This window comes from Pseudonaja textilis, chromosome 2 (genome assembly GCF_049901715.1).
Source record: "Pseudonaja textilis isolate UNSWEBS1 chromosome 2, rPseTex1.2, whole genome shotgun sequence".
NCBI lineage: Eukaryota > Metazoa > Chordata > Lepidosauria > Squamata > Elapidae > Pseudonaja > Pseudonaja textilis.
This window is the reverse complement of record NC_141991.1, coordinates 63,511,697-63,655,157: the sequence shown is the minus strand read 5'-3', so window position 1 is coordinate 63,655,157 and position 143,461 is coordinate 63,511,697. Positions and strand designations below refer to the sequence as shown.

The following is a 143,461-nucleotide window of genomic DNA, read 5'->3' as shown; positions in this document are numbered from 1 at the left end:
CTTCGCTTCTTCTTCTTTTTTTTAAAATAAAGTTTTATTTGGGTTTTCACGCATACAAAATACAAGTAAAACATCTTTTTTGAAAATAGCATGGTCCCGGGTTGAACTTTTTTATACAGGCACAAAACTCAATTTCATGCTCCTTTTTGTATTCTATTCTATATCTTATACTATTTTACATTTTCTATATAGTTTTTCCCCTCTTTTAATTTTCTCAATTTTATTTTGATTATCTCATCTCAATTCAAATCATGACCCATGTATAATTTATTCCATTTCACATGCTGTTTTGGAAGAGTCCTAACATTTCATTTGTCTTCAGTGTTCTCAAAAATTTCGGTGCCCTCAAAAGTTTCCTCCTCCCCTCCTGCTGTACATTTTTGTAAGCAAGTTGGGTCAGCAAGGGTATTATTACGCCATCGAAAAAGTATGGTGAAGCAGCTAAAGAACCTGGATGGGAAAAAGATGACAGGGCAGGATTTCTCACTGTCTGTGTTGAACAGCTAATATTCTTCTTCCCTTGTGGTTAAGATGAGCAGTAAGAGAAGCTGAAACAATTCTGAAGGTCATCTCCAATAACAGAAGTCCATTAAGATTAGTAAGTAAGAACCGACCCTGCATTCAAGAAGCTCAAAATGATCAGGAAATGAACTGAAAATGAACTGAATCTCCTGGTAAATCTGATTGAATGATTTGCAGATTGACAGTGATTTCTAACTGCATCTTATTTGAAGGAAGCATCAGCAGGAGTGCAATAAGGCTGCTGCAAATGAAGAAAATCAGAAACAGGGTTCCCCTCCCCCACTCCAAAAAATAATTACAAATTGTATTTTGAAATTCCTAGGCAATGCACCCTCGGAAATTCTCTTGTCTCAATTTCCAGTCAAGACCATAGTTGAATGCTTCCTAGAAGTATTTTTGTGTGTGTGTACCTTTAAGTCAATGGAGACCGCCTACACAGATCCCTGAAGTTTTCTTGGCAAGGTTTTTCAGAAGTGGTTTGCCACTGCCTATTTCCTAGGACTGAGAGAAAGTGACTGGCTTAATTAAGGTCAGCCAACTGGCTTTGTGCCTAAGGGATGGCCTCGAACTCACAATCTCGCAGTTTCTGGCCTGGTGCCTTAATCACTACACTGGACTGACTCTTTTCCTGGAACCTGCTACTTATTATACACTTACAGAAGTGCTTCCTGCTTTGGATACCGTTCATTTCTATAGTGGAACTCAAGACTAAGCCTGGTAGCCTGAAAACTGCCAATGCCTTGCTTTGGGCAAACAGAACTGCCTTTTTGTCTATTATAGCTGGTCATGCTAATATTAATTGAGAAAACAACAAGGAGAGAATCATAGGGTTGGAAGGGACTTGGGTGGTCTCTTAATCCAACCTCCTGCCTAGGGCAGGAATCCTCATATCTTTCCAGATGAATATATATTCTATCCAGACTTTTCCTGAAATCCTCCGTAGGTGGAACACCCAGAGCTTCAGCCTATTTAACAGCTCTCACTGGCTCTCACATCAGGAAATTCCTCCTTGGTTCAAGTTTGGATCTCTCTGTTTAAGTTTCTCCTCAGTGCCTTTGCTATGGAGTAAAGTTTGTCTGTGGCAGCCTTTAAAATATTTTCTATCTATTATGTCTCCTTTTAACCTTTCAAACCACCTTAAAAACACACCTTGTTTAACTATTCTTAGTAGGATGTAGCCTCCAAGTCCAAGAAGGAGATAAACAGTCTTTTTTTTAAAAAACTCCTCCTTTTGCACCCCGGCACAGCCTAGTACGGAACTGTGTCAACAGCCAAAGTATAAACTTCAGAATCTGACTCCATATGGCAAGTGCTTGATGTGGGACAACTGTACTAAGTCGCCAAGCAAATATTGTCTGATTTGAAAAGGAAATAATTTGTCATGACGGATAGTTGATATTTATCATTTGCCAACAACTGAATTAGTCTGATTGTTTTACAACAGGGCAAGTAAACAACATGGTGACTTTGAAGAGAATTATTCCGTTTACAATGTTCATGGCTTTTTCTTCTTGTCTCTTTCATTTGCATTGTTATTAATGCTGGTGTGTGTGTGTGTGTGTGTGTGTGTGTGTGTGTGTGTGTGTGTGTAGAAGTAGTTTGTACTTTGTGTCCTGTTAATCAATTTGATATAGTAAGCAATGTTTGATAGGGAAATGTGCCTAAAAGGATATGAACTACAGTATAAAGGTAATCACTACTTCCTCGGCACAAATACTTACATGTTCTTTTTCAAATATAGAACTGATTAGAGCAGGGGTGTCCAACCTTTCACCTTCCCTGGGCCACATTAGAAGATGAAAATTTGGTTTGGGCCGCACATAAAATAAAATAACAGTAACGATACCCGATCATCCCAAAAAACCATAGAAAACATAGTTAACATATTAAATTTATTTGGAAATAAAGTTAGTGAGATGTTTTTATTATTTATTATTAATTATTTATTAAAAATTATTTATTTTTTATCACAGTTTTTTTATCACAGTTTTTTTTTCACAGTTTATTTTCCGGCCAAATTTTGTGGGGGGTGGGGGAGAAAGCTCGCCTGCCTCACGCCTACCTCTCCTCCTGCAAATAGCCCGGCTGGATGAGGCAGGACTGGAAGGCAGAAGCAGCAGCAGCAGCGGCGGGGGCAGAAGCAGCGGCGGGGGAAGGCTTCTGCCCCGCCGCCGCCACCGCTTCTGCCCCCCACTGCTGCTTCTTCCCCGCCACCGCTGCTGCTTCTGCCCCCGCCCGCTGCCCCGCCGCTTCTGCCCGCCACCGCTGCTGCTTCTGCCCCGCCACTGCTTCTGCCCCTGCCCCAGCTTCTGCCCCTGCCGTGCTGCTTCTGCCCCCGCCACTGCTGCTGCTTCTGCCCCCGCCCGCTGCCGCTTCTGCCCCCGCCGCCGCTTCTTTCCCCACCACCGCTGCTGCTTCTTCCACCGCCGCTTCTTCCCCATGCGCCGCCACTTCTTCCCCGCCGCGGGGGCAGCAGCAGCGGGGCAGAAGCAGCAGCGGTGGTGGGAGAAGAAGCGGTGGCGGTGGGGGCAGAAGTGGCGGGGTGGCGGTGGGAGAAGAAGGCGGCGGGCAGCAGCAGCGGTGGGGGCAGAAGCAGCAGCAGTGGCAGGGCAGAAGCGGCGGGGTGGCGGCGGGGCAGAAGCAGCAGGGGTGGCGGCGGGCAGAAGCGGCGGGGTGGCGGCGGGAGAAGAAGCAGCGGCGGGAGCAGCAGCAGTGGTGGGGGCAGAAGCAGCAGCAGTGGCAGGGCAGAAGCGGTGGGGATGGCGGCGGGGGCAGAAGCGGCGGGGGCGGCGGGGGCAGAAGCAGCAGCGGTGGCAGGAGAAGAAGCGGTGGCGGTGGGGGCAGAAGCGGCGGGGGTGGCGGGGAGAAGAAGCGGCAGCGGGAGCAGCAGCAGTGGTGGGGCAGAAGCAGCAGCAGTGGCAGGGCAGAAGCGGCGGGGGTGGCAGAGGGGGCAGAAGCAGCAGGGGTGGCGGCGGGCAGAATTGGCGGCAGCGGGGCAGCAGCGGCGGCGGGGACAGAAGCAGCAGCGGTGGCAGGGGCAGAAGCGGCGGCGGTAACAGCAGGAGGTGGCGCTCTGACGGCGCCCGTCTTTTCTCTTGCTGCTTGGCCTGGAGCTCGCCTCGCCCCGCCTCGCGCCTGCCTCTCCTCCTCCTCCTTGCTGGCTGTGGCACCATGGTTGGGGTGGGCACTGGGCCGCATTACGAGGCGACCTGGGCCGCATGCGGCCCGTGGGCCGCGGGTTGGACAAGCCTGGATTAGAGTATAGGCAATAATAGTAAGTGGGGAGAATCGGCCTTCCAGCAGGTAGCATGAACATACACAAACGTGTGTGTGTGTATGCACATGCACATGTGTGTGTGTGTATATGTGCATGCACACACACACACAAACCAAACAAACAAGAAACATTTTTGAAGTTCTTTCACATTTCCCTGAGAAGCCTTGGTGTGCATTTTTCAAATGTGGTTTCACTCTAACCAAAATGTTATGACATTAAAATATAATGTTTTGTTACAGAAGGCAAAAGTGGAAACCTAATATTCTCCAGATGTTGCTGAATTAAACTTTCCAGCAGCAGCCAGCAACATTCAAAGTACTTTATCCTACCTCTTGGTATAACCTGGTATGGATTGAAGTCCACTGGAGTGTTGTCCATTTGATATAGCTATATATATATATATATATATATATATATATATATATATATATATATATATATAATATATATATTAGTCATAGGTTGTGGGGAAGAAGAAAAAGCACACAATGGAAAAGAGTTTTGTGGAATGTGTAGATAATGGCTCAGTTCATCTATCATTGAAGGTCATCATATAGTTTGTGCTCTAGCTGTTCTACGAATACATCATTGACTTACATGTACATTGATTGGCAGGTTATAGACAATGATTTAGTGGAACGTTGAACACAATAAATCATAATTTATTCACCAAAGCATAGTGGAGCAAACCATGCCTGAGTTTTTTGGGAATGTAGCCAAATGCAATGATCTTCTTAAAAATGGCCCTTTACAAAATTATTATTGAAGAGTAAATCCACAGAGCATCCCTGCCTGGCAGAAGAACAGCTGCTAACCATTTCCAGAGGAGAGGCATTCATGCAGCCGCTTCTCTCTACATGGAGTAAAGTAAGCAGTGGGGTGCCACAAGGTTCCGTTTTAGGCCCGGTACTCTTCAATGTCTTCATAAACGACTTAGATGAGAGAATAGAAGGGGAAATCAAATCTGTGGATGATACTAAGCTGACAGGAATAGCCAATACTAGATGATAGGCCAGTGATGGCAAACCTTTTTGGCACCCAGTGCCCAAAGCGCACGCGTGCATACCTAAAATGCAATGCATGCGCCCCACTCCTGTGCATATGCCCTGCCCCTGTGCATGTGCCCTGCCCCCATGCATGCATTTCCCATGCATGCTCCCTGCCCCTGTGCATGTGTTCTGCCCCCCCGCGCATGCACAGCAGAGACCCGAAGACCAGCTGGCCAGGAGGAGGCACGTGCGCATGCATATCGGAGCAGCCTGCTGGCCAAAATGGGGTGTGGGCCCCAGTTTTGAGGCATTTTGGGCCTGGTTTCTTCCTACAGAGTGCTGCAGGAGGCCATGGAGGGTGAAAATGAGGCGGGGGGGCACCTGCATACAGCCCATTTTAGCTGCCAGAGGCACCATGGGCTGGCCCCTTGATATTTTCAGGCTGGCACCATGGGCCAGATTTAAGCACCCCACGGGCTGAATTCGGCCTATGAGCTTTGAGTTTGACACCCCTGACCTAGAAGAAGTAAGGTGACCAACTTTTTTACAATAAATTGAAGAAAAACAACAAAGCCACTTGCGTGTGTAACACTCTTGCGCATGGCACACTCTCTCAAAACAATTATCCTGTGTGGAGCGCATGTGTCTCATAATCGCATCTCACTGCACTGTACCGAGCCTTGACGAATCGCCATGTCAAATACAAATCCATCACATCACACACAACGGATCGGATCGACATCGATCAAATACAGAGATTTACAGATTAGTCTTCCAATATCAAAAAGGAGGACATGTAGGAGGACACTTTTCGAGAGAGGAGAGATCTTACAAAAGGAGGATTGTCCTCCCTAAAGGAGGATGGTTGGTCACCTTAGAAGATGGAAAGTCTTGAAATCAAGTAGCTTGATCCTGACTCGGTGCAAAGGCAGATAAAATTCATTTAGTGACCACAACTGGGATCTGCCACTTGGTCATAAACAACGGGATTGCTAAGGGAAATTGCGACTGTACTTATGATCTGACTTTGGTTTTCCTTTGCTTTAAAGTCCGGCGAAGGTTACATATGTGAGGATTGGTTGCAAAGTTATTTTTCCACCACCGTGGCACCGTGGTTGCTAAATGAGGCAGCCTCTAAATGATGACTACCTGTAATTGAAAGTGTAAAGGAAAGGACTTGTCTTTTATAGTATTCCTACAGCCTTCCAGGCAGAGAATTCTCTTCCATGTGGCTGCTACTTCCAGGAACCTCACCTCCTCTCTTTCTCTCTTCAAACAATGTTCAGGTCCCCCACTGAACTCTTTTCCTAGCCTCCAGCTCTGCAATAGATCTTCTCTGGTGGCTGTAATTTCTCTGGTGGCTCAACTGTTCTGGTTGACCACTAGGTGGCATCTGCAAAATGCACCACAATCTAAACTAAATCTTTGCTGCCATGCATGGAACTATAGGATGAATTGTTGACCCATCGTTTCAAAGACCAATAAAGTCAGACAGTGGATAATATTATGGGAAAGGAAAAAAAAGGTAGTGCATGGATTAACCAGTGAGTCGTGCATGTTAAGAGAAGGAGATAGTGGCGTATAGACTGTTAGGTGGGGCTGAAACTTCAGACAAGGAAACCTCTCATCACCATGTCCTTTGCTTGTTAAAGATGTATAGACAGTTGCCCAGCATAAACCTGTGGATGATAAAACTTCATGGAAAGCATAATTCTTAACTGGTCTGAGGATTACGAAACAGGTGACAGGGGTTCATGCCTTAGATATTATTGTATGGTGAAGGGATTGATTTCTTCACCACTCAAAAGCAGCAGGGGCTGTGTTGGCACATTATTTCCCCAATTTCTGACCCCCCCCCCCCGCAACACACTGACTCATAAATGAACCACATGGCCTCTGTCTGAAAGACTGAAATGAGATGTTTTGTTGTTCAGTGGGGTGGAAGGCCATAGTTGTGTTCTTTAATTGGCATTGTGATGAAGTTGACATCTTATTTTTTTTTCAGTCATAGGCACCCCATAACTTACTATGCTACCTCTCTCTTTCTGTGAAAGGTTTCTCAATTTCAGAAGAGAACAAAATGTTCTTCCACCAGGGTTTAACTGTGTTTTATTGAATATACTATGTTGGCATAAATCATGGCTTTGTGACCTCATCGACAAGGTTTGTTTAGCATGCTAGGTTAAGAACAGACAAACCACAGTATGGCTTAGTTTGTGAACCTGCTGATTGATATCTGAAGATCTGAGTTCGGGAACAGGATTTTCTTCATATTTTCCTAAAGCTAAAGTTTGTTTCATTAGACAGCCACTTTAATGCATATTACTGCATTATTAGCATATTAGCTGCTTAGCATTGTTAATCATTCTTATATGCGGCAAATTGTCTTTAAATTTACTGTTTTTCTTTTTACTTTTAAAAGGAATCAAAAAACATGGAACAGAAACAAAGAGCCCACAAACCAAAAGTGAAGTATTTGTAAACCGCTCTTATGTCCCTAAAATAAAATTGCTTGACTTTACTAAAGTAAACCAAGCATTGGGACATTTGATGCAATAAATATTCATAACATTGAATCAACAAATAATGTAGCAAGCAAGGGGTCCTTGGGGCTCTCTGAGCTCGTTTCCTTGCAGACTTTTCATTACCAAACTAGATAACATCATCAGTGCTAGTGCTAGTTTAGGTAATTAAATGTCTGCAAGAAAACAAGCACCCACAGAGAGCACCAAGGACCCCTCATGTCAACCCTGAGCTACAAATATTCTCCTTTATTAGTAATATAGCAAGTGTTAGTAAAAACAGTGTGATTGTGAAATGTGACTTGGTTGTGGCAGTGAGAAACTTCAAATGGCATATTTTGCTTAATTGAAATACTACATAATACATTAAGTATTTATATCATACATAAAGTATATACAATACATTAAATATTTATGTAAAGTATATGGGAAAGAATTCCTACTGGGCAACTGAAGTGTTCATAATGGGGATTCTATTATCTTGGAATCTCAAAATTTAAAACTTCTGAAGAATAAGTTAAAGGCAGCAAATCTATGGAGGGTTTCAGCATCTCATGATTTTTAACTCAACTACTTTCCTACAGTTCCTACCATGTTTCTCAGTGACTGGTTTCACTGTCAAACTGTTCTTATTGTTAGAAACAACTTTACCATTCAAACTTCCTGTGCATCTTTTCATCACTACTCATTACCCATTATGTTACATATTGAACTAACACAAGCAGATGTGCTAGTTTGTTAAAACAACAAAGGGTTTCTCACACTTTAATTTATTACAGCACATAGTATTGTTTTAGTATTTATTGAACTGGTGGAACTTCATGAAATCTGATGACATAGTATATTTGTTAATCTAAAAGGTCCCATACAACTCTTATTAAATTCAGAGAAGTAGCAATATACGGGACACTGAATCCGTAGGCTGTAAATATGGAAAATGCATCTGTGAATAGTAATTTATTCTGCATCTATTACTGTATGACTTTTTAATATCTATTAATCTTTAAGAAATTTTTCATAATCTGGTGTTCTGCTGCCATCTTGTGGCAATTGTGTGTTGATTTTTTTTTTAGAGGTATCTGTTAAAAACATTTCCCCCTGAATCACACATAATAACCTTTTCCAGATAAAACCATAGATCCAAGAATGGTCCGAATGATATCCATGACACCATCGCTGGACATGTACAATTTCACTGGATCTCTGTTTCATTTAATGTTACAGTTTAGTTGCACTTTACAGTATACAACTAAAAATAGAAAAAAGGGGCCAGTTTGGCATAATGGTTAATCTGTTGGCCTAGAAACCAGGAGATTGGGAGTTCTAGTCCTACTTTAGGCATGAAAAACTGGCTGGGTGACTTTAAACCATCTCTCTTAGTCCAACTCATCTCACGGGGTTGTTGTTGTAGAGCAGGGGTGTCAAACTCGATCCCATTGCAAGCTGTACCGGGATTTTTGTCTTTGGAGGGCTGAGGTGGGCATGGCCTGGTCATCATGGCTGATTGGGTGGGCATGGGTGGGGTGGGCCGGGGTAAGGGCGTCACAGGCCAATCCCTTGCCGTCTCCAGGATGGCAATGCAGGATAACTCTGGGCCTATCACGGGCTGGATTTGGGCTGCGGGCTGCGTGTTTAATACATCTATTGTAGAGAAAAAAGATGAGGAAGGAATATTGGTATGTTTGCCACCATTAGTTGTACATAGAAAAAAAAAGGCAATACAAAAATCTAAAAAGAAATACTAAAGCAATTAGAATCAAAGATCTGGCATTGTTGAACACATGCAGGAGTGTAGGGTGTGGCTGGTGGGGTCATTTTCCCTTAATTGATCTGCAGTCATATCTGGAAGAACCCTATCATGACTTTGGTGATCATTTTTTCTCTCCTTTCTCTGCCCCCAACATACAAACATATATAGATGTAAGAACTGGAAAAGTCCATTTAATCCAACCCTTCAATCAGGGGTGGGATTCTACCAGTTCACATCTATTCACTAGAACCAGTTGTTACCATTCTAAGCAGTTCGGAGAACTGGTTGTTAGAAGAAATTACTGGCCTAATCCTGTAAAGAAGGCAGGAAGGAAACATTCTGGTGTTGCTTACAGAAACTGCCTCTCCGTTAACCCTTATTACATTTTTGGCAGGACTAGACATCCTGTCTCAAGAACTTCTCTGGAGTTTTTTCCCCCTCCTTTGTTGGTACTTTGCTTGTGTGGAATGACCATTCAAAGTTACAGTGGCACTGAAAAAAGTGACTTATGACCATTTTTTACACTTATGACTGTTGTAGCATCCACACAGTCATGAGAGGCCAGGCGAGGAGATGCATGCCTCGATGTAAGTGATATTGAGTTGGCCACGCCCACCCACTCACATGACCACCAAGCCACATCCACCCGCTCACATGACCACCAAGCCACGCCCACCAACTAAGCCATGCCCACAGAATCGGTTGTTAAAAAATTTGAATCCTACCCTTGCCTTCACGATATGTAATCCAAATAAAGTAGTCTCACCAGACAGCTTTCTAAATTCCCCCGTGAAGTTACATCCAGGGAAGGAGAACATAACATCTTTCTCAGTTACTGGTTCCATTGTCATACTGCTCTTACTGTCAGAAATTTTTTCCAACATTCAAAGACCCTTTCCCCCTCCACTCACGTACATACCACAATACATATTAATGTTGAAAAGTTCTATTCTGAAAAGTAGACAGTATACTATTTTGGAGTGTTCTGAAAAATGACGAAATCATTGGCAAACTTATTTCTGAGGTTGTACCATTTCAGTATCATTTCAAAAAGATCCCATATGCCAAATTAGCTTTCTGTGGGATCAGACGTTCATTGTGTTCAAAATTCCTATAATTAAAGAATGGGTGTAAAGAGATTTCCACCATAGGGTGCCCACTTTCACAATGGCATCTCTTATTCCTGGAGCGGATGCATAGGCATGAATTGAAATAACCTATTTAAGCATTACTGTGGAGGTTTAACTAGTATTTCTCAATATCAGCAACTATAATCTGGTTAGGAAATCCTGGGAAATGAAGTCCACACACCTGAAAGTTGCAGGGTTTCTCGAACCTCTAGTGTGGAATCTAGCTCTTTTGCCCAAATTATTGTAAGGCTTGAAAATTCACATATTAACAATGATTCAGATCTTTCTTCCCTGAATTTTTGTTTCCTTGTTAAATAAAGAGACTCCACAGCCTATAACAGCATGGACATGGTTTCACCGAGACCTTGAAAATCACGAATTTGGTCCAGTTAAAAATAAGCATTAGATAAATGGGTTCTAGGGAGAAATTCATTGTAAGGAATGGAAATAATTTATAAAATATTTTCCCAACTACCAGATTCATGCCACTTATTGGAGGATTTGACTGCCTCCAACTGAGAATACTTATATATTGTCTTTGCTAGTACATTTCACTCCTTTACTAGCAATCTGAAGACAATCTATGAACTTATTAAAATTTGTTGGTCTCAAAAAGCAAAACATGTTTTGGAGTCATAAAAAGAAAAAAACCTCCTTGGTTTTTTTTTAATCTTCCTATAAAAGGGACATAAAAATGTTTTTTCCCTCACTATCTACACATTTCCCTCACCTTCTGTGCATTTGTTCAGCCCTTTATATGGAAATCCTATGACAAGGAACCTGTTAAGCCATCAACCTACCTTCCCCCAATTAGTTAAGATTAAGGGAGATGGGATAACTTAATATTTCTGCCGCTATGTTCCTAAAGTCAGCAGAGAAAATCGGCTGTGGAGAAATAGCTGTGTTTAACACAGCCTCAAAAAATATGCAGAAAATGGTAGAAAGGACATATTGCTAGGCTGAAACAGATTGAAATAGAACTTGCAGGATGGCAGGCGGTCTAGGTTCCAGTTCTAGATGCAATATCTGAAACTAACCCTGAAATGTTGGACTCTTCTGATACCCGTGTGCACCATATCAGCCAAAAGCTCTTCTACTCAAAGAGCTACTCCTTCCCCATATCCATTGAGGGGAGGAAATCTGAGAGAGAGGGAGGGAGGGAGGGAGGGAGGGGAGACAAGAAACTGACTGTCTACTCCCACCAGACACACAGGAAGAAGTTTTGAAGTGTTCAGAACAAGGCAGGCAGCCCAGGTCACAACAGTCAGTAAGTCTGGGGCGTCAATATAAAAAGCCGGTCCTCCTCCTTACGGATCCACTTCATCAGCTTGTTGACACCACTGATAGCTGCTGCTTTGGTCCCCATGGGGCTGAAGCATACGTAGAGTTCAAAAGCACTGGTCACCTGGAAAAAGTTTCAACTTCTATTATGATATGCAACCAGAGCAAAACAACTCCTCTCATGTTACTTGTCTATGGAGATTCTCAGTCATCTGGCTCATGGTTGTCCCAAAAGTGCTTTCTCAAGAGGCAACTGGGCTTTCTGGTTTTCCTTTGAAGATGTTTTACCTCTCATCCAAGAAGCATCCTCAGATCTTCCATTTCCTACCATCCAGTCAGAACTGAGGAAGCTTCTTGGATCAGAAGTGAAACGTCTTCAAAGAAAAACTAGAAAGCCCAGTTGCCTCTTAAAAGAACATCTTTGGGAGTCTCATGTTACTGCTGACATGCAAAGCAAATTGCCCCTATTGTTTTCATTGCATACAGATAACTGTTGCCATGTTTCATTGGGCCATTTGCTCTAAGTGAAGAAGTGTGCAAGGTTTCAGTTATACTAATACCCTAATACTCCCAGGTAATAAAGTTATTTGAGACTAAATCCTGCTTTTACTACAATTTTTCTAGAAGCCGCGGTAATGAAATAGATTCTTACCCAGGCCAGGAGATTTTCATTGGATCCAGTATAATAGATGTTATTGAGAGGACGGGCAGAATTGTGAGCTCGGCTATGCAAGTACTGATACAATTCCAGGAGCCTTTCCTTTTCTTCCTCAGTGATGTAAGGAGCTTCGATCTCTGGGCTGGAAAAAACACACTTTCATTGAATAATGCTTTTTGTCATAAAGGTAAATCAAACAACTAGGGTTTTTTTTTGCCTAAGAGAAAATTTCTTACTTCAGCAGTTTACAGCCAGTGATTTTACTAAATAATTTTTTGTTGTTCCCTACTCCCAATTTCAGGATGAGCTACCATTATTAGAGCTTAAATTTTATTAATATCAGATATTGTTGAGAATTGCGTTCAGGACCTTGTTTAGACTTAACAATTCTAGGGTCACAAATGACAAATCAGGTAGAGAACCTGTCTAAAAGACAGTATGATTATATTTATATGCTATAATGACAAATTCTTGACATTCTATTATTTACACACTTTAAGAGTACTTGTACTGGAAATAAGGAAAAGAAAACATTAGTCTTTCAATATTAGTTATAATTTAGGATATCAGCAGCATTAAAATTATTTGATTGGCAAGGAAAAATAAATAAAAAAGAACACATTCTAACTTGTATCAAGGTATTTGTTGTATAATAAAGATTTTGAACTTTTGTGCATTTTTTGTGTACCCAAATTGTTGTTTTGATGTCGTAAAAGGAAATTAAATTTTCTCTGATCTTGCCTGGTTCTTTCTCAAGGTCTTATTTACTTCTTGTGTAGGCCTCAGCACAACGAAGGCAAAATATACTCTGTGACTCAACAAACCTGGAGACTACTTTTCATAAACTGGGTATAGATATTTGTATACAGAAGGTGGAAATAGAGTGTACTCTTTTCTGTCTGTAACACTCACTTTTTTTTTGTTTCATCCCAGAAGAGACTGCTAGACCGGAAGGACAGATTTGATCATTATCTCCCATGTCAGTTCGGGAACAGGATTCTACAAGCAATATTTTCAAAGTGCATCTACAGTACTTACCTATCTCCTCACAATTAATTTATAGGTGTAATTTATATTGGACTCTTGAGGATATAAAATGTCTCCTGAAAGTGTGATTAGACTATTCAATTAGACAACAAACTCTATGGGAAATCATAGGTTCTTGGGTACTGTTTTTCCATAGGATTATGCAATTAACCACATTGTCTTTCTCATTTGTAGCAGCACCCGACTATCCATGTTAACTTTTCATTGCTGTTCACTAAAATAACTATACAGTGGGTTTTGAAATCTGGCTAGTGTTAAACACAACAAATTATTAGCAAGATAGTTCAAATATCTATAACTCAAAAGATGGAATTGATTTTTGTTTCCTGGAGAAATATTGTGCATATCAATTTGTACTTTAATCTGTGTTATTAATTCAGTAGGAGCTAGATATCCCAAGGCTAAATATGGATGCCATTCTCCTGAAATAGACTATAGAACACAGACTAAATTGAACCCATCAACGCAGATTAAATCAATCCCATCTATCCTTGCAGAGTACTAGAGAGAAGCTGGAAGGTGGGTGGTGCCCAGAATGGACTCTCACCTGGTAAAAAGTCCTGAACTCTTAGATTTGTAGATGAAATGTCGAAGGTCTGGAATTCCCACCTGGGAGACACTGTAGAAAGGAGTCCGCACTGCTTCCAAGAGAGCACGATGAACACCACGCTTCTTTAGGTGTTCTTGGAATTTTTGCTTGCAGTGAGATACAGTAAAGAAGTCCTCACGATCAGTAGAAATCAGGACAAGGCACAGGTCAACGTTTGGTTCCAAATAAGAAATGTGAGCGTGGAAGAAACCATTGGAATTGAACTTGGGAAGGCATATTGGAGTCCAACCTTCTCCTTCTCTAAATGAGGAGGATGAGCTAATGAGATTAAAGAGTAAGTGGAGATCAATTGGATGAAGGAATTGGTCCCTTTTCCTCACAAGTGATACCAATTGGTTTTTTGACAATAAGATGGCAAATACCAGGCTTTTCGCTTTGGCTTGTTGAAGGCAAGCACTCACCACATCCCTGACTCCAGCAGCCATAGGCAGGCAACGTGCCGCCCCCATGAGAAAACTGGGGTCTCTAGCCATCAGGTCTACCAAGTTGTCAGTTATACGCTCAGAGCCTGCTAACAGTCTCCTTAGATCATAGTTCTGCTTCTGTTGGAATATCCGGTTAAGCTGAGTCAATGTCAAGAGACTGACTATCTGGTAATAGATATAAAGGAGTTCTTGAGCAATTTCTTGCTCTGACTGACGAGTCTGAGCCACTGCAACAAGCACCAGGGGACTCTTGCGCAGAAAGACCACCTTGTAACCATCTGGCAAAGAGTCAAAATGGAGAGGGAGAGAATGAGAGAAAGTGCGTCAATATTTCGAGCTATAGTGGTAACCCTAAGGTCTCTTTTGAAAAATAGCTACTTCAGTGTGGGTTACTCTTGGGAACTGCCATTTCCTGATAACGATTGGTCTTTGTGTGCTAGATATGTTTTAGAGATGCAATCTAAAATGGTACAAACTATAGGTTTATTAGTTCTATGAGAAGTAATGGGAATTAATTAACATTATTCTTAGGTTTTGAAAGTTGTTACTTAAGAAGTTTTGACAAATTCTCTTCCACCTATAGGTTGGACACTAGCATCCAGCCATGTTCTTCTGTCCGAACATGGATTTTGCTCAGTTTTATTATAAGTTGACTTTGGATCTGCTCTTTACAGAAACATTCTATTTCGTTAATCTAGGCCTTACCTGATGCCAAACTAAAGATGAAATAGCATATTATCAACTTATTAAACTTGTTAAGTTCAACCGAATTCCCCTGCCCATCTTAAATTATTTATTAATTTTAATGTATTTATTGTCTTATTGTTTTAATCTTTTATAATATTGTTTTATTAGATTGTAAGCCGCCTAGAGTCGGATGATAGTGTGATAGGATGTGAGTACATTTAATAAATAGATAACTTACAGAACCCTTTTTGATAGTTTTGTGTAAAAGTCATCACTATGTCATACTGATACCTCTGCAGAAGACTGACTCTCATTTCTTCTGTCTTTCTCTCATACCATATTCTACTTTCCAACAGGCCTACTACATTGGGAAGAAGTGAATGAGTACCTGCATGAATTGATCTGATGGCATTCTTCTCTGCTTCTACAAAGGAGACCAAAGCCATCATTACTCCCATGGTAGTAGACAAAGCCTCTTCACACCCATATCGTGAGTATATGGGCTTGCCTGCCTCACTTAGAACAAAGATATGTTTCTGATGCATGCGCCAGGCCTCCATGGTTATATCTTCTTCTTCTTTCCCTGATAGGACTGAATCTCGACGTGAACCTTGTGGTGAGAGTTCCAAATTGTCTTCACTGTTCTGCCTTATCTCTTCTTCTAGGTCCAGGGCTATACCAGTAAGTTGTGTGCTTAGTTCACTGAAATCCTTACTGATCTCTTCTATCTTCAGCTCATCACTTTGAGACTCTTCCCTCTCATCTGGGCTCTTGGGTGCTGATTCTGTATTGTCTGTACCGGTTAGGTCCTCATACGACCTAGTGTGAACAAATATGGCTCCCTCTTGGCCTGCCCCTGATAAACAATATCAGAATAAGTGGTCAGTTTTTCAGAACAGAACTAGGTAACAGTTTAAGCTGTGACAAAGGCATCAGAACAGAATGACTTGCAAATCTCCTCAATGCATCGCCCTATGTAAGATGGTAAATACATCATGATTTTTCTTTAAACTTGTGCTAAAATTTCTGTTTCTGTGCTTTGTGTTAACTAAGGAACAAGGGGTTACATTTAAATATTAAAGGTTAGAAGATTGCATTTATTTTAATGAATATTCCATACCACCCTTACCATAATGGATGTTCTTCCTTTGAAAATAATGTAAAACTGGCAGATCTTTTAATTTTAATATTTGAATGTGATAACTAATACCCGAGCTCAAAAGCTTTTAATTCTTAGCCAGGAATTGAAATTCATTACCTCTCTTCCTTAAGTAGGGCATGCATATTCCTTAGGTACATTTAATATATTAGTCAAAGAAGGCTGGATGTATTAAGTATTTCAAAGCAGTCAAAGAAAAATTGAGCATTAAATTCCCAATAATAATCTGAAATCAAGTTAAGAATCTCAGAGTATAGGGTCCTAGCTTTATAGGAATATGACCCATTTAAGCAGAAACAGTGGTTTTCATTCTATGAAAATATATGATTTGGGATTAATTACTCTCAGAATCTGAAATCAGGATTATCTGCTCATGTATTATTCCAGATGATTTTCCTCCCCAGTGCCATGAAGATATGTTTGTTTTGTAGTTTTTCCCCCAGTCTTTTCTTGCTACATGCTTAGATGTGTTACTATTATTCTTCCTAATAAAACCCAGGAAAATGTCCACACTTTTTCATATCAGCCCGAGACTAGGATTTTGAGTAGCAATTTAGTTGGATTTTTAGAGTTGATGTAATCATACGTTTATAACTTTGCCATCTGCACTGGCTGTCCATCTATTTCTGGACCCAATACAAAATGTTCACACATTAACATATAAAACTTAAACAGCTTGCGATCAGGCTGTCTGAAACAGCTTCTCCAGTAAGGCAGGGCAGGTAGCAAAGACTTTTTCTCTGATTTGCACAAAATACCATCTTCTGAGAAATTGACCTTATATCTATATTATGATAATTTTGACCCAGGTAAAGCTATTACTTTCCGAGGCATATGAAATATTGTTTTTGCATTTTTAATATTAGTGTTTTGTTGCCATTTTAGTGTGACTGTGTACTACATTTAATATTTCTACACATTGTATTGGTTATGGTGCTCTCTGTGCAGGGTTTTATTTTGGAATGGTTTTCATGTGGAAAATAGATCACTTGACTGGATTTTATAGGCAATAATGATTGCTGCTTTCTGGCTGCTCTCCTGTTTTTCTTAATAAACTACCACTATATAGAAGTCCTTCTCACCAAAAAAGATATTCATTAAAAACAGAAAAAGAAGGTCTTACTATCATCTAAAATAGAACTGATTATAATGCATACCCCTACTCTCTGAATATATCACATATATTTGAAAAAAGAGTGAATGGATTAACAGGAGAGGAAAGATTAAGAAAGATGTTAAATGGAGTTGATGAGGTTCCCAGAAAGGAAGATTAAAAAAAAAATCAAAGAAAATGTATGAAGCAGTGAATTGGCATATTAGAAATAATAGTCTGTGACAATACCAAGGTAAGCTGAAGTATAATGCATGGTTTTAGTGTCAACTAGATTTACTTACATTACCTTTTCTTTATCTCATTCCTTAATTTCTTTGGGTTATTATTTCTTAACCCGTTTCTGAGTTTGACATAGGTCTATTTATCCCCTACCCCCAAAATAATAACGTGATTGTATATGTGTGTTGTGTGTAATAATAACATTATTCCACACAAAATGCACAATATATGTCTACTGTAACTCACCTGGTTCTGTTCCCTGGGTCAGTCCTGGGGTTGGACTCTCTGACCTCTCGGACTGCTGTCCATCAGACGGTGCTAAGGATCCATTGGGCACATCTTTCTTCTTATAAACATCTGCAGCCATTATTAGAAACCAGTGGAGACCTGCAAGCAAACAAACCAAACCTACTAACTTTTATTGTCCTGATTTATATATTTATTTATATGCCTGCCTATCTCATATAATTCTGGGCAGCTCATAATAGTCCCTAAAATTTAGAACTTTCCAGCTTGAATTAATAAGCAAGTGCATTTGAGTTTCATTCTAGCATACTAACTATATAAGGACACTGCCAGGATAGAAACACTTTAGTATAATTCATCCTTTCAGGATAAGGAATATAAAAGAGATCTATGAAACAGTCTGGTTACAGAGAACATTTTTCCATGTTAACTGATCTGTCAATCCAGTTGCTTGGTTTCATATGAGGCATTGAACTAAATGTAAGGTCTATAAATTAAATGTAGGAGCTATATTTGCATAATGCTCCATGCTACAAAGTTGCTGTTTGAATTTACATTTCAATAGGCTATATCAATAGGCAAGTTTAAGACTTGTGGACTACTGGGAGTTGAAGTCCACAAGTCTTAAAGCTGTCAAGTTTGAAGACCCCCCGGGCTATATGAATATAACCAACACTTCTTTAATGTCTTCCTTAATGTCTTCTGCTCAAAGTGTGAGAGGGCTGACATAATATCCAGGAACAAACTGAGCAGCCCAAAGGTTTTCAGATGAAATGTCCTTCCTTTTTCCTCCCTGACCATTAGAAAGTAATGATGAAAAGTCCCTTAGCAACATCTTATAAACTTAAAATTAAGCAAGACAAGTCTTTGAATCCAACACATTTTCAAAAACCTGAGTGACTAATTCTGGTCAGACAGTCAACATGATTGGTTGAGATGATCAGATGTATTGTAAGATATTGATCTAAACAATATGGTTGCACATATGTCAACAAAACTTTGGAAGAAATGCGTTGGATTTAGAGGAAACACAGACCTTTCTGCCATTTCCTGAAAGATATGGAAATTGCTTCAGCCCTTGATCATCTTAATTGGTCTACAAACCTTCTCTAGCTTCACTATATATTTTTTGAGGTGCAGCAACTGGAGTTACAATTTTCCACCAATGGTCATATATATTATGTTATAATGTAATCATTACAATATTGACACTTCTACTTTCAATGCCATTTCTTATTATCCCTAACTTAATGTTGGCATTTTTTTACAGCAGATCCATAATGCACTGACATCTTTGTAGAACCGTTCACCGTAACTGCAAGAAAATTAATTAAAGCAGTCATATCTTTTTAGGGACTAGCATAGTATTCTGAAAAAAATGTGCCAGCTTTAACAGAGAGTGCTATATTTGTTCTGGGTCTAACACACTTCTGAAACATTTTTGAATCCCAATGTGGGAACATTAAGCAATCTGATTCTCTTGACATATTTTAGATTTTTATCCATATTAGCTCTAGCCAGAATGGCCTATAGAAGAGAGTTACACTATCGTAGTAAAAACATTTGTGAACCACAGATAACATCTCTCATATGTAGCACATGACTAATTTGGCAGACTTCCTTCTCAATTGCAAGCATCTTTTTCCTAATATTGTGCTTTACTTAACCGATTAGAACATAGTTACAGCCATTATTGTTGAAAAGCTTGGATACTTTTGAAGATTAGTATTTGCTTAGAACAGTTTTCCAGGAAAATGTAATCCTTTTTATAATACCTCAATGGGATTTTTTTTCCTTTTCTCTTTTTTCATGTCCAGCTACTTCTTTTCCTGACCTCATCTTTTTTAATCCAGTTTTGTTCCCCCAATTTTTTCTTTCCAATTACCTCTTTCCTTCACACCTTCTCCATACTGTTAGTTTTTTCTTTGTTGCTATATCTGGGAAAGATATATATATATATATATATATATATATATATATATATATATATATATATATATATATATATATATATATATATAGTAATCTGTGTGTTTTCTATGGCTGAGAAACAGTAGTTGAAATGCGCTACAGTGACAATACATCCTTTATTATAAATAGGACAGTCTTTTATTTCAGAAAGTTGTTTTTCAGATCTTTTATTTTCTCTGCATGGTTTGTATAGTTTATTTTTTATTTTAATGATGACTTTGTCATCATTTTCATAATGATTGTTTTTAGCAATAATGTTGCTATTGCTATTCATTGTTGTATGCCACCTAGAGTCGCTTTTTGTGAGATGGCAATTGTTTAAATGTGAGATGTAAATAAAATTTAAATGTTTATGAACTTCTTTCAGATTTGTCCTCTTTTCAGGTTTGTCCTTTATCTGTCTCAAGAAAACATGATGATGATAATATATGCAGATGGGGAAATCAACTGGAAATTAATCTCATTTGGTAAATGAGATACCAATTTTCTGGCAATTCTTTCTAACTAGTACCGCAGGTATTAATACAACTAATTTTAATACACCATTTTTGTACACCAAACACACAAACGGACACAGACAAAGATAGAAAGACAAAAATCTGTAAACTCATATATGAGGATATCAGTTGAACATATTTATCAAGTGGAGGGTCTCTGGGATTGGTTTCAATTCTAGCTGGCAATCCTAAATTGGTAGGGAAGCTGAGCACTGCACAAATTTTTATCCTGTGTTTATAATTTATTTCCTTTCATTTCAGAAGAGCCATTTTAATTCCAGGGTTGTCTTCTTCCTGGGTAGTGTTATAGTTCTTGTTTATCTCTAGCCCTCTGTAATTCAATGAAGTGCGATTAGTAAAGTTCCTTTTTCATTTTCTCCATGCTAACTGATGCCTTATCTAGAAATTATTAAGTGTTTATTGGTGCAGGAGCTAGTCTGGACTTCATTCCTACACTCATGATTCAGATTTTTGCTTCCCTCTTGACTTCTAGTGTGTATATTTGCTTTTGAGGGTTCACAGTTAACCCATTTATATTCTTGATGTCAGGGCATCTTTATAGAACTGGCATATGAGGTAAATAGATCCTACAGAGTTCTTTATAGGAAATTAGTTCCATGGACTGGTAAAAACTGTTGTATGAAGAACATAAATAAAATTCATTTATAAGACTAAATCTGGAGCTCTATTTAAACTGGTGCTGAATTTCTTCTGAAGTGTCATTTGAGTTCACAAGCGAGAAAGAATTACAGCAACCATATCAGAGCAGCAAAAAACTGGTCAAGCACTAAATGGTACCAAGGCAATATAGACAATTCTAACTTTGCTACCATGTAGTACTTGTTTAGATTTTGCAACCCAGATAGAATCGCTTAAAAAAATTCCCAGAATGACATAATTTTTTCCCCAGTTCGAGTCCCAAATTAGACTCTGATACCAACAATGGCAAATCAAGCCATTCTCAGTTCTGTATCTGAAAGCATTTCATAACTTTCTGCTAAATATGAACAGGCATCTATGTATCCCTAAGAATATGAATTGGTGCAAATTCTTCTTTCACCCTTAGTTTGCACTCTATACCAAAGCTGGTTACTGGGGAGGGGGGGCAATTAAAATTTACTCTATAAATATTTCAAAATGACCTTGTTATTTGTCTGGAAATGAAAAGGATCCTGAAAACCAGTCAGTTGCTGGTAATTTAGATTATTTGAAGACAGACAATTAAATTGCAGATTTCTCTTCATGAATTATTTGTGTTTTTGTACAATCTCTCCCTCCTAAATGATACTGTGAGTTCAAATTAATACATGGTTTGGGCATGTGTATTGATGCTAACTCACTTCATTTTTCTTCCACCATGTGTTATCATAGAGAAAAATCTGTTGGATCACATCAATAACAACTTAAACTTCGGTTTAATTTTCAGACTCTGGTAAATGGTTCTAATCTCATAAGGATTTGCATGAAATTTAGTTAAGCTGCATTTCATTGTCATCTGCCACAACAGCTAAGTTTCAGTTGCTAGTACAGCGCTGAGAATATTTGCAAAACTCTAGACAACAGGCCTAAACTCTGTATATTTCTTCCTGCTTACACTTTCAGTTCAGGAATATAAAGGGTACTTACAATTTTGACAGGAACAAGCTGTAGATAGAGAAAACGTCAGTGAAAGTCTGCTTCTCCGTTTGTGGATGAAATCTGAGCAGGACGGGAAGGACGTAAAGCTCCCGGGGAAGTGGAGGAGGAGTTCAGTCAGCAGAGATCATCTCAGGAAATTCTTCCATTGGAGTCTAGAGCATCCCGTTCAATCTCGCCAGCTGATTCTATCTTCTCCAGCTACAGCCAGGAAAGTACTGTGCACTACCTACTTCTCCTTTTTCAAAGGTCGCTTTCTCAATGCCACAGATCCCAGTGCATCTTGGGGATTGTAGTCCACAATTCTGTAGTTTGCTGTTTTGACGGAGGAAAAGTGAGATTCGCTTCTAATGGAGAAGTAAAAACGATGCACATCTGCCAACATTTGAAACATAGGATAGATTTAGACTATTCAGAATTTCTTGATCTCTTTAGTAATGCTGAAAATATAATAAAATTGATATGGTATTAAACATGCGATAAATGCATAATTTCTAAACATAAAGAACACCGAGAGGTCAGTGTTCTCATGTTATAGACAAAGGTACAAATCTTATATCACTTTTTATTTTGCTGTCTTGAGCATCACACGTACATTTTCTTAAAAATATTTTTTTTCTGGGGTTGCTTTCCAAAGAAGAGATTCTTTGGATACTAAAGAAGAATTATTACAAAACCTTGCACCTGTTAAAGAAATATAATTGTGATCTTCTGTGCAGTTTTAAAAGGGAACACAAGATAAGGCATCATCTTTTATTACAGTTAAGCAGCTGAATTTAAAATACCAAAACACTATTTTTGTTTCATTCTATATTCTACTACTTGGTCTGGTATATGGCAAAGGATATTTCATTATTTCTATATTTTAAAAAAACCTAGGATAAAGCAAGCCTCTTCCAGATTTTCTCAACCTAAGTCCAAGTTGGTGTCCCTTCCATGATACGCTAGAGCTAGACATTACATTTATGGGATTGTATAGCAATTGCTTATGGTATTTGTGATATGGCTTACTCAACCAAGAAAATGGTAAGTTAATGAGTTTCAGTTTGGAAGTGATACTCTTTCTTCAAGACATATTAGAGAGAATGAACTGTGGTTAGCAAATGTTGCCTAGTAATTAACATAAATATAGGCAGTACAGAGAATACAAATATGTAAAATAGAAAAGATCTGCTAAAAACTAGAGAAATAAATATAAACATTCATGTTTATTTATTAGCTAAAATGTTGTCCAAAGTAGGTTGATTACAATTAAGGTAAAATATAAAGTTTTCCCAAATTTAATAGAATCGTGACCCCTTCCTTTAGTGTTTCATTATTTTAAATTTATCTATAATGTTTTCTATTGTGGCAGTTGAAAAGATCGTATTAATCCACACCTCAGTTGCTGAGTTATCTAAACTTTTGCAGTGTTGGGCAATTATTAGGTTAGCTGCTAAAATTAAGTAGAAAATAATTTCCTTATTTTTCATCTTGAGTTTTGGTCCCATAAGTAAGTCCGGTGCCTCTAACTTTGGGGAGCATTTAATTCTTTGTTCAGTGATAATGCTTATCTCCCCCCCAAATATATCAGAAGGATATTGTTTCATACGATGCATTATATTATTATGATTTTTTTACATATAACATATTTTACACATAATTCAAACATATCTACTGTAATAATCATATTTTCCGCACAACAAATTGACTGCTAATTCATAATTCATATCCTTCTTCTTTTATTTCTAGTGATATATTCACAAAGCGTATGCTCTTGGATTTTTCTCCTGGTTCTTGGTTCCATGTGCTTCCCATCTTCAAAAAAGAAAAAAAAAGTGGATCCAAGTAACAGCAATCAGCCTGACATCAATGCCTGGAAAAGATAACCAAGAAACAGATCTGTGATCTGGAAGCAAACAAAGCTATTACTAAAAGCCAAGATAACTTTGTCAAAAGCAGTCCATTACCAAACAAATATTATTGCTTCTTCAACAAAGCTATTAAATGCTATAAACATAGCATACTTGGACTCCAGTAAGGCATTTGATTAGGCAAATCACAGCCTACTTCTTGGTAAGATTAAAAAAACGTGGGATAGACAGCATTATGACCAGATGCATTTGTAACTGGCAGACAAATTGTAGTCAATATGTACTTTCTTCATCTGTATGGAGTGGAATATGCAATGGGGTACCAAGGTTCTGTCTTAGGCCCAATACTCTTCAGCACCTTCATAAACGATGTCATTTTGTTCTCAGGATTTGATGTTTTAATACAATGCAGCTCACATTTATAAGGCCATGGCTTAGAAAGTTTTAATATTCATAATGTCTGTAATGGTAGGCGTGGATAAATTAATTATGTATTCAGGGATAAGATATTTGCAAACGTCAGATTAAGAGGCGTTTGCTGTATTTTTCCATTCTCAAATTATTCCCGATTTTACTTTGCCAGATCTTTGATCTCACTCCGGGATTAATGTAACGCCAAATTACATTATGAGTCGATTTAAAAGGCAGAAGGAAAACATTTAATACAAAACATCCTCAGGGGAGACCCAAACGCGGGCTCTTCGGGAAAGAACGCAGCCCGCCTTGTTTTTTACGCGAGTCTCTCAGGCGCAAACCCCACCCACGCCCCGCAAGACGTAGGGGCCGCGCGTCACGTGGCAGGATGTAGCGGAAGTTCCGGTTCCGTCTGGCTCGGTGCTGCAGCTCTGCTGCGGCTCTGCTGAAGGCCTCGAGAGTGGCGGTGGATTGAGCCTGCCTGGTGGGCATTTATTTCTCCTCAGGATCCTCGCGCGCGGCGGCGGGGTGGGCGGGGAAGGGGAGGCGGGGACGTGCTTAACCGTTGTTCATCGCCTGCGTCGGAGCGTCACCCGCTCTGGAGTTGGGGAGGGGCGTCAGCGGGGGGTGGAGGGGAGGGAAGGATTGGCCTGGGAGATACGATACGCGGGAAATGCGCTTCGCACTGACAGGGCCGCGGCCGAGGCTGAGTCTCCCGCACGTCCAGCCGTGACGCCTCGGAGCAAATAGAGAGGCGGGGGGGAGGGGTGTTTGCTTTGTTTTCCGAAGGTGAGTTGGATAAAGGGCCAAGAAAAAATAGTTTGGGGAGAGAGGGTGTTGCTGGTTGTAAAGAAACGGAAGGGCGACCGGGGTCTCGGGCGGTTACCTGAGAGGTTGGAATCGACAAGAACGCATCTTAAAAGCCCGTCTCTTCGGTTAACAGCGTCGGAAGACGTCTTTCCCCGATTACCTTGAGAACCGCTGCTGCTACTACAGGCCCAGTTGTTATACCTCTGATCTTTGTTTAGGGTAGCTTATTCCTTCTGCCGTCGAGGAGCATTGCAGTTTGAATAGGAGCAGTCAGTAATTTGAAGTAATGGTGCAGAAAGCGGAAGCGGGTTTTTCTCCCGTAGGAAAATCGCTGCTGTTGAGCCTCTTTGTATAGAGCTGTTATATTTAATTGGGCTTAGTAGGACTTCTTTGGGCTCTCTAGTGAGGTTATGTAGTCAGATCTGTTCTGTTCATATCGTTAATTAAAGTAGTTAATTGTCAGCCTGTTTCCACTTCGTTATACAGATAGAATTCCTTTCTAAAATGGCAACTGTTGCATGTATTTCCCCCCTCCCCCAAATTAAGTGTTACGCAATTTTTGTATGTTTGCATCAATGTGAATTGGAATGCTTGTATTTCAGGTACAAATTGAATAAATATAACCAAAGCAAATTAAATAGTTTCATTAAGCCATACTTACATTTGAGTATTAAAATATTTATCAAACATAAATTGTTAGCGTTAGATCTATAATTGTTAAAAAAGTTATTGATAGTAAGGCATGCCTGCAAATACATGGTTTATATGGTGCAATTTTTTTTATCAGGTTTTGTATAGTTGTTGCTCATACAAATAAAGCTTTAATTACTTAACATTTTTTTAAAAATGATACTGTTAAACGTGAATTTAAAAAGATAGTTTTCACAGGTTTGTTGAACGTTGAGCAGGAAAAATGGCTTCAGTATCTAGACAACAATGCTGAAGAGATCTTATCCTATATGGCAAGTCTTGTGCATCAATCAGTTAGTGATAAGTAAGGGAATCCCATGTATCTGTTGGGAACTTCAGGCTCTAATGGAAGCTGTTGAACTTTTAGAACATCTTGGGTTTAAATTATAAAGACCTTTAAAGTTAATATTTTGAATTGGGTTTAAAAACAAACAAGGTCAGTGCAAGTGGAAGTGGAAGAAAAATAAACAAAATATACTGCCAGGAGCTGAATCAACTGAAGTTGCTGAAGAGGTTTTAAGGAGTAAGCTTAGAATTTGTAGCAAGGCTGGTAGGCAATTTGTTTTCTTGCTAAATACATTAGAATCTTGAGCTTGTTGTGGATGTCTTTATCAGATAATTTGCTCTGCTTCTTGTGCTCTGTATTCCAGTTCACTTTTGCTAAATCGAACAAGGAGATTTTGGATTCTTTGTTCTAGGAAACTGTGTATTTTGTGTTAAAAGGAGAATGTCATATTTGTGAAAATAAGAAATAGTGTGCATTTGTCACTGAATTCTATTTAGTAGCTATGTAGTCTTACTGCTTAAGGATTTTTTTTTCTTGGTTAGAATGTGACCTTACGGGCAAGACAGAATGTACATTAACTGAAAGAACTATTTGTTTCTCTCTATTGATATTTCTAATGTCTGGTTTCTAGGTTTTCATTACTGTATTAAGAAACTTCCTATGAATCCTCCCATAAAAGAGCAGTTTGAGGCTTGTCCTAAATAGAGGTTTCTATTATACAACACAATGTAATTAAATGAGAGTTTAATTGTTTGAGAAAATGGCAAACTAGCTATCTTTTGTGAAGAAGCAAAAATTGGAGGGGAAGAGGTGTTTACCACATTTACTGAATATAAAAGCTGTTTGATATATACTGGCCTTCAGATTGATTTGGTGATAATAAGGATATAAGCCAATGTATCTGAAAGCCACTAAATTGGAGAGACTGATGTAAATAACTGGAAGAAGCCCAAAAATGGTAATTATGTGAGAAAGATGCTGGCTTGTTTTCTAGATTATATATTTTAATATACAAATCACCCATCAATAGATAGAAACCATAATTACACACCATTGAAAGGAGACAATAAAAACTCTAGCCCTGACCCCTCCAAACCTACTCTATATAAACAGGCACAAACCACACAAGTACTGATGATATTACCTAGTCAGGTAATAAAATGTCTGCAAACAATCATGCTAAGAGAACACCAAGGACTTTTATATCTTTTAATTAGAGCATTCTGAGTAAGGTAAAATATAATGTAACTGGTACATGAGAATTCTTTGGAATCAATTCAAACTTCTCTCTGGTCACTTTCAATAGTATGTAGTGGTGAACTAGATGGAACCCTAGAAATTCTGAATTAATCTTATTATTTGAAATAAACTCTCAGAATTACTTTTAGCTAAGTGTTTCAAGAAAATATGAAAGATTTAAATAGATTGATCAGCTAATATGCCTGCTGATTTAGATAGCTTACTTAGGATAATTACGTTTTGTTCTTGTTACTCTTCTATTCCATAGATTCTTCAGAATTTGCTATCTAGTGTCTGTTGGAACAAAATGTGGGGACATCCTCATTCAACTAATAGAATGGGTCCTTTCCGGTAAGTATTTTAATATGAAATATATTTATTGATGATAGCAGTCCTACATTGACATTGTGCAATACCATTTACTACAACTGGATAAAAGTAGGATTTGGGGGAGGGTAGTTGATGCTTTTCCAGAAAAGAGATAAGTGAAGGGAAATTGAATGGAACATTATAGAGGAGGAAAGACCTAGCTGAAATGTTGAACAGGAACAACCTAAACGGCAACATTTTGCAGGTGGTCCTGCTTATGTACAGTAACAGCAAATTAGATTCTTTATGTACATAGCTTAGGTGCTTGAAATAGCACTTTCTCTTCATGGGATTAATAGAATCCAAGAATTTAGAGAATTACATGTAATATTAAAAATGAAAAGTTACATGTCACCTGGATTGTAGCTTATGGCTGAAAGATTCAAAAGGAAACATTCAATAGTTTAACATATTGTGTTATTTGGTTTGTCTAGTGTGGCTGACTTTTGTCCTATGAATATATTCAGTATAATTACACCATGTGCAACTCAAAGATGTGATGCCCATAATAAAAATGTAATTAGAATGCTCTTGGAGAAATATAACTATGCTAGTGCAGTTTTTTAAATGGTATTTAAAAAAAGTAAGAGAAATTTATGGTATTGCATATTACAGAGATATGTGAAACTTTTTTTGAGTTGCTTTGGTCTTAATATGCAGAGAAGTGTTTGCCTAGTTTTAGGACATTATGCATGGTCAAATAAGATAATTTCATTTTTATATGATCAAAGAGCAATTAGTTTGACATACATTTGAGGCTACCTAGTACTTTGCTGTGGCTTTCTGGTTTTTACCTTACACTATTATAGAGTCTTCTAGAACTTCTGAAAAGTTACTAACAGCAATTATTGTATATTTTCTGAATTCACACATCAGCCTATGCCAGTGGTAGCTAATCTTTTTCGGCTCACGTGCCAGCACCCAGAAGGCAATGTGTTCCCCCACACCCCCTGTGCATGCGTGTGCAATCCCCTCCCCCTGCCACCCCCTTATGTGCACTGCGCCTCACAGCTGATTTTCAGCCGGTTTGAGGCCTCCCAGAGATATGAAAAAAGCCTCTGCAAGCTTTGCAGGACGAATAATAGGCCCATTTCATCACTTCCAGTATTACAAGAAGCGACAAAACAGGCCTATATTTGGCCTGCAAAGCCTGCAGAGGCTTTTTTCAAGCCTCTGAGAAGCCAGAAAAGGCCTCAAACCAGCCGAAAATCAGCTGTGAGGTGCACGCATGTGCAATGAGGTAAGTCTGCCTGCGGCTCATGGCTCTGTGTTCCACCTGTGGCATGCGTGCCATAGGTTCGCCATCATCGGCCTATGCTGTAGCAAGACTTGTTTTGTTTTAGTATATTATGTAGTATGAACCTAACTACTGTGATAAACCATAGTTTATAGTTTACCATACTATGTTGTCTCAATTTAATTGCAATTTAATTAATAAAATATAAGAAAACAAATATTCATTCATTATATCACAGACTGGGAACCTAAAGGCAGAAATTTAACAGTAATAATGAAAAGCACATTTTTAGTTTTGGGGAAAATGAATTGAAATTATTAATGTGCAATAATTAAAAAATAGACAAAAGCAGATGTATTTACATTTGATTCCTATAGCATGCCTACTAAATGCACATTGGATAGGCACAAATCTATGGAGGTACCAATGAAGTATGGAGTAGTTTCAGGATGGATTGGCATAGATCAGAAATATCAAGTGCTGTAGGCTCAGGATTGCTGAATATTATTAAAATACAAGTTGCATACACAAGTCTTAAGCAAAATATTGATCATGTTCTATAAAAGACTTCTTTGATCAGTAGTGACCCAAGTATACTAAAATGATATATTTATTGACAAAAAAAAAACCCTACTGCACAGATTAAAGAGTATGATGTGACTTGCTAGAATTTGAAAAGGTGCATGGATTTATCAACTACTTTTTTAATGATGAATTTAGTAAAAGAAAAATAAGTGTGAATCAAAGATAATGATTAATAAGATCATAGATTATAATAGTTCAAAAATTATACTTCTAGTTCATACCAGAATATTGATGGTGGCTTCAATTCAGTGATACTTGTAAACAGTGGGAAAGTGTTTCTGCTTTTGCAGCCATTCCCTACCAAATGCATCAGACTTCCCACATCTGGTTGCCTCTTCCTGTACCTCATCCTAGTCCATTCTAGACAATGATGATCCCCAACAGCAGCTCTTGCAAGAAAGAGCAAGCCCAGGAAGGTTCATTGTGCAGATGCTATTTAAGATTTACTTTAACCATTATGAAATAATTTAATAAAATATAGCTACTGCACTGATTTATAGTGTACTCTCAATCCACATTCAAAGTGATGTAATGTTATTTCATACCCAAATTGTTTAGGACCTAAAGATTTGAGGACATGATTTAGGTAGACTTGTATGTTTTATTTATTTATTGAACTTTTACTGTATAGCCACCAATATTATATAAAATTATCTTAGTGGCTCACAATGACAGCCAATAAAAAGACAAAAATAAATCAGTACTTCCACACTACAAAGAAAACATCACCTCCCACCATAGCACCAAAACGTCATATGAGGTATAAATATGGGAAAGGGCTTTCTTACTTACAGCATCTTGTTTATGGAATGCTGTTCTATGGGTGGTGGTATTTTTTTTACACCAGCTTAAAATTTGACTATTTGTCACACTTTCTCATCTTGTAGAATATTTGCATGGCTTTGGGGCGGGGGGGGGGGGGATTGTACATAGTTTTTTGTACAACAGGAAATCTATAATCTTTTGCTTAGGGAAAATTAATCAAACCAGAAACCTTATTACCAATAATGTAAGATAGATGAGGCAGTAAGAACACTTGGATGCATTCCATTTGGGACTAACATCCTAAAAGCATATGGAAGTGTCTACATCAGGTTATGAAACTTGGTGCCGGTGAGTCAGATACATCACACGCTAGTCACATCGACCCTTGGGTTAGCGAGTGGGGAAACGGTTGCGATATGTCACATGATGACAAGGTGTCATTATAAGTTTGACGCTGTTAATCTACATCTTAAAGGATTTCTGAGAATAGCATATTGTTGAAAGGAGTCTTATAACGTTTGTCTTAGGTTCATCATACAATATAGCATTGTAAAGTATGTTCCTGTTGAATGTTATTTGATGAGAGAAAAGATCATTAGGTGACCAGGTTTATATAGTAGCAATAATTTTTTTAAAGAACATCAAAACAAGAAATATGAAAATGGGAGATTCTAAAAATGATGTCGTTTGTAAGAACTGTAGCATATTTTATCTTAATTTCAGTACCAATTTTCAGAGACTAAAGACAAAATATCTCAACATTTTTGGAGGCCCTCTTATGAATGGACAAATAAGTTGGACAAATAGAGATGCTTTCTTAATTGTGACTTACTAATGAAATAATTTATTTACGGAGATCTGCCTTGCACTGATGCCCTGCTTTTTTCAGTGCCTAAAACATTCTTCTTCTACATTTTTTTAGTATTATAGTTAGTGTTTTAGTACAACTTGATTAAGGAAATGCACATTGTTTTCTAAATCAGCTGAGTTGGGACAATTGTATCTTAACTATCCTGTCACTGATTCAGAATTCTCCACATATGGACACTTCATTCTTTCACAGGATCTCTTTTTGTATGTTTGTGTGTTTCAGAATTTTCTATGACTATTTAATTTTTAATCATTCAGATTCCCATTCTTACCTGAACCTACAATGTTAACTGAATTTTCCATTACATTCCCTTTCTTATCATCCCATCCCTTCTTTCTTTTTACAGCATTTCAGTCTTAACTTTATTTACACATTTTAGAATTTTAGTCACTTTTGTTACTGGGTTTCTATCCTGTTTCATTTATCTATAAATAAGATCATATAAATAATTGTAAGCATTATTTGTATTTTTTTCTCCTTGTGAACTGTATCTCTTCTCCTTTTTGCATTTCCTGGTCCTATTCTGGTCTGTTAATTGTTGTGTATGTTCAACAGTGTCAGAGAGATTAAAAATGGGCAGATTGTGATCAAATTGCATTTGCAAAGGATTATTCTATCAATTTATAGAGCTACCTACCTCGGAATCATGACTCTGGGCAATGAACATAGGAATCAAAACTCCAAGCTAAAATAATGAATAATAATAATATGATCAGTAATAACACAGCAGCATTCGAGAATGATCAATAAAAGCACATAACTATAGTAATGCCAAAGACAATCACAACAATGGGCTCACCCAATCTATATAGACCTCATGCCTGGGAGAACATTCAGGTCTTCAAGGATTTATAAAATGCAAACAGGGTCAGAGCCAAACAAATATCATTGTTATTGTGTACCAATAACCAGCAGGAACTGTGAAAGAAAAAGCTCACTCCCAGTTTCCTGCCAGATGGTACTGTTTAATAGATGACATCCAGAGCATGCCCCAACCTGCCAAAGCCAGTGGGTCAAGAAAAAACAAGTGGAGAAGGGCAGTCTTACAAATAATGAAAGGCTTTATAGCTGATAATCAGTACATTGAATTGCACCTGGAAGCCTACTGGGAACTCTTGCTTCCATAATTTTCCATGCCACTGCATTCTGGACCAGTATAAACTTCTGAGTGGCCATCAAGAGCAGCTGTGTATTGAGTATATTGAAGCAATCCATTCAGGAAATGAGCCAAGTATCTCCCAATTCCGTTTGTGATGAATTCATGCATACTGGTGATACCTAACTCTGGCAGATTATCTCATCCATCAGCTCTATGTTGAGGTTACACAGGAATGGGGAGAGAATCCCGAGGGATTGTACAAAGGAGGAATATGGAGTCAGATCTCTCCTTTACTAACAACTTCGGAAGAAAGGGAATCATTGCACCACAGTCTCTTTCTCTCTATTCCCTAGGCTTGCTAAGAAGAATACTGAAAGCCACTGAGATGGAGATCAAGTATGGAAGCATTCTCCCTCATCAGTGATTATACACAAGTTCAGTCAATGAAGTTTCAATCTCCTACTCAGGCCTCAAAGCTAATTGAAAGATTTGCAGATAAACCATTTCCTTCAGGGCTTTCTTTTTATATTTTTTAGCAACTTGTCCTTTTTATTAGTTTATAATATAAAATACAAAAACAAATAATAGGACAAATAGGGGGCAGAAGGGAAGGGAAAAGTGTGAAAAAGAAGGGAAAAAGAAAGAAAAGTCATTGACTTCTGACTCCCTTTGCTGCAATAAAATAAAATAGTAACATCAAAGCTTAACTTTTTATTTTTACAATAATAATATAAAGTAGTCATTTCTATAACCACAATTCTTTCTAATCAGTAAAACGCCAAAAAGTTTAATTTTTTCTACCTCAGGCACAAAGCTCAGAAGCGGTTTCTGAGAAGCAGAAACTAAAGTAATTGTGTTTTTTTCTTTTATCAAAGCTGTCAATTTAGCCACCTCTGCTAACTCCATTCAACTTTGGGAGCCATTCGTCCATTGTGAGGATCAAAGTGTCCTTCCATTTTTGTGTATAAAGTAATCTTGCTGCTGTCAACATATATAGCATCAAAGTTCCAATTCCCCCCCAAGTCTTTTTCCATTAACCCCCCCCCCCAAAAAAAAGTTTCTGGTTTTATCTTTATATTTACTTTAAGAATCTTCTTAATCCTACTCCAATATTTCTTTGCTTTATTACATGTCCACCATAAATGATAAAGAATCCCTTCTCTTCATTTGCATTTCCATGAAGTGCCTTTATATATTCATGATCTGATGTTAAATACCAACAAAACATAATCTTATAGGAAATTTCTTTTAAATTGTAATTTAAAAATTTAAATTGTAATGTAGTGTAAATTTTAAACCTTTTGTCCACATATTATCAAGCTTTACATTATATTCAAAATTTCTTGCCCAGTGAATAATAACAATGCTTTACATATTCACTTTCCAAATTCAAATTCAATAATGTTTTATAGACCTTAGCAATAATATGTTCATCACTACCACACAGTAGGATTTCCAATTCGTTTTTAATAAAGTCAAACCTATAACTCTCTCTGTCTAATTTAAATCTTCTTTCAATTGTAAATATGTAAACCAATGGCCTCTAGCTCTTCCTTAGACTTGAGGATAGGATCACCAAAATTAAAACATGATTTTACCATAAGTCTACCAATTCGGCTTCGCCATCCTTTCTTTTCTGAAAAAGGCTTCCTGAGGACATACCCAAAGAGGCATCTTCATAGAAAACCTTGTTTTATATTTATTCCAAATCTTAGAATGGCACATCTAACAAAATGGTTGTTAAATTCAACTTTTATTTTAACCTTCTCATACCATAAAAATAACGGTGCTATACAAATCTGAATTCATGACCTTCTAAATCAAGTAGCCTCTTGTTCTGGAGGTTCACCCACTCTTAGCCAGACCAAACAATCAATATCGAAATACAGTTTCAAATCTGGTAAACCTAAACCCCCTCTTTCTTTAATATCTTGCTGTAGTATATATCTAATTCTTGGTTTTGTTCTGACCCAAGCCTTGTTCAAATTAAACAAACACAAACTGTATAAAAGCAAACCTTTTTTAATGTGGCGCTGGGAATTCTTTGTATTCCCAGCCAAGAGTCATTTAAACCTAATTGTCCGAGATAAAAGCAAACCCTTTCAAGGTTGTAAAAGGCTGCCAAGAACAGAAGTCTAATTACTGATAAATACCAACCGACGGAAGTTTCAAAAACAAACCGGAGTTCGTAAGGCTTCAACAAGGACTTAGAGTCTAAAGAACTTCTTTGCTTCCTGCAAAGAGCACATCCCCGAGGACTGTTTTTTTTCCCTTATGGGAGGGGCAATCACCTTCCAGCCTTACTCCCGAGTCGCCCTTGCTGCTTCAGCTGCTCTCTCCTTCGAGCAGCCCTGCGCACACGTGCACTGGGAACAGGCTCCCCAGCGTCCTCTGCTTCACTGATGCCAGACTCCAAAAACTCCAAAACTCCCACTCTCCAATAGTCCTGGCCCCATTCCTGCATCAGACGCAGGACCCTCGTCCAAGTCCTCACCAGACTCCCTGACTGGTTCCCTTTCGTCCTTGCTGTTAAGAGACCTCTGCCATCCTCATCTGCTGCCGGAAAACCATAACAGTTTTTTCCCTTGCCATATAAACTTAGAAATATCCTTTGCCATTGTTTAAATGGAATACCATTTGCAAATATTGGTAATGTCTGAAACAACAAAAAAGCATCCTTGGTAAAACATTCATCTTAATTACAGAAATTACTACCCTATAGTGATAAATGCAGTTTATTCCATTTTAATAAGTCCTTTTTAATATCATTCCAGAAAGGCATATAGTTATTTTGAAGCAGTTTTGTGTTCGTATTTGTCAATATCACCCAGTAAGAGAGTGGAACACTGTTTTTTAAAGTATCCACCTTTCCTCAAGTATGAATTCACCACTCTGGATGCAGCCATGTATCATCTCCCAGGAAATCTTAGCCAACCAGAGGGACATGTATTTTATATACAGTGGCCAAGTTCATAGCTTGCTTTAACAGGCTCAAATCCATACCAGATAACAGAACCAGACATGCCTCTGTCAAGTCCATAAGTCTTATCAGAAAGCTGACATCCAACTTGGAGCAAATATGATCAATTTTATCCAACAGATCTCTAGAACATTTTTCACAGTAGTTCTTTAGGTGCACCTCAGATTCCATCCTGCTAAGTTGCCCTGAGTGATGTGATAAGGGTGAAAAATATATATACACATTTTGCCACCTTTGTCACCATATGGTAGTACTGAAACAAAGCTCTAACATATGTCCGATTTGCACATTTCCAGTACTATTAAGTGTATCTTATTTCAAACTTCTAAAAAATAAGAATTGTTGCTTGCTGATCATTATTTTCATACTGAGTTGCTGTGCTGATTATCCAGTTTAGAGAAATATATTTGTCAATTAGCTTTAAATTTCATAACCTTTTATTATTGATTGCTACTTGCAGCTTGGTTATTTAGCTGTAGATATTTGATTCCATATATTGTGAATATTAAATTGCAATAGTTTGCAAAACCTGCATTGATATTTGCACTAGAGATCTGGCGTAGTTTTAAATTAAATTTTCCTGCCACAGAATTCCTTTTGTAATTCAGGTGAATTATGTGGAGAAAGGTAATCCCCATTTCCTTTTAGGCATCATTTTTTGAACTCTCCAGGAAAAATTGGGATAGGCTTTGAACATTTTTGTAGGGAAGATTGTCATACAGTGTTGTATTTCATTCTTCTTACTCCTTTAACAAATTATCCTAAAATAATGTAATGTCTTACCTGTAGTTGCTAAGTTATAAAAAAATCTTCAGTGACCTATCTTTTAATAAATAAAATCTGCCTGAAACATCTCTAAATTTAGAATATTTATCAGATGTCCCTGAGCATGTTTATTTAGTTTTATTATTAAAAAAGATTATATTTTCATAAATTTTCTGATAGGTTTCCTTTCAGAAACCACAAGAATTTATTTTCTGCTGATTCTGTGTTTTTTTATTCAATAGTAGTCTCTCATGAGAAAATGGCTTTTAATTTAATGCCAGTGTTTCTTACACTTGAATGAATTTCACCAAACCCTATTATACCCCTGAAATCAATTCCAGAGGCTTGGATGATCCTTCAAAATAATGTGGGGTATTGCCATGGAAGAAGTGAAATAATATTACGGTACACTGCTATATGTGTAATGTTCTCCTTCCCTCAGTATCGGTAGCCCTTCACTTATGACTGTTCATTTAATGACAGTTTGAAGTTACAACAGCTTCAGAAAAAGTAATTTATGACTTATACTCATGCGTACAAGGTTTGAACTACCCCCATGATCATGTTATCACAACTCGGGCATTTAGCAACTAGCTGGCATTTACAATCAGTTGCAGTGTCCTGCAATTATGTGATTATGGGATTTTTTTTTAAAAAAAATTTATGACATATTTGTGGCAAAAACAGCAATAGCGGAAGCTGGATTCACTTAATGACTGCTATATAAGTTGTGAAAACAGAACTGACTCTCTTTATGACTGCAGTGACTAACACCATAAATTTCAGTTGCAGTTGTGATTATAAGGACTATATCTCTCAATGTTGTATCTTTTAAATTTATTTCAAAAGAAGTTGAGATCACCCTTTATTTCAAACCTATGATAAGAGATCTTTAAATGTTGTAAAAGCATTTAAGACATTGGTAATTTGAGCTTTAGATTCTGCAAACACTTCTGTAAACCCATAGTATTTGTCTGGCCTGTTAATTTTTGTTTATCAGCTGCTTTGTTTATCAACTCTTTATTATCTTTGACATATTTCACATATGTTTTCCAAAACAGTGGTTTGATGCGAAACTTTGATGTTTTGCAAATATAAATGTACATATTTCATTGAGCTTTCTGTACAGTCTCCCCTTGTACTTGTTCTCTAAATGTAGGAGAAAAATGATTTTACACCTTTTATAGGTAGTCCTCAACTTACAACCACATTTGGACCAACATTTCCATTGTTAAGTAAGGTGGGGTTTAAGAGAATTGTGTTCGATTTTATGACTTTTTTTTTGCCACCATTACTTCCCGCCTTGACTTTGCTTGTCAGAAGCTGGCTGGGATGGTTGCAAATGGCAATCACTTGACCCCGGGATGTTGCAAGTATCGTAAATACATGCTGGTTGCCAGTTGCCTGAATTTTGATCACTTGACCATGGACATGCTGTGATGGTTGTATGTGCAAGAACAGGTTATAAGTCATTTTACTTTAGTGCCATTATAACTATGAATGGTTGTAAATCAAGGACTACCTTTATTGATCAATGACATTTGTGAATTTTGGAATATTAATTATTAAACTCCACTTACAGTTTTAGATTTAAACTTCTCTAAAGCAGTACAAGAAAGCATTAAGATTTGTAGACCCTAGATCAGACCTGGGCGGTTTACAGCCCCCGGGCCACATCTGGCCCTTTGGCTGTTGCTTTCCGGTGCTCATGAAATTAATCGGAAATAAGAAATCAAATGTAAAAAGCATTCTGCATTGGGCAGGAGAAGAAGCCAAGTCAGGTCTGGCTTTAAAGCAGTCGCTCCGTGTTCCATCAGTCAGTTGGAGAGAAAGCACTTTTCTGTGCTGCCCAGCACTCATCCCTATTCTGGAGCAGCCTGAGGAGATGAACTGATGGAGCTTGAGAACATCAAATTAAGTTACATTGGTTCAGCACTCCACAACAATCCCAGTTTCTCATGTGGGCCTTGGAAAAAAATATTGCCTAGGGGTATCAAACTCTCAGCCCATGGCTGGATGCATCATGCGCTGGCCATGCTCACACCTGGTTTAGCAAACAGGAAAAAAGTTGCGATACGTCACGTGACGACTCTGTGACAATGCGAGTTTGACACTCCTGCCCTAGATGATTGAGGTTCCACAGATACACTTGAAAGTAAATTAGCCTACTACAATTAAACTGTTTCTGTAAGTGCTACTTACACAAGCAAGGACATTCTTAACTTGTTAACCAGTACCTGAGGTTCCCCAGTATAAAGTGATAGTGGTGAATATGTACAATCCTTGATCGATATACTATAAAAGATCAGTACAATTCTGCAGGATTAAGCAATCATAAAGAATTGTTTTTTGTAAATGTTCTGATGATCATTTCTGGGGCAAAAGCTTTTTGCCATCTCTCTCTCTCTCTCTCTCTCTACCATATGCGTATACTCTAGAGCAGGGGTCGCCAACCTTTTGGACCTCAGGACCACCAAACACATAATTTTAAATCCCAGGGACCACTATCCGGTTCTGTGGGCACGGCCTAATTTGTGGGTGTGGTTTGGTCATGTGACTGGCTGGGCATGGCTTGTATGTAAATACAAATTTTTATATAAATATTGATTTTTTTATAAAAAAAGAGCAACTTTACCCCAAATCAGGCAAAGCAGGCAGGCAGATTGAGTTGCTCACAGAATCACAGATTCATTCAGAAATCTATCTGTCATTGGCTAGCTCAATCTGTCACATAAAAATTGCTTGCAAGCAAACTCATAAAATTTGCTAGCAAGCAAACTTACAAAATTAACTCACAACATACCATGTATGTAAATATTGAAATTTTTATAATAAAAGAGCAACTTTTACCCAAACTCAGGCAAAGCAGGCAGACAGATTGAGTTGCTCACAGAATCACAGATTCATTCAGTGATCTATCTGCCATTGGCTAGCTCAGTCTCTCAAATTTGCTTGCCGTGAGTCTGCACTGAATAATAAAACCTTCAGTCTCAAGGGAGGTGCGGCTGTGCTTAAAAGCAGAGCTGAAGATCTAAAGACTAGCCAGAAAGCAAGAAATCCACCCATTTACTGCTTCCTAGCTAATTTAAATCTCCCGGCACAGCAGAACAGCTGATGGTCGGAAAAAGGAAAAATAGCAATTTAGCAGGCAAGTTTGCTGGGTAAGGAGTGAGTGGGCAGGGAGGGTTGCCGCAGGCCATGTGGGCAGCACAGCCTTGTGTTTCTGTGCAGCCTGGATTAATTGCTTTGTGGGGGGGTGCTCTGGGAGTGAGGTTTCTCTGTGGACCATCAAAATTTTCTCACAGCCCACCAGTGGGCCATGACCCACCGGTTGGTGACCGCTGCTCTGGAGAGTTTATAAACTCCTTTAAAAGCTACACCTTTTCCTAGGCTTGAACAGGTCCCATAAATTAATGTGTCTTTAATTTCTATGGGAAAGGTGCAACTTGTTTAAGGAGCTTCTGAATTGTACAAGTATATTTATGTTGGATTTGAAATATCTTTTGTGCTTTCAATCTGAATATAGGTAGTCTTCAAATTACAATAATTTGTTCAACGGTTGAAGTTACCAGGACACTGAACAAAGAGACTTATGATCTGTGTCAAAAGTTACAACCATTGCAGTGCCCCTGAAGTCACATGATAAAATTTGGGCACTTGGCAGTCCATCCACACTTACGAAGCTAGGAGGCTTCAACTGATCCATCTGCCTATACCCTCACATCTATGTCCTAATAGTCCCAGTATACTCTGCCACCTCAACAGATCTTTGGGTGCTCCATGCTACTGATGAATTGTGCCCAATCTAGCCCTTTGCGCCAAGAAGCGCCTTTGTATAAAGCTGGCAAAAGCAAGCCCTTCTCACCATGCTTTTGGGCCAGAGCTTCCTGACCCGCTGCGGATCTGATGCTGCTTCTGGCTTGTTTACTTGCTTGCTTCTGCTTCTTGAGGTTCACCAAGAAGCCCTGCCACAGCTCAGGGTACTGCAAGAAGCACAAGTAAGATGCAGGGAAACAAGAAGCAGCCCGAGAACCATGGTGTGCCAGGAAGCCCCATCCTAGCTGAGCCTACCAACCTAGTACAAAGGGAGTTTCTTTTGTAGCTTTTATGCAAAGGGGCTTTTTGGTGGAAAGGGCTGGGCATATCTCAACAGCAGCAGGAAAAAAAAGATGGGAAAGGTCTGTTGGAGCAGGAGGCAAGCAGCCAAGGGGCAAAGATGGGAGGGAAATACTGTAGTGGGTGGAAGAAGTTGGAGACAGTCCTTTCCTTTACTGAGGCTCGGTATTGAGAGGGACCAAGCCTTGAATGCCTTGACTGGTCGCTTAACAATCCACAATTTTTGATTAATGGCCACAATGGGGATGGCTGGGATCGCTATAATAATATCTCGCTTTATAACCATGCTGATCTAAAATGACAATCTCTGTCCCCAATTGTTGTGATAAGTCAAGGACCACCTGTAGCTGCATATTCTTGATCATTTTTGATCATTGGATCATATCTATTAGTGTAAATAACTTTTCTTCAATATAACAGGTATACTGGAAAGAATATTACATTATTGACTGTTGTGGGGGAAATGAAAGACTGAAGTTATTTTATGCTGTTTTATTGCTAATTTTTTTTATAATGTATACCAGTGGTCCCCAATCTTTCTGGCCCCAGGGACCAGTTTCGGAAGAAAAATTGTCTTCAGGGTTTTTTTTTCAAGTTTTTATGAATTTGTATCCTTCCAATTTAGTAACTCAAGATCTTCTAGTTTTAGTAAGGAATTGTACAAACCATCAATATCAGGAGTAGGGTCAATTCTTCCACTGGAAAAATAAAAGGAAACAACAAAACATTTATATTTATAGTTCTTAGTATATTTGAATAAATTATTTGCTCAAATTTTTGCAAACTGAGTTTACTAGAGATAATTTTGAGTCTTAATTTCAAACACATTAAGTGCACTTTTCTCTAGGAATGAGTTAAATGTCCTAAATAAATCATGTTATGTTAAGGGTAAAATAAAATTCTTCAGACCACCTGCCAAAGCAAACATTTTAATAAAAAATTATACCAGCAAAGGAATACTGTCAAGAATATTATCTGTTTCCATCTTTATACAATTGTGAAATTACTTACGAAATGTAATTTGCTGTAAAATGGTGTAGTATACTTTCAGTTCCAACTGGTAATAAGTAGTACGTAACATTGGAAAGACAAGAGTGGAAGTCCTCATACATTGAAATAGTGCCTTGTATTAATAACCTTTTCTTTGATTGTTGAACAAGGAATTCATTATTATAGGAGAGCTTATAAGAATTCCTTTTGATTTATTTTTAAAATGGTGATAAAACCAGGTTTAAGGAATATTCCCTGGCTGAGGAGCATGCAAAATAATTATGGTGGCCTCTTAAACTCTCTAAAAGTTCCCAATTTAATTTATTATGAGACTATGTAGATTGTTACCTTAACTCATTAATATTTCAGGTATTCCATGTTGAGTTCTTCTGGGAATTATGGTGACATAAGAGTGCGCAAGTTTACTTATCACGCCTGTCGTATACTACCACCTCTTAAAGTACCAAACATCACTATCTTCTGCGGATCTTACTGTTGAACATCTCTGTTAAAGTTAGAGAAGAACATGCTGATGTGTAGATTACAAACTCGAAGGACATTATGAATAACACTGTCTTTATTTCTACAGTGGGAGCCAAGAAGAAAGATTTGCTCCCGGGTGGAACAGGGATTACTCTCCTCCCCTTGATAGTCTTGCTCAAGAAAGACACTCTGGCAACTTCTCTGGCAGAGAATCACTTCCTTTTGATATCCAGGGACTCCCAGGCATCCTCAATCCTCAGTTTGCGAACAGAGAGGAATCTACTTTCAGCTTTGGAGGTAGAGATGGACCACATAGTGACTTCAGAGGTGGGGAGGGTCATATGCATGACTTTGAAAGCAGAGATTACTCTCCTTCAGATTTTCAGAGTAGGGATGATTCACAGTTGGACTTCAGAGCTAGGGTACCACTCCTTCCAGACTTTAGGGGTAGGGAGATGTATCCTGGAACTTTTCAGGATAGAGAAGGCCAAGCTGTGGAGTATAGTGGAGGAGATGTTCCTCCTATGGATTATAGAAATAGGGATACATTCCGAATGAACTATAGAGATAGGGAAGCTCATACAGTGAACTATAGAAGCAGAGATGATACTTCATCAGATTGTCGTACTAGGGGAACATCTGATTTGGATTTCCGAAATAGAGACGGATCACACCCACACTTTAGAGCAAGAGACATGCCTGAACAAGATTATAGGGGCAGAGAGCAACCATATTCAGATTTCAGGAAAAGAGATGTACCTGATACAGATCTGAGAAATATGGGTGCGGCTGATTCAGACTTCAGAGACAGAGATATAGCCCACTCAAATTTCAGAAATAGGGCAAAACCTCAGGCTGATCAGGATTTTAGGGGTAGGGATGCCCCACCACCGCTGGATTTTGCAGAAAGGGAGACACTCTCAGCAGACTCAAACGTTGTAGACTACCATCACAGACAATCTCCAGCACAGTTAGCAGATAGAGAATGCAAGATAGAAGAGACTGTAGTTGTTAGAGACAGGTCTTCTTTGAGTATTCAGAATGAGGATTTGCCACATTCAGAATCAAGAGCCAGAGAAGAAGAAAAACCCCAAGAACAAAATCTTAAGACTGAATCTTCTCTAGAGTACCAAAATAGCCGCAATCCTCTTCCCAAACTTCTGGACCAAGATAAGCCTGCTCAGGGCTTTGTTAGCAATCAGGAGATTTCTGCAAAAGAAGAGCAAGTAGCTGAATTGCCGGGACTAAAAGAAAAAAGTGATCTGGATTTCCTTGGAAGGCAAGATACAGACTACAGGGGCATTGAGTATCGAGATGTAGATCATCGTCTTCCAGGATGTCGGGTCTTTGACTATGAACATGGCAAAACTTTTGCTGATGGGAAGTCTTGTAAAGATTCTCAACCAGATCTTCAGGTATGCAATTTATTGTAAATTTGCTGCCTTAATTCACATTTATAAAATGCTTACTAGAAGATGATAATATTTAAAAAATCAAAGCTGTGAGCTGTAATGAAATTAATTATCCTTTACACCATCTCAGTCCTTGTATAATTAAATCTGTAAATTGTAGTGTAGGTATTGTAACATGAGATCATTAATTGGATTTATATTTTGCCTTTTCTTGAGTTTGAGATGATAAACATAGTTTCCTATGTTCCAAGTTTTTCTCATAAAAACAATCTGATTGGCATGAGGGATAGTCAGCCTAAATCCATGGAAGTGAGCTTCCATGATTGAAGATGAATTTGAACCTATAAACCTTTATTTCACACTTTAATCAATATAACACTGAGTCTTCCGTACAACTTTATGTGTCTAATTTCTTTAGTTCTAATTTGCTTCTTATAAATGAATGCTTCCTATTAGTGGACATATCTTTTACATGCAGTCTTAGCTTCTTGATGATAAAATGTTATGGATTATATTGTAACGTTTTAAAGGAATTTACACATTTTCAATTATGTTTGACTTGTTGCATCTTTCTTCTACTTCATTGTTGACTTTAAAATCCTTTTGAATTTTATTTTGAAGGACCAGGACTATAGAACCTGTCTCAAAGATACCAAGCCAAGCAAGTTGATTCGACTAGGAAGAGTGCCTGAAACTGCTACAAAAGATGATGTAAGTTGTATTTATGAAACTTATCTAGTAGTAGATGATACACTAACTATATATTATAGCTTTTGTGTTTTCAATTCCAAATAATAGAAAAACAGAATTTAACAATGCAGTTAGATGGGGGTCCAGGGACTGTACAGAGAAAAGAAAAAAAAATTGCCTGCAGTTTACTTTTGACTATTTAACATTGTTTTAATAAAGATGTAAATGGAGTTATATTTAGAAAAATAGATCTGTGCTGATTTAATAGTGATTTATGATATATTTGCATAATTTTAATGAAGTTTCAAAGCTAGTTAATGTTCACTTTTCTTAAAACATTGAAATGTGCCAGTTACATATATTCCATATTTCTATGAATACTACAATGCTTTAATTGGAAGAAGACACATTTGTTTTGCCCTGGTTTAATGAAAAGCAGAATTAGCTTCTCAGCAGGATAGAATGGTGTTGATCACAAGACTTTGTCTTTTCTTGTTCTAAATTCCTTCACTGTCTAATCTGTATTTATTTTACAATTAAAACAGATTCACTTTTTAATATCCTTAAACAATCCGTAGCTTTTTCAGAACACTATAATCTATGGTACAGAAGCAGATCAAACCAGTATAGATAGTGCTTACTTAAGGGTGGTAATTGGGATTGGTACCATATTTTTTGGTGTATAAGATGCATTCCCCCCCCTCCCCCAAAAAAGGTTGAAATATCTGTGCATCTTATACAGCAATTGTTGCCAAAGCCTTGCCCACCTGCTGTCCTCCACCCTTCGGCTTTTGCCTCCTTGCAGCAAACAGCCTGGTCAGCTTCAGCACAGCCTGATTTAGCATAAGCAGCTGATTGTCAGTTGGAGCTGTCTCCCAACAATCAGCTGTTTCAGTCTGCAGGGATCGCCATTGTCTATTGCTGCCTCCGCACACCCCATTTTCAGCCTCTGCATCCTGTTTTTGGCCTCCTTGCGCCTCGTTTTAGGCCTCCGTATGCCCCATTTTCAGCCCTTTCCAGGCAGCAGGGATCAGAACAGGCCAAAAATGGAGGGCGTGGAGGCTGAAAATGGGGCGCGTGGACACAGCAATAGACAATGGCGATCCCTGCAGACTGGAACAGCTGATTGTCGGTCGGTAAATCCAACCGACAATCAGCTGCTTGTGCTAAATCAGGCTATGCTGAAGCTGACCTTGCTGTTTGCTGCAAGGAGGCAAATTGCTGGGAGGCAGAGGCAGATTTTTTTTTTCTTGTTTTCCTCCCCAAAATCTAGCTGCATCTTATACTTCAGAGCATCTTATAGTCCAAAAAATATGGTAATTGATAAGTGATGCGATCATAAACCATGACATCACATGACTGTGTTTACTTATGACAGAAGTTGTAACCATTCCAGTTGCAATTGTTAGGCGACTCCAAGGCAGTTGCAAGATCCTGGAGTCACGTAGTCCCCATTCGTGATCTGCTCGCTTCCCCATTAACATTGCTTGTCAATAGCTGGCAGTGAAGGATACAACTGGTAATCATGTGACTGTAGGACATTGCAGCCTTCATATTGGTGAACCCTTTCCAAATGGCTGAATTACAATGATATGACTAGCAGAGATAGCTGGAGGAATGATTATGTCCCCTTGTTCAGCACTGCTGTAACTTCTAATGGATGACAAGTGGTGGCTGAATGAGGACAATCTGCACTATGTTAGAGTAATTGAAGGGGAGCACCCTCCACAAACATGTAGCAAAAATGAATTTATTGTGACATAGACTTTGATGTACCGTTACTTTAGCTTACACTGTCAATTGGTTTCCATTTTCATTTCCATTAATGTGAAATCATTGTTTTGGGCCAAACAGAATGAATATTCAGTGTTAAAATGTTCAGTATAATATAGGCTTTACCACTTAACTGGACGCTTTGTTTTTATAGATTCTCAATGCTTTCCAAGCCTGTGATGGAACACCAGTAAAAAACCTGCGCCTAAAAGATTATACCACAGGTGGGTTTTTTCAATTTTTAAAAGTTCGTTAGATTTACATTAATGTTTTTATAACTATTGATCAGGTGATCTGCTTCTTGCTAGCATTATATTTTTGATGTTAAGAGGAATTTGAGGCATATGGTCTATTCACTTGCCTTTTTCCTGGATTGACATTTTCAGGATCAGGTTTAGCAAGTCTGTTGCAAATCACCTGTTTTAGCTCTGCATTAATATTGAGGTTAGATACCTTTGAAAGACAGAAGATAAACTTGTTCTAACATAAAATTCAAGAATTAGTAAAAGTTTGTCTTCAGTGACTTTTTTAAAAAAAAGTCTCTGGAATACCTTTCCCATAACAATCTCAATAAAAATAGTCTTACAAGCATGGAATTGGAAAGGCCATGGAATTCATCTAGTCCAATCACTTGGAACGTGTTCAGGATCTATTAGAATATCTGATAGATAACCTTATAGTCCTTGTTTGAAGATCTCTAGTGAAAGAGAATTAACCATGCAATGTGGCAGTACATTGCACTTAGGACACCGTTTGTACACTTAGGAAGTTCCTCCTGATATCTAGCCTCAGTCTTCTTCCTTATAATTTCAATCCACTGGCTCTTGTCCTCTGTTCTGAGACCAGAGAGAATAAGACCACTCTCTCTTCCATATGAGAACTTTTCAGATATAGAAGATAGCTGTCAAATCTCCCCTTGATTTTCTTTTCTGTAAGCTAAACATAACCAGATTGTTCATGAATATTTGGTTTTCAGATCCATTACTGTCTTGGTAGCTCTCTGCTGAACCTGTTTCAATTATCATTGTTCTTTTTGAAATGGGGTTTGACCAGGTCAATTAACTTTCCGTGATTTGGACTCTGATCCTGTTAATGTATCTCAAGATGTATCTGAATATTTGATACATTATCCTTAAAAGATACCTCTCATCAGAGTCATCAGATGCAAATAGTTCTAAACTGATCACTAAAATCTTTACTTATGAATTCTGTGGCACCTGGGTGACTATCTTTTTATTTCAGATAATGGTTTGTTGATAATTTCCTAGATCCAATTCTTATGTCCATTACTGGTATCAGATAACTTTTATTAGGGAACATTTGTAATATGCTGGCATAGAATAAATATTGATAAAGTTCAACATGATATAGAATAATGGAAACAAACATTACAGATCTGATAGGACAAAAGTGCAAAAGATGTTCTTGGTCCCCCGTTCTCTCCCCGGTTGCTGTGATATGTTTTGAAAGCAACTAGAAGACATATTAGAGTCAGCTTAATAATGTATATTTCAGCAGCAAGTAGAGCTTGCTTTTTAGATATTTCTTGATATGCAGAGAAATTTAGAAAGAGAAAAATCTATATCAATACAGAATTCTGTTATTATCCTACAAATTTTTGTGTATTTAACTTACATCTAAGTGGCCTATTTGCTCTTAGCATGAAAGAGAATAATTTACCAGAATTAAAATATCCATCTTTAAAAGTTTTTTAATTCCTTTCAGTCTTGAATAATGAGCAAGACTTTTGGAAGTAGATTGTGGAACATGTTTTCCCCTTCAAATGTATTCTTTCATATCACTTTTGGCAACAATAATAGTCCAATTAGTTTAAAGTCTGATTCATCTAACATACCTAACTAGTCTTATTATTTATAATTTTATATTTTGGGCCCCTGTAAATATGAATAATGTCAAACTTCTAGTAAAACCACTTGATTCTGTGTAATCTGGTCGTTTTTAAGGGGGGGTGGCATATAAACTTAATCAGATAAATAAAAATGGTCAAACCTAAGTTCTGTTTTTTTTTAGTGTTTCTTGATTTTTGTAATCTTGTGCGCTTAACGCAAATATTCTGTGAAAATAGAAATAAAAACTGCTTTGGGTATAGCTTACTTTAGGGATCCCCATCCTGTGGGCCACAGCCCACTGCTGGGCCATGGCCTTTTCTCAACTGGGCCGCATGAGTAAAAGGCCACAAGACCACACCCTGGGGGCTTCTTTTCTCTCTTGCATGACTGGAGCTGTGCATGTGCGCGTTCTGGGCCATCACTCGCATGCCCCAGTTCCTGTTCTGACCCAGGCTTCGTCAAAATTAATAAAACATAAACTGAATTTAAAAGTAATACCTTTTTTAATGCGATGCTGGGAATTACTTGCATTCCCAGCCAAAACTAATTAGACACAGTTCCTCAGGTAAGAGCATGCTTTTCAGTGCTGTAGAATGCTGCCAAGAAATAGAAGTCCAATTAAGGCTAAACATAAACCAACCCAACCCAGAAAAAAACAACTAGAGTACAGAGCTTCATGAAGAACTCAGAGATTACCGAACTGCTTTGCTTTCTGCAAAGCTCTTCATCATTGAGGACTGACTTTTCACCTCCCAGTCTTACTCCTGAGTCGCCCCTGCTGCTTCAGCTTCTAGAAGCACTGCGCGCACACACACTGGGAACAGGCTCTCCGGGCTCCTCTGCTTCACAGCTGCCAGACTCCAAAGGCAGCACCCCACTTTCAGATGGTCCTGGCCCCATCCCTGCATCTGATGCAGGACCTTTGTCCAAGTCTTCACCAGACTCCCTGACTGGTTCCCTTTCCATCTCACTGTCCGATACCGCTGCTGTCCACACCAACTGCCGGCGAACCACAACAGTTCCCTCCCCTCAGCAGAACTGTCAAACCACAAAGGTTGAGGCCCACTGGTTTACTAAGTTTGCATCTATTTCCCTTAACATATGTCAGCTTTTTTAAACATAGTTTTTACATGTAAGGTCCCATATATTCCTATACTGTATATGTAAAAAATTAGAATAGAATAGTCATGTTTTGGGTAAGCATATATTCTGTTTACATGGCATGTAATACATAGTTAGTGTATGCACTAATAGCTGTATGATATGGGAGAACTCTATTATAAGTAAGTAGTAGTAATGTACAGGAAATGCATTTACAAAACTGCAATCTTGATAAGGTTATTATATTGTACCATCCTATAAAAAAGGATAGCTGTCTTAGCCCCCAGAAATTGCTTTTTAAAAATTATTTCAAGTGTGGAGAAAATACAGTGCGTAAGCATGCTTTAAGTAGTGTCAAACCATGTTTACTTTCTATCAGCTCAGCAGCTTCAGTGTGTCATCCTTTGGGTGCATGTGGACTAAAAATGCTATTTGTCATTTTCATTGTGGTGTTGCATATTTTGTATCAAAAGGATGTGATATTGCCTAACTTAGATTCGAACAAAATTGTATAGCAAATGCATTCCCATTTCCTTATATTATTAATGTGTATGACATTGGTCAAATTATAGACAACCATCAAAATATAATGTATTTTTGGGAGATTTTATCTCCCTAAAATATTTTAGCTGCTACCGAAACTTAATTACTAGTAGTAAGTACAGGAGATAAAATCGCATATTAAAATAGGATAATCTATAAAAGTGTAGCAAGTACATGCACATTTTTACTTTCATTACATCATTTATATAATTTTGAAACTTGTAAAGTAGTGAATCTTTTGAGATGAAAATCCTTGAGAAATGGAGTTTATGTTTACTGATGTGTCTATTATTCAGCTATTTTAAATGCTGATATATTTCTGATCTCGATTTAAGATTTTGGTGGTGGTGTTTTTATTAAAGCTTTGAATGACATCAGTTGAATATATCTTTAAAATATATCTTCCCATATGCGCCTGCTCATGTTTTTTGTGATTCTTGGTGGGCATCTTTTAGATGCATCCTTCAAGGGAAATAAAACCAGTAGCTCCACATGAACACCCTTTGGTAGTGAGACTTTTGGATTATTCTCCTTTGGGAATGTTGGTAGTCTCTTGAGTTAATACATTTTTAGTGTCAGGGGCATTGTTCTTGCCCCTGGCATTTGTACTCTGATTAAATGGCTATAACTGTGAACTAGTGGATTTATATTTTACATTTTTCTTGAACTAATATTAATTGTACTTTGCTATTTGTATTGTTATATTTTGCTGCTTTTGTTTGCTTTAAAAATATAAACATTTATGGTTATAAATGACTTGTAATCCATTTAGAGATATTCACATATTGGGTGGAATAAAAGTGTAGTAAATAAAAAAGCAAGAGATGGGCTGTATTGTAGAAATCAAATATTTTATAGCCCTGAACAATTTCTGTGTTTGTTTTACTGCTAATTTACTGAAGGGAACCTTAAAGCTGCTTTAGTTTGATCAGAAGAATTATCAAGTGAATTTCAAAAGATATATATATAAGCCGAGTTTTTCAGCACATTTTTTGTGCTGAAAAAAAAAAAAACCCTCCGCTTATACTCGAGTGAGATTCCCCTCTGAAAAAAAATTGTGTGGAGCTCCGGAGCTGGGCAGCTGCTTCCCTGTTTCCTTTGCAACTTGTAAGCATGGGGGTAATCGGAAACAGAAAAGTTCTTGCATGAGGATATATTGTTTTTTCTTTTTTAACTGTTTTTAGGGGGGAAAAAAGACCCACCGTCATGTGAGAATGCTCAGACACGAAATCTATCCGCCCGAAAATAAGTGTGTGTGTGTGTGTGTGTGTGGATTTTAACAGAGGGAAGACGTAGGGAGAAGGCAAAAGCGACGGAAGATCCTTTAGGGGAAACTGAGGGGGAGACTCACCCTTGGTCCAGATGAGCCCCCTTCCCCGCTCCTAAGGAAGCAGAGGCAGCCAGCAAGGGCAGGCAAGCCCCACTTCGTGGACTCCGTCCGTCCTCACTCCCACCCAAAGCCACGAAGTCCCCCAATCGCGCAGCCCAGAATCGCCCTCCCCTCAGGGGGCAGCAACAATGCCCGGTGTTTCCTGAAACAAAAAGCTGCGCCCTGGCTCTAGGCTCACGGGCTCAGAAAACGTGAGCCGCTGCCACCTCCTCCCCCTCCTCCCGAGCGGACTGAAAGCAGCTGGGGCTGAGGAAACGAAGCCAAGTGGAGCCGAAGCCACCTCGGCTCGCGTTGTTTTCTGAGCCCACGAGCCTAGAGCCAGGGCGCTTTCATTGCATGGCGGAGCTTCTTGTCTCAGGAAACGCCGGACGTCTTTGCTGCCCCTTGAGGGGAGGGTGATTCTGGACTGCGCGATTGGGGGACTTCGTGGCTTTGGGTGGGTGGGTGGGAGCCAGGACGTTGACTTTAAGCACTGCCGACCAAGTGTTTCACAAATACCAGTGGGACCTCCGTCCACCACCACCCCTCCCTCTTTTTCCTCCTTCCTTCTGATCAATCAGGTTTTCCCAGTATTTGCTCACAGCTGCGTTTTCTCTTCTGCTGTGCTAGGCGTTGAATGCGGAGATTTCTGATTCCCCTTACATGCGTGTGGATATGCTGCGGGGCGTTTCTTCCAAATGCCTCACGGGCAGAGAACACTGACTTTCATGATAGTGAGATCGTTTCCCAAATTAATTGATTCACTAACCCAAAAGAAGAAGATGATGATGACAGTGGGAGGCAGGAGTCACTCTCTCCCTTGCAAGCCCCCAGTGCCCGGCCCTTGCGAGAAAAAAGCAAGAGCCGTTCTTATGATCTCTCTCTCTCAAAATCCCCTGGGATTTTGCATTTGCAAGGTGCAAAGCAGCGGCGGCGGATCACGCGTGCTGGAAAGGGCTTGTCTGTATTCTGGGGGGAGAGAGAGAGAGAGAGAGAGAGAGAGATCATAAGAACGGCTCTTGCTTTTTCTTGCAAGGGAGAGAGTGACTCCTGCCTCCCACTGTCATCATCATCTTCTTCTTTTGGGTTAGTGAATCAATTAAACCTTTCATGATCGTGAGATCGTTTCCCAAATTTCCCTTAAATCAGGGAAGAAATCAGAAACAAACCTTTGGACTGAGAATAAGCCTGTTCCTATGATGCCATTTTTGTTCACTGCAGTGAGAAAAGTGTGAAAAACACACTTCTTTTTCTTCATCTTCTTGTTCCCTATTTACTGGTCTTTTTCAGAGAGGCAAACTTATTCTCAACTGTCCTAGTGAAAGTTTTTATTGGTATCTATTTTTATTTTTGAAATTTACCAGTAGCTGCTGCATTTCCCACCCTAGGCTTATACTCGAGTCAATAAGTTTTCCCAGTTTTTTGTAGTAAAATTAGGTGCCTCGGCTTATATTCTGGTCGACTTATACTCGAGTATATATGGTATATATATAGAGAGAGGGTGTGGGAGAGGGAGAGGGAGAGAGAAAGAAAAGGAACGTTTGCTGGTTACTTTTTTCCATTATAGTCTTTTGTAGTACACTGAATAATTTTTTAGTTCTTTAGGAAAGATATAATATTTAAATGGGAATGGGAGAGTATGCACCTGCCTATATTGACTGAAGTAATTGTTTAAATAGTTAAACTTTCTTCTACCTTAGAAGAAAATTATTAAAATGCAAGACTTGATATCAGGTTACTTCTTTTCCTAAAATTTGCAGAACTAAAATTTGCAGAAAATGGCCATTTTCACAACTTCTCCTGCCTCATTGCTAGCTATACTGATAATTAACCAAACAGGGTTCTATCATATGAGGCAAAAAGCTTGGTTCCAGATCTAGAAAATGATTGGTTATGTTTAAGTAATTTTTGAGAACTAAGTGCTTGGGGAAGTAAAGTTGCATTATAATACCATGATGGAAAATATGTAGAGGGGTTGTGTGTGTGTGTGTGTGTGTATATACGGCATGGAATCAGGTTCATCTGATTTACAGTCAATATAAGTTGGGTAATTTTTATTAGTTTTTTTTTAAAGTTTTTTTAAAAGTATCCACTGAGACATTTTATCTGACAAGATTGAGTATTAATATAATAAACATAACCCTCACTATAATGGTGAATGTGTGATTTAGCTACGGATAAATATTTCAAAGTACATATAAATGTATTTCTTCAGTTCCTACCATCTCAATTTGAGCAGTTGTTCAGTGTTCTTCACCTGCTCTCATATTTTGAGTTCAAATAGCAAAACCATCTCTAATTAAATCAGAAAAGACATGTATATGAATAGAGTATGTCAGTGGTTGCTTCATGATAAGTTCTGATTCTGTCATTCTGAGAAGTAAAAAATTTATAGTAATATATTGTTATCATGATCTCTGGAGAATCTTATCCTCTATCAGTTTAATAGCTTTCCTATTTAAAGTCATTTTAAATGCTGGTTATCTCATTCTCTAGTGGTGGGTCTCTAATTCAACTATGTACTACAGTTTGTGAAGAAGTTCCTTTTATTCGCCCAAATCTCCCATCTTTCTGCTTCACTAAGGTCTAATTATGAGAGAGAGAACTTCACCACACCATGAATAATTTTATGTTTCTATCATTTTGGTATTTATCATGGGATTTCTTTCTGTTAAGTATATTGTACATCACTGGTGTCAAACTTGCTGCATCACATTGCTGTCATGCGACGTTTCGTGATTGTTTTCCCCATTTGCAGAGCTGGGGTGGGTGTGGCCTGCGTGTGATACATCTGGCCTGTGGGCCACCAGTTTGACATCCCTGGTGTACATCATAATCATTATCACTTCTTCACAGCTAACTTTTAATTTTAATTTTTTTACAAATATTTTACAGTGATTTTCTAGTTTTGTTTTGAATGTGATTATTGCTTTATCTGGAATTTAACAAATTGGAGCATACCAATATTATTAGCTACAGTCTACGGATTATTATTACTACAGTCTACGGATGCTATTAAAATGACACTACTATGATGCATCCTCTTTCTTGTAAATACGAAACAATATTTACTTTTGTTATGAACATTTTCCTTCCAACAGCAAATAACAGTGTGGAATAGGGATATATATGCATATATAATTTGGTAACCTTATAGGTTTAAATGATATATATATATATATATATATATATATATATATATATATATATATATATATATATATATATATATATATATATATATATATGGATCTTTGGTTGTTCGGGTTTTCTCCCACGTAAGATTCAAAGTATCTAGGCAACGTTTCGATGAAGTCTCATTCATCATCGTCAGGCCTCTGTCTTCGGCTCTTGCTTCTTGGAGTGATGTGAGATTGCAGCTGCTTCTTCCTTCCAACTGCCAGTGGGGGTGGGACTTGATTGGTTGGGGGGTTGGCCGTGTTCTGATTGGCTGGATTTCCTGCTGCCCGGCTTCGAGTTCGTGGTCGCGCTGCATCTCCATAGTGGGTGTCAGCCTGCTTCATGTATGGCTCGGAGGGGTTTGAAGTGGGCACTGATGCAGCTGCAGTGTAGCTTCTGGTCCATGGTCGTGTCTCATCTTCTGAGTGGGTGTGAGTCGATAGTTCTGGTATTTTTAAAGTCAATTTCATGTCCTGTGGCTTTGAGGTGTTGGACCAGGGAAGAGGTCGTTTCTTTTTTGATTGAGTTCTTATGTTCTTCAATGCGTGCATTTATTCTTCTGTTAGTTTGTCCAATGTATGTGGCAGGGCAGGCAGTGCAGGGGATTTCGTATACTCCTTGGTTTTCTAATTCGATTTTGTCTTTGGGGTTTCTTAGGATGGTGGATATTTTTCTGTTTGTGCAGAATGCTGTTTTAATGTTGTGTTTTTGGAGGATCTTGCTGATTTTGTCTGTAGTGCCTTTTAAAAATACCAGAACTATCGCCAAGACCGAACACTTCAACAGCAGAATAATCAGAGAAGCCATAGAAATAGAAAAACGCCCACACAGCATGAACAAACGAGATGACACCTCCCGCCTTCCAGCCATTTGGAAACCCGCCCTCATGAACAGACGAGTACCTAACATGAAGAATGACACCAGACCCACACCCATGAGGGCCACACAAGATGCCACCACCACACTTCCATGTAGAAAACAGACTCACACCCACTCAGAAGATGAGACACGACCATGGACCAGAAGCTACACTGCAGCTGCATCACTGCCCACTTCAAACCCCTCCGAGCCATACATGAAGCAGGCTGACACCCACTATGGAGATGCAGCGCGACCACGAACTCGAAGCCGGGCAGCAGGAAATCCAGCCAATCAGAACACGGCCAATCCCCAACCAATCAAAACACAGCCAAGCCCCTACCAATGAGAAGACACCCCCCCAATCAGAACACAGCCAAGCCCCCACCCAATCAAGTCCCACCCCACTGGCAGTTGGAAGGAAGAAGCAGCTGCAATCTCACATCACTCCAAGAAGCAAGAGCCGAAGACAGAGGCCTGACGATGATGAATGAGACTTCATCGAAACGTTGCCTAGATACTTTGAATCTTACGCGGAAGGAAACCCGAACAACCAAAGATCCACATACAAATACCCGCGAGAACCTCAGAAAACATATATATATATATATGTTTAAATGTTTTTTATATATGGTAATTTAGGGATTCATTTTAAGTTCTCATCAGTAATTCTGTGTAACTTTAAATAGGAAACTTTGCCCCAAGTGTTGAGGAAATTTTGGCATTGCATATAAATCAAGATAGTCCCTAATTACTTAACATCTGGAAGCCATATGTCAACCTGTGGTAAAGATGTATATCTCTACAACAAGAAGTTCATCTCAACAAGAAGTGCAGTCAAATCCCTGACCTGATAACTGGAGACTATTAAGTGTCTGTGTAGGGAGAAAAGACTTAATCTCTGCAAGGTGGAGTGGCTGCTTATTCAGAAGCTTCTATCCATCTTGGACTCTCCAGAAGGGATTATGCCCCTATGTAGAAAGCAGGTTCATAATCTAGATAGTAATGGCTCTTGGTAGAAGTACAGGTAAAACCTGTGGTTTGGAAAGTTTGTGTAGCTTTGGCATGGGTATTAGTTGTGACATTTTCTGGAATGGATAGAGCTTTATTAACAGTTATGGATCTTTTTCACCTATGTTTATACCAGGCATATCCAACCCGTAGTCCATGCGGCCCTGGTACTAGTAACACATCCTCAGAAGATTGTAAACTTTTAATATTATTGTGTGATTTATATATGTTAACTATATTATATTTTACATGTGACCCTAAATAATTCCTATTCAATCAGTGCAGCCAAGGCAAGCCAAAAGAATGGACACCCATGGTCTACACTATTAGAATTCGAGGATCATTTAGAAGCTATAGCTGGTTCAAAATGCAGTTGCTTACATGATAGTAGGTTATTTCCCAATTCCCAGTTTACATATATGAGACAGTTATTGTGGGAAGTACATTGACAAGCTTCTGGTTGCAATTCAGGATGTTCATTTTTATTTTTAAACCTATTACAGCCTATAAGTATATGGCAGTGGAAAGATATGTTCATGGGGAGTGCTTCTGAGAGGAGCCTTCTCTGTCATGTTCTTCTCTGGGAATAAGTATGGTCCATCTATATTTGTATTTCAGAAGGCAGTCAAGACCTGGTTGTTTTGTAGGCTGTTGGGGATGGAATGGGGTGATGCTCTACATGTTCCTGAAGTTGGTTAGAAGGTGCAGAGTGGATTAGATTTATTGTATTTGATATATGTATTGTGGGTTTTAAATGTAATCACTATATAGGAAATAGTTAGTCAGAATTTTTAGGTTAAACAGACATATAAAATTGAGTATAATTAAAAATATAGTGAGTGTATGCCGTATGGACACATTATCTATTGATAAACATAAATACATGATACATCCATGTCAAACTGAATTGCTAACCATATTCACACTTTAACTGGATTCATTTAACTTCTTTGTACTACAGAGTTGACTTTAAATCTGTTGCAGTCATGTGTGACATTTGAGCTAGAACAGAACACAACATATTTATGGTTTGAGATTTTTGTGGAAAAAGGGGTCTGAATAGTTGAAGCTTCCATTACGTAATAGTCTCTGGTTTGTTATAATTGTATTAGTACAATCAAATTCTTGCAGTTTCAGCCATGAAAACTTTGCATTGTTTCCTTGAGTGGCACATCTTCCCTTGAGTAAACCTTGGCTTTAATTTAGATGATTATGAGCCCTTGATAATTTTGAGGTAAGGATGTTTTTATGTACCTGTCTGACTCCTCTTTCAGATAGGTGTACTCCTTTTTACAGTAACTTTCATTACCAAAAAAGATACAGAATGGTTAATCATTTATTTAAGAAAGACATATAAAGAAATCTAATAGTTTGACTTTGAATTTGACTTTATGTAGAATAAGAGTATTTTAAAATACTAAAAGTATATTAGAACATTGGATTAAATCAGATTATAATTTAAAGATAGGATAGAAATTTCTGGATTTTATTCTACACTTTGAATGAAAATAGATTTCTGGATTCCTACCTACAACAGAAAAGTTAACAAAAGCTAAAAACTACTTTGGGATTTATTGGTTCACATGGTTAATGTATTGGTTTAGAAGCCGATTCCAAAAACCTCAATTTGTGAAATAGATAACTGTTTCTGTAATAAGGTTAGTTCTGAAGTACTAACTTACTTCTGTGAATATATGTCTATTTACACTTTTCTTGTTAGTAATCCAAATTGCGTATAGTACTATATTAGAGAAATTCAGAATAAGTGAAAATGACTATAGGTTTATGATACTATCGAGACCAAACCTGAGTTGAAGCTTAGCTATAAAGAACATCAACTGTTGCTTTTGTTTTGTGGGGAGTCTAGGGTGGTGATAATCGGGTTGTGCTATGGGAATGGGGGAATTGGATGCTAAAAATATGGCTTTCTGGCACTAACGCAAATCCCGTCTGTATTTAAATGCTGTCCCCAGGTTACAACTATGGCTATATCTGCGTGGAGTTTTCCCTCTTGGAAGAGGCCATCGCCTGCATGGAAGCCAACCAGGTTGCTTTACACTTCGGTTGAAAATGCTGCTAGAAGAATATTTTTGTGGGGTGGACAACACTTAGTATTTGAAAAAAAAAAAAAAAAAGCAAAATTCAGAGAAAGGCTTTTTATTCCAAAATGTACATTATGGCAGCTAATATTCTCACATCTCCCAGAAATACAAGCAGGTTTAATTTTTTACTACAAAATCTCATAGTTTTCCTGAATTATCTACACTCACATATTCATGCTTTGCTGGCGTGATAGATTCAAAGTATGGTAATTAAGGAAAATGCTCCCAGTTCTTGTGGTTATCCTTATGAGTTTCCATATCTAGTGGATTTCAAGATAAGCATTCAATCTGAGCTGTTTTACTTTCTTGACTGCGTCACAGCAAACCGACAATCTTGACTGTACTGCAAACTCTCTTTTCTGTAAGCAACATTGTTATATGCTTGAATATTTACTTGCACCTGTCTTGGTTTTATGCTAGACATTAATACTCAGTTTCGAGTGAAAAATCTTGTTTACATGCTCACCCCATCTATTTATGTGATTTTATCTGGTGCAGATATATGGAACTATATTGTCTGCCTGTATTCATATTAATTGTGTGCAAGTTGAAGCTACTCAAAAGATACTGCAAATGTACCTGGTTAATCTGAATATCTTTAATAGTCTATTTTTTTAAGAAGTAGGAAAGAGCCCCAAATATACTCAGTGATAGTGTGGGCTAGATTCTTATGTTGGTAATTTTATAAGTAAAAATAATGAATTAAGAGATTTGAGATAATTAAGACAGGTGCCCAGTATTTTTCACACATAGAAATTGCATGAATGTTATCATCTAATGTTTTATGTTGTTTCAAGCTAGGCCTATTTTTGAATTGATAACATTTCTCATGAAATTTCTATTAGTTGGAAATGGTGCATTTTTTAAACAAATTGAATCAATAAGTTAATATTAACACCTATCGGATTCATAATTGAATCAAGTGTGGCTGAGATAAATCAGACCAGCTTTTCATTGTCAGAGTATCTCTTTTTGTTAACACACACCTCAATTTCATCATTGTCCACATTGAAACTTCACCGACTGCAAACAAAAATAAATCATAAAATAATTAAACATTGCAGTGCTAAATATTTTAATCCCATTTTAACACAATTTTCCTATATTGGTCAAATTATCAGTACTAAAATAGAATTTTAGATTTCATAGTTTTTAAAAAAGGCAGAATTATATGTCCCTGTAGATTATGAACTCCAGTTAGATTTTCCACTGGGTATATTGCTTTTTCTTCTACATTTATTGTAATATAGAGTTCTTTCCCAGTAGAATTAAAAGCAAATACACAGTTGTATTTAAGATTAATTTCAAACCATTAAAATAATGAGATACCCATCCTCCTTTTTACATAATCTCCATATATAAAGGTTCTGAAGCAGTTTGAACAGAAGCTTAACACTGAAATTCTAAGATTCCTTTATCTTTGTAAAAGAAATGGAATATTAATTTCACTAGGTTTAAATGTGAGTTTTTTAAAATGTGTATGTGCTGAGTCTGGACAATAGCTTGAACTAGTCCCTTAGGTTTCTTGGCAAGATTTTCAAGATTTGATTTGTTATTGCCTTCTTCCTACTGCTGAAAGACAGTGTCTGGCCCACAGTTAACTCTTGTGGTTTCATGTCAAATGTCAGACTACAGCTCAGTCGTCCCAGTTTCTAGCCCTTTACCATTACAACAAATTGGCTCTTGTTTAAATACAAAATAGTTGTATAACATGCTTTCAGTTGACCATCAGGCAATTGCCTATGAACTCTTAAAATGTGATATAAATGCCAGCAAAGAAAATACTGCTTACATTTAATATGACTATATTGTTTTGTAAACGTTTCACCAATAAGAACTAACCAGAAAATTTTGTGTTCAGTACCCATTTTTATCACCGAACTGCCCCCAAAATGGAAGCAGCCTCTTCTTCCCTCATTCTCTTTCTAGTTTATGATATATCATACTTCATTTTAGGTAACCTGAAAGTATTTCTACAGTCCATAGCTTATGATTTGGTAATTTTGGAGCCATAATTAATTCGAACAATAACTTTCGTTGCTTAGTTTATTGATGTTGGGCAATTCAGTTTTAGGTGACTTCTAAAAAGATTGAACTGAGTGAAGGACATTGTTCAATTCTTTAAGAAAAATTAAGAAAACTTTAAAAGATAATTGAGTTTTTATTCAAGTATGGCCTAAACCAGTTGTCAATAATGCATGTTGATACGTGAGTTCTTTTCAGTTGAATAGCCTAATAATAGCCTATTGAGCTACCTTTTGCAAGTGAACAAACATATATTGCATCCATCTCTTTTTGCAATAACTAACTCAGAGATAGGGGTGAGGGGAAAGGAAATGAGTATTTCAGCTAAGCACATTTTTTGTCCTGTATTACCATTAAATTTTGTGGAGTTTTGATTATTAACTCAGATTGACCTGGTTAATCTTAATTTTCAATGACCCTGGAATGATGACTGACTGACTGACTGATTGACTCTCTCTCTCTCTCTCTCTCCTCTGTGTGTGTGTGTGTGTGTGTGTGTGTGTGAGAGAGAGAGAGAGAGAGAGAGAGAGAGAGAGATGATTATATGCCATCAAGTCATTTTCAACTTTTAGAGACCATATAGATTTTCTCCATGACTATATGAATGTTTTAGATTCCTGGGGATTTCAATTTTTATATAAACCTTCTGTTCCCTATTTTTAACTACTTCTTTTTTATTCTGGAAATTTGCTTAATAGAAACTTTTTTGGCAGTTTGGTCTGTTTTAGCTGATTGAATTAAAACTGAATTTTGAAATTTCCCCTGGCATTTTAGAAGCACGTTAACATTGGCTACGTTAACAAAGGCAACAATGAAGGGAATGCAAAACCTAAACACAATAAATTTATGCTGAATTCCTGTTCCGCTGAATAGAGGGAATTATTTGAAATTTAGGCTTTGGTATTTGTGATAGTATAATCATTTGTTGCAGAGTGCAAGCTCTAAGTGGTATCTCTGCCTTTATTGTTATAAATATGTTATGTTCAACCAAACTTCCTGAGCATCCTGTGTTCTTTTTAAGGATTTATACAAAATTGGATTGGATTGCTTGGTTCAAGTTGTCTCTTGCTTGGTTTGCGGATATTGTTTCCACATACATGTTTGCAAGATACCAGTTTTTAAAATTCATTAGTGGGACAAAGTACAAAAATCCTGTATGAATGAATATGTACTGAATGGAATTCATGTTCCACGTAAGCATTTTCATCTATTAGGATCTAATTCTTTCATTTCTCTGCTAAATAACAGACCTGAAAATGAAATACTCAATAGTACTTAATTAATTAATTAAAATTGGTATTATTGAATGCTCATTTTTTTTCTGAAGGCATTTGTTTCTTTCGTGTGAATTTTTTATCTTTAGGAAAAATTAACTTCTACAGTGGGATAAAGGAAACTATCTGAATTTGAAAAAAATATGACCTAGGCTTTAATAATAATGTTAATAATATGGCATTATTTATGAATTTTTGTTAAGACAATGGATGGAAACATAAGACTTAAAAGGCTAACTAGTTGTTTATTCCTTTTGTGTACATGTTGTCCTCTACTAAAAAAGCATGCCTGTTATGGTCTTCAGCCATGAAGATTGTAAAGCAGGTCACCAGATGATCAACCTGATATTAAAACCTCTTTTGGGGGCAGTTGTTAAACAAATCACCATGATCATTAAGAGAATCTACAGTCATTAAGTGAACACAGCAATTGTTAAGCAAAGTCATTGTTTGTTGTGGGGCATTTTTGTTGAAAGTTAGACGTACTAGAAGCATCATAAATTGTGGTCATGTGACTATAGGGATGCTGCAAATATCTGTAAATGGCAGCGAAGGCATGCTGTCGACCTCATTGGTCATAAAATTCTGGTGGGATCCAGGGGAAGAGCCTTCTCTGCCATGGCTCTTGCCCTTTGGAACATCTTGCCTCCTGACGTAAAATTGGGTCCACCTTTCTGACTTTCCACAGGACCTTAAAGACCACGCTCTGCCTATTGACTTGGGGCCCCAATGTGGTAGTATCATGCTGGAAGTGGTTGGTAGACTAATAGCTGATCCCACCCCAAATATTTTGCACACTCCCTCCCAATCTTTTAATCATAATCAGTATTTTATTGTATTTAAATATATATGTATTTTATGGTTTTATTGTTGTAATGTTGTAATGTTGTAAGCCTCCAGGAGTCCTGGTGAGATGGTTAGCAAATGAACTTAATAAGTAAATCAATTTAATAAATAAAACAATGCAGGTCACTTGCCAAGGGCCTGAAATGTAGCCATGTGACCATGGGGTCCGGTGGGTGGTGGGTGGGATTGGCCTTCTGAACTTCAGAGCTGGGTCATAAGTACCTTTTGGGAGGTCTGTCATAGCTTCTACCTTTTGGGAGGTCTGTCATAACTTCAGATGGTCACTAAGCAACCTGACATAAGTTGAGGACTACTTGTAATTTCATGCTGCTTATAAAACATCTTTTCCCCAAGGGTTCAGTCTTTGAAACTTCATAATTTGCTGAATGCATAAAGATGAAAATATTTCCAGTATTGGTTTTTTTATGTTCATTTTGTACTGTTCAAGTTTATGTTATGAAGTCCAAATTAATTGTAATTTACAAAAATTGAAGGATGCTGTTATAGGTCATTATACATATTATGTTGAAAAGAGGCCTTGAGGATCTTGCCAAGATGCAATAGATTGTAGCTGTGTCACTGGAATATGTTACAGGGTTGGGTGAACTATTTCTGATTCATTGCACATTTTTAATTATGTGACATATACATTCAATAAATAGCATTAGAATATGTGGCTTATAAGTAAGAGTTACTGAATATATTTGAATTATGATTCTTTGAATCATAATTCATAAAGCTGTACTAGAAGGCTTTTAATGAAAACCTGCTGATAACTATGAGAAATGGTTGGTCATTGTTCTGGCTATGTTAGTTTTGTGTATCTGTCAACCCAGTAGAATAGCAACCCAAAAGTGGGCAAGGATAATATATTTTCAATAAAATATTTGGAGTTTATTGATTATTGATTCAGTAAGAACATGTTTAGCCAATCATAAGGAGGAAAAGAGCCCCAAGGAAGGAGAAGGAAGGATTGGCTGTAGCTCCTGTATGCTTTCTCATCTTACATGCACCAAAGATTCAGGCCCAAGAAAATATTTGGGATTCTATGTAAGTAGAAAATTACTTTTGTAATTCACTTAGTTTTCATGCAATTTTTTCCTAAAGATGGGTCTATTTTTCAAATAGATTTAATGTCATGTATTTACACTCTGGAATAAACATAATTTTTGTTGTTGTTATCTAAATAAAATGAACTACCGTAATTATTTTTAATTTTAAAGACATTCATTTGGAGAAAAAAGTACTTTACGGATAATAAATAACTACGGTAGCTAGAAACTTGATATTGAAATTGTTTAGATTCCAGCATAAAAATAGCAGACATTTCTCCAGTCTGAATTTTGTGTTTATGTATTGACATGAATATTTTGATCATATTGAACTGCAGTGAAAATACATCATTGAGAATGATTTGTTGCTTTACATGCAGTACCATTGAGTAACAAACATGAGTTATGTAAACTGCCTACGTTAAATTGCATGGAAATTTAGCTGACATCCAGATGGGAACATTGCTATACTACCATATCCAATGAACATCCTTCATTTTACACTGAGAAGACTTAATTTTAACTAATTTTAATTTTTGTATTAAACTTATTAAATAGATACAATGCATCATATTTATATTTAGCTTAGTATTTCAATGTTTTGAGGAATTTTAAGCATACATGGGTTTATCTTTTCTTCAGTGGAAGAAAAATAATAGTATTTTTGAAGAAACATAAATTTGAAAAAATATTAGGAACTTTTTGTTGTTTTTCTAGCCTCTTTAAAGAAATAATGTGCTTAGTTTGCTTTGAATGGAAAGATGGAAAATTAAGGGTGGGGTAAAGAATGATAAGATTATTCTCAATCTTTATTTTAGAACCCAGTTCTGAAATAAGCTAATTAAATGAATAAGCTGGTAACAGATGGCTTTTTGGAAAATAAATGAGAACAAAACAAGTTATTTGATACAGTTAAAATCTTTTACGAATTACATTATACATTTTTCAGCGGGCTTGAACATAGTGTGAAGGCAGTGTTTTAAGATATAGGTAGTCCCCGACTACTTATATCTTAATTGAGCCCAAAATCTCTGTTGCTAAGTGAGAAAATTGTTAAGTGAATTTTGCCCCATGTTACAACCTTTCTTGCCACAGTTAAGTGAATTCTGAATTACCCATTGACCTTGCTTATCAGAAGGTGATCACATGAGTCCTGAATACAGCAGCTTTCATAAATATGAGTCAGCTACTAAGCATCTGAATTTTGATCACATGACCATGGAGATGCTGGAACAATTGTAAGTGTGAAAACAGTCATAAGTCACTTTTTTCAGTGTCACTGTAACTTCAAACGGACACTAAATGAACTGTTGTAAGTCAAGGACTATCTGTATTGGCTTTCATTATATTGTTTGTGCCTCTTGTTATTAATCTGACACTAGCTAGAATCTTCTGTAGCTATCTACTTTTGGGCTAATTCAAGTTGATATTTTTTGAAACCCATGGATATACTGTATAACTAGAATATTTAAGGGTATGAATATATTTGATGACGCATGGGAGACTGGTCTCTGTATCATGCTGTGGTAGATAGATACTGAAAGCTGATAGTAACAAGATTGTGGAATGCCATCCGAGAAGGAAGCTGCCACATTAGGTTGCAGGTCTGTTAAGACCTATCTTTGGAAGGAACTTTATAATCTAGTTACATTGGTGTATTGTTGGATTAATTGTTGCATGATTTTGCATTGTGCAAAGAAAGATATGTCAGTGATTTAACCAAGAGAGAGAATCCATTGCCACTTAGTCTTTTTAGTCTTGTTTATTTTTTTTCCATCTGATCTGTTATTTCTTCTGCAAAATTCTTACAGTAGTGCGGTGAATCTGTGGCCCTCCAGGTACTAGCACTACTAACTATGCTAATATGCTGTTGTGGCTGATCATAGTTGAAATCAACATTTTGAGGATCACAACACTCTTAATTCTATCTTAAAATATAAGCTTTTATTGAATATTCGCACTGAAACTGCACTTTGAATGAAGAATTATGGAAAAATCCATCATAATGTTTTATCCGGTTGCTCAAACCTGCCTATGTTAAATGTAACATAGGGAGGGGTAGGTGAAAATTGCTTCAGGCTTGGTTGTTGCTGTTGAACCAGTCAGGGCATCCATATCTCAAAATTATTTGTTCTGTAGCCTACTGATTTTATTTTTCTGTACTTTATTTTTTGGTGCTTTTTTCTTATACTTTTCTGATTGTTGTGAATTTCCATGGAGATATAGATTGATGTGCTCTTTCTTCTCTCTTTGTACCTTCACACTGTAAAGGTTACTGTGATTTGGCATTTTTCTTGAAGTAACAATAATATTTTAAATTCAATTTGGGCTTGTAACATGGACATACTTAATGAAGTTGAATTGGAAATAATGTTCCCCTATATTAGAAATTATTGACAATTCAAAATTTCAAATTGCTTCTCTTCTAATATGTGTCATCTTGGATCATGCTTATAGATTTTGTCCTAAATTCCTCCTATAGCAGGATAGGTTGGTACATTCCTTGACCATAGTGTGCAACATATGCTGGCCCATATGTTGTGTATATATGCTTTTCGTTTACTAGGCATACAAATGATGCTACAGTTCAATTAATCCCCATTTGACTTATGCTTTAGAAAAGGAAATGGCTTCGCTTTGTTGAAATTATTGCTGGTGGATAATTATATAAAGTAGTAGTAGTACCTGAACAGAATATAAAAACTGACTGTTTTTATCTAATCAGGAGCAATTACAACAGACTTTATATAGAAACTCTTTAACATTTTGATTATGACTTTTTCCTTTTTAAAATGCTTCTTCAGCAAGAATATAGAAACTATGCAACATGGAAACACATTAAGTTTAGGTATTTGATTGTTTACCACTTGGAGTTTTAAAAGAATGAATACATTAAGATACTTATGTAGAATGCAATACAGAATGCTGATTCTAGCACAGAACTTCCTTGAATACAGAAATACATTATAATGCCTATAAGTATTAGAAATGAAAATTCATGTGGCTGGTGCTTAGCTATAATTGCTGATATAACTTTTTTTCTAGTTTAAAATGTCTGTTAACAGTAAAACAGAAAAATAGTCCTATGCAAAATCCATCATATTTGTAAAATACTTTGTTGTAGCTCCTGATAGCTGAAAAAGACAGTGATGTCAAAGTCTACTGTTTATACAAAGATTTTACTCAACATTTAATTTTTGTACATTATATATCAAAACTACTTTCTGACATTTCCTACAGCTGTGCTCATAAGTTTACATACCCTGGCAGAATTTATGATTTCTTGGCCATATTTCAGAGAATATGAATGATAACACAAAATCTTTTCTTTCACTCAAGGTTCATGGTTGGCTGAAGCCATTTATTATCAATCAACTGTATTTACTATTTTAAATCATAATGACAACAGAAACTACCCAAATGACCCTGATCAAAAGTTTACATACCCCAGTTCTTAATACGGTGTATTGCCCCTTTAACTTCAATGACAGCTTGAAGTCTTTTGTGGTATGTGTGGATGAGGTTCTTTATCTTCTCAGATGGTAAAGTTGCCCATTCTTCCCGGCAAAAAGCCTCCAGTTCCTGTAAATTCTTGGGCTGTCTTGCATGAACTTCACATTTGAGATCTTCCCAGAGTGGCTCAATGATATTGAGGTCAGGAGACTGAGGTGGCCACTCCAGAATCTTCACTTTATTCTGCTGTAGCCAATGACAGGTCAACTTGCCCTTGTGTTTAGGATCATTGTCATGTTGGAATGTCCCCATGTGCAGCTTCCGGGCTGATGAATGCAAATTTTCCTCCAGTATCTTTTGATACATACTGCATTCATCTTGCCACCAATTTTGACCAAATTTCCTATGCCTTTGAAGCTCACACAACCCCAAAACATCAGTGATCCACCTCCATCTTTCACAGTAGGAATGGTGTACTTTTCATGATAGGCCTTGTTGACTCCTCTCCAAATATAGTGTTTATGGTTGTGGTCAAAAAGCTCATCACTCCAAATGACTTTGTGTCAGAAGGTTTGAGGCTTGTCTCTGTGCTGCTTGGCATATTGTAAGTGGGATACTTTGTGGCATTTGCGTAGTAATGGCTTTCTTCTGGCGACTCGACCATGCAGCCCATCTTTCTTCCAGTGCCTCCTTATTGTGCATCTTGAAACAGCCACATCACATGTTTCCAGAAAGTCCTGTATTTCACCTGAAGTTATTTTTGGGTGTTTCTTTGCATCCCGAACAATTTTCCTGGCAGTTGTGGCTGAAATTTTAGCTGGTCTACCTGACCATGGTTTGGTTTCAACACAATCCCTCATTTTCCACTTCTTGACTAGTGTTTGAACAGTGCTGATTGGCATTCTCAATTCCTTGGATATCTTTTTATATCCCTTTCCTGTTTTATACAGTTCAACTACCTATTCTTTTGCTTTCCCCATGACTCAGAAGCCAAAAACGTCAGTGCAGCACTGGATGAAAGATGCAAGGGTCTGTTAGGAGTCCAGGAACTTATTGACCTTCTATATACACACACTAATTACAAGCAAACAGATCACAGGTGAGGATGGTTACCTTTAATAGCCATTCAAATCCCTTTGTGCCAACATGTGTGCATGTTATCAGGCCAAAATTACCAGGGTATGTAAACTTTTGATCAAGGTCATTTGGGTAGTTTCTGTTGTCATTATGATTTAAAAAGAGGAAACACAGTTGACTGATAATAAATGGCTTCAGCCAACTACTGACCATGAGTGAAAGAAAGGTTTTTGTGTTGGCATTCATATTCTCTGAAATATGGCAAGAAATCATAAATTCTGCCAGAATATGTAAACTTATGAGCACAACAGTATATCAAGTATGTATTATGTTAAAATACATTAAATGGATTGTTTGCATAATAGTTCACAAAATCTTTTTGACAATAATACAATAATAATTTATTAAATTAATATGTCACATGACTTCCTGCAATTCCCATGTATTGCATGAAAGAAAATTTTAGGAACTGATTAATATTCATTCGTCCCTTTCTTATTTTTGTATTTTCAATCTGTTAAGAGAAATCAAGTTATTTAGAGCAGTTGAAGCACCCCATATATCCATATTCAATATTGATATATTTGGAGTTGAAATACTAAGATGGTATTCATTCTGAAAGCCTGGTAGAGTTGGAACTTTCTGTGTTAAAAAAGACAGCCTAGTAACATTTTATGTGATTCATGGAAAAATTGGTACTTTATTCTTATATCTCCTAAATATGCATGGGCTATGTTCAAGTGGTTGTTCGGTTTGTGGCTAGTCTAATAAATGGTTGCTTTGTTTTCTTTCATCATTTGGTTTAACATTGTAATGCTTAAGCAATAATCTTTATATGATGCTCATCTATAGAGGGAAAAAAAGAAGTGTACAGATGCCATGATAATTCATTTATTCTGAAGGTTCCAGCCACGTCTAATATTCTTTCAAGACATTAGTACAGGGCTGTCAAACTCCTGGCCCATGGGCTCAATACGTCATGGGCTGGCCATGCCCGGTTTAGCAAAGGGGGGGGAAAAGTCCTGACATGTCATGTGACACCACCACGATGACATGAGTTTGACATCCCTGCATTAAAGAAATAGGGAGATTTTCCTTTTGATTCCAGATATTTAAAATGGTGCATGTTTGAAAATTAAATGCAATATTAGCATTATATCATGCTGTTTAAGAGGAGAGAAGACATGATAAAATGAGCTATGACTTTTTAAACAGTAAATCATATCTGTAACCAAATTATCATGTGTAATCTATATTAGATTTTCCAGATTCTTCCTTACTTTAGCATGTCTTGCTGAAAAACTGCTCTGAAGATAATATTGGCAATGGGTTATGTCAGAAATACTGATAAAAGAGTCCATTTAAGAGTAACTGTTATTTAGTGTTCTGATGTTGATGATAATTAGGTATCATCAAGGTTTGTTTTTTTTTACTTCTAGCAACCACATAGATTTTCTCCATGATGATCTGTCCTTGTTTGGTTTTTGCACTCATCATCACTGTAACTGACTCCATCCATCTTGCTGTTATTATCTTCTCTTTTCTTCTTTCATTTCTAGTATTTGAATCTTTTCTAGAGAACTTGGTCTTCATGTAATGTATCCAAAGTAGGACAATTTCAGCCCAGTCATTTATACTTCAAGCGAGAACTTTGAGTTGATTTGTTCAAATGAGCCATTGATTCATTTTCTTGGTTGTCCATAGTATTCTTAAAAATTTCTTCCAACACTCAGGAATCTTTTCCAACACCAAAATTCAGAACTGTCAATACAAGTAGCCCTCGACTTACAGTTCATTTAGTGACCAAAGTTACAACATCACTGAAAAAAGTGACTTATGGCAGTTTTTCTTACTTACAACCATTGTCGCATGTCATGTGATTTACATTTGGATGCTTGACAGTTGACTTACATTTATGACACATGATCCTGGAATCATGTGATCCCCGTTTGCAACCTGCTTACAAGTAAAGTCAGTGGGGAAACCAGATTCACTTAACTACCATGTGGTCATGTAATTTAACAATTGCAGTGATTCAGTTAACAATTGTTGGCAAGAAAAAAGTATAAAATGGGGCAAACCTCACTTAACAAATGTCTCACTTAACATACATTTTGGGCTCAATTGTGGTCTTAAATTGAGGACTACCTGTACTCTTGCTACCTGTTACTTCAGACTCCAACTTTCGCTTTTATAAAGGCCATATCGGGGCTTCTACAGTTCTGATTTTGTAGATATAGATACATCAGGCCGTTTGAATATGTTTTAAAGAGCTTAATGGCTGGTCTAGTACATGCTATATATACTGCAGTATATTTTTTGATTGCTAGTTCCTTTAACTATTGATGCTTGATACCAAAAGGCAGAAACTATCTACCACATCAATAACTTTATTGTCAGTTCTGGTTTTTCTGCCTCTTGTTATACATGTTGAAAGAAAATCAATGGCTCTGATAGCCCCAGCACTCTCAGATCTGTAAGCTGAAAGTATATTTCACAAACAGCCAGTGAATTCTTTTTTGCTTATTCTCTTGTGATCCCTTCCACTCTAATCTATTGCGGGGGGGTGGGGGGGGTGGAGAGGGGGGAGGAGATATGCCAGGCACAGGAGACTGTATAAGAAGATCACCTGGCTTTTTTTTTTTTTGAACAAATTTTATTGATTTTCCAAAACAATACACAGACAAACAAAACATAAAATATAATGACATAGGAATTTTTTTTTCTTAAAAAGCCAATACAACAACTTATTTAAAGACAGAATTATTCCAAGTTATCACATTTCCAAACAAGCACAATTTGACATATATATTTACCTTATCTGTTCATCTTCATATCTTATCCCAAACTTCTCTTTATTACTTCTTTTCCTTCTATTTATTCATATTATATCTCTTTAACTTTAGATTGTATACATTTTTTATATCCATCTGTCTTATACATTTTCATTATTCTCTTCCAATAAAAAAAAAAAACAAGACATAAAACATAAAAACATAAACATCTTTTCTGAAAGTTGCTTGATCCCGGGTTAAAACTCATCATACAGACACCTCTTCAAAAATCATGTTCCTTTTATATATCATTCCATATCTTATTACCGTTTTCCATTTTCTATATAGCTTCTTCCTTTTTTTTAACTCTCTTAATTTTATTCTACTCATCTCAGTTCAAGTCATAATACTTAACATTCTTTGTCTGTTCTCAACTATCCATTCATTTTTCTCTTTAAACAAAACCTCTCCTGTACACTAATTAGAGTATGACGCCTTTAACTCTTTCCCCTAACCTGATAATACTTAATATCACACATAAACTTGTATTGGGATTCTGTTTAGCACATCCTAAAGTCACACAATATATTATATAAAGAGAAAAAGAAAATTTTAATCGTACCTATTAATACTTATTTATATATTTATATCTTAAACATTTTATTCTATAAATGCCTATAATAACACAATCTTATGTACCTTACAGAATCCCTTTTTCAATTAAATTTACCCATTGTCTATAAATAAATTTTGTTTCTTCAAATCTTGCTTCCCATCATTGAGACTTCTCACCCCTTCCTTTCTCCCTTGCTTATTCTTTTCCTTACCCTGTTCACCCCTTTGTCTTTCTACCTCCCTTTTCTTCTTGTGCTTTCCCCCTTCCTGTTGTTTCCTAATCTTATATCCATCCTTCAACTCATTTTTATCTTTTTTGGTTGTTTTTTTAAGTTTTAAAATCCCTTTTTCCTTTTCCTCTTCCTCCTCCTTCTCCCCCAATAGGGTCACATGTTCATCAGAAATGGTTCCTTCTTTGTCCCAATTATCCTGCTGCGCAATCAATTCTCCATAGGAATGCATCGCCATTTCTAGAGATTGAAAAAGAATGTCCAAGGTATCTTTCCAGTCTTGTTCTTCCTTTTTATATTTTAGATATTCAGTTTTAAATTCATCCAAAAGTGGTGCCATTATGAAGAGGAAAATTTTTTCCCAAAACAACCACCCGAGTGTTTTTAAACAAAGAAAAAAAAGTTTCCCAAAAGATGCAAAGTCACCAAACAATCCAGATAAACTATTTCATTTAGCACTTTTTCCCTTCTTCCATTTCTTTTTCTGGGGTTGCTATTAAATCACAAAATTCCAATTATAATATGTCTTTTGAAGTCTTATTAATGTTCAAATGGCTCTTTAAAATTCTAGGCAGTCTGCTCTTTATTTTCAACTTCAATTTTTTTCCTCTCCCTTCCCACTCACAGCAGAAGAAAAAATTTTCTTTAAATATTTAGAAATCCATATCCCTTTGGCATTAGCACAGTCTTTAGCATTTAGCATACCTTCAATGCGGGTTTCCGATTTCTCTCAAAGCTGTTCCGTTTGGAAGGAGAGTGAAAAGAAAAAAAGTTTTCCCTTTGATATCCATTCGCTGCTTACTCAGTCTGGGAACAATGTGTCTTTAGTAGGTGTTAAATACCAGGATACTTTCACTGTTCCTTTGTCCCGGTCAGCAAAATCAGTTTCATTTCTTCACAAACCCCTCCAGCACATTTCTTTCCCGGCTGGGCTCTTCTAAATGGCGGCCATAAAAGACCGCCGTTCAGTTGCCGTCGGAGAGGGAGATTTAGCCGGCTAGGGAAGAGAGATGCGATGTCTCTCGTCCCTGCCAGAACCCCCCAGTCTTCACCACCTTCTACAAAGGTGGCTTAGCCCCGAAGCCAAATGGCTCGAGGCACTCAGGCAGTGAACACAGGCAGAAACCGTGCAGAGCCACGGAATCCTGCCTGCACTGAAGAACCACAAGCCGGAAGTCACCTGGCTTTTTTTTTTATGTATAATTTGAACTAAATATTTATCTGAATAATCTGTTTACTTCTGTTCCTTAAATCACGAAAACGAAAAAATTTAATATTTACTCCATTAGTAACTTTCATATGATACTATCTATCTGTACGGATGACTGGTATTTACATGTCAAAAACCTGATATCTGTACTGTTATATTTGAAAAAGATATCATAGGCAACCTGGATATTGTTTTCAAACAAGTGCATCTTTGTCTAGGTTACCATCCATCTATCATACGCAAGTAATGAAAAGAATGGTTGGAACTATTTTTCAAAGGTGATCAGTTTTAGGCTACCTCCTTCTGCAGGAAGGTAGGATCTATTACATTGGTCTGCCCCCGGCAACTGATGATCCCATTGGGGATCAAAGGGAACTGGAGGATTTATCTGAAGGTCTGTTGCATAGTTCTGGCTGAGGGCCTGACTGCTGCCTGGTACAGATGGAAGCCATGGATCGGATCGTGCCTTTGTGGCTTCTCTTGACATAGCACTCCCTGTGGCTCATGGAAGAGTTGAGGGAGCTGAAAAGACTCAAGAGATGTCTAAAACAGTTGAAAGATGAATCCAACAACCACAAGTTAGAGCTGCTATTAAGGCCTACCTCATGAGAGCGGCAAAACATCAGTACTTCTCTGCTCTTATTGCATCTGCAGATAACCATCTGGTGACCCTGTTTAGGATTACTCAGACCCTCTTGAGGGTCTTGGAGGTTTATCTTCTGGGCTGTGCTGAGGAATTTTCATTGTACCTCATGGATGAAATAGCTCAGATCTCTTTCTCAGTTGAATACAAAATGTAGACGTATGTGGAAATGCCTGGGGAGTGGACTTACCCCGTTATTTGGGAACAGTTTGATTTCTTTCGACCTGAAGAAGTGGATAGGTTTTTGAGTCTGTAATTTTAGATCAATGCCCTTCCTGGTTAGTCAAGGCTGCCTAGCAGGTGACATGGTGGGTCCTAGCAATGGTTATCCTTGAGGGAGAGGATTGTTCCTGGCATCATTTAAAGAGGTGCTAGTGCACCATCTCCTTAAGAAGCCGTTGATGAACTCCAATGTTCTGGACAATTTTTCATCCAGTCTCCCAACTTACATTTTTAGGGAGAAATCTGGATGAAACAGATTATCTTGACTACTTCCAGTCAAGTTTCAGGCCTGGATATGGGACAGAAACTGCAGTAGTTGTCCTTTTGCATGATCTCTGGTGGTAACAGTAGAGATGATGCATCCATTGTAGCTATCCTTTCAATATCATCAAGTGTGGTATTCTTTTGAAATAGCTTCAGAAGTTGTCAATCAGTGGGAATGGTTCTATGCCAATTCATTTCCTTCCTTTAAGGCAGGGGTCCCCAACCACCGGGCCGCAGACCAGTCCCTGTCCCGGTCTGTGGAACATTTCCTACCGGGCTGCCGGTTTGCTGGGCGCCGCCATCTTGTTTGACGAGAAAGTGTTTCCGGGTGAGCTTTTCCGGTTGGAAAGTGGCGTTTGGGTCCTGAGGGAATCCTCGCGCCTTAGTTTCATCGAGGGCGGGGGCTTCGAACGAAACTAAGGCGTGAGGATTCTTTCAGCACCCAAGGTAGGGCGAGCTGAGCGACCGTCCCAAAGCCGTCCCGAAGCGAAGCCCATCGACAAAGGTACAAAGGAGGAGTTGAAGGTGGCGGGGAGAAGCGGGGGATGGCTGGCTGGCCGGTCACTCGACTCTCCTTGCCTTGTCATGCGTGCTGATGCTGGTACCGGGCCGCGGATCATTTTGTGATGCCGGTACCGGGCCGTGGCACAAAAAAGGTTGGGGACCACTGCTTTAAGGTCAATCCCAGTTGGTGATGATAGGAAGTGAGAGATCTAGCCTATGCTCTCTCTTTTGTGAGGTCCCCTCAGGACTTGGTGCTCTCTGCTTTTTAACATCTACATAAAGCTGCTGGGTGAGATAATCTGTCACCATGGGATGAGTTATCATAAGCATGCGAAGGTATTCATCCTTGATGAACTAAATGATGTTGTGGTTGCTTTTCACTGTGATCCTGGTAAGATGGAGTGGCTGTGGGTAACCTTCTGTGTCTGGTGTTTATCATCTTTGGTCCCAGATTGGGGTGAACTGACCCAGAGAGATCCAGTGCACAATCTGGGGTTCTTCTGGTCTCACGAATCTTGCTTGATGAGCAGATGGTAGTTGTGACTGGGGTAACCTTTGCTCAAGTTCATGTAGTGTACCAGTTATGCCCCTTACTAACCACTGTAATTGTGTCTACATGATTTGAATTCTGAAATATGAGGGAAGGATAAATTTTGTGAAAAGTAAAATGTTCTTAACATAATTTAAAAATTATATATGTTTTCATATTTTAGAGTTTAGGTCACTGTAGAAAAATAATTAAGAAGGGCTTATTCTACATAAAAAGAAATGCTGTAGTGAATACAGCAATGGCTACAACCCAAGATATGGCGGGGCTGTGTCAAAGAATGGGTACAAAGCACCTCTTGTTGAAGCTGTATCACAGAGTGATTTCCATGCACATCAGTCTTCCTTTGTCCCTCCATTTTGTATGCATGACAGTCACGTGCATTAGAGGAATTTTAGAAGGAACCTGAGAGATGCAGTGAGCAGAAAGCTATCTTTTCAGAAATTAAAATTAGTTGGGGGGACGAGGGGCTTAAGGATTTGAAAGATTCTGTAATGGCTCTCGGGATCCCAATTGCTAGGTCATTAGCTACATGCCCTTTTATGAATGAGAAAGTCAGAAGGTTGCCAGAGTCCAGCTAATCCTAAACTGCTATCTTTGTTGAATTAGATTTTTATGTTAATTTCTTAACACTAGCTTGCAAAATGAGTTACAAGTTAGTATCTTGGATTCTGATAGCACCACTGTTGACATATCTTATGTAGAGAGAATAGCCAAATGGAAATAAAATAACAGTAGTAAAAAGCAGATTAGAACTTCTAAGAAAAACATCTTATAGATATAAGATGCACAATAAAGGGGAGGAGTTGCAGTGCTTTGGGAAAGGGACAGGTTGTCCTGTATTCCCTTCTGATTCTTTAAATTATTCTAAATATTTTATTTATAATTAAATATATACGCTGCCCATCTTGCTGTTCAGGGCGAGTGAAAGAGGTTTCCCATCCCAGAAAAGAATTGTCTAATATATAGTTTGCCCCTTGACATTAATAAGTTGCAATGAATATGAAGACTAATCCTTGACAATTTAGAGATTAGCCATTTGATGAAACATGTATATGAATGTGATTATTATCAAAACGTTTACTTGAAAATAAAAAAAAACAAAGCATAAGTTCTGAAATTTGTTTCAAAAATCTCTGGAGACAATTTTGGAAATGAGGAAAGAGAACCAAGGAAAATCAAGAAAAAGTCTGTTTGCTTAGGTTAGTGATAGAAACAGAAAACTGCTATATTAAAATAAAACTTAAAGATGTTAACTTTAACTAGCATGCCCAATTGTTCTTTTCTAAAGCTATTAAACTATTGAAATGAATATTTAAATGTTTCCTATCTAAAACTAGTAAATGATTTTCAAAATATAAAAGATGTATTTTACTTTGGGATTTCTCACTATGGTGAGAAATTGATGAATGATTAATGGAATTGCTGGCTTCTTAAAATGTGGGATCCATGAGCAATGCAGCATTGATTACACAGCTAGTTCTTTTAAACAAAGAAAAACTTGGTGCTGGTGACTGCTACCTGGTAAGTAGTAACTATGATTGTTAATACAAACTAACTTAAAATAAGCTAATATACCAAATGGCTACATTATCCCTAATATTTTTTGTGTTTCAGGTGATCGGCTGTTTCAAGGTTGGAAACCACCTCCCATATAAGAAAACAGGAGGGTCAAAAAGCCAAGAAACTTAATTGGCACACCACAGTTGAAATATGTATAAAAAGAACATGGAAACAGATTACATGAAGATAATATGATAAACAGCAAAATTAATCTTGGTAGATTAACGATGTATTATATGCTTTGACCTTATTTCAATAAAAATCTATTTACAAAGAAGTGCTCCTACTTTTTTATTGAGTTGGAATAGCTGGATAATAAAATTGGCTAGTAGTGGTTAAAGGGATGTATCATATAGATTATATTACAAAGGTATATTTGACTTATTTTTCAAATTTACATTATTTTTTAAAAGCAGTATTCTTATTCACACATCATGAAGATGGAAATGAGAAATGTTGATCAGAAAGAAATTACTTCTGTTAGGCTTCATTATAGCTCTTATTAAGAACAGTGGTGTTACAGTGGTTAGAATGCAGTATTGCAGGCTAACTCTGCATTCCACTGCCAGGAGTTCGGTTCTGATCAGCTCAAAGTTGACTCAGCTTTCCATCCTTCCGAGGTCAGTAAAATGAAGTCCCAGATTGTGGAGGCAATATGCTGACTCTGGAAACTGCTTAAAGGGGTATAGGGCGCTATGAAGCGGAATATAAATCTAATGCAATTGCTATTACAGTATATAGCAGAAAGTGTGTTAAGATACCAATTGTGTAAGTTTACTTCTTAAAAGACTCAATTTACTCTATTTTGTGAAAAGAAAAAAAATCTCTAGTTACTAGTTACTTTATTGAGGCTGTATTAGCATATCTGATTTGATTTGTGGTGGTTTATGCTCTGGGTAAGAAATGCAGAAATATTTTAAGGCTGAGAACCACAATGAGAGTGGTGTGCCTAGCCCACATTCAAACAATAAAAACATGGAAATTAAAATTAATTATATTTAGGTAATTATGTATTTAACAATCCCTTTTATTGCATTTGAAATTAAAAGTTGATCAACTTGGAGTGACTGGGGGTCACACTTACTACTTTGGGGAGATACATGCTTCCTTGTTAGCCTCAAGATATGAACTCTTGTTCCAGGAGAGTTTCCTCTGTTTCTTTCTTTCTGTTATACACAACATTAGCTTTCAACAAGCACACTAGACTAAATTACTTTGGATATCCAGTAAACGTTTTCTGTGAAAGAAAGTTTATAATCATTCTAAAATGGTGCCAATGAGACAAAAAAAATGCAGCCATAAAACATTTCTAAATTAATGAAGAAATCTGAAAAGTTTACTGAATTTGAATAAAAGACTCCATACAGAAGAAGGATTCATTCAATGACCTTAGTGGGCATATAAAAATCTTAATTACTTAGTCACATGAGTCTGGGACTAAGATCGAAACAGCCAATTAAGCAGTGCCCAAAGACTTGACAGCAAACAGTTACTTTCAGATATACTGGGAGAAATGACTGTACAAGTTGAAATGGGCAATGTATTTAATCCCTTTGGTTGATATATGAAGATAGGTTTGAATTTGTCTCTATGTATTTTTTTAAATCTGTCTATTTGGGGGGAAGGAAGTTACAACAGACTACTTAAAAATTATGAAAAATTAATAAAATTGACAAGGATGGCTTACTGGTAGCTGTCAAGATGTTGGATTACAACTTCATTTTTTATATTGGCCACAGTGGCTGAAGCAGACGTTAGAGTTTAACAGTATCTGAATGACTATTCCTATGCTCTGATTTAATAAAATGATCACCAATATATTAATGCATTTAAGCCTTAGAATAATTTCTTAGTAGTACTTGTGGAATAATAAGGTAGAGTTTAAAATATCTTGCAAGTTTGAACATTAAGTACTTCATACAAAATTTGAACTTGAAAACTATCCAAAATAACATTTCTGATAGGCTCTGTTTTAGTTTCTTGGCAGTTTTTTTTAACATACACACATGCACACACACACACACACACACACACACACACACACACCTCCAATCCTTGGTTAATTTTACGCATACTTGCTAGTAAGTTAATTTGACAGTTGATAAAAACTTGCTTCTCAAATATATTTAATTTTTCACTGATTGTTTTCAGGAGCTGTGAGTATAGTATTTGATATGGCATTCCCATTTCATTTTTATTCATTAATTTCTTCTTAGAAATGCCTATGCTTGATCTCTATCTATATATGTCTATGCGCACAAATGCCAGATGACTGGAAGCAGAGCCCTAATTGGGAAATTAGCTTTGGTTGATGCCTAAATTCTCATTGCTCCAGTGACATTTTTTGGAAAAAATGTAAACAGAAATAGCCATTGATTTTTTTTGTCCCAAATGAACAATTATTGAAATCTGTATGACTAATATAATACAGTCTTCTTAGTTTCCAAGGACAACTATTTAAAAATCAGTATTTTTTTTCTCTGCACAAGCCTATGGGAGCAGGATTGATGATACATAATATTACTAAGTTGTTTTTGGCCTGGTTTCTTAGTCTTGGGGAGAGAGTCAGGAATTAGAAAAGTGAAAGCTTAATATATTTATTTGGACCTGTAAGGAGAAGAGTTCCTACCTTAAACATAATATGCATTATTTTACAGAATAAATTATTTATAATGTTTAATGCTATCATTTCAGGCACTGTCTAGCAAGGAATATTATAAGGGGACATGATCATAGTACTTCCTAAATGAATAGAAATATTGGTGAAATATATTCAAATCTTTTAATGGCATTTTATATATTAAGAAATACCTAGAGATAAAAAAACTATAACCACATTTTCAAAAAAAAAAGTGTCATTGACAAATTTTTCCCTAGCTTGAATATTTTCATCCCTTAATACATGCTTCCTATGTATCTGCCAAAGTTCCTGCTTTAATACTCCTGCTTTGGTTTGTACTGGAAAAGGAGAATTATGCCATCAAGTTGAAATGTGTTTATTAGCATCTCTTTATACATCTGAAGTGAGTAAAATTAATATTGCTTGTTTGTAGCCACTATATTCTCTTTATAGGATCAATGGATATTTTCACATCTATTTCACTCTTGGAATTGATCTCTTTATAGAATCAGTGGATATTTTCATATCTATGTCACTCTTGGAATTTTGGACTAAAACTTATTTGTTATATTATTCCCGGTTGTTTTTTCATTGATTAACCGAGTTCAAATTTCCTTAGCTTTTTGAAATCAGCTAAGGTTGGATAGATCCTACTGCTTACCATTTCATCTAAAATGAGCTTTCTAGGAATCAAAGTTTCCTATCTCTGCCAGATAATGAAAGGCCTGTCTGTTTCTGGATGAATATATTCGCCAAAATTTCCATTGAGATATTATGTCTGATTTTTCACTGATGATAGCCCAGTGTTCTTGGAAATTTTGTTTCACAAGAAATCATGAATTGCTTACAGTACTTTTACTTGGTCTCCTTTTATACATTATATTGGTCAAGTTTAATTTTGTTAATCTAGTTCATATAGCCTTGGAAACCTTGTGTAAGTTATTGACCTTGATTTTTTTTCCCTTTTGTGTAAGCTTAAAGAAAAAGTGAAACAATTGTAAACTGGAAAATAAATAATTTATTTTTGCTCTTATTAGAATAACAGTCTTTTATTACAGATTTGAGTTAATGTAATGATGATGTCATTGAAGAGCACATTTTAGACTAAATAGGGAAGCCAAACAAAAGATACTGGCATAACTTGCATCAAAATTGGGTATTTTACAATATTAGCAAATGAATTTAAAATAAGGAATAATAATACACCAGCCCCATGTCATAAAACACATTGCCTTCTATGCAAGCATATATTACAATGTTATTTCAATGAAATCAAATCTAGTCTGATATACATTAATGATTTAAGATGAGAATATGAAATAATCCTTGGTATTAATTTTAGCTTAATCTGCATACATCTAAAATTTAACCTGATTCCTGGCAGTTTCTGTCTGACACCTTAGTAAATTTTCAGTAAGTTTGTTGCTTGACCTTTTTTTTTTACAGAGATAGGACCTGATGTTTTGACCTACAGTTTTTTGTAGCAATCCAAGGCATATGTGCTTAGAATGCAAGAGTCCTTTCTTTGGAATTTTAATTGATTACCAATATTTTAGATATTTGTCAGCTAGATGACACTTCCTAGTAAATTCCTCTTTTATTTCTTGTGTTTTGCTTTAAAAAAAAACCTAATAATTTTCTCTCTCTCATTTCAACAGGGACATCTTATGATTGGTGGTAAACAGGTCACACTTGAATATAGTCCATACCCTGAATTTTGGTATTGCAAGCGTGTAAGTATGTAGAAGTACAACTTTATGGAAAGTTATTTAATAGAGAGTTTGAAAGAAATGAAATAGCTTGATAAAAATATCCTTAACTGACTGGTTGATTCTTCAAGTGCAATCTCACAGCACTAAGATTTCTTGAGGGGGGCACAGAGGTTGTCTTTGTGGATAAAGTGAGCCATAGTCAACTGTCTTTCTATCTGAAACCATTGGTGACATGGATTTATTTGTCCCTTGCAATGGCTGCTATATTTTGCCTTCTGTATTTCCATATGTGGAGATCCATTATATATGGAAATCTATTTGTTTGTTGTATATTAATTAGCTCAATTTTGTTTTGCTTTATTTATGAGATTTATCCCAACCTCAGTCCAGAGGGAGTCTTGGCTATTTAACATTAGATACAGCTCACTGAATTTTATTCCGTAAAAGATTTGAACGTAGATTCTTCCCAAACCAATACATTGGAGTTACCACTGGTAGAAGAAAGGTATGTTCAAAAACTAGAGTCTACCTGAATAGAAGATTCTTCTGAATCACAGGTTGTATTTCAGAGATATTTCTGTGAGCTGAAAATTTATGTCTGTGTCATCGTCCTTTTCCTTTGTTTAGGAACATTGATTTGAAATCATAGCATGCTACTTTTAGTTTATTATCTTGCAGGTGTAGATGGGTGACTCACACGCATTGTTATAACAAGTAGCTTGAGTCTTGGTAAAATACTAAGCTTCCTTATCTTTCTTCTTCTGTTTTTTATAAGTTGAGGTGCATATAGGGACAAAAGACAAAGGTTTTATAATGTTTCTTTCTTTGCAGTGTAAAGCACGCACAGTAGGGTTTCGTTCAGAAGGGTATCGTTCATCTTGTTACTTCTGTAAACTCCCAAGAGATGGTGAGCCTACTTTTGTTACATTCTTAACTTTGGTTTGGTACCAAAATAAATGTGTTAATTTGCAATCTTTGGTGTTTACACACATATTTTAGTATTAGATCAAATTCTGTTTTTGGTGCAGTACATTTAATGAAACATTCAAGAAATAAACAAGAGAATGAATCTTTTCCTACTGCAGAACTATAGCATCTGAAAGTGAGTATCTCTCTCACTAGTTCTTGAGATTGGGCTTAGAGCTCATCTGAGTCTGCTTCTTCTTTCCTCCAACTCTGTTCTGTCTTACTTCAAATAATCACTAGCTCCACCGGCTGGTCTTGTGGCCTGAATTACCATAGTCTTAAATAGATCTTTGTTGATTTATTTAGTAGCTTATTTACTTTTCTTAGAAGAATTTAGAGAATTCATTGAGAGACAGCTTGGTGTAATGGTTAAGACATCAGACTAGAAACCAGAGCACAAGAATCACTCTACTGGCTGTACTGGGTAATGTCTCTTCCCTTGAGGACCTCATGCATTTTTACATCCCAGGAGACACCTCCAATGATAACTATAGGATAACAGTTAAGCCACGCCCTTTAGGTTTTGAACCTAATAACACTGGCTACATACCCTATCATAGAGAAAAAAAGCAGGGAATGCAACAAACATGGGCTCTCTTTTCCAGCTGGACAGTCCATGTTGAAAGAATGAGGAGAAAGAATTGAGAAGACATCCATTCTTGGTCCCTCTACTCGAAAAAACTCCTATTTGGACTACCACTATAGAAAATAAGGAACAGGATGACAGTGTCATGCCACCAAATGAGGGGAGAAATATCCAGCTCTTTTCCTCTCTATGACATACAGTTCAACACTTCCTTTTAGGACTAATAAATGAGAAAGATGGCACAGATGTCCCTAGATGAGGAAGAGAAATAACTATCAGTCCTGAATCCACCAAGCATATCAAGAGAGTCTGCAAGATTCTAGGCCTGAAGAACCAGAACCGCCATTTCTCTAGCCCCCCACTGTGCTTGCCAGCATCATAGAGACTGTATGTAACCCAGAGCATCTTTAAGAGTGGCAGAGATCTCAACAAACCATGGCATCCTCAATTCCAACCAAAAGGGAACGTTTTCCTATAAAAATCAGGCAATCATTGTTTGGCAAAAGGCTAACAAAAAAGCCCATAGCTGAATGTGTAATGCATTTTAAAGACATTATCTGACAGGATTATATGTCATGCAAATCATTCGAACATTGACTAGTACCAAAGGCCAATAATTACCTTTTGCGCATACAGTGATCAAATAGGTCCCATGATGTGATGCCAGAGGTTTACTTTTCCACCGTTTCTAAAAAGAACAAAGATTTATTCTGAAACTCTAGTGAGGAAACTGTCATATTGAAACTCTGAAAATTATCAATGAATTATCTTATCAAAGGAACACACCTTAATCCGGGATGGGCAAACTTTTTGGCTCGGGGGCCGCATTGACTTTTAAAATTTGACAGATGGGCCGGGTCAGCACAAGATGCGATACGTATAAAAAACTGCATTTGTTAACAGTCCATATCAAACATAAACAGAAAAAAGCTTTAAACTTCGCTCTCTTTTGTTCCAGTTAGGTGCTCCCAGCATGCACAAAGAGCATGAAGGGAGGCAACAAGGGCATGTGATGGGTCCCTCCACAGTCCCCTCCCAGGTGAAAGCCAGGGCTTTGGCACCTACTTTTTTCCTGAGAGGTGTGGTGTCTGCCTCCCTTCATACTCCTTGTGGAGGGACACACATGCCCCGTCACCCCTGCTGCCACTACGTTTGCTCGGCTTCTTCCATGGGGGCACTCTTAAAGTCGACCAATAAGTGGTCCCGGAACATCTGCCCACCTGCCTGGCACCCACCCTCCCGGAGCACGCTTTCTTCCTTCTCCTGGAGAACGTGCTTCTTCCAGCTCAGCTAGCCAGCAGGTGACCACATGTCCTGGGGCTTGTCGCGAGATGCCTGCAGCATGCTCTGTTCTATGTGTCAGGCCCAGCAAGTCTGAGCAGCCGGCGCATAGAACAGGGTGGTGCTGGACCATTGGAGAAGCGGAGCAAAGCTGGAGATTAGTAGCTGCCTCTTTCAGCGCAGAAAGCTTCCCCCAACCAGCCAGCTGGTCTCCTCCTCCTCGGCCATACAGAACAAACAGACAGAGAAGGAGGAGAGCAGCTGGCCAGTTGGGGGAGGCTTCTTGTGCTGCGAAAGAGGCGGCTAATGATCTCTGGCTCCACTCTGCTTCTCCAACATCCGGCGCCGCCCTGTTCTGTGCGCCGGCTGCTCGGACTTGCTGGGCCTGACATAGAACAGGGCGGCGCCGGATGTTGGAGAAGCAGAGCGGAGCCGGAGATCATTAGCTGCCTTTTTCACAGCACAAGAACAGGGTGGTGCTGGACCATTGGAGAAGCGGAGCAAAGCCGGAAATTAGTAGCTGCCTCTTTCGGCACAGAAAGCTTACCCCAACCAGCCGTGGGGTCGTCTCCTTCTCTGGCAGTTTGTTCTATATGGCTGAGGAGGAGACCAACCGAGAATCGCGCTGCCAGGCGGCCACACAGCGCAGGGCAACACGCCACACCCAGCCCTGGCGAGGGAAAGCAGTGGGCGTTCCCCAGGCGGCGGCCTCGGCCCCGCCACCAGGGAAGTGGCTGCCTAGCTCCGGAGCTGATCCACATCTGACCGGCTGGAAAGGAAGGGTGTGTAGCGTTGCTGTTGTGTGTGTGATTTTTTGGCGCGTGGCACGGGGTCTCTTTTGGCTGGCCCCGATTTTTTTTTCAGAGGGGAATATTTTTTTTCGGAGGCGGGCCGAATTAAAAAGACCAACGGGCTGGATGTGGCCCGCGGGCCATAGTTTGCTCATCCATGCCTTAATCACTACTCACAGAGGAAGTGCCTGAGATTCAAATTGGTAGGATGTCCTCTATTATTGCATGCCCTTTCATTAATTCTGTCATTGACTCCCAGAGTATTCATTAAGATAATTGGTGACCATAATCAACCGCTTGATTTCCTGGGAAATACACACATGTACTTTCTTGGATAGTTCTCTACTTTATGTCCTCAATTGAGTAGGGGAAAGAAAGAAAGATGTCTGGCGATGATATTATTTTTTAAGAATCTAGGTTCCTGATTAATGTAGGGAAGAACAGTTTTTAGCTAGTGCACATCTTATAATACTTGGATTCCATTCTGGAGAAAGAAAATGTCCCAAAACAAAGAAAGGCGACCATCTAACAACTAATTAGCATATTATTCTTTGAATCAACCATCCATATCTCTTGACAGTCCTCAGAGACAAATGATAACTTGTACAAACTCAGTACCTTGAGTAAGGTTCCAGATCAGCAGCGCTAGAGGCAATAAAGTGATTTAATCAAAGACAATTGTCTCAAGGTAAAGTACTTAGGGATTCAATTAATAGCAGGATGTGTAACAATTAAAGAAGATAATTATTATAAATTGCTACAATAAATTAATAAAGATTTAGAAAAATTGAAATGTTTGCAATTATTAATAGGAGGGATAGCCACAATTAAAATGATTATATTCAAACAAACAGTCCCGATAAAGCTGGAAAAAATATTTTGAGGGTCTGAATAAAATATTAAAATGGCAAGGAAAAAATGCAAGAATTAATTTAAAAATGCTATAGGATAAAAGAACGAGTGGAGGTTTTGGACTGCCAAATTATGAATTATATTATCAGGTTGTGATGTTAACGTGAATGAAAAAATGGATTGTATTGAGGAATACAAGGTTATTGACCCTGGAGGGACATGATTTGCAATTGGGTTGGCATGCCTTTCAGTGGTAGGAGAAAAATAAGATACATTGTTATTTTCAAAGACACTAAATAAGAAATGCTTTATTGCTAGCATGGGAGACAATCAGAGAATGGCACTGTTTGAAAATACCAGTTTGGCTTTCAACAATGGAAGAACATATTCACCCAAACATTTTTAATATGAGAAACGTTGTTAGGTATAAAGATATTTTGAATTGAAAGGGTGAACTCAAAACTAAACAAGAATTGGATGAGCAAGGAATTGAAATGGTTTGGTATTCACACATGCAAATACAATCTAGATATGAAAAAGATGCAAAATATATGGTTTCTATAGAGAATTGACAGAACTGGATAAAATACTAACAGGAACAGAAGAAAGATTGATAAAAAAATTTGTATAGTTATCTGCTGGGTATTAAATTAGAAGAGGAAAAATGAAGGAGACAATGATAGCACGGGCAAAAAAATTTGGTTATAGAATAGAATTAGATAAATGGTAGAAATTGTGGGATAGAAATTATAAGTTAACAATGTCAACTGCATATAAAGAAAACTTGTATAAGATGTTTTATAGATGGCATTTAGCCCCAGCGAGTTTGGCAAGAATGTTTACAGATAAACCAGCTAAACGTTGGAAATTCCGCCAAACACCTGGGTCATATTATCATATATGGTGGACATGTGTAGAAGCTAAAAATATTGGACAAAATACATGTGGTTGGAAAAGATGATACAACAGCTTATTGATTTAAAACCTGAAATATTTCTGTTGGGGATTTTACCTGAAATTTGTAATAAAGAGAATGTATATTTGATTATTCATGTATTAACTGCAGCTAGAATTGTATTTGCTTGAAATTGGAAAAGCGAAGAGAATGTGATCAGAAAAATATTAGAATGTGCAGAAATGAATACACTTGCATATTAGAATGAAGGATTAGGGTTAAGGTGACTATTATAAGATATGGGAATTATTTTATCGATGGTTAGAGAAAAAAATATGAAAATTAGAAATAGCTAATAGATTAGTGAAATATAAAAAATATGTTAATAGAATTAAACATGTTAAGAAGAGGAGTGTTATAGTAATAGAGATATGTATATTAACAAGATAAGAATAAGATAAGAATACAGAATCAATAAAGTATGAACATGGATGTAAACTTTAATTGTTACTGCACAAGATATTTGTACCCAGACGACACACCGTTTAATGGAAGATGAATTGAATGTACTTTAAATAATAATGAAAAAATACATTAAAAAACTAGCTACAAGATACAGAATAAACATCCATTGGGAATTTATCTTATTTTCTTATTTATTTAAAAAAAATATTTAATGCTCATCTTGTATCTAATGATTCTGGGCTGCTTACAACATAGAAACATTGAAAAACATTAAAATTACCCAGGTAAAAAACATTAACATATAAAATCATGGACACAGGTTGGCACATGAATTGAAGCTCCTTCACTCAATGCATAACCATCTTGGCACTTTCACATCCCAAAGACACTCCCGGGAGACTGTTAAATCATTCCAAATAGGAGTTCTTTTCTGTAGCATTCTCCTGCCAGAAGGGTTTTCCCCTCCTAGAAGAGCTCTAAACACTGCCTGAGGAATTAGTGAAAATACTCACTTTCAGGTTTCTTGATTTTGCTGAAGAAAATGGACCTTTATAGTAAGTCTATTGGATTGGATTTGTAACAGCTCTTCAATCCGCATGTCTCTTTTTGTTGCTTTTCTTTGTGTATTGGTTTAAGTGAATAGTATTGTGACCACTAGAAACTTTTCAGTGATATTGTAATATTAGGCGAGTGCTGCCACATGAAAAAAAGAAAAGAAAAGTAGGGACTCAGGGAGATAATGACAAATTTTTCCATATTTCATGGATTAGTGTAAGTCTAAAATGTTTGTGTTCTCAACTGGAACGTTTATAATGCATAATCATCCAAATAAGGTATTTAAATGTTCTTGTATAATGTAAGGAAAATAGTGTTAACATAGTTTTTGCTGAAATGACTTCATTAAATTTGTTTTCCTAGTAACAGAAGAAAAACTTGAAAAGGAGGAGGAAGAGTTGCCTGAGGAACCAAGCCCAAAGGGGGAATCTGTTGAAGACCCTACTCCATCCCAAGAGCTGCCGCCTCAGAAGCCAGATTCTGAGCTGCAATGCCCACCTCAAGAATTTGAACCCAAGAAGAAGGATAAAAATAGAGAAGAGTGGCTCCCACAAGAAAAGAAGAGGGACCTTGAAATGTACCCACCCCGGAAAGAAAACCAAGACCGTGGTTCAAGGAGAGAAAGTGTGGAAAATAAGCGTCAGGAGGATGAGAGTAAAAGTAAGTTGATTGTATTTATGGCCTTAATTTATTTCTATAATTATGATTTAAATTTGTGTAAAGTGAACATATATGATTATTTTCTGTTTTTGCTACACTTTTTACAGCAATTATGTTAAAACGCATTCCTCGCTTCACTCCACCGGAAGTGATCGTAGGACTTTTAGCACCATATGTCCGTCTCTCTACTTCAAGTGTCCGGGTAATGAAGAACAAAGCTGGTCGGATGGGCTACACCTATGGTTTCATTGAACTCGACTCTCATGCTGTATGTTGGCATTCTCCTTGCTTCATTTCCCTGCTTCATTCATTAACATCAACATTAATGAAATATTAAGCTGTTATTTTCTTATGAGAGTCTATGTTCATTACAGTGTCCTTTGTAATTATGAGTTTACATTTTTAAATTTTATTCCTCACACTTCTGTATCCAAAGCTATTAAACAGTGTCTACATTTGTACCTAACAATTAACCATGGTTTAGCATTGTAAGATTAAGCCTGTGCAAGCTTCAGGCTTGTACTTCCTTCTTTCCCTCTCCCGAATCACAGTATTACACTCAAACTATTAATTGCAGTTTATTAAAATAAGCCTGCTTAGATGTAATAGTAATTTCCTGAAAAGAAAATATTCAAATTCCTCCTTGTGTCTCTACTAAAGAGAAAGCACAAAGAATTATAGATGAACTGCAACCTCTGTGTAGGATAGCTTACTCAACTTGATTGGGTAGGCTTAGTGCTATTGCTAACGCTTAGATATGATTGAGTATCAATAAAGAAGAAAATGGCTTTGTTTATACACTACTTATGTCATTATGATTTACTGTAACATATGAACTCAGGTAGTGTAGAATACTCTACACATAATTTATGTTTGATTCAGTTTACAACATTACAAGTTTTAAGATGCACTATGAGACTTTTTCTTATCACATGTTTTGCTTCCTATCACGGGAAAGAGAAGTCTAATCTTTGTATATCCAATACAGCTGTATTGGAGCTTAGTTTTTTGAATTCTTTAAAATGGTTTATCTTCAATATTAGTTCTGCTATAACTGATTTCAAACATTGCAGTAAGAATCCCAAAAGAGTCGGCTTTGCAGAATGTTAATTCAGACAAGTTCTCATTGAATAGCGTTTTATAATTGGAATTTAATATTAGAGGTTTATTTTTTATTGGTATTACTCTCATTTGGGATTAGAGAAAGCATGGAAAAATTAGAGGGAAAACCGTGATCTGCTATTTTGGTGTCCCTATAACTAATGTTATGAAAGCGAAGTTAAATTGGACTTTTATAGTGATTCAGAATCCTGTTTGATTCTGAGCAGCCCGCCCGCCCCCCTTGTGGCCTCAAGCCAATCGGCAGATACCCTTCCACAAAGCCAAAAGGCTAGGAGCAATTTTCACTTCCAGTGGTAGAGTGTTCCACAGGATTGAGCCCACAGCAGAAAAGGCTGTTCTTGACTGCACCTGCTGGAATTCTTTGGCCGACAGGGTCCATAGCAGACCTCTTCAGCTGGTGCGAGAGAGGCAGGCTAGTCCCATTGGGCTGAGACGGCTCATTTGGACCCATACCATCTAAGGCTTTAAAGGTAACAACTAACACCTTGAATTGGACCCAGAAGCAAACTGGCAGCTCATGTAACAGCAATGATACATGTGCCATCCTAGGAGCCTCCAGACCTGTGCGCGCTGCTGCATTCTGCACTAGCTGTAGTTCCTGAATACTCTTCAAGAGTAGCCCCATGAAGAATGCATTAGAATAAGCTAAGCAACAGATGACTAGGACATGATTGAACGTATGCAGGGCCCATGATCCAGTTAAGGACACAACTGGTACACAACACAAAGTTGTGCAAAGGCCTTCCTAGCCATGACTGCCACTTGGTCTTTGAGCATGAGTTGCAAGTTCAGGAGAACCCCCAGGTTGTGTACCAGGTTTGTCTGGGGTAGTGCAACCCCATTCAGAATTAAGATGATAAATAACTGGATTTTGAGGTCCCCTGCACCCACAGCCACTCTGTCACGCCAAGGTTCAGCTGAAACCTATTGTCCCTATCCTGATCTCTACTTTTTGCTTATTCTTGAATTCTTTTCATTATAGGAAGCACGCCGGTTAGTGAAAGTTTTACAAGACCTAGATCCACCAATCAGCATTGATGGTCGTGCCGTGGATGTAAACCTAGCTACAGGAAAGAGGAGGTAATAGGCATGTCACTAAAACATTTATTGATATGATTTCATTTTGTGAATTTTGTTATTTTGATAGATATTTTAATATGTAAACAAAGAAAGCTTAGGCAATCAAGTTTTCATAAATTAGCATACTTGCAACTGAATGTCCCTATCAAGTGGTGTTATGTTTAAACTATAATATCTTTCTTAATAAATTATGAACATACATCACATTTAAGCTATTTTGAGAGTAAATTTAACAAGAATAGAGTAACTTGAATGAAAAATTAGATATAACTCTAGTAGCAATATTATTTTGTTATAATGTTTCATGTCAAAATATCCTCTGTAGCAATGTCAAAAAGTTGATCTGAATTTTCTGGGTGATTTATAATGCTGACAATGATTTCTGACTTTGGATGATGTAATAATATTAATTTAAATTAAAATGGTAAAATCAAGACATATCAGATCAATTGTTGAATCAATGTCTGTATGGAAGATTTGTAAGGTCAGGATTTTAAGTTTTGTGCACTGAGCTGTAATTCTGATTGAAAAAACAATGCTTCACTATACAGTATTTTCACTCAACTTATTAATAGTTCAACAGGTCCAATGAAATTGCGAGAGTTTTTGTGAAGAATACTTAGTTAACTGCATGTAGTATTTTTGGAACACTTAATCTGATATGATGATTGTCTTGTTTCTGTTGCTAGAAATGAATATGGAGATCAAGGTGATATTTCTCGTTTCAACCAGGTAATGTAATCTATGACAGCGCTTGAAGAAAATTGGTTGCTGCCATCCAGCATTTCAAATGTTTAGTTGCCTAAACTTAAGTATATTTTTATATTTAATTTATGACAGTGAGTGTAACCAGAAAAAATATGCAACATCTATTAACTTCACAGTTCAATCCCCCTCAAACTCAGAACAATTAAAATGCTATATACACACTCAACTGGCCAACATGTGCATGCATTTAAATTATAAAAATAAAAGTGTATAGGTAGAAATAATATTTTCCAAAAGGTAAGAAAAATGGCTATATCCTAAGCCCTAATAAGATTCTGAGGTTAACAGTGATAAATCTAGGATAGTTGTACCATTACCATGATATGCCATTACAATACACTATGAGCTATGATTTAAAGTTTCCATTCTTATTATCTTTATAAAGGAGCAGGAATTCCTTGCTTTTTGCAAATATGGGAAAACTAGACTTTTCTAGGAATGACAATCAGGCATTCTGTAAATGATCACATTGATTTCAACAGAGGTATTTTTCTGTGTCAGATAACATTTTATTAGATCTTATCACTTGGTATGTTCAAATTTGTGTTTTATAATTCTTATTTTAAAATCCTATTTGTATTTCAGGGCAAACGAGGCATGAATGACAGAAGGAGCACTGACACACAGAAACGAAAATCAGAGTGTAGGTTATCTTTTAATCTGATTGTTGTTGTTGTTAGTTGCAAAGTTGTGTCCCACCCATCGCGACCTCAGGGGCAACACTCCTCCAGGCCTTCCTATCCGCTACCATCCCCTTGAGTCCATTTACGCTCACACCAACTGCTTCAGTGACTCCATCCAGCCATCTCATTTCTCTGAATCTGATTGTACTATAAAATATTTTTCTTATTTATTTCTTAATCAATTTTATGTAGCCGCCCAACTCACCAATGTGACTTCGGGCAGCACACAGCAATAAATAAAATATAAAGTATAAAAATAGCAAATCTAAATATAAAAAAATATACAGTAGTAATAAATATCCTAAAAACCCAAAATGCAGCCATAAATGAGAATAGAATAGAAAATGGACTTCAATTTTCTTGAAAGAATCATCTTCTCTTTATAGTATCTTTTCATATTTTGGAATTTTTTGATAGCTCACTTAAAATCATAACTTTTTCTTTTAAGGTTGATCAATATATCTTAGGTAGCAGGTATTAGGGGTAAAGGGCAAGAAATTATAATTTTAATAATTTAAAATGTATAAAATATATTAATTACTGTACGTATCTTTGGGACCTTCTATCTCATTACCGTACATATCTCTGGGACCTTCTATCTCATTAACCAGAATATATTCGATCATATCTTTTATTTATTTATATCTGTTCTATTTACCTGTCTATTACAAACTGCTACAATCCCCAGATCAGCAGGTATAAGTTATAACAATTGCCCTGATATGTTTTACATCTTTCAGCTTCTTCTGATATGTCTACATTCATTTATGATCCAGATACTGGAAATTATTTTGATCCCATAAGTGGAGTGTACTATGATTCCAATACTCAGGTGAGATTGTATGCATAAATGAGTTCCTTTTCTCTTTTCATTATTGTAAAATGTTCTTTTTTTAAAAAAAATCCCTTTTTTTCTTATGTAGAGAGAAATACCAATGGGTCGGGAAGCATCACCACCACTATCTAGTATGAGGCATTATAAAAGCCAAGAAAGGACAAGTGAAAGAGATGAGCCATCTAGTAGAGATAATAGAAGAGAAAGACACAGAAATAAATCAGCCAAGGTAGTTATTGGTCATGAGAACATTGTTATGAATTATGTAACCTACATATTTAAAGTATAAAATGCTGAAAGTGAAAAAGGATTGGAATTCTATTCAACCAATATGGATGAATAACAGGCTTATCCAGCTTGTCTTTTTTCTTAGAAATAAAATAGCCAAGTACAAAAAAATATTGTTCTTATATAAGCGATGGAATTGTAAACAAGTTTTTAATTGTCACTTAATGTTTCAGAATGAGCATCAAGAGGACAAATTTTCTGCAGAAGACGTTTTTAAAAAGCCACTACCTCCAATATTGAAAAAAGAAGAAAGTACTCCTCCAGTAAGAAGAATATATTACTTTTATTGCAATAATTTATCTTCAAAATTAATTTTATCTAAGTTTTAAAAAGTATGCTCTTGACAATATTCTACACATATTTCTTTAAGTATATGTTCTTTATTCCATCATGCTTTTGGATAGAGCTAAGAGTCTCAGGAGAGCTGGCATGTTCTGGGTATAGTGAAGTGACACGTTTGTACACATTATAGCTATTTTACAGGCTGGTTTATGGCAGAGCACATCTGAAGCAAAATCTTTTAGAAAGCAAGAAAAATCTTTGAATTCTTCAAAAGGTTTCTCTCTAAAGCTATAAGCCCTTTAGAAAGCAGGCCTTTTGTACTTTGTCTGAATTTTCCATCTTTTTGCTTGTAATAGTAGAATGGTCAGAAGGAACAGATGCGGTGAAAGACCCATCTATTTTATGTAGTGACATGGGGAACCCTTGCGTTATTGTCTCCTGTAGATAGACTCTCACTTAGTGTTCATTCCTGAGGTACTAAATGTGAAGCATGGGTCATCTCTCATCTCAGACAGACCTCTAGAAGAATTTAAGAAAAATAAGCCAGGAAGAATGTTAACTTCCAATAAATCTTTTCTAGTTTTGGGAGTGTGGCTGGAGGCTCATGATTTAATAAGAGTAACTGCTGGAATCCTGACAGTCCTGAGCAAGGTGGGGAGCGGCGGTAGCGGTATTCAGGGCAGGGGATTCGGCTGGTACAAGGCGCTTTGGGGAAGAGCCAGGGAGGGTTCTGATGCTGCCATCTCCCACGCACTCCCCTCCCTGCACGCATCAGTCCACCAACCGGCATTACCACTTTGCCAGCCGGCTGCAGCTGCTCCCCTGTCCACCTTTGGCTCAGCACAATGGCACGTGTCTCCCCCACGTGGAGTGTATTTTCCTCATGCACCCAACTGCAGTGGTGGGTGCATGAGAGGGATACTTTGGGCTTACCCAAAGAGGGGCAGGGTAGGAAGCGGTGCTCCTCCCAAGGCTGGAGGAAGAGGGCCTTTGAGCCCCGGGCACCAGTTTGGGCAGTACCCTGCCGACTTGCCTGCTCATGCAGAGGGAAGCCCCTTTATCTCCGAGCCAGCCTTCCCAGAATACTGACCGAGCAGAGAATTTGGCTGCAACAATCAGCTTGGAACAGAGATGTGGTAGTTTAACTATGCCCCCTCTTGCTGCAACAGCACCATTACCTCGTCCTGGCTGGCGAGGAAATTTCCAACTCCACTATGGGCCGGTCCCATATTCCAGAGCTGCAGTAGTCACAAGACTGGCCCTTTGGTCATCTTGGAGCTGCTCCGGGATGACCAAAGGGCCAGTCCTGTGACTACTGCAGTTCTAGAATATGGGACCAACTTTCCGACTGTCAGCAAGCCACCCCGGGGTGGATTTCCCTCCCTCGCCGTTGGTCTTACCTTCCAGTTCCAGCTCACGTGGCTCTACTCAAGGTAAGGTTTACGCTCAGCCAAAGGGTGGGGGCCAGCGAGTGGGTGGGCCATGTGGGTGGCTCAGCCTTGTGTTCCTGCACAGCCTGGATTAATTGCTTTGGGGGGGGGATATTTCTCTGTGGCCCACCAAAATTTTCTTGCGGCCTACCAGTTGGCAAATACTGCTTTAAATAACGCATAAATAAGGGGAGAAAACATTAGCATAATTTTCACACAAGTCACAATGAAATTTCAGCTTGAATGGTGTTCAGCTTTGAGAGAAGAATGGGTAAATTTGAGAACAAAGAGGTAAAGGGATAAATTTTGAAGACTAATGATTAGGACGAATCTGGGTTTAAATTTTAGAAGTATGTTAACATGGCTCCCACTGGGTAATTGCATAGGTAGTATACTAAGATGTAAATGGTAAATACTGGTACTATTGTAAGTTTATTTGTAACTCTATAATTGCATTGCTTTATTTAAAATCTAACCTTTATATTTTAAAAATAATTCCTTGTTTTTGCATAATTGCATAATCACTTCAGATTTCAAGTCATTACATTATGACTACATCCCCTCTATTACAGATAGTAGAGAATTGCCATTGGATTAGTTCATGGTAAAGGAGAATTTGAATTTAGATCTGCTTTCTGATGTATAACTTATTTATTACTCTATAATATATTGATTATATGCTCAGACTGAAGCATATTATCCTTGATGTCATATTGGTCATTTGAGGCATCCAACACAATGACTGAATTTGTTCAGGTCTGCATGTGGATTTCATTCTTTTATACCTTTTCTACAGCCAAAGGTGGTGAATCCTCTGATAGGGCTTTTGGGAGAATATGGTGGAGATAGTGACAATGAGGAAGAAGAGGAGGAAGAGCCACAGCCACAGCCATCACGGCCAGTAGTCCAGCAAGAGGAACGGCCCCAAAAGGTTGAAAGCGATGAAGCTAAGCTGACGGACTGGAATAAGTTAGCATGTTTACTTTGCCGGAGGCAGTTTCCAAATAAAGAGGTTCTAATTAAACATCAACAGCTATCCAACCTTCACAAAGTAAGAAAGGAAGCAATATATTCTGACAGCTTCTGTTGTACATTTAGTAATTTTGTTTTAATTGGCAATTTACACAGAATACAACCAGAAATTAAGCAGGTTTTCAGATTAAGTATATCAGTTTTGAGTTCTGAACCATATTACCATGCAAACATTGTGAATAGTGGAGTCACTTATCCAAACACCTAAAGCTGAAAATAGATTGGAATGTTTCTTCTGGTTAATTCATTAAGGATGTGGCTTTGATAACTGAGCAAAAAATGGGGTTGCCATAGGAACATTAGAATCTTCAGTTAAAAAAACAGCTGTGTTATTCACAATTGAGGATATTTCTTATTATGTCAACTAAAAAAAAATAAGCAATGTAAACTGTCTCCCAAGATTTAGAATGATTGGGAAAATGGACTTGCCATAAGAATTGTTTTCTTAGTAGTAGAAATAGATATTACTATACTTCAAAGTGGAGTATTAAATTATTACTGGAAACTGGAAAAAAATGAAGATTCGTGTTTCACAAGTGCTTCCTTTAGATGTAGTATGTACATCTTGACTTGCTAAATCTAATCAAATTGCTTCTTACTGTTTTCAGTATTAAGTGACTAAATATTAAAGTATGGCAAAAATTAGATCTCTATTTTTCTAAATCTTGATCTTAACATTGATTTAAAGCAAACTGTGATTGTTGCTGATCACAATATAGATGTATTAAATCCAGGGGTGGGATTCAATTTTTTAAACAACCGGTTCTGTGGGTGTGTCTTGGTGGTAATGTGACTGGCTGGGCGTGGCCAACTCAACATCACTCACATCGAGGCATGCATCTCCTCACCTGGCCTCTCGTGACTCTGGGGATGCTGCAATAGTCGTAAGTGTGAAAAACGGTCATAAGTCACTTTTTTCAGTGCCATTATAACTTTGAATGGTCACTCCACTCAAGTAAAGTACCAGCAAAGGAGGGGGAAAAAAACTCCAGAGAAGTTCCAGAGACAGGAAGTCTAGTCCTGCCAACCATGTAAAAAGGGTTAACAGAGAGGCAGTTTCTGTAAGCAACACCAGAATGTTTCCTTCCTGCCTTCCTTACAGGATTAGGCCAGTAATTTCTTCTAACAACCAGTTCTTCAAACTGCTTAGAATGTTAACTGGTTCTAGCAATTAGGTGCGAACCTGTAGAATCCCACCCCTGATTAAATCTATGGTGACAATTGAAAGGAGAGGAGGCACGTGAAGTTTTAAGAAAGATCAGAGTAGTTTAGATGGAAATATGTGGGGGTCTTTACCAGAGAATCTCAAAGAGCTGATTTTGACTTCTTCCAGCAGAATATCCATATAATTCAATTAATTAAAATTAATAGTTAAGTACTAAGATCTCTTCTTGAAAGAAAAAATGTGACTGCTTTAATGAGTACCTCGATATAAATTTTCTCTTATTGTGCTATGCATTCTATAGAACTTGGTAGCCTTTGGTATTAAAATTTACTCTGGGGTTTCCATTATTCTCAAATATCTATTGCTAATTCTAATGCTGACATTTTAAGGATTTGCTTTTTCTTACAGCAAAACTTAGAGATTCACTGGAAAATAAAACGATCGGAGCAAGAACTGGCATATTTGGAGAAGCGAGAGCGAGAGGTGACTAAACGACTTATTTTTTTTCTTATATCTGCTGCAATATGGCTTGAGGAAACAGGCTTTTTATAAACAGTAAATCAATGTGTGTCCCATCTGTTGGATATATTCATGTCCTTAGATGCAGGCAGAAACACCCACTGTGTAAATCCAAAGTAATGCTTTTACTTTTACAGTTCAGTGGTGAGAAAAGTAGGGTGCTGCACTTAGGCAGGAAAAACCAAATGCACAGGTACAGAATACATGGTACCTGGCTCAAACAGTAGTGAGAAAGAACTTGGTATCCTAGTGGACCACCACTTAAATATGAACCAATTGTATGCAGCTGCCAAAAAAGTCAATTCAATCCAGGGCTGCATCAACAAGGGGATAGCATCATGATCATGAGGAGTGATAGTACTACTCTATACTGCACTAGTGAGACCACACTTGGAATACTGCTTCCAGTTCTGGTCACCATGATACAAAAAAGATGATGCTGAGATATCCTAGAGAGAGTGCAGAGTAGAGCAACAAAGACGATAAGGGCTAAATCATATGATGAGAAGAGAACTAGGCATGTCTAGTCTATCAAAGAGGAGGATTAGGAGTGATACAGAACAGAATAACAGTTGGAAGGGACCTTGGAGGTCTTCTAGTCCAGACCCCTGCTCAGACAGGACTATGCTACTTCATACAAATGGTTATCCAAAACCTTTTTTTTAAACTTCCAATGTTGGAGCATTCACAACTTCTGGAGGCAAGTTGTTCCAATGATTAATTGATCTCACTGTCAGGAAATTTCTCCTTAGTTCTCGGTTACTTCTCTCCTTAATTAGTTTCCACCCATTGCTTCTAGTCCTGCCCTCAGGTGGAGAATAGCTTGACTCCCTGTTCTTTGTGGCAGCCCATGAGATATCAGAACAATGCTATCATGTCTTCCGTTATTTTAGGGGCTGTCACAGAGAAGAGGGGGGGTCAACTTATTTTCCAAAGCACTCGGAGGGCAAGGCAAGAAGTAATGGATGGAAGCTTGTTAAAGAGTGATCTGACCTGGAACTAAGGAGAAATTTCCTGACAATGAGAATAGTTAATCAGTGGAACAGCTTACTTTCCAGAGTTGTAGTAGCACTATTGCTGGAGGTCTTTAAGAAAAGATTGGACAACCATTTGTCTGGGATAGAATAAGATCTCCTGCCAAGGGCAAGGAATTAGACTAGAAAACCTCCAAGCTTCCTTCCAGTCCTATGTTTCTGTGACTGCAGATTTTCTTTCTTGGTTTAGATTAGCTGGGCATGTCTGGGCTTTCAGTTAAGGCTCCCTACCAGGGAGGGAGGGAACATCAGTAAAAGCATTTTTAGTAATTCTGTTTTCTAATAAAAAGGGAAAATATAAAGAAAAGGGAAATGACCGAAGAGAGAGATTTGAGGAACGAGAATCTCCAGAGAGAAAACGGCCAAAATACTTCAGAAATTCTGACAGGTATTGACACAGCCTCATGAAATAAGTCCTTGCAGCTGCTTCTATGTCTTTTTAAATGGCATGAGACTGTGATAAAATCAGTATTTGAAATAAATATATTTTACAATTATATAATTTAAGTACTGGGATTGTTTTTGTGATAGCCCTGCTTTGAGACTTAATGTTAAAACAGGACATATGTTTTAAAAACAATTAAAGCTCAAAAGTATACAACAATGTTATTTTTAATGTGTTATTTTACTTTAAAAATGAAAATATAATATTGAAAGAAAATGGCTTGATTTGTGTATTTACTACTTAGCCTTCTTAGTTACTGGGATTTTTGCAGTGATGCAAAAATTAGTTTGACCCAATATAACTCATGTATTGTAAGAAAGAAAGTGCACACACAGAACTATTTAACATGTTACTGTCTCCAGGTCTGGCCTTGGACCTTTGAGAATTACTTCTTAAGTATTAAGATTCTCTTATGTATGTTATGTAAATTTAAAATATACTGGAGTACCGATGCATATCTTTCAGACTGAATTTGGCAAATGCCTATGCTTAAAGAAAAATGACAGCTTGGCTCCTAAGATTCTAGTTAACTATAAGCACGTATACAAAATGTACTGTGCATTGCTTAAAATGTCCCCACATGTATTTGTTTGCAGTGAGCGTAAGTCCACAGATAAAGGAAGAATGGAGAGCAATAACAAAGGAAGCCGAATGATGCAGGCTATGGGCTGGAAGGAAGGCTCGGGGCTAGGGCGCAATGAACAAGGCATGACCTCACCACTAGAGGTAAATTTCCTGTCTTTACAAATGAATGTTTACTGAACAGGCAGCATCTAGATCAGGGCTGTCAAACTCGCGGCCCACGGCCCAGATACATCATGCACTGGCCACACCCACGCCAGTTTAGCAAAGGGGGGAAAGTCCCAATATGTCACATGACACCACCGTGATGACGTGGGTTTGACACCCCTGATCTAGATGACCTTGGCTTTTCTTAAAAGAACTTAGTAATGTTATATCCAGCTAGTATTTGAACTGGAGATTACTATAAAATTTCATGTTGAGGAACCAAGCTGAGAAGTTGGAAAAACATCATAGGAGTAATAGTCAAACTGCTTCCGTTTGACGTATTATCGTCAAGAAGAATTGCATGGATAAATCCATGTAGACACCAGTAATCGAGAATGACTTGAAAAATTACTTGATCTCTTCATTTGCAATGTTTTAGAGTCTTCACTAAAAAGCTACAGTATACAGAATAACATCAGTCTGAATAGCTTAATAGTACTACTTGAAAGAGAGAGCAAACGAGAGCAGGAAGTGCTCCAAAAAATGGGATTCATGGCTCTGTGGTCTTTGGCCTGTTTATTTTAATAAGAATAGCTACCTTGAGGACTTAGTTGAAGAGATAGAGTAGATATGTTGAAATCTGGGTGAAGCACAGGCACTAAATTGATCTTGCATGTCAGAAATAAACTCTAGAATGAAATAAGCATATCATGTTAAATTTCTCCTCTCTTGCAGATAAGTAGCAAGGGAAGTAATACTGAATTTTTTTAGTACTTAATAATTATAGATAATTAAAAGAGATTGAAATATTATTTAAAAATCTGTTTCTTCTCTGGCAATAAAAGCATAATTGTTTCAATGAGATTTATGTATCTTTTTTCAGGCAGAAAATCGGAAGAAGGGAGCAGGCTTAGGAACCCAAGGAAGGCCCAGTAGAAGGCAATCTAATGAAACGTATCGAGATGCAGTGCGGAGAGTCATGTTTGCCCGCTACAAGGAACTTGAATAAATGTGTAAAGAAATCACACCAAACATCTTATATCTTCCAGTCCTTTGTGTTCTTTTTGTAATTTTTTTCTTTTTTGCTGCTGAAGTGTGTTTTGTTTTTTTGTTTTTGAAATAAAACAGAAAAAAACATTCCTTTGTGGCTTCTTTCCCTACCCCATCCAATTTTTTGAGAAAAATTACTAGATGTATCAAATTATAGCCTTATGGATTTTATACTCTCTCTCTCTCTCTCTCTCTCACACACACACACACACACACACAAATATATATATTAAAAACTGCAGTCTCCACGTATCATACATTTGGTTGGAAAAATACTATAGCAAAGAAAAGGACAATATCTGAATGCTTTTCACTTGGAATGACGGATATAATACTGAGATACCATTGATAATGCTTAATATTCTCTTATGGGATTGAAGGGATGCATCCATCCTGCTGTCCATCCCCAGTCTCTCAGTGATGTTTGATACTATTGTTCATGTATCCTTCTGGATTGACTTTCAGAGGTGGGAGAACACAGTGCTGTGGGGTTATTCTTCCTCCAGGGTAGGCTTCTGTTTGTTGTGGGTCAGAGGAGAAAGCTATAGCAGTACATTTCTTCTTTTTTTTTATAATAAAGTTTTATTTGGGTTTTCACACATACAAAATACAAGTAAAACATCTTTTTTGAAAATAGCATGGTCCCGGGTTGAACTTCTTTATACAGACACAAAACTCAATTTCATGCTCCTTTTGGTATTCTATTTCCTATCTTATACTATTTTACATTTTCTATATAGTCTTTCCCTTTTAATTTTCTCAATTTTTTGATTATCTCATCTCAATTCAAATCATTATATTTATACTTTTGTCTGTTCTGTTTCAATTTCATATTATCTTTTCTCATTAAACAAATTTTCTCCTGTAGTTACTAATTGGAGTATGACACCTTTATATCGTTTAATTACATCCATTCAACTCTTATTTAAACTTCAATATATACCTTAAGTTTATGACCTTCAATATAATACATAATACATAACTTCCAGTCGAATTCTGCTTGGTACCTTCTTATAATACACACTATATTATTTTTAAAAAAAGATTGTAAATATATGTAATTATAAACCCTCATTCCATTCCAGTTCAGTTCTATCATTAATAATCATTAAAATCTTAACATCTTTAACACTTCTTTTCAATTAAATATACTTCCTTAAAAATACATATAATCTCCATAATTAATTTTTCCCTTATTACTCTTCACGTTTTATAAATCATACCTTTTGTTACATTTATTTATTGACAAGCATTCCACTGAATTACAATAGCTATTTTATCAGACATTTTAATCATTGTTTCATATTTTCTAAAATTATTTCTGCTTCTAATATAACCATACTATCTTATGTACCTTTGCAGAATCCTTTTCCATTAAGTTTTCACCCATTATCTCTAAATAGGCCCTGTTTCTCTATATTTTGCTTGTCCTTTATAACTTCTTTTCCTTTCTTTCTTCCCTCTCATCTTCTCCCTCCCCTTTTTACCCCCTTGTCTCTCTAGTTCTAATTCTCTCTTCTGCATTTCCCTCTTCTGTTGCTTTCTGATTTTATACTTATTTTTCACTCTTTTTGGGGGGAGTTGTTTTTCTCAATCTTAAACTTTCCATTCTCTTTCCCCACTTTCCTTTTTTCCACCCATCTAAGATTACTTGTTCATTAAAGATGGCTTCTTCTTTGTCGTAATCTTCTTGTTCTGCAGGCATTTCTTGTTGTTTCTTGGAAGTCTTGTTGAGATTTTGCTGTAAGTTCTTTTTTAATTCCAGGCAGTCTCCTCCCTTCCAGATCCTACCCTTTTATTCTTTTTCTTTCCTGTTTTCAAAAGCTTTTAATTATCCAGAATTCTTTATTATCCCTTTGACTTTTTATTTTCAGCATTAAATGCCTATTGATGTCAAAGTGGATTTTTTTCCAATTTCTTGCTTAAGTCTCTTAGCTGTCAGTATAGGAAAAGGAGAAAACCAAATCTTTTCCCTTTTCTCTCTCTTTCGCAGCTTAAAAATCTTCTTAGGGAACAATGTTATTGTTTTTTAACAGTTTCAATTCCAGGATACCTTATTTGTTGCTTTTGCTGTTTGACCCGGTCTCTTCTTATCTTTCTCCTGCACATTCTTTTCCGGTCGAGTTCTTCTTTGTGGTGGCCATTTCTGACCACCGCTGCAACCGCCTTCGGGAAAGGGAGTAATGGCCAGCTGGGGAGGAGAGATGTGGCTCTGCTCAACCCTGCTGGCAGTCTTCCCGCCTTTACCACCTCTACGGGGTGGCTTAGCCCCAAAACCAGCTGGCTTGGGGCGCTCCGGCGGCGAGCACGGATCGAAGCCTCGCAGAGATGAGGTTTTGGTCTGTTCGCTGAAGAAGCTCAAACCGGAAGTCCAGCAGTGCATTTCTTCTTTTTTAGATCCGTCAGGGCTCTGCTCTCTGCTATTTAACTTAAATGAAGCTCTCCATCTGCATGGAGTTTATGCACTGATGATACTCAGGTAAACTACCCTTGCTCAACCAAATAAAGCTGTGAAGATACTCTCCCACTTTCTAGAAGCTCGAAATGGAAAAACAAGTTTAGGCTGGAACCTAGCAAGACTAAATAGCTATGAATTTTAGATCTTCTGGATCTCCAGATCTTCCATCATTAGTTTTAGATATATTCCTCCAGACAAAATTGTTGTGCAATTTGGGGAAGGGTTGTGCCCAGCCTCTCCTTAAGGAAAAGCTATGGCCAATAGAGGCCTTTGCAAAAATCAGACTTGTGCATTAATTGTGGCTATTGTTAGATCACAAACCTTATTCAGTCATTCATATCTTGGTCAGCTTCTTGAACTTTTATAATGTGCTGTCCTTGAAAACATTTGGTAGTTAACAATTGGTTCCCACAAGAGTTATAATGAATCACAATACACTCATGTAATACCTCTATTTTGTAAACTGGTTCCCTATTGTCTTCTGGGTACAATTCAAGGTGCTGTCTACAACCTATAAAGTTCTTTATAACATGGCCAGATTATTTTGGAGATTCCATATCTAAAATTATTTCTGCCCATTCTACAAAATTCAGTAGGATTGGCATGTTCCAGATCCAATGTCATTTTCTAAGTCTCAGAAAATGTGTCTTCTATCATGATGGATGGTCTCAATCCTGTTGGCCTGTGCACCATTGAAAATTTGGCTCCTTCCCTCAGACATTGGGCAAGGGCATTGAATTAGCTCATTTTACAAAGGTTGAGAATGTAAATATGATTGTAGTTTGTCTTTGATCTTATTTTGGCTTTATTTTGCTATGTTATTTTTGTTCTTCATATTCTATTACTCAGTTCTATTTATTAGTTGAGCTGCTATGTACAAACCCCAAAAACTTTAACCTTAGACTGTCTACTATTGACCTAACCCCTTTCCTAAGAGGTCTGTAGGGGGCACGCATAAGCGCACCAACGTGCCTACCATCCCTGTCCTATTGTTTCTTTTCTTATATGAATCACTACAGGTAGTCCTTAACTTACAATAGTTCATTTAGTGACTGTTTAAAGTTACAACAGCACTGAAAAAAGTGACAGGACCATTTTTCACATTTATAACCTTTGTAACACCCCATGATCATGTGATCAAAATTCAGAAGCTTGGCAACTGATTCATATTTATAACAGTTGTAGTGTCCCAAGATAATGTGATCACCTTTTGCAAGCTTGACAAAATGGGGAAGCCAGATTTACTTATCAACTGCATTGATTCACTTAACAACTGTGGCAATTTAAGTTGTAAAATGGGGCAAAACTTAAATGTCTCAAATGACAGAAATTTTGGGCTCAATTGTGATCGTAAATTGAAGAGTAACTATTGGTTCAGATTACCGTTTCATAGTTTTTATTTAAAGTACTCATTTTTGCAATTCATTTCAGTAGTGCCATTTCTAAAAAGCATAGAAGTGGGTTAACTCAGTTTTTCAGACTTTTTAAAAAAATGCTTCCGCATCTGGGTTTAAATGTTAAAAACCCCAGTCATGCTCTATTCCTTATAATTACTAATTACCAATAGTAAAACCAGCCACATTGAATTCAGTTAAAAGTTTCTGTGGGGTAACAAAAAAACTGCTTGTGCCCATAATGCAAAAAGTTGCCAGTCCACATTTTCATTAAAGTGAGTTTCCAACATCGGTGAAACGGGCATCAAATAGTAATGCGTCGGATGATGATAATAACAATAAAATCAATTTACAGCCCAAGCCACTCAAGCGAGAACCTGTCTCATGCTAGCACTGTACGCCTTTGTTTTACCACAAGGGCCTCTGATACTACGTCGCCAACTTTATGAAATGGCCGAGATCGCCAGCAAGATCAGCCTCACAAGATGGTGGTCCGCCCGGCCTCCCTAGCAAGGGACCGCAGAGATACTGAGACAGAATGAAAAGGCTAGGATTTATGCCGATGGGACAAAAGCAAACGCAAGACTAATATCGCGATTATTCTCGAGGGTCTTCTTTCTCCTTAACGCTCGTTGGTGGGCTGGGAAAACAAAAGTACTACATCACCCAGAATGCTTCGCGAAATGAAAGACCGGCGCTTGCGCACGCTGCTTGCTGGAAGCTTCTAGGAGTCGAAGGAGGCGGTAGCAGGTGCTGAGAATTGTGGGTAGAAGAGAGCGAGCTCGACTCTGGCGCCATTTTGTAGCCCTTGTGAGAAAGTGGCGCTTTTTGGTTTTAGAGTTGCGGCTGCTGCGCTGGCGGCGAGTCGTTATTCTCTTCACGGTGAGTACCGAACCTGAAGCTTATGACGTGAGAAAGGCTATTCAGTATAAAGGCTGTAAGGAATCCATATTTGGCATTTGTCAAAACGATGGCGATAAATTTGCTCTTAAAAAGGCAATTAACTTGTTAATTCCGCTTTGGAGTTTAAAAAAAAAACCATTTCGGAGAAGCCCAAGGCGCTTAAAGGAGGCCCGCAGTCCACATTCTGCAGAGGGCGGGTCCCGTCATAGGTCGATCTGGTCAATAGGGATGAGTCGTCTGTGGGGCGATTCGCCCATCCTCTTTTATTCGGGGTTTGGGAAGCTAGTTGGGCGTATTTGCTTTCCAAGTCCCATGTTTGCCTTCCCAGTTACCAGTCTTTGTAGGTGTTTTGGTTTGACATTTTTTGGGAGAGATTGAGGAGAATCGGCTACCATTAAATGCCCTCTGCACCTTGTGTAGAAAGTAATACCACAGGCTGTTAATTTACTCTGTCTATTTTTATGAGAGCTTCTGCCCCCTTAAATAGACTTTGATCATGTCTGGATTTGCTTTATGTAGGCAATTCGTTTCATTGACTGAGTTATTTTTCTTCGTAGACGCGGCATAGCCTTAAAGTATGGACGGCCATGTTTAGCTAGCATATATGATGTTATAGGGGCGGGGTTTTTTTATAGCAAGCTTATGTAAAAATATTATGCATTGATTTTTTTTTAACAAACTTCTAGATTGATATTCCAATTAATCAAGAATTGAAGACAAGAGGATGGGTTCCGACAAACGGTATGTAATGATTTAAATGTTCAGATTATATTTTGCAGGCAAATCTGGTAAATAAAATTAGAACCATTTAGTTCAGTATTGATGTTCTGATTTGCACTGCGGTGTTTGCTTTATTACATTTCTTTGCCTCCCATCACACCAGGAGGTGACTTTGGACTGATTATAGTGTTCTAATCCTTCAAATATTCTAGCCTTGTTCTGGAGTTCAGTATTAATTAAATGCAGGAGGAGAAAAGCATAACGAATGTATCCTATCTATTTTCTTACCTTAGTCTGAAAGAAGCCACTTCAGCCAGTAGTTTGCTTCATGAGTCCTATTGAAATGATGAGTGTTAACTCTTCTCAGTCTGAGCCTCTTACGTTGTTATTTTTTTTCTCAAGTCATTGAGCTAGCAGGGAAGGGACGAACTGTTTTTAATAAAGAAATGAAAGCTTTTTATACTGTAGGCCCCGGCCATATGTCACTGACTTACTTCTACCTCTCAAAAGGTAAAGAGAACAAATAATTGATAATCTACATTGATTAAATAAGATTAACATGGTAATACAGTTATTGATAAATTGATGCATTTTTCATACCAGCTGAAATGCTGGACAGGCCTCAACTTACAACCACAATTGAACCCAAAATTTATATTGCTAGGACAGCTAAGTAAGTTTTGCCTCATTTTACAACCCTTGCATGGTTGTTAAGTGAATCAGTACAATTATTAAGTTACTAACAAGTGAATCTCACTTCCCCATTGATGTTGCTTGTGAGAAGGTTGCCAAAGTTGATCATATGGCTCTAGGACGCTGCTACTGTCATAAATATATGCCAGTTGCGTAGTGTCTGTATTTTAATTACATGATCGTGTGATTGCTGCAATGATTACAAGTATGAAAAGTGATTATAAGTCACTCAGTGCCATTATAACCTTGAATAATGAATGGTTGTAAGTCAAGGTCTACTGTAAATTACTTTGGAGTAATAGAAAATGATAGATATAGTTTCACAGCCACATATTTAACAAAGAACTATGAACCTGTGAGAACCTATGAGAATTATATGAAACTATAAAAGGGTATGAACAAAATCATTTTGAGATTTTTCTAGAATAATTTTGACTGTTCATTGATAGTTTGTCCAAATGCTATTTCAATATATTAGACTTATGATATTTGGAAATGAGTTCTGAGATATTCAGTGAAATGCATGGCAAGTCTCATTTGGGATTTTATTTTTCAAATTTATTCATATAAACTCCTGACACATGGTAGTTTAGGACTCTTAATAACTTTTGAACATGACGATTAATAAGTATGAGAAAAGCTTTTATATCACAGGTACTAATAAATATATTTTAGGAAGGAAATGCCAACAAATGAGCTGGTAATCTATGAAGAGTGCTTTTAACCATTTTGACTAGAAAAATTGCCCAAGGAAATAACTTTTTTGAGTATCTTAAAAATCCCATTCAAATTAATGAAATCAGTAATTAATACAAATAAAATCATGTTAAAAGCTATGGACAAAATAGATTCTTATGGCTTATGTTGTCTTATGGCTCATTTCTGATGCATTTACTTGTACAATGCAAAGTTTTTACATTTGGTAATTTGAAAGGTGAACACTTTCTGTAAAATATAGTATGCAATTATGCATTTGGCAGTTTTCTTGAAAAAGTATATGACTTTATTTGGCCCAGTATAAAAAAATTAAAAGAAATAAATGTATGTACTTAGCAAGTAGCAGTCTTTTTATTCTAATTCTAAATAATTCTCAATTTTAACATGTGCTTGCCTTTCCCTCATCTCCACCTTTTTTTTTGCCTATCTTCAACCAGTGACATGACAGTAAGAGGGCAATCTTGCTCCTTTATTTTGTGCTCTTGTTAATGAGGGACCCTGAAGAATGTCATGTCAGTTGGAGAAAGTCAAATGATACTTTTTCATTTATTCTATCCTAAAGGCCAAGCATTTGCACCATACATAATTGTATTCTGAGTTTGGAATTAAACAAGAACAAGTTGTTCAAATATTGAATGTTTGTACATCCTTATTGAGCATTGGATGGATCATAAGGGTGTTTTTATGTATATGGTGTTAAATATGATTCATATATTTTTTCAGTGTCATTGCAGTTAAAGTTTTCTCAGTCCTTTGTTTGCAGTAAGACTGCCCAAATTTACCACTCTGGACTGTCCGGGTCCTGCAGTTCTGGGATTGATTTATTTGGCTGGAAACTCACTACTAAACTGGAAGCAGTTTCTTGTATTCTAAGTATGATGTACTGAATGAAATAGGAGATTTCATCCGGAATTAATTTGGAACCAGATCGTGTCTGAATAATCATGAACCACTTCCAGTTCAGAGGATTAACTTATAGCAGTTTCTGAACCATTTCTGGAATAAATGTCAGGGTTCTAGAAAAACTCAGCTCCAATTAAGCCGACAATAAGAATGGTTCTATCGAGTGAAAAAACAGGTTTCAGAATTTTGTGGAATGTTCCACCTTGAGTACAATAACTCTTACATATACAAAGTCACTTATTTAATAACCTACAATTGCTCAAGTTCAGTCATTTCCCCCATTTCCTAGGGATTTACTCTCTCTTTGTTTGGACCTCAAGGACCACTAAATTCATAATTTTAAATCCCGTGGACCACTAATACGACTTTTTTTAAAAAAAGATAAATACTATTTAGTGCAATATAAAAAATGCAAATAATTTTTTTGTGGACCAGCAAAATTTTCTTGTGGACGACCAGTTGGTGACTGCTGGTTTATAGTATAGGATTTATTAAAGTTTTTTCCTTCACCATATACATTTTTTTAAAAAATACAACTGGTTAGGTTCCTTTTTTAAACTTCCATTTGTTATGTAATAGCTTATTATGTAACTGTTTAATTTACATATAATATTGCAAAGTAAGTTTTTAAAAATAAGTATAGGATCTTTGAATATAAAAGAAATTAAAAACATACACGCAGACACAATAAGTCCTAAATAGGCAAATCAGAGTATGAGTTAATATAACATAAAAACTCCATTTTTTTGACTAAGATTCACAGGGTTTTTAGAAGAAAAGGAATGCATGCATAGTATAATTAAATACTCCCAAAATGGCAAACATTTCCAATTACATGGTGATTTCCTTATACCATATAGTACTGTTTAGCTATTTGTTTTTTATTATGCAATCTTTGCATTGATGTTGCAGTTATTGAGTTGTTTGACTTTATAAATTCTGTGTGCAGTGTGAGCAGAACTGAAAGGAGTGGAAGATATGGATCTATTATAGATAGAGAAGATCGAGATGAACGGGACTCCAGAAGCCGTCGTCGGGATTCTGACTATAAAAGATCTAGTGAGGAGCGTAGAAACGACAGATACGATGATTATCGGGATTATGATAGTCGGGATTATGATGGTAGAGATTATGATGGTAGAGATTATGACAGCCCTGAGGTGAGATAGTTGATTACTACATTTTTTTTTATTTTGGTTAAAAAATACGTGGTATTCTTTTGCTAAATTTATCAGTTATATTTTTCCTGGGTGGATTTAACAAGAAAGCAGTGGAAGAAGAAAAAAGCAGTGACAAAACTATCTCCTTGTCAGGTGGACTACACAGATATGTTTCATGTAATCACCAGCAATCACATTTGATTTCAGGGAGTATAGAAAATATAGAAATGAGATTGTCAACATTTTATATTTAAATTAATCATAGAAAATATTTACAGAACAAAGAGTGAAACAATATTTTCCAATTATAATATTAGTCTGTATGAATAATGTTACAATGACACTTAAATCTTTAATTTTTAAAATTCAAGTTAATGGAGTTAATTTTGCATTACTATGGCAACAGTCTTATAAGTGCTGGCTTTATTTGGCAGAGAGAGCGTGAACGTGAGCGACGTAATAGCGATAAATCAGAAGACGGTTATCATTCTGATGGAGACTATGGAGAACATGATTATAGAAATGACATAAATGATGAAAAAGAAAGCAAGACCATCATGTTGCGTGGGCTCCCCATTACTGTTACAGACTATGATGTAAGTAACATTTTACTGTTAACTTAAACATTTTAATTTGCAGAATAATTCCTTCTTAGAGTCTGTACAGCACTGAAAGCGTCTTAATATTGTTTCATATTTCAGAAGTGAGTGAGCAATTATTTAAAGTAGCCTCCATGCCTTCTGTCCAATTGTTTTGCAGTTAGGAAGGATTCTTCTCTCCTTCCCCAAACTGAAGAGTTTCTGATAGCTACTCCTCTGATTGAAAGAAAGTGTTTTGTTGAAATTCTATTATAGACCCCACCCACCCACAATGACTTTCACAGTATTGCTCATTATTTATTTTGGCAGTTGTGAATTTCATAAGAGCATTGCATCATAAATTCTGGAATGTATTTATTAATCTAACCTATATGGTCAAAATCTAAAATCTCTGTTTTGAAATATCTTAGAAATTGATGAACATCATGTGATTTCCCCTCCCCCCTTTCAGTTGTGTCCTGTTTTAAACCGCCCATAGTATTGATGAAGTTTCTCAGAAATCATTTGCATTGCCAGTTTCCTATGACTGGTAAAATTTGATTGGCCCAAATCTCACAATTGATTTCATGCCCAAGGTTGGGACTAGAACTCATGGTCTCATGGCTTCTAGTCTTGTTTTCTTAATTACTATACCAAACTTGGTCAGCTAGAGTGGTTAGGATCTACATAAAAGGATAAGTTTACATAGCTGAAGATTGCCACCTGTAAATTTTGAACAATGACATAACAAATTTTATTTCCTAAGGATTTCTAGATTTTAGGTCTATTCTAAGTTACTTAGAATAATTATAAATTTTGGAGGTCATGTTAATACCAGACTGTTGTTTTCCTTCTTTGTAGTTTGGCTTAGTTTGTGAACATTAATGGTATTAAAATTGCATATAGATACGAGAGATCATTGAATCCTGTGAAGGCCCTCGGCCTGCAGATGTGAGATTGATGAAGAGAAAGACAGGTGAGAATATTAACCTTATTTTTTTGGCACAGCCTTCCTCTTCCCCAGGCCTAAAACATTTTCCAAAATCCCCTTCACCTGCAAGTACAAAACAAAATGAAAGGTTTGCCATGGATAAGGAATTTAGCCTTTTGAAAGGCTATAGGTAGTGGAAGAAGCCTTCATTTTATATATATATTTAAACATGTCGGTAAGTAACACCGTAAATTTGATTCTTAAATCTTAGTAATCCATTGCATGGTTATCTAATTCAAGTAGCCTATTAATGCAGCTTGGTTTCCTTGCCATGGCAAAACAAGAAGCAAATTCAGAGTTGACGTCGCATTTATAAAACTGCTTTGTCATGAAGTAATGAAGCAGTTGGAGAGAGATTCACCTGTTTTAAAGGAACTGACTAACACAAGTATCCCGTCTATATCTGAATGCTGTCTCTAGGTGTAAGCCGTGGTTTCGCCTTCGTGGAGTTTTATCACTTTCAAGATGCTACCAGCTGGATGGAAGCCAATCAGGTTGCTTCACTCACAAAGTCTAGATAATTCCTGAACATGGAACAAGTCTGTACAGTTTTTAAAAAGGAATAAATAAACAACTGAATGAAGGAGTGGTTTGATTTAAAAATCATAACTTCCTTAAAATGAAATGCTTTGTATATATTAAAATTTTTGTTAAAATTTCATACCATTGCCCCAAAATACAGTTGGACCATTTACCTTCTATAAAATGTTTACTATCTCAGTGTTTCAAGTAATTGATCTTTGACTTACTTTTTAAAAACCTATTATGTATTGAACTAGAAAGACTTTTCTGATGTATGCTATCAATAACTATAAAACAATTTATAGATTATATAGAGATAACTGGAAAGATATTTTCAGTACGATTTAATGTTTCTAAAGGCATTGGAGTGCTTTTAAAATGATATAAATAATCTAAAGAAACAAACTATTAAGGAATTAAAATGTATATTTCCAAGATATTGATATATTGTATTTTAATTCAGTTAATAGCAGAACTACTATTTTTACTGCATTGCTGTCAGCTAGAACTGTGCTTCTATACCAAACTAAAAATTTAAGGAGCAAAACTAGTTGTTTCATTATAAAATCTGAAAAATATTTTAATATGAATTTTACTACTTCTTAAAAATTATTAAATGTTTGAACACTTTCTCTTAAGTTCATATCATGGCCAACAATTAGTTAATTGTTGCATGCAACAAGTGTTCTGTATTTATGCAACATGCAGTTGTGGTCCATGAACCTGGACAAATTAGGGTAACAAATTATGAAATCGCAATTTTAATATATACAAAGCTGTGTCAATTTTCATCTTGAATCCTGTTTCAAATCCACTCCAACATAACCACACTAGTGTTAGGGAAAAAATAGTTGAGCCTCCCTATTGGCCCTGTTGCTGTTAACTGTCAAACAAACCTGATATATTGTAAATATGGCAACAATTTGTTTGTGTGCATATTCCAGTTTTGGGCCATTTTCTCATTTTCCTAGTGTAGCAATAAAAGATGAAATTTGCACCATAGGCCTGCTCGATCTTTTTAAGCTCTTACTATTTCTATTAGGATTTGACTTACTGAAGTCAACTCTTATTTTAAGATTAGATCATTGTTTCGTCAACATACACAACCCCTGGACACATTTAAAGGTGCATCTCTCTGAAGAGCAGTAAAGGACTTGCAGGATTTAGAGGGGATACAGGTTTTGGATATTCAAGAACAAAATTTAAAATTCAGAAACTTGGCTTCTTTCTATACATTTAAATAGTTTATCCAGTACTCTGCTAAGTATGAAGGGGCACTCAAAGCAAAACAAAACATTACTGTATTGGCAAAAAAAGTCAGTGGCAGTTGAATTTGGTTATTAAATATTAGGATATTGTATCTTTTCTTCCTATTCACATGGTAGCTTTTTCATACAGCATGTTAGCCAGAAAACAGTTATGCTGAACATGTGTTCAGTACCTGACTTAATTTAGCTTCTTAGAAATATAAGGTCATCTTGACAAGAATTATTTTACTTTCAAGGGCACATCATGAAGAAAACAACTGAAAACAATTCATATGTTTTGAAGTTATAAAATTCTAGCCCTGGGGAAACAAGTGAAGCAGTCACTTAATACAGTGTATTAAAGCAGTGTTTCGTTATGTCTTTAAGAATCTCAATCTCCTTAGAGACACTTCCTGGTTCCATGTCAGCACTTAGTTTTGGCAGCTTGATCAACCTTCCCTGATTCTGTTTGCTTTCACTGCACATCCCATTTTCTTACTGCCCATGTCCTGCAGGATTGGATGGGCAGAGTGTAGGAGGCGGTGGTTGGTTCTCTGCATCCTCCCCATATTTGTCCATTTAGTTCATGAGCACTGAATCCTCCGAAGTGTGCTCTACCATGGGAAATTCGACACATGTTCTGTGATACTGGAATAACTAAATGTGCTTTTTTTGCAGAAAAAATTGCTGGTTCAAGGGAAACAAATTGCAATGCATTACAGCAACCCCAGACCTAAATTTGAAGACTGGCTTTGTAACAAGGTATGGAGATGTTTACAAAGGCATTTTTTAACACGCACAAATTTTTACTAACTGCCCATCTCTCAATGTATTTTAACATATTACATTGTAATTAGCCATTTTCATACTATTCACTTCTACTAACGGATAAAATATCTGAACCTCAGATAGTATTAAAAAGCTTAGCATGAAGCAATTTATAACAAGTGCTAAAAAGTAAATAGCATTTAATAAAAACATGTATGTCAATGTGGAAATAGCCATCATGATCATTACTATAGGTGACATGGTATTTTAAAATGAGAACTTCCCATTTAGAGTGAGGATGCTGTTGCTTCTGAATTTGACTTGAAGTATTTTCTTGAACTACATACACACTTAGAGCTTGTCTTCAGCACTCAAAAAGCAAACAATGTACAAGTAATTGGCAATTTGAAAACTGCAGCTGGTCTTAGTATCTATAATGCACATGTATTTGGGAATCTCAGTAACAGAAATGACAAACATAGGACAACTCAAATTACTTTCTCCACAGTGGAGGAAAGAACATAATTTCCATAAATTTGCCTATAGATAGCCCCTAACTTACCAATAATTCGTTCATTAACTAATAGCGCAATGGTGCTAAACAAGTGATATTTCAATTGGCTTTTGAAGGATCAGCCTTTCCAGTGCTCCCACAGTCATGAAATTCAGACACTTGGCATCTGCCTTACACTTTATAGTTTTAGCCTCCTGCAGTCATAGTCATTTTCTGATCTTTTTACAAGCAAAGTTAATGGGAAAGCTGGCAGCAAGAGTTGTAATTTCCTCCTGCCTTCCTACACTAGTGCTTTCCCTTTGGCTTTCCTTGCCACATCAACCATCCCCCTGTCTTTTAACACCCATACCATACCATCCGTATACCAGCCTCCCTGTGCTTGTGCCCTGTCCTGCCATTTATCCTAGGCGTTTCTGCACTTTTCATCTTGTACCATCCATTCCCCCATGTTAGTGAATAGGATTACTGTACATCCCAGATTCATAAGTAGGCAGTAAAGATAAAAAGAAACAGAAGAAACTTTCACTTTCCGATACAGCAAATAAAAGCAATAACTTATATTTTTACAAATTTTACATTCATATATAGAAGGGAAACATCAACCATTCCATTACCCTTCAATTAAAATGAACAATATTGCAACTGAATAACATAATGGTAGAGGAAAAAGAGTTCCTGACCTTTGAACCAGGAATTGAACATTAAAATTAAACAAGTATAAATTTCTGCTTAAATATTAGCTCATACCTAGCTTTCCAAAAAGTCATTATATTAATTTCCATTTATACATAATTTTTATTTTAATACTGAAGGTGTTTCACAGTATTGGATTTAGAAATAAAATAGTTTTGTAACACCATTTCTCATATCTCTGAATGCTTCTTGGACCATGAAGACCTTAAAAATATGCAGAGCTTAAATGTTGAAAATCGTAGCTCCAGGAACTGAAGCATCCCCCCAAATCATAGTTTGATATTAATTTTATTTAGTTACTCTTTCTAGTGTCCTGGATAGGACTGTGGAGTTGAATTAACCATCAAAGTTCGTGGGTGCCAAAGCAAACTCCTAAGTTCCAAATGTGTTATTATTGTAATTGCTTACTGGGGAATAAATGGACATTAATAGTTTTATTCAATAATGACGTGAAGCCAACGTCACGGGATATTTTAAAAACTGTTATAGGTATGGTCTGTCCTACAGAATGTTTGATCAGGTGTATAATCTAAAATGTAATGGATTTGTTTATTTGTTAGTGCTGCCTTTACAACTTCAGGAGGCGACTAAAATGCTTCCGTTGTGGAGCAGATAAATTTGGTAAGTTCTGTTTGAATAAGTTATTAAACATTTTTATTTCACAATTGAACTGCATGTAATTCCATTTCTGACATGGTAGGGGTCTATTGATGTCATAACACAAGGTTCTTGATTATTAAGCTTGTATTTCCACCTGTTTTGCAATGAAGATTCAGAACAGGAAGTGCCACCTGGAGGACCAGAAGCTGTACAGTCTGTGGATTACTACTGTGATAGTAAGTTAATTCTTATTGTATTGGAAAATAGGTTAGCTTTGAGGTATGTCTTTGTGACATGCAAAAATCAATCCAGATTCTTTTGTTTACACCTCAAATTCACAAGAGGTAAAAAATCAAGTTATAAAGCTGCTGGAGAAATGAGTAACCTGGCAACATATGAGAAATATGACATTTTCCTTTCTATGAAGAGCATTGACGCTTTTTATCCTAATTCTCTCTTTAGCCTGACTTGTTCAGTTAACATCTTTTTTACTTTTCTTTTCTTTTTTTATTAGCTTTTATTGTCAAATCTTGGAATACATTTTTTCATTTCTTCCCAGCATAGCTCTTGTTCCTCTTTCAGTCAGCAGCTGCTTCAGATAGTCCTTCCGTATAGCCTTAGTGCTTAATACTGTTTTTTGCAGCATCTTTATTTACCTTAAAGAGAATTACATGTGAATTGTTTTAAAATTTTAATTAAACTGAAATGATTAGCCTTCCCTACTCCTGGTTTGGGAAGTGTGGAATTGTATTAGCATGAATTATAGTAGATAATCTAACATACATAGCTGCATTATATCAATAAATCTCTGGTCTTTTTCAGAATTTCATTAATATAAAAAATGTAGTTTTTCCTTGCTTTACTTATGCATGATAGACTGCTATGTATATCTGTTCTTTGTTATTGTATTGTGGATAAACAAGTGATAACCATATCTTTATGTTCCCACAGCTCTTATTCTGAGAAATATAGCTCCTCATACAGTAGTGGAATCAATCATGACAGCTCTATCACCATATGCTTCACTGGCAGTAAATAATATCCGCCTTATTAAAGACAAACAGACCCAGCAGAACAGAGGCTTTGCTTTTGTACAGTTGTCTTCAGCCATGGTAAGGTATATTGTATTGTATTTCAGTATTGAAATTTGTGTGTATTCAATATTAAATTTTGTATATATTTCCTAACATTCAAGTACAGTTTAGACGTGTGCATTTTTTAATTTGCATAAGTAATAAAATCAAATACCTTCAGATTTATTTTCCTGATAAAAATATGTACATGATTTAATAGGTATAATAATTATCCTGATATGTGTTTTTTTAATGTCAAGCTCTGAATTTATACAAAACCTTGCCTGAATTGAATGAATAAATGCATTGTACTGTGTTTTCTTTCCTTATGAAATTTTGGTAGTTGAATTTTTTTTTCTTATAAATCCTTTTTGACAGTGGTTGTATATAACAATTTAAACTTTGTCTCATACCAACAATTACTTTTCCTAGGATGCTTCTCAGCTGTTGCAGATTTTACAGTGTCTTCAGCCACCTCTGAAAATAGATGGCAAAACAATTGGTGTGGATTTTGCAAAAAGTGCTAGAAAGTGAGTTATACTACTAAAGTTGTGTTTGAAATCTTCAATTACAGTATAATTAGAAAATTACATTGCTGCTTTATTGCTTAATTGTCTTAATAAGATTTACAAAGAAAACCAGTTTTATGTCTTTCTGTGTGTGTACTCATTAAATATACTAGTAGTAGCATTTAAATTCAGCTCAATGTTTGGAGTTAAGCATTTATTTGGATAAGTAATGGAATAAAAAATCTTCAGTTTATTTTCTTATTCTGTATAAAAATCTATTCTGATTTCCAGAAAATAGAGTGGGGAAACTTGTGCAATTAGTTTATCAATAGTTGAGGCACATTGTAATTTTCTTGTAAATTTATTTCAAAGCTCCTCATGATTTCTAGTAATGTTGCCTATGAAATAAACAACCAGCTTTTTTATTTTTCAGGGATTTGCTTCTCCCAGATGGCAATCGTGTCAGTGCTTTCTCTGTTGCTAGCACAGCCATTGCTGCTGCTCAGTGGTCATCAACCCAGGTAGGAATTTGTTTTTAAAGTTGTTGATTCCTGAGTCTACAGTATAGCACCTATGGATTCTTCTCTTGGCCTTGCAGGCCCCATGGGGTCTACTTGGTTGCATTTTAATTTTCAAAAGTTACGTTGTTTTCTTTTCAAAGTGAGAGTTAGCATGCTATAAAACAGTGATAAAATCAAATATAAAATGTCATTCATTCATTCTTCCTATTTCTAAAACTACCCATGTCGCTCAGGGACATATCCATCAGTGCTTTGAATATGAATAGATTTCATTTTAGTGAATAAAATGATAATGGGTTGTAGCTCAGTGCTTGTTTATAAATATGTCAAGGAAAAGGAAATACAAATGAGGTCGCAGCATCCTGAGAAACTGGGTTTTAGAGAGCAGCCTCATCAATTTGCCTTTTAATGGATAAGAGTTGAATGTCTTTAAGGCTTTATGTTGATCATGCTCTCAAAATTAAAAAAAATGTGCCCACCATAAAAACTTAGGAATTTCTATGCTAGTGGAAAGCAAGATTTCAGTATTGATATCAGCATTCATGTGAACACTCTGCTCTATTTACTAATTAATTAATCATTTTCTTTAATTTATAGCCTCAGAGTGGAGAAGGTGGCTCTGTTGACTTCAACTACCTTCAACTTGGTCAGGATGGTTACAACCAGTACGCTCAGGTATGTGTAAATAGTACTAGAAACTAAGATTTGGAAGTTCTTGGGAGGAAAGTATTCTGCACACTTTAAAGGTGCTTTTTCAAGAGGCAACTGGTTCCTGGTTTTTCTTCAAAGACGTTTTGCTTCTCATCCAAGAAGCTTCTTCAACTCTGACTGGATGGTGGGGAAATCAGAGCTGAAGAAGCTTCTTGGATGAGAAGCGAAATGTCTTTGAAGAAAAACCAGGAAGTCCAGTTGCCTCTTGAAAAAGCACCTTTGGGACAATCGTTATCTGGATGACTGAGAATCTCCATAGACATTTGTATGCTTTAAAGTACTTTTAGGAAGATAGGACCATAAACTTCATGACATAGTGAAAATTTGGGCAGGTGTGAGGCAATGTAAATGTACTAACTATTGATACAGAACTAATACAGAAGAAACATATTAACTATTAAAATACATAATGGTGCATTATAACGCCACTAACAAGGACCAGTACAAAGTCAGTGTGAAAAAAATGCAGTGTAAAAGCCAGTCAAAATAAGCTATACTAGATGAACAGCAAAACTAGGCTGAAATGGTAGCAATGTAAAAGATAAGATGATTGTGATGATTGATCATCTTAATGATCTCTTAGCCTGGCCCTGAAATTAATGGGATATTGGTACTTAATGAATTTATGTGGATTTATATGTCCAGAAGGTCACAATTAAAAAGGCCTTTCTGATAGTCATCCAGGGGTAGGATTCAAATTTATTAACAACCAGTTCTGTAGGTGTGGCCTAATTTGTGGGTGTGTCTTGGTGGTCATGTAACTGGGTGGGCATGGATTGTTGACATGGTTTGGTGGTCATGTGACTGGGTGGGTGTGCCTAGGTGTCATGTGACTGGTGGGTCATGTGATGGGTGGGCATGGCTAGATGGCTATGTGACTGGCAAACCAAATATAAGTGGTCCTCACTTAATGTCCAGTTGCTTAGCAATTGTTCTGATTTACAACTGACCTCTCCAGAGCTACTTGACCTGTTTTTGGTGGTTTGACAGCCATGCATGCGCGCGCGCACACACACACACACACAACCTGTTACAATATCCCACACAGTCTTGTGACTGGTTTTCTATGGGTTTTTTTGCCAGTTTCCAATAATTCCTTCTGGTTTCTGGGCATTTTTAACCAGAAAATGGACTTGTTTAATAACCACAGTGTTTGTTAATGACCACAAGATTCACTTAATGACCATGGTGTTTGCCTAACCCGGGGTCTGCGATCTTAAACACTTCAAAGTGACATTTTTCTATTTTCTTTTAAACTGGTCTCTTTTTTCTCTTTCTCATCTCTTTCTTTCTCCCTTTTTCTTTTTCTTTCTCATCTCTGTCTCGTCTCTCTTTCTCTCCCTCCCTCCCTCTCTCTCTCTCTCTCTCTCTCTCTCTCTCTCTCTCTCTCTCTGTGTGTGTGTGTGTGTGTGTGTGTGTGTGTGTGTGTGTCTTGTTTCTCTCCAGAAATCTGGGCTGAAGCAGAATTAAATCATATCTGCTCCTTTGTTTTCTGAATGGATTTTATAGGAAGGAGGCTCAATTTCACACACACACACCAGCCATTTCCCATTCGATCTCCCTCATTAAGGAAGCATGGAGGACATAGTCAGCAACAGCAAAACTAACTCAATATCTTCCAAATGGAATAGGCGCAGACCCCGGGTGGTGATGGGGAGGAGAGAAAGGGATTCTCCAAACTGGCAGGGCCAGCCAGGGACACAGTTTGCCAGTTCTCCAAACTGGGCAGAATCAGATTCTATAGAACCGGTGGGAACTGGTAGAATCCCACCCCTATAGTCATCCTTTTAACTTCAAAATAAAAGAACGATTGGAGGAAGGGAATTTCTGTTCTCCTGATTTGAATGCTTAATTGGATGTGCTTGCACATCCATGCCCAGCAATGAAGCCTCTGACCTATAAGGGCTGCACAGACCTGCCATTTAAAATCTTTTTCTAACTTTCCACACCTGGGGAAACACTACATGGTAGATGCTGTGCTGTCACTTTTCTAATTTGAACTTCCGCTCCAGTAATTCTTAATTTGCTATATACAGTGGAACCTCTGGTCGCGAATGGACGTGTTTGTGACCAAATCGGGTGATGAATAAAAGTTCTTACCTCTGGTCGCGAACGTGTGCCTGGATGGCAACTCAAGGGCGGTGATTTGCCCTTCTGCGCCACACCATTTTTTTTATGGGCATGCACTTCTGGCGATGAGCAAATCATGTGATGACCGAATCTCAGAACAGATTATGGTCATCACCGGAGGTTCTGCTGTATTTCTTGTATCTCCATTTCTCACATCTCTGGAAATTGAGGGAAGCTTGCATGTTTTGAGTCAACTTTTCTCAGCAGAGAGAAAAGGATAAAACAAAGTCAAAATTATATCACCCCCCCCCCTTTAAAAGCTCACCTTAGAAAAATTATTTTGATTGGTTCATCATTTGATTTTCCTGGGCTCTGTTTGATGCCCTCCTCCTAGTTGGATAGACTGACATTTGTTTTTTCTCTTAACTCCTGTTTAACTCAGCTTTTGGGGATGAGGGTTTTTGCCATTCCCTAAAGGATCCATATCATGAAACAGTAACCTTAACTTAATTCATTGCTTGATGTTCACAGGATTATCAGCAATTTTATCAGAATCAATCAGGAACATCGGACACAGATACAACTACAACTTCTGGTAATGTTTCCTCTTTGTGTCACAGAAACAAACACTTTTTTCATAATTTTGTATGAGCATCTTAATTGGCTTGATTCTGGCTTGAGTAGTAAATTGATAGTTTGTCATGAGTGTCTTTAGAACAGCATTCATCTTTCAGGTAAACCCCAACTAAGGGTCTTGAGTTAATTTTAATAGTCTGCATGAAGTATTGTGGCAGGTACTCAAAATAGTTAATAGTAATCCTCCCCCAGGAAATTAAATTGCTAATCATTTTAAATTTATTATTACTATTACTATCAAGGCACTCCAATGAGTTCTGTCAGTACTATTCTAGTTTTTTGGGTTTTTATAGATTTCCAATGAACTATGTTTTGGCAGGTGGTCCAAGTACTGCTGGTACAACTACAGCTGCTGTTGTTTCCCAGAGTCCTCAGTTATATAATCAACAGACCACTTCAGCTGATACACCGGTAAATTCTACTGTCTTCTATTGTAAAAATATTGGTTTAGCGTAGAGCTTCATTGCATGAATGCAATGTGAAATTATTTTAATGAATATACATTTTAATTTTAGCACTATTCAAATTATACCAATTGTCTATTTGATTGCACAGGTATTGATTTGTGGATTAAGCTGTATTGATTTGCCTGAGATAGTAATTGAGTAGAAATTGAATTGTGGGTCTTGTATGTGCAAAACTACCCTTAAGAGCTGTTTATCTGTTGATCTTAGTATAATAATTTTTACGTAAGTGTTAATATGCCTGAATAACACACATAAACATAAATTGCTTATTCCAAGTATTCCATGTCTTGAAGAAAATTTGTGTATTTTTGAATAAATGCTGTGGTTTTCTAAGTTTATGGTATTTCTTTCTGCAGGCGCAAGCTGCACAACCAAGTACTAGTTCTCAAGTGTCATCCAGTTCTTCAACTGGTATAATTCCTGGCACCAAGTATGGTGAGATTAACTACTGCTAGATGAAGCATTGGATAGTGGAAAATAACTTGTTTCCGTTTCCAGTCAATATTTATATTTATTCAGTTTATTGTTTTCCTGAGATATAAATCCAGAAGGTAACACTTCCTTTCTGACGGATTGGGGAAAGTATGGAACAGTGGTGGAATTAAACTACTTCTTAAAAATAAAATAGACATTGAAGGGATTAAGTAAAAAAAATTACTTACTCGTTTCACTATTCAGCAGAATTCCAAGGCAGTGTTTTCTCTGACCTAAACTTAGATCAGTATTGCTGTGCATGCTAGTTACATCTCCCCATATTTTTGAATTAAGATAACATTTTTTGTTCTTTAGAAAAGCAATAGTTTAGTTTAAGTAATTTATCCATTCAACCTGCAGCCATTCCAGACACTTCAACGTATCAGTATGATGAATCATCAGGTTTCTACTATGATCCTGTGACTGGATTGTATTATGACCCAAATTCTCAGGTATACAACTCTCCTTATTTTTTCTTAAGTGTAAAAGTACTTTTGAGTTGGACCTGTAGACACTTGAGAAACATCAATATGTTACGTTATATTGATCTAGTTTACATATCTGCCATTGTTTTGGACAGCTAGTTTAGAATGTACATGGACCAGTGTATTCTGACATGTTTGTTTGCTGTACTGGATCACAAAAAGGTATATTTTATTCAAAGATGCAGTATGATCATTTTAGCCAGTAGGCCTTTAGCATCAAATTCATTTTGAGTATCATTGGAAGTAATTTATAGCTATGTAGAGATGATGATAATACAAATTCCTGTAACATTTTATATGCAGATATTATGGCTACAAATTACATTCTTTAATATAACTTACAACTTCATTTCAACTTAGTTAGAAAGTAAAAGTATTTTTTTCAGCACGAAAAATAAATACTTTGCTTTTTTTCAGTATTATTACAATGCTGTTACACAACAATATCTGTACTGGGATGGTGAGAAAGAGACTTATATGCCTGCTGCAGAAGGAACATCATATCAGCAAAATAATGTACCTTCAGCCAAAGAAGGAAAAGAAAAGAAAGAGAAACCCAAGAGTAAAACTGCTCAACAGGTGATAATTAAAATGAAAGTTGCTAAGTCCAATATTCTGTTTGATATAAGTGACATGGAAAGCCACTTATATCCAAGTCCCATGGAAAGCTATGTAGTATAAACCAGCGCCAACTGGTGGGCTGTAAGAAAATTTTGGTGGGCCGCAGAGAAATCTCACCCCCAGAGCAGCCCCTCAAAGCAATTAATCCAGAAACATAAGGCCGCGCCACCCACATGGCCCGCGGGAACCCTCCCGACTCCCTCACTCTTTACCCGGCAAACTTGCCTGGTAAATTGCTATTTTTCCTTTTTACGACCATCATCTGTTCTGCTGTGCTGGGAGATTTAGATTAGCTAGGAAGCAGGAAATGGTTGGATTTCTTGCTTTCTAGCTAGTCTTTAAATCTTCGGCCCTGCTTTTAAGCACAGCCGAACCTCCCTTAGGATTGAAGGTTCTGTTATTCAGTGCAGACTCACGGCAAGAAAATTTGAGAGATTGAGCTAGCCAATGGCAGATAGATCACTGAATGATTCTGTGAGCAACTCAATCTGCCTGCTTTGCCTGATTTTGGGTAAAAGTTGCTTTTTTTAATAAAAAATACAATATTTACATACATGGTATGTTGTGAGTTAATTTTGTGAGTTTGCTTGCAAGCAAATTTTATGTGACAGAGTGAGCTAGCTGATGGCAGATAGATAGATTTCTGAATGAATCTGATTCTGTGAGCCACTCAATCTGCCTGCCTGATTTGGGGTAAAAGTTGCTCTCTTTTTTATAAAAAAAATCAATATTTATATAAATATTTATAATATTTACATACAAGCCATGCCAAGCCACACTCACAAATTAGGCCATGCCCACAGAACCGGTTAGTGGTACCTGGTATTTAAAATTAGGAATTTGGTGGTCCCTAAGATCCAAAAGGTTGATGACCCCTGTTATAAACGACAGGAAGAAAAAATGTGTGTAAAAGAAGCAATGAATAAGTAGCTAGAAAATAGTGACACTGTTATTTAATGACTAGATAGTACTGTTTGAATTGAGGAAAATAGTTTTAATTTCTAACCATGTGTTGAAAGTTCACTAGTAGAGATTTTCAAATATGTCTTTTCACCTGATAATTTACAAAGGACACTTGTAGGGATAACCTAAAATGCTATGATGGCAGAAAAAGAAATATATGGAGTGGAAATGTTAACTTTGGTTTAATAAACACGCAGTCTGAATTAACTGAATTCTTCCTGTTCAGATTGCTAAAGACATGGAACGTTGGGCTAAGAGCTTAAACAAGCAGAAGGAGAACTTCAAGAACAGCTTTCAGCCCCTGAATGCAAGAGAAGAAGAAAGAAGAGAATCTGCAGCAGCAGATGCTGGTTTTGCTCTCTTTGAGAAAAAGGTAAAATGTTGACTGCTAGCTCAAGACTGCAAGAGAAATCCCATTATACGAAGATTTTGGATTTACCAAAGAGATTGGTTTCTTACCAAAAGATTTTGATTTCTTCTTTTTCTAGGGCACCTTGTCTGAGCGACAACAAATAATAACAGAAGTGATAAAGAATGGTGATGATGACAATCCGTTGAAAGTGAGTGTACAGAATTATACCATAAGGCGGCAATACTTGTATGGATACGAGATTGGATCAATCTAAGAAAAAAAGAATATTAGCCATAGAGGGACATGACTTACAAAGAGGGTGACATGCCTTCCTGTGGGATAAAGAAAACAAACCGTATCTATACTTTTATAGACATAAGAGACATGCTGATACAATCATGGAGACAAATAAAAAATTACCTGAAAATTCCAAACTGAATATCCCCCTTGAAAGCGGTAGTCCACCCTAATATAATGGAGGTTAAGAAAACGGCCAGGTACAGAGAAATTTTAGACAAACAAGGGAATCTAAGGAGTAGGCAGGAATTGGAAGGACAGGGAATAAAATTGGACTGGTGGACTTTAAGCAAATACAAACAAGATATCAAAAAGACAGGAATTTGGAATAGACAATGAATTACAAAAATTAGATAAAATTCCGTTTGGCCCGGATGAAAAATTATCTTAAAATATATAAACACTTATTAGAATGGGATAGAGAAGAGAAGATTGTAAAAGGGCCAATGATTGCATGTGGTAAAAATTTTGGACATACTGTCGAATTAGAACAGTGGGAAAAGATTTGGAATATCAATTATAAAATAACAAAATCAGCGGCTTACAAGGAAAACCAACATAAAATGTTGTATCGTTGGCATATGGCACCTTCACGATTGGCTAAGATTTACCCAAACCTAAAACGAAATTGCTGGAAGTGTGGACATCAACAAGATACCTTTTTTCATTCTTGGGGGTCATGCCCCGAAGCGAAGAAATATTTGAAAATGATTTATATGTGGTTAGAGGAGCTAATTAAAAATACAATTGATTTTGTCCCAGAACTATTCCTCTTAGGAATAATAAGAAACTGTAACAGGAAGATGAAATATCTTATATTACATGTAGTAACAGCAGCCAGAACCTCCTACGTCCAGTACTGGAAGAAAAGTGCCATACTTCCAGAAGGTTTAATAATTAAAAACTTTGAGTGCGTGGAAATGGACAAATTAACTGTGGAACTAAAAGGGAAAGCTGACATGGAATACAATGCAATATGGGAAACATGGTATATTTGGATTGACAATAGACATAAGAATAGAAAATGTAAATAATGTGTATAATAGTTATGAGGGTATGGAAGTAGTGTGTATTGACAGATTGGATAGGGTGTATAAATGTATGTAGTCACAGTACTGTTTAACTAGTATTGGTATTATGTATAAACGGGAAAACCCAAGTTTGGGGGGAAAAAAAGAAAGTGAGTGTACAGAAATCTACACTTATCTTTGTGATTTTGTTTAATTGTTTAAAATGGGAATCCCTATGTCATGTGTTGTTCCTTGAAGCAGTGTACTTCTCTTCTGCTGCCCTTTCAGTAATTTATTGACTACAATTGTTCAATGTTATTTTACAGCGTGGTTTAGTGGCTGCTTACAGTGGGGATAGTGACAATGAAGAAGACTTCTTGGAGAGATTGGAGAATGAGGAAGAAAAGTTAACGGATTGGAAAAAGTTAGCATGTTTGTTATGTAGAAGACAATTTCCCAACAAGGAAGCTCTTGTTAGGCATCAGCAGCTTTCTGATCTCCATAAGGTAACATCCTATTTCAAATCAATATATCCAATACCAATAAAGGAGAATATTTGTAGCTCGGGTGAAACGTGGGGTCTTTGGTGCTCTCTTGCTTATATTTTTGTATCTATTAATGTACTTGAAGACTTAAATTTGTGTGTCGCTTCTTCAGCAACTAGACAGCCAGAATATAGTAGTAATGATAATAGGGTTTTTTCTGGTGTTCAATCATTTCCGATTCTCGAACACTATCTGGACAAGGCCCTGCAGTTTCCTTCAATATATAAAATGAACAAGCAACATTTATAGAATGCAGAGAGCGTTATAAATGCACAATATGAGGCCCAAGGCCCGTGATGGTGAACCTAGGACACACGTGCCACAGGTGGCATGCAGAGCTATTTGTGCCGGCACACGAGCCGCAGGCACTTACCTCACTACGCATGCGTGTGCCTCACAGCTGATTTTCGGCCTGTTTGAAGCCATTTTTGGCCTCCCAGAGGCGTGAGGAAGTCCTCTGCAGGCTTTGCAGGCCAAAAAATAGGCCCGTTTCATCACTTCCCATATTTCCAGAAATACGGGGAAGTGATGAAATGGGGACATTTGTCAGCCTGCAAAGACTGCAGAGGCCTTCCTCACGCCCCTGGGAGGCCGAAAAAGGCCTCAAATGGGCAGAAAATCAGCTGTGAGGTGCAGTGCAGGTAAAGGGGATTGTGCACACGCGCAGGGGGCATGGCGTGCGCATTGCCTTCTGGGTGCCCGCACGCGAGAGAGTGCACACAATTTTTGGCTCAGGATCCCAAAAAGGTTAGCCACCACTGCCCTAAGCTGCTTGCAGCTTTGGAAAGCCTTGAGTGCAACCCCCAGAGGTCTACACGTGTGATTACTAGTGATAATTTTTCTATTGTGCCAGTACAGAAACATTTGCTAAATAGATGGGTGGAGATTAATGATCTTTATATTGTCTGAGTACTCTGCATCAAAAAGGTTACTTACACATGTTCCTAGCTACCTAAATCAGTCTTAATTTATCATGTTCATTTGTTATATTATTTCTCTAGCAAAATATGGACATTTACAGAAGATCTAGGTTATCCGAGCAAGAACTTGAAGCCTTGGAAATGCGTGAGAGAGAGGTTAGTACCACAAAGAGCATATATATAAAGACTGATGTTACCTTCAAAGCATAAGCATTATATAAACTTTGCTACAGTGCATAGATTTGAAAAACAAACATTAACAGCTGAAACTTAAAACATACATGAAATAAGTACATAGAAAACACATTTCTTGCCTGTGATATTTAGAGCTATTAGACATTGATTGGGATACATAGGAAATAATACTACCGTGCATTCTGGTATTTCGTGGTATAGATGTTATCAAACTATTTAATCAAAATCTGGTGTGCGGTTGCTCTATACTGTGCAAGGAATAAACATTGTTTGCGGAGTTCAATATATTCTAATACGGCCTTTTATTGCTGTTTTTAATGTAAAATTAGGTAACAATTCTGAAATGACCCGCTCAAGTGGCAACAGAATAGGTTCCTTCTATTAGTAAATGTTACTGAGCAGTCTTTCTCTCTTCAGTGATAAATTTTTCTTTCCTCAAAGCGATAGGATAACAATACTTGATAATGGAATTTATCTTCCAGATGAAATACAGAGACCGAGCAGCTGAAAGACGTGAGAAATATGGTATCCCAGAGCCACCAGAACCAAAGCGGAAAAAAGCATTCGATGCAGGCACTGTGTATGTATTCGATACTACAATTGCTATTGCAATATTTTCCCCAGAACTTTTTAAGGGTTAAGTATTTATTGCTTATCTACAGGAATTATGAACAGCCCACAAAAGATGGCATTGACCATAGCAATATTGGCAACAAAATGCTGCAGGCCATGGGGTGGAGAGAAGGGTCAGGATTAGGAAGGAAATGTCAAGGCATCACAGCCCCAATTGAGGTGAGCATAAATCTATATAATAACACTGAATTTATTCTGTGCTAAATTTTAGAAAATAAAGATTTTGAAACATTTTGCCAATCAGTAAAAAAAAAAAAGATTATGTTGGCTTTGGGTAATACCAGCAGCGGCCAGACTGGTGGTTATTGCTGTGGAAGATTGTCTTATAATTTAATGGAAATGTTTTAATTCCAATTACTTTATCTACAATCTAGTCTTCTCTGAGTGTACTTTTGATTTGTTCCATCATAACATTTTTAGGAACATCTTGACAGTAATGTGATTTCTAATTCCAGGATAAAAACCGACACATTAAATGCATTGTTAGGACAGTGATTCCCGTTTATTTTCTTCATCTAGTTTGCTGCAGTGTGGCAAAATCTCTGGCAATATAACACTTGTAGGTACTGTGACACAAAGGCCAGTAAAATTTGATTTTCTCTATACTTGGCAAGGTAGTATTACTTTTCAATTTAGTTTATTTTTGCTTAGATCAGAAGCTAGCTTTTGCAACCACACATGACCTCCACGCTATAGGCAGGAAGACATTGAGCAAGATCTTAATATTGAAAAATAGATTCTAATTACTTTAAATAATGCCTTCTTTGAACCTTGATGTTTTGAAGCATGAGACACAACTGTTCTTTGAAAAGGCTAAGATACCTATTTCCCTTTGCAGGCTCAAGTGAGAATGAGAGGAGCTGGGCTTGGAGCAAAAGGTAGTTCTTACGGTGTTTCTACAGCTGACTCATACAAAGATGCTGTACGGAAAGCTATGTTTGCCCGATTCACCGAAATGGAATAAGTTTTGTCCATATTGGAGACATAAGATTTCACTCTTCCAAACTGACTGTTAAAACCTTGAAGGCCTTGGAGGCACTGCTGTATATAAGTTGTGGGTTGGAATCACTTCTATTTTAATTTTTCTTTTCCTTCCAGCATGCACTGCTTCTCTTGGTACACGATAGATCATAGAATGCAAAGCACTGTGGCTTCATCTTGGAAAAGAACCCCAACAAGTTAAAAAGAAGATACTGCATTTTTATACATTTATGTAAATACTGTAAATTAATGTGTTGTGTTCAGAGTTTTGTGTATTCTAAAAACCACTTCTGTCCTGTGGAGCAGTTAAGGAAGTGTTAATATGATTTGACACTGCTGTTTTCTGCTTACTTTGTATTGTTTCTCATTTTTGGCAAAGTTTCCTGTACATTTTGTAAGATATGTATTTGTATAGATTTTTTGAAGATTTTGATTCTAGATGCCAGTCCAGACTTCTTTTAAAAAGAAATAAAGCCTGAACCAAGCTTGATTTCTTTATAAGGAACGTGGGTTATTTTGTGATGTGGACTAAATAAGTTTCAATTAATCATAAATAGAAAACCAGGAATGAGTGGGAACTGCTTTGGTCTTTACCAGCAGGGGAGAAGTGTGCAACAAATTGCAGGGCTGGACCAATGAAACTAGATAGAAACTTTAATCATAGAAAACAGCAGATGTAGCAGACTATTTCCTCTGAGCTATGTGGGGTCTATGATACATTTGCTTTCTCTAGAAAAATTAGATGTAGGGTGGTCAAATAGGTTGATTAATCTGCTTAGCACAACATCGTAGTTTCCTGGGAGTGGGTGGTAATTTAGGACAGCATTTCTTTAGAATGTTCATTCAGTCTGAGCTGGGGTGCATTATGAAATCCTCACTCTCCTTTGGAGATAGTGTGGTACTTCCTGACACAATTGCTTGAAGGGATTACTGTGTTTCAGTAAAGAAAATTACTACTTCATATCAGATGAGTGAAAGCCTCTTGGCTTCTGGATGATCGGGTTTTATTTTTGGGGTTTTTTGGGGGGAGGGATGGGGGAATGATACTTCTTCAATAATTTTACTCTAGGTAGCATCTGTAGTACAGGAAAAGCTCTGTTCCAGTATTGAGCCTGAATGCACAGGGCTTCATGCTATGCACAAGATAGGTTCTGAACAGTGATTAATGTGGGAGAAAGGAATCATGTGAATCCTGTCTAGCTTTATAACAATTTTGGGTGGCCCTTGATGTCCCAGCACACACCAAAGCATCAGAACTATTTTGCTTAAACTACTTTGATGACATAGAATTAAAAATGCAAATATTTCTCTAGAACATCACCATTTTGGGTTTATGCCAGTTCATTTTATTTACTTTCCAGATCCTAGTATGCTAAAAAGAACATGATAAACTTATTTAAATATTATTCTGGGTAACTGGTACTTACAACCCCCCATTAACTTTATACAGTCATGAACTGTAACTAATAATTAGTTAATTTAAGGTATATAGGAATTGCTTCTGAATTGGGATTTCAACTTTTTCTGAAAATTTGTATTACCAAAAAGTAACTATTAGCTTGATCCATGTTCAAATACACTCTGAAACTGCAACCAGAAACCAAACTGAATCTGAAGGCATAAACCGTGACATCAAATAATGGAATTGGGCACGCTTGGCTATGCTTTTAATAAGCCTTACATAGGAATTCCCTAAGGAAGAGGGGTAACTGGTGCTTACAACCTCCCATTAACTTTATACAGTCATGAACTGTAACTAATAATTAGTTAATTTAAGGTATATAGGAATTGCTTCTGAATTGGGATTTCAACTTTTTCTGAAAATTTGTATTACCAAATAGTAACTATTAGCTTGATCCATGTTCAAATACACTCTGAAACTGCAACCAGAAACCAAGACTGAATCTGAAGGCATAAACCGTGACATCAAATAATGGAATTGGGCACGCTTGGCTATGCTTTTAATAAGCCTTACATAGGAATTCCCTAAGGAAGAGGGGAGAAATAAAAATAGATTATTTAGCCTTTAATAGCATTCTTTATGCCATTTGAATACATGTGTGCTTACTGAACCACATTTAATTGGATGATTTGCCAGACTAGGACCCTGGAAATTCGAATTTTTCAGCTTGGTGTGGTGGCTCTGTATGTGTGCCAACCTTAAAAAAAAAAATCAAATATGTTCCAATACTGAAAGATTTTTCATCTCCATAGTTTTAAGATGTCAAGAATTGAGCCCATCAAGTTTACTAGTTTATGCCTTGATTGTCCTGGCATTCAGCCATACATTTGATGCATACATTTGATGCCTTTAAAGGAAATTGGCTGCAAATTATGTTCCAACCTGTTTCAAAAACTGAGTAAGAGCCTGTTGGTACAAGATACGTGGAATGAATTGTCTATGGGAAAGGCAATGGCATTGAAAACAAGACTGAGCAGCAACAATGATGAGGTCGCTGGTTTTGGGGCTGCTCCTTATCAAGTTGAAAACATTCATTGGTTTAGCATCTACATAGAGGGCACAAATGCATATTTTATATCAAAAAAAGACAATTGGGTCTTGTACAGAAACAACATACATAATCCCCACTAGTTGGCAGTATAACTCCAGTAATGTATTTCAGGAATAGCTTTCATCCATTGGCTCCCTGAATGGAAGTTGATTATGGACCTGAGTAAGATTGCTTTAAGGCAATTTATAGACAATTTACAATTATGCTCTTACCAAAAGCCATTTTTGCTGTGAATCCCAATAAAGCAAAGTATATTAACTATAAAAGCTGGTCCATAAATACAGTTTCACAGTGCCGGTGTTTGCAGTGTTTTATACTTTAAAACAGAAGTCCCACTATCTGTCCACAACTCACTGGGAACTGGGCTGCACAAGTGGCAGGTGAGCATGCAAAGCATGGGATTGGGTTGTGTGTGCAAAACTGTACCCCTGCTGCCATTGCTGGTCCGTGAAGCAGTTGGGAACTGCTGCTCTACAATGAAAATGGGATCTGATCCACTGAGCAGATTTGCTGTTTTAAAAATTTGCAAATGCATGCAAGGTTTTCATACAGTAAATGAATAGCCGGTTTCTTCGGAATTTAGGTTTCCAGTTATTGGCATACAAGTAGTATTAAAAATATAACCTCTTCAGCTTGTTCCCCTAAGAATGTAATGTCAACTTTCAAAATCCCTGTTCAGAGAAGTCCATGAAGCTCTAGTAGTTCATCACAGTTTTCATTAATTTGTCTATTCTACTTTGGATTAGGAATTGTTAATATTTTCTTATTCCACCCATAGGTGGCGTCAGAAGATTAAAACAGCACTACATGTATAATCCTGGCTTCCCTTATCTTTCAAATGTCAGGATTTAAAATAAAACAGGCAATTTTTTTTTTCAGAAAATTGACTTGGGAGAGCAGTTCACTCCCCCATTGTATTTTACATCTGTACTGTCCAGATATCTTATTTTGTATCTTTTTTTTTAATCTTCAAGACTTACTTTTATTTTTATGCTTTCATACTATAAAAATACCATAAAAATGGAATCGTGGTGCATTGATGGAATAGATGATAATTATAATGAAATAACTTCCTTTACTTCCTATTATACTGAGCAATATTTCAAAACATAGTACACATACAAAATATGTGCTACCTTTGACATCATGAATGGGGCAAACTATATTCCAGAATGGTGGCTTGACTCAAACTGATTAAAATTAGCCAGTATCATATGGCATTTTTTGATAAATCATGCTGTTGCCTTGCATCTCTAATATCCAGAAGTCCAAAAATTTGATAATTGATTTAAGCTGATTTGAAATATCTGAGGCAAATAATTCCTTTAATTTCTACTTTCTTCCCTGCCAAAATTTATGGATTAAATAAGTAAATTCTTTTTTTGTAAGTCTGTTCATCTCTTCCCTAACTTAGCTAGAGTTAGTTTAATAATTGAAGAGAGAGCCTGCTATTCGTTTCCAGCAACTTAAGTCATCAAGTGCATGCATATGCAAGAGAAAGCACTTGCCTTCAGTATGTAAAAACTGGATGTACATGAAGCTGACCATTTCAAGGTTAGTTGATGTAATTCCAGTGATTTTCCTTTCAATCAGTGCCAGATAAAATAGCAGGTTTGCAAGCTTTATTGATATTTCAAGGTCTGCCAGAGCTAGGTAAAAAAAAACAATGGCTTGTGATCAGGGAACAACCTTGTAGAACAATAGAACTAAAGTAAAACAATGTTTAATTTAGGGATTAGCTACAGTTCTAGAACAATTCTTGCAGTCCTTTTGTTCCTAAAAATCTAGTCTGGATATATTTCATTTTTAACCAGCCTAATTTAGAGTGATATACATGCATATGTGTCTGTGCAAAAGCCTTCTTACGGTCATGTCAAACAACTAGGGGAGGGAAGGTAAAGAAATATCTACTATGACTTCCACAAAGTCCAATCAGAAGATCTTAATTCTATCCATCTATGCCTCAACTGAGACCACATTTTCTGTTTTGTCCAGGAATAGAATTTGAGGTCTCTTGTCCCAAAGCTGGTCTAAGATAAGGCCCTGTCCATTGATCCAAAAACTATAGAAAATGTCCATGGAGAGCCAAGAAAATAATAATTATCAATTTTAACCAATAAACTGTCTTCACGAGATGAAGGGTGTTTACAAATCCAAAATGGCTGGCTGATTTTGCATCATGTGCTCTGTTTAACACTAGTGCCCTTTGACTCTCTGGGACATGTTGAGGTAATTCCCCGTTAGGAGAATGAGCGCATACAGGGAGACGTATTTGAGAGTAGTGTTTGAATAATACACTCTTAAAGATACAGTATTAAAATGTTTATCCTGGTTTATATATTTCTAACCCAAATATCTGTTAGGTGACTTATATTCCTAACAGGACATACACCTGGATCCCTTTCCATGCCATATCATCTTTTATCATTAGATCGGCTCTATGGTTCTGGAACCAATTATCTTATTCCAAAGCCTCCGTTCACGTATGCCTCAATACAAAAGTACAAAGGAAGGAGTAGTAAATTCTATAATCCCTTCCAGCCAACCAGCAGCGCCAGCTCGAGGGGTTCTGGGCAAGGGAAAACCCTCCAGATTAGTGTTAGATTCACTGAGCAGAAATTTAAGGAGGCTTTGGAACAAGACAATTGGTTCCAGAACCATAGAGATGATCTAATGATAAAAGATGATATGGCATGGAAAGGGACCAAGGTGTATGTCCTGGAGAGTCAAAGGACACTAGTGTTAAACAGAGCACATGATGCAAAATCATCCGGCCATTTTGGATTTGTAAAAACTTCATCTTGTTAAAAGACAGTTTAACTTGGTTTAAATCTTAAACTTACTAAAATAAGCTTTTTTAGGAACTGAAAACAAACAATGCAGCCTAATATTTTTTGTATTATAGCTATATGAAAATGCACATATCTTATGTTAAATTTTGGAAGGCTGACCTCTTCAGCTGAGTATCATGTTCTGCTAGATTGAGAATTGATATGCAGCAGTTTTTGTCATGCTGTACTTTGAAATTTTAAGAAATTAGCCACAGTGAATTCCGTTGTTTCAGCATTTTGAAACTTCTGGATTATGCATCTAGACAATGCATAATCTAATGTAATTTCTGCAAAATCATACATTTAATTAACTGTTAAAGCAAATGAAAGGCTCAGCTCTATGAATTAAAATGGCACAATGCAGACAAAATTAAGTGCAGAAATTCCATTCATTCTGCAGTCAGGATTCTAAATCTATGGGTTGGAATGTAGTCTTCAGCACCTCATCACCTATGAATGCTACAGACAATTGCATATAGATATAGATATAGATGGAAAGTTAACTCTTGCTCTGCTGTTTTTTTGTCTAAGACACTGCTGATTTCAGGTCACTTTCTTCTGCCTTTGTTTCAATCACACATACATAGAGCACATATTGTCCAGCTCTTCTTGGTAATATGTAACTAGCTTATTACCAGGCTTTGCCTGTGATGTATTTCCTTTCAATTGTAATTATAAAACCTTCACAAATCCACACCCAGGTGAATTTTCTGCTCTCAGGAATGCTCTCTCTCACACAGACTATTTCACTTTGAATAAAAGTGAAATGAATGTGCAAAGAGATTTCATAACAGAGAAAAAGGATAATTATCTTAAGCAACTAAAGGAAAGCTTAGAGGGGGGAAAGGAATGGAATGGAATAGAATTAGAATAAAAATGTAATGAAAGATTCCTCTAATAAAAAAGCTGTAAGGGAAAAAATTTCCCTCTAGGTGTTCAACACAGTTCTAGGCTCTATAAACAGAGGGATAGAATCCAGATCACATGAAGTGTTAATACCATTTTTTAATGCCTTGGTAAGGCCACATTTGGAATACTGCATCCAGTTTTGGTTGCCACGATATAAAAAAAAGATGTTGAGACTCTATAAAGAGTGCAGAGAAGAGCAACAAAGATGATTAGGGGACTGGAGGCTGAAACATAAAGAATGGTTGTTGGAACTGGTTATGTCTAGTCTGATGAAAAAAGGACTAGGGGAGACATGACAGCAGTGTTCCAATATCTCAGGGGCTGCCACAGAGAAGAAGAAGTTAAGCTATTCTCCAAAGTACCCAAGGGCAGGACAAGAAGCAATGGGTGGAAACTAGTCAAGGAGAGAAACCACCTAGAACTACAGTAAGAAGAAATTTCCTGGAGCTTCCGGTTGGACTTCCTTGAAGGCGCACTGGAGACCACAATTGTTTGTTGCTTCGATTCATGCTCTCCCATCGGAGAGACCTGATCATCTTGATTTGAGGTTGAAACCACCCCCTAGGGGTGGCGGAGAAGGGGGAGACTGCCAGCCAGATTGAGGGAAGCCACATCTCCCCTCCATGGCTTGGCAAATACTTCCTCCGAAGATGGCTATAGTGGTAGTCAATATGGCCACCCTGGAGAGGAAGAGCTAGCTGGGGATAAGATTGTGCAGGAGTGGAGAAGAAGTGGGCAGCAAGAGAATCGGGACAATTGGGCACAACATCTAAATTCAAGGTACCCCAGAATTAATTTTAAAGAATTTTTAAGAAAGGAATTAAAGCAGCAGAGATATAAAGAGAAGAAAAAAAAGGAAAAAATACTTTTGACAGCTGAGAGTGGTTTTGAACCAGGAAAGGAAGAAGCCAGAACAAGATATTCATTTAAATTGTATTAACATTCTTTTGACACTAAACAGGCATAATTAAAATTGGACTTGAGAGTGACAAATAAAAAATAAAAATACTAATTGGATATTTGGTTTTATGGAATTTTGAGAAGCTCTAGATAGAGAACAATGAAAGGAAAGGGTGAAGTTTTGACATAGCAGAGAGTGCCATCTTGTGGCCAAAGACTATAATTTTCTTTACTTTTAAAGGAACCTATTTTTTCTCAGAATTTTGACTCAATACAGTAAATGAAATCTTGATTCACTGGAAAGTGAAAGAACTTTAAATATTGAAATAAAGAAAGAAGAAACTGTTTTGGGATTAACTGGTGACTTTGGTATGGACATGGTGTTGGATTATCTGTGAATCCAAAAAGCCTGAAGAGAAACTAATAAAAGTTGATCGTTGGAAATTAACTTTACAGATATTAATTGAATTAAACTACCAGACAAAAACAAGTAAAATGGCGGTATCTTTTCTGGAATTAAAAATGGAACTTAGAAATATGAAAGAAGCACTACAAGAAAGAGGAGAATACTTGGGCTTTGCTTTACAATTTTTAGAAATGGCGATTTTAAAACATGAAGAACGAAAAGGAGTGCCAGAAGAGGAGGAGTCGATGAAAGAAGAGGCCATCTTTAATGAATGCTTGGAACAATGAATTATAAAACAAAGAGGGAAAAAAGTGGGAATTAAAAATCTGAGATTCAAGGAGCAACTAAAAAGGGGAATATTTACAAAACTGAAAAAAGGTAAAAAGAAACAGCAGAAAAGTAAACTGTGGAAGGAAACTTTAAAGAGGGAGTGGGATAACAACTGGAATGTGAGAAGAAAGGGGAAAAGAAGTGATAAAAAATAGGATCAGGAAATGAAGACATATGGAAACTGTACAAAAATGAAAAGAAATTGTTTATCTAAAGCACATAGAGATAATGGCTGATTAAGAACTAAGAAAGGGGATTCTGCAAGGTGATGAGGGATAGCATAAATATATTAGAAGCTATAAATTATTTAGAAAATGGGGAAATATAGATGATTAAGATGAAGGATGGGAACTGATATTTCTTTTGCTATTGGAATACTTGTTTTTTTCTTTTCTTAAACTATATACGGAGTTAAATGGAATAAATGTGAAAAAAGGGAAATTATGATAAATTTATTGAATATGTTTAATGAATATATAGAAAACAATGAAATGAAGTATGAGGATTGTTGAAAAGAGATTAATATCAGTGTCTAGGATTAATTGAATAGATTAATTTAAAAAAAATATATAAATAATTTTTATGAAATTAAAGGGGGAAAGTACCATGCAGAATCTGACCTAAAAGGTATATATATTATGTAGTTGTTAGGAGATTACTATTATTAATTTTTTAGGTAATAAAAGTTAAATGTTTATTGGGGTTTAAAGGGGAGGTAATTAAAGAATATGTAAGTTATAGGGGTGGCACACTCAAATTAGTAATTGTGGGGGAAAATTCTTTTGAAATGTTTGTATTAATTTAGAATTTGTGGAATGATGAAACAAGAATATGTGATGAAATTGCAAATTTGTCAGACAAAAGTACAAAAGTATAATGATTGTGAAGATATGAGTTATTTGTAATTTAAATAGGAGGAAAGCATTTTGAAAAAGATGAAAATAAGAAAATATTTAAAGCACTGATAAGATATGAAGTTGATATGCAAAAGATGCACAATTATGGTCATATTTATATGTAAATGTGGAAACTTGGAGTCATGCTGTTCACTAAAAAGAGATGTTTTTAAAATGTGGAAAACTGAAATAAAATTTGTTTAAATAAAAGAAAGAAAAGAAATTTCCTGACAGAACAATTAACCTGTCATGCCCCTGTTGCAGTCTGGCTCCGAGGAAGAGATGGAACAGCTGACAAGGATTGGGTGTGTGGCTCCAGTGGTTGTGGAAGAAACTGGGAAAGGGCACAGGCTGGATGGGCATTCAGAGGAAGACCCAGGCCCATGCCCTCTTTATCCTAGGGCATGCAGGGAGGAGCAGATAAGGGAGAAATATGAGTAGCATGGTCTATGGAGGAGGAAGGGGTCCTGATCCCCTTCATGGGCTGCAGCTGGGAGGACTGTTTGAAAGGACAAACTGCGCATGGCAAAGTTGCTGGAAGCAAAGCGTGCATTCTTGATGGACCTTATCTGTGTTTTGGCTTCCTTCCAACTGTGCTTGCTGCGTTATCTGGTAGAAGTGTGCAATTAATCATCTTTGCCTGCTGTAGTAATTCCTTCAGTTTGGTTTGTATTGGGTTTTTTATTTTGAATTAACTTTACTTTGGGTGCAGACTGCATTTACCCCCTCCGTAAACTGATTTCTTTAAGAGTTTGATACCCAGCCAAGGATAATTGGACATTGGGGCCAAGTTGAAAGCATTTAAAGGGACTTTATTCTATTTTTGTGACTTGGTTATTTTTGTGTCACGCCCTGGGTCATCACAACCAGTGGAACAACTTGCCTCCAGAAGTTATGAATTCTCCAATACTGAAAGTTTTTAAGAAGAGATTGGATAACCATTCATCTGAAATGATATAGGGTCTCCTGCCTGGGCAGGGGGTTGGACTAAAAGACCTCCAAGGTTCCTTCCAACACTGTTATTTTATTCTAAGATGAAAGTGTTCCTGAAGTCTTAAGGAATCATCTTTGTATTGGACAAGGAAAGACCCATACAAGCAAGGCGGGGTAAAATAACCTGAAAATGATAAAGCAGGTAATGATTATTAATAATAAGACAATCAAGCTGACAAACAAGTAGAAAACAACACCATAATCAAAATTACCAAGGAAGAAACTACACCTTCACCAACTCTGGCAGGGCAAGTTACTATATATAATCAGGGAGCAGCAGATCCCACACTCACTTGTACTGATTTACCTAATCATGTCTACAAGCAAACAGTCAAGTTCAGAGAAGACCAAGAATTCCATAGTTCAACCTGAGCTACATACGTTTTCTTCTACTAATAGAGGAAGAAATGCTTGTTGCCTTAAATTTAAACATATTAGCTGAATACAATAGAATTGAATAGAATTTCATCTCATCTATGAGAGACAGTAAGAAGCTTCTTGGATGAGAAAATGTCTTCCAAAGGAAAACAAAGTCCAGTTGCCTTTTGGAAAAAGTTTCTCTGGGACAACCATGACCCGGATGACTGAGAATCTCCATAGATAGGTATAAAGAAGGGGAATGGTATACAGTTTAGGGCAATCACTGTTATGTGATTGTGAACAGAGAATTCCTTACGAGAGGCAAATTCCAGAAAAATAAGATTATTGGAATTAGACTGCATAGATGATAAAACAACACTCTGATCACAAACATTGCATAAATGCACACCCCAGGGAGATGGGAATATAGGAAGCACAATTACTATTTGTAAGTTGGGATGTTCAAGCAAAAGACTAAAGTTAACAATCTTGTGCAAGTTGTATAAAAGTAAAAATATAAATATTAAGCCAATGAATGAGGAAAGAAAGAGACAAAGGAGTCATTACAACTAGTGCAGAGGTGATATTCAGCAGGTTTTTGACCAGTTCTGCAGAACCGGTAGCAGAAATTTTGAGTAGTTCAGAGAACTGGCAAATACCCCCTCTGACTGGAGATTTTACAGTATCCTTCTCCTGCCACACTCAACAAGCCACAGCCACAGAACTGGTAGTAAAAAAAATGGAATCCCATTACTGAACTAGTGCATAGCAACATTTGTAGGCCATTTATGTCAGTACACTAGTTGGAAGAAAATAGAATAGAATAGAATAGAATAGAATAGAATAGAATAGAATAGAATAGAATAGAATAGAATTCTGTATTGGCCATGTGTGATTGGCCACACAAGGAATTTGTATGGAATTGTATCCAAATGTACATAAATGCCTATACAAAACTCATATTTTGCTACTTTAATGGTAAAACAAGTCAAGTATTGAAGAAATTTAAAGAATGTGCAGTTTTAGTAAGCAGTAAGTTTGAGAAAAAGCTTCAGATGTGTATAGTTAATGAATCTGTAGCAAATAACATACAACGGTAACTAAAACAGTAAGGGATTTATCCATAAAAGCATAAAGGTCAATACATCAGAAAATAATAGAGTGGCAAAGAAGAAAAACTGCCTGACACTGCAAGATGCAGCACTGGCAAATAAATACTGGGGAGAAACAGTTAGCACAGTCAGATAAAACACATTCCAGGTGAAAGCTACAGATGTACTGTAGCACCATATGTGATAGAGTACTGAAGGCAGCTTATGTATTAAAAGAAAAGGGACCGAACTGCAGGTGTGAAGAAGTTGGACACTCGTAATACTGCAAGATCTTGCACCAGAAATGATTAAGACATGCATCATTCCATATTTTGCTGGGAGGAACAATGAGAATATTTATTCTATTTATTTGATTTGTCAATCGCTTACAAGATAAAAGGTATAAGTATAAACATGAGTAAGAATACAGGAAATAGGTACGAATAAATGGGGACAAAAGGACAGGGATGGTAGGCACGATGGTGCATTAATCTATGCCCCTTACAGACCGCTTAGGAATGGGGTGAGGTCAATAGTGGATAGTTTGAGGTTAAAGGAGTGGGGGTTAGAGGATGTAACAACAGAGTCAGGTAGTGTATTTCAGGCATTGACCACTCTGTTGCCGAAGTCGTACTTTCTGCAATTGAGTTTGAAGTGGTTTACATTGAGTTTGTATCTTTTGTGTGCTCTTGTATTGTTGCGGTTGAAGCTGAAGTAGTTATTCACTGGTAGGACATTGTAGCAGATAATGTTGTGTACTATGCTTAAGTCCAACTGTAGGTGGTGTAATTCAAGGTTATCCAAACCCAAAATCTCAAGCCTGGTGGTGTAGGGTATTCTGTTGCGAGCAGAGGAGTGTAGTACTCTTTTCGTGAAATACTTCTGGACTTGCTCAATTGTATTAATGCCCGATATGCAGTGCGGATTCCAGACTGATGAGCTGTATTCAGGTATTGGTCTGGCAAAAGTTTTGTATGCTCTAGTTAGCAATTCGATATTTCCAGAGGAGAAGCTTCGTAAGATTAGATTTACAACTCTTAATGCCTTTTTTTACAATGAGCTCTGGCGCTTCGGTCATTTGATAGGAGAACTCCAAGGTCCTTGACAGAGTGAGGATCATCAATGAGCTCATATCCACCTAGTTTGTAATTGGCAATATCCACCAGGTATCTGATTTTGTCCTCCATGTCCAACCAAAGGATTTGTATAAATATAAAGGATTTATACTAATAAATCCCCACTATCCTGTCAGAGCTGAAGAAGCTTCTTGGATGAGAAGTGAAATGTCTTCAAAAGAAAAAAACAAGAAAGTCCAGTTGCCTCCTGAAAAAAGCACCTTTGAGACAATCATGACCTGGATGACTGAGAATCTCTACAGACTTCCAGGGAGGTCTTCATTATGTGATTGGAACTTGACTATCTGGCTAAGCCAGAAGGGGAACTAAGGCATCACAGTCCAAGTCTTGTAAGAATTCCCACAAATGTGTTCCACCATGAAAAATATGCCTTACTGGCAAAAGAAAACAAGTGGAAGAACTCTAGAAGGATGCTGAACAAGGAAGGACTTAAAATGATAAAGAAGGTAAATGGAAAAAGGATGCAGAAAAAGAGACTGATGTGCTGCATAAAAATAAGACTTGGAAAATTGTCAAGAACCTGCAAAAAAGAACGCTATGGGATAAAACAAGTGGGTTTCCATGACCAAGGATAATTTAAAAGTGCCATAAAGCAAGCCTGGTGGCCAAAGGAAGTATGGTAAATTAGTAAAGAAACATTTGCACCAATGTCTCAAAGGTGCATTTTCAAAAGGCAATTGGACTTTGTTTTTTCTTTGAAGACATTTTGCTTCTCATCCAAGAAACTTCTTCAGTTCTGACTGAATGGTGGAGAATGGAAGGATTTATCTGGACTCCCACACCATCCAAAGGGTGTTCATCCCAAAGTGCATAGCTAAATGTCTATGGAGATTCCCCTTCATCCAGGTCATGGATGTCCCAAAGGTGCTTTTTCAAAAAACAACTAGACTTTATTTGTTTTGAAAAAGCACGTTTGGAACCTCTATGACCTGGATGAAGGGGAATCTCCATAGACATTTGTGCCAATGGACAAATATGCCTATCCTATCGGAGGTTTATTTGTTCTGTGTGTGTATTCCTGAAAGTGACAATCTAATTTGAGTGATTATTAGGGAATAAGGCTTTATAATTATTACAGAAATGAGAAGGATTTTTTGACAGAAAATATATAATGCCTTAAAGTCTAGCTCCTAGCTAACTTCATCCTACCAGAGAGACACTCAGTAAGCAAGTATTGTATGTATAAAGGCGGAAGGAGGTGATAAAAAATTATCATCTTCACCAAGTGCTGAAAACTTAGAGCCTCTGGAGGCACAATTCCAGCACCCCCTTCTTTCTTGCTCATGCTCCAATCAACAATTTCTACCCTCTCTCAAAGTTGGTGGCAAGCTCTGGGCAGAGATTAAGTGAATGCATCTGACTATTTCATAAAATGTTAACCCACGTTCCGTACAAATTATACAGTTTAAGAATTTAAGATCTACTCTGCATGATTGTGATGTTGCATACAAGATGTAAAATTTCACAATTCTTAAAATGCCTATGGACCTAAATTTGATTTTTATTTTCTTCTTTCTAAAAAAACAAAAAAAACTGCCAACTTCTTAGATACCCTGGGGTCATATCAGAAAAAGGTCTTACCTGCATAGTTCCCTAGTTGCTTTATCTTTGGAAAATGATAAATATGAACAAGGGCAAATATACACCTCCCAATATAATGTTACAGGATCCAATCTGTGTAGATCAGTGGTTTAGTCTTCCAAGTTTTTGGACCCATGCTGGAACCTGGAACCAATCCTCAGGGAACCTCTGACTCAACAGAATGTTCTGGTGAGTGAAAAGTTCCCTGAGGATGGTCTTCGGCACGGGTCCAAAAGCTTGGAGAACTAAACCTCTGATCTCAGTGATCGACCCAGATTGGATCCTGCAAATGATAAATACACTGGAGAAAGACACAAGTTATCCAATTATGTGTCAAAGTTCTTGGAAATTAAACTCCAAAATGTGAGAAAGGCATGCGATTGGGAAAGACTGCTGTACCAAGATCTCCTTTTTATTGATTCAGCTGACAACCACAAGGCACATAATAACACATGGCAGAGCATATATGAATGAAATTCCCTTGCAATAATCCATACTGATAGATGTAATTACTCAAATTAAGCCAAACCAATTTTCTTCATGGAAAAAAATGATCTTTGACCACAGTTTTGTAATATACACATCAATCAACGCACTTCTAAAACATGAAAGTATGGAAAAGGGTTGTCACTGACATTAAACAAACATCTGATTTCATCTGGCATCCAGAGTTTCTCAAACTGTTATTAAAGAGCTTAAAACATATGACCTCATTAAAACCGAACACAGATTCATCATAGGGTATCTACTCGGAACAAATAAACTTAGAAACTTCAAACGAGCAAAGGTATAAACTAAAAGTTAAAAGTATTCTCAATTCAAAACTCATTAATAAACACAGCAGTAAATTTCCACCCATTCTGGGCAAGTCACCAAGTAAACCCAATGAGTTGATTTATGGAAGGCTGCCAAACATATACAGTCACCTATAAAACAGAAACTACCAATGTGTTACTAGTATTTGGCATAATTTGTAATTATATTGGTACTGCAGAGAAGCTTAGTGAAAACCAATTATGATTTTCCCAAAGCAACCTTCAGGTGAAAAATCTCAGCGAAGTAAAATTACAATGTCAAAGGCAAAGAGACTGAGCACATCTTAAATGACATCTTTCTGGATCTCATAATTAATACATCAGAGAACTTCCAGAATCCCAGAGAAGAACATTCAGTGGTGTATTCTGTTTGGCTTGTTAATATTTTTTTTTTGTTTATAAAATATTCCACAATTTTATCAGGGGTGTTCTGACCAAGGCTTCCAAGACCGTAAGTACGCACACGCTTATTTTAAAAACAAGTCTCGTTTTATTGCAATGCTGGGAATTATGTTCATTCCCAGCCAGTAATGAATCTCAAACAGTTCCTTGAGATAAGCACCCACCTTTCTTTCCTGTGAAAGTACTGCCAATAACAGAAGTGTCAAATGAACTAGGACAATTGTTCACAGTGGAAATAGTGAGTCAAATCAACGTAAATAATACTTGCATTCTTACAGTTCCTGGTTCAGAACTATCACATGACAACAATGAAATGCAGTTTCGCTTTGATCATGGCGGCATCCAGACAACTTTTTAACAACAAGTATAATTAAGTATCCCAAGATTTGACAGGAAATTTTTAGCTAATCTTAGTAAACATTCCTTGTTTATTCACTAGGATCCATATTAAGGAGATCATACATGCCTGAATTAGAACCAATTCTTTATCTATACCTAGAGTTTTATCTAAACTCTATACCTATACCTAAAGTTTAGACTATATTAAGCCTAAAAGGACAAAGAGGGAAAGTTTATTATATACACATTCCAAGAGAAAGTCTACATATCATATATGTGGGTATATGCATAATTTTGTATTTATTTATTTA

The 143,461-nt window shown here is 37.1% G+C and overlaps 3 protein-coding genes across 10 annotated transcripts; 2 read left to right on the top strand and 1 right to left on the bottom strand.

The window, feature by feature from the left end:
- Positions 1-8,360: 8,360 nt before the first annotated feature.
- Positions 8,361-22,179, bottom strand: MON1A (MON1 vesicular trafficking associated A). Its single transcript, XM_026725708.2, has 6 exons — positions 21,731-22,179; positions 17,637-17,777; positions 15,287-15,754; positions 13,724-14,489; positions 12,124-12,271; positions 8,361-11,595 (listed from the first exon to the last, which is right to left on the bottom strand). Exons 2-6 carry the CDS (start codon positions 17,755-17,757, stop codon positions 11,455-11,457), a joined length of 1,644 nt encoding a protein of 547 aa, XP_026581493.2. The 5' UTR covers positions 17,758-17,777; positions 21,731-22,179; the 3' UTR covers positions 8,361-11,454.
- Positions 22,180-24,396: 2,217 nt separating this feature from the next.
- Positions 24,397-99,411, top strand: RBM6 (RNA binding motif protein 6). 8 transcript variants are annotated; one of them, XM_026725675.2, is made up of 21 exons: positions 24,397-24,490; positions 27,300-27,382; positions 41,398-42,706; positions 43,325-43,414; positions 45,321-45,390; positions 57,052-57,125; positions 79,758-79,832; positions 80,643-80,718; positions 86,572-86,862; positions 86,970-87,130; positions 88,967-89,064; positions 89,754-89,796; positions 90,418-90,475; positions 91,256-91,347; positions 91,439-91,579; positions 91,812-91,901; positions 94,147-94,401; positions 95,956-96,030; positions 97,391-97,488; positions 98,142-98,271; positions 99,158-99,411. In XM_026725675.2, the coding sequence occupies exons 2-21, from the start codon at positions 27,339-27,341 to the stop codon at positions 99,281-99,283; spliced, it is 3,396 nt and encodes a 1,131-aa protein (XP_026581460.1). In that variant the 5' UTR covers positions 24,397-24,490; positions 27,300-27,338; the 3' UTR covers positions 99,284-99,411. The 8 variants fall into 8 exon arrangements, 7 of the variants coding, with proteins under 7 accessions (XP_026581460.1, XP_026581454.1, XP_087780229.1 ...); XM_026725669.2 differs by having other exon boundaries at positions 86,566-86,862; XM_087924103.1 differs by having other exon boundaries at positions 41,178-42,706.
- A 4,527-nt stretch (positions 99,412-103,938) lies between these two features.
- RBM5 (RNA binding motif protein 5) lies at positions 103,939-128,138 on the top strand. The gene is made up of 25 exons (XM_026725681.2): positions 103,939-104,058; positions 104,766-104,820; positions 108,062-108,272; positions 108,707-108,868; positions 109,757-109,826; positions 110,262-110,335; positions 112,289-112,372; positions 114,146-114,206; positions 114,356-114,421; positions 115,137-115,297; positions 115,691-115,788; positions 116,201-116,288; positions 116,886-116,963; positions 119,601-119,664; positions 120,025-120,116; positions 120,529-120,607; positions 121,007-121,098; positions 121,549-121,710; positions 122,942-123,088; positions 123,204-123,275; positions 124,701-124,880; positions 125,921-125,995; positions 126,517-126,614; positions 126,697-126,826; positions 127,506-128,138. Exons 2-25 carry the CDS (start codon positions 104,804-104,806, stop codon positions 127,629-127,631), a joined length of 2,487 nt encoding a protein of 828 aa, XP_026581466.2. The 5' UTR covers positions 103,939-104,058; positions 104,766-104,803; the 3' UTR covers positions 127,632-128,138.
- The last annotated feature ends 15,323 nt before the right edge of the window (positions 128,139-143,461 follow it).

Bases quoted from the DNA above. Each gene is read 5' to 3' on its own strand.
- MON1A (XM_026725708.2), bottom strand. From the start codon at position 17,757: ATGGCTGCAGATGTTTATAAGAAGAAAGATGTGCCCAATGGATCCTTA. The intron at 15,755-17,636 runs GTGAGTTACAGT...ATTGTTTATCAG, and splicing joins GACCCAGGGAACAGAACCAG to GGGCAGGCCAAGAGGGAGCC. The intron at 14,490-15,286 runs GTACTCATTCAC...ACTCTTTGCCAG, and splicing joins CATCAGATCAATTCATGCAG to ATGGTTACAAGGTGGTCTTT.
- RBM6 (XM_026725669.2), top strand. From the start codon at position 27,339: ATGTGGGGACATCCTCATTCAACTAATAGAATGGGTCCTTTCCG. The intron at 43,415-45,320 runs GTAAGTTGTATT...TTGTTTTTATAG, and splicing joins AAACTGCTACAAAAGATGAT to ATTCTCAATGCTTTCCAAGC. The intron at 91,902-94,146 runs GTAAGAAGAATA...CCTTTTCTACAG, and splicing joins AAGAAGAAAGTACTCCTCCA to CCAAAGGTGGTGAATCCTCT.
- RBM5 (XM_026725681.2), top strand. The intron at 109,827-110,261 runs GTGAGAATATTA...TGCTGTCTCTAG, and splicing joins ATTGATGAAGAGAAAGACAG to GTGTAAGCCGTGGTTTCGCC. The intron at 115,789-116,200 runs GTGAGTTATACT...TTTATTTTTCAG, and splicing joins TTTGCAAAAAGTGCTAGAAA to GGATTTGCTTCTCCCAGATG.